General features: G+C 39.8%; 1 protein-coding gene across 1 annotated transcript; it reads left to right on the top strand.

Annotated features, from left to right (window-relative positions):
- The first annotated feature begins 28,870 nt into the window (after positions 1 to 28,870).
- Positions 28,871 to 105,832, top strand: PROX1 (prospero homeobox 1). The gene is made up of 5 exons (XM_063303411.1): positions 28,871 to 29,136; positions 37,475 to 39,268; positions 49,919 to 50,030; positions 57,107 to 57,301; positions 97,882 to 105,832. The coding sequence occupies exons 2-5, from the start codon at positions 37,542 to 37,544 to the stop codon at positions 98,065 to 98,067; spliced, it is 2,220 nt and encodes a 739-aa protein (XP_063159481.1). The 5' UTR covers positions 28,871 to 29,136; positions 37,475 to 37,541; the 3' UTR covers positions 98,068 to 105,832.
- The last annotated feature ends 38,347 nt before the right edge of the window (positions 105,833 to 144,179 follow it).

Below are 144,179 nucleotides of genomic sequence, written 5' to 3' on the forward strand. Positions count from 1 at the left end.
GTGTGCTCTAAAAATTGTATATATTAAACCTTTCCCTTTAAGACTTGGTAGGATACAACTGTCAGAGTTGGGCCCATTTCCTATGTACATGTTCACTCAATGTATGCAGAAGACTAGGTGTATCCCCTTTCCAACCTTGAGGAAGAAAAGATAGAAAGGTTCCTGCCCAGTGACAATTTCTCTGGGATCTTCTTAAAGAGGTCTCACAGGATTTGCTTTGATCAGGCCATATTGAATATTCTGGAAAACAGGGTACAGTAGTGTGGGAGGTATCTCTCATTCACTTCTTTCTTCCACAAATCTTCAGTTCCCTATTATTAGTCTCTACTGTTATAAACAATTGTAAATAATATATTACTGTGTATCTATCTTCTTTCTATCTCTTGTCTGTATAAGATGTATGTCTCTGACTACTGGAACTGTTCTGACCCTATTGATAGATGTGTCTGTTTTAGTATAGGAGGTATTGTCCACATAAAAATGGAGAATAGGCAGGAGTGGGGGATCTCAGTCAATTGCATGGGCAAAAGATTACTGGGAGCGCTCAAAAGTGGTCTGAGCAAGTGGCTACTTCATTCAAAAGAACAGGTAACTTGGAAAAAACTATGTTGATTTCAATGAAATCCAGCATCCATTGTCTCCTGATAGTGCTCTAGTTTTTCTCTAAGTTTCATTATGTTCTAGTAAAAAGCAGAAAGGTTTCTTTTTATGGACACTTAAAAACAGATTGTAAAAGAATGTACCTTGAAATCTTCTATACTAATTATTTTGAAATTTGGTCAGTATCATTTCCTTATAATGCCTTTCTCAAATATTTCATCTCATTTTGATTTTCAGAAAGGGGAATAAATGCGGTTAGGCATTTATGTTTTTTTCCATACTAGAAAATTGGAGGGTGGAGTTCCAGTTTTCATAAATAATATTCCAGAGTCAGGAAAGCATTGGGATAAGCAACAACCCGCCTCCTCCCTAATATACACACAGAGACAGGATGGGTCAGATTAATTTCTGAGAATCCAGCTGCGAAGGTCCTTTTAATAGCCATTGTAAATATACACATCTATAATAATGGGTAGATGTTTCTGATCATGGAAGATCTAAGTCATAGCATTCTAGAACTGGAACTAATAACTAAAAATATATTTCTTTTTTAATGTATGCACTACAATATTGTCCATGAGCACTATCATGAATTTTAGAAATATACCATTCTTAAACCATTGGCTCTCATAGCGTATGTCTTCTCTAATGGGCTACTTGCCTGTCAATATGGCCCTGTCAAGTGATGGTTCTGAAGCCCCATGATGAAGAAGGATCCTAGACTAAGTAGCAAAGTTTGATGAAGAGTCTATCATGAGCTATCAGGCCCAGAATTAGGAACACAAAGTTACAGATGTAGATTCTCCATGTGTTGCACCACAGAACTACAATTTAGTGTGCACAGTGGTATATTCTAAAGCTTCAGACATCTCCCACCCACACAGGCTGGCCAAACACAGAAACAACTCTTTGTCTGAATAGCAGTAACCTAGCCCTTGATATATATGTTTCTGTGTAGTGCTGCTCAGTTTGCTCACTCCAGTGCTCAGCCCTTTCTCCAAAATGTGCCCCATGTGTTATCCTAAGATAAGAGTTTTCTGAGACTTCTACAGCAGAGTGTCCTGGGGCAGGAGGGGATCTTCCTGAGGGTTGTCTCTCCCACAAGGGGGGACAGGAGCACCAGCAATGGGAAACAAGCAACCTTGATCTATGACTTATTCTAGAAAATGAGCACTGAGAAGACAGGCCACCACTAAATTGACTAAGTGTGCTGACAATGCCATACAACAACAAAAGCCAAAGCCAAGTATCCTGAATATCAGCAGTTGCACAGAGCTTGACCCCTGAAACACCAAATGAAAGGGCTTCAGCTTTACAATACGAAATGGACAACTCAGCAGATTTTGAGCAAACAAATGCACTGCAACTTTGGAAAACTATTCCCTGTCATATTGTGGGCTCTCTTTTAGTATTCCATTAGATCCCTGGCTTAGCCGAGTTTAGGATTCCAAAGGGTGAATATTTCAATGTGTTGGTTTCTGTAGCTGCAATTAATGGCAGTACTTGCTTTGAACTTATCCGCCTTACGTGAAACCGAGATAACAATAGCTGAAGCACATATTATATTCATCACACCAAACATGGCGGTCTACACTATGGAGATACACTATGTCTATATCATAGTTAATAAACTATAGAGCCATGCCACTACATTCGGTAGTTCCATGCCTATGCTGAGGGCTCTTGGAAGAAACGTGATGCCTTATAGTGTAATGGACAAGCTCTACACATAACCCCAGGACAGGGGTGACCTTAACAGTATCCCTAAGGCAAATATAAAACTTGGAAGGCACTCAAGACTTCAGGATAGGCGTGAGCAACTAAGTTTCCTTTCTGTGGCTCCAGAGGCCATAGTCACCAGAAATTGGTGTAATGATTTTCTGTCATTTTGAGGTGGGGGACGTTATGAAAACAGGAGGGTAAACCCTGAGAGACATAGCTTTTTTAAAAAAACAAACATAGCTTTTTTTAAAAAAAGAAAGAACACCCCCAAATTCCTTCTAAAGCACAAAAAATCCCCTTTGCATTCTCATTACAACATGATGAGCCCTACGTGTTCATGTGACACACATAAAAAGGGGCAGGGCTTCAATCACACAATCACAGTGGCCATCTTGACTTTTTTTTCACTCTTCCATGGTCACTTCCATTTCACTTGTCTCAAGAAAGCAATGGTCATACCCATATACATTTTCGTAAGCTTAAACTACTACTTCTTAAGGTAGATACAACAGTGAAATGGAAGCTGTTATGTTTTTTATTTGTGCTGCATCTTGATTTTTTTAACTATACCCCGCAGACACCCCTGATCATTATAGACCTCTTTCCTCCTTTTTAAAACCCCTAAGAACAATTTAGGGATGAAAGCAGACAGGGAACAGATTTTAAACTCCTCCATAGTTGAACACAATGCTCCCAGTCTAGACCAGGGCCCATGTTCCTAATTCCAGCAAGAGGACAATCATACACACTATGGACCCTTTAAGAATGGCTGTTGAAAAGTCTTACTTCTCCCAAGGAATCCCTGAGCCCTGTAATTCAGGGATGTGTGTTAAGGATCTTTAACAAATAGTTCTCAGCAACGTCATAGTCTTTAGGATTTAGGAGGGAGACGGAGGCAGAGATACAAGTCTCTCTATCAGCATTATTATCTCAAAATAATTGTTGAACTGTTATAAAATAGCAGTTCCAGTGTGAGGTTAGAAAACCATCATATACAAGATTAATGAAATATAGAAGAGTAGCACAGGATAAAAAGCTCAGCGGCAGCCTCCTTGCTCTTTGCAAAACTACAGTTCCCAGACCCTTTGCAGGAAACCACCATAGCTTAGCCCTAGTAATTCAACTTATTCATAGATCTGAAGGTAGAAAGCAGAATTATGTCAGTGAACTCGGTTTCCTGACCTCTGTGCATTCATTCAAGCAGGTAAACAGAACCTATCTGTGCATAATCTCAACCTCAGCCTTTCTTCTTTATAACACTCAGAGTTTAAACTAGCAACTCCCTTACAAAATACAGATATCCACTTATCCCAAAACAGGGGGTAGGGAGGTATTTTCTTTTGCTGAGAAACAGTGCCAAAACTGAGAACATTATAGGAGTGATTTAGTTGTCAAAACCTCCTCTGGTAAACTCCCCAAATACTAATTTGTAAGTTCATCTTCCCAGTTTCATTGCAAATGACAAATATGCTTTTTAGGAGCTAATTAAGTTACACTCCACCAGCAGAATGCAAATGAAATAATAAATTGGAAGAGTCGCCCGCAAGACCATGTTCTCGGGTTTCACGGAAAATCATTGTAGCCTTATCTCTATTATTTTACTTGCTGTAAAACACACAAACATACACAAACCCCTCAGATTGCTGCTTTTTGGTGCACTGTGAAAAACAACTAAATATAGCAATGCTGCACAGTGGGTGGGAATGGAAAACTACAGAAGTAGAAGCCGAGTTCCTGCTGAGGTAACGTCATTCATTATATTACTATTATGTACGTTGCCCTCTTCAACTATATCTGGAGAATACCACTTGAAAATGACAAAGATCTGATTAATAAGATAAATTCTGTTTCTTTCATGTCCCTATAGGCAGCCAATGATAGTTTCAAGGATAGTGCTATATGTGGGAGGGATGCTTCTCATTTCTTAGCTGGAGGATTTAGAACAGCTAAAAGTGGGGAACAACCAACCTGCCTTCTTCCATGAAAATCTATTCTGTCCCAGTGCCCAATTTTCGGTCCCCCTTCTTGTCCAATGTCCCATTTGGGATTCCCTCTCCCCTAAATACGTTCTCTCCTTTTGCAAAGTTCTTCCCAGTTTCCTCTGTGCAGGGATTGTGCCCTGGCAGTAAGAACAGCCAGCTGACTTCAGGCACGAAGCTTTCTTGGGTAGGGGTTGCTCTGCTTTATAAGCTAATGAAGCAGGTCGTTGTTTGGTGGTATCGATTGTACTCTGAGCACAGATCCACTAAGCTCAACTATATAGGAATACACACAAGCAAAAACAGAACCAGCAATTATTTTTTAAAACAGTAAAAATTTCTGCCATTCTCTGATTGTGACAGAGTGACTGACTAACTTAGCACATCAGACTGAGCCAATAGAAACCTTGGCTTCCCTGCCTCCCTCTCCCTCTCCTTCTCCCTCTCAATTTCTCTTTAGCGATTGCTCTAATGGGAATCCCCCAGGCTGAGCTGGACTCCCTGCACTTGTCCCTGTAGTTTTCTTGGCAACAATATAGAAATGGCTTGCTATTGACCTCTTCCAGGACTTTTGTGTTTTGATTTCCCAGTCTGGCCTACAGCCCTGGATTTCCTGGTGGCCTCCTGTCTGAGTACTAACCAGCCGTGACCCCGCTTATCTTCTTCAGGAGCACCCAAGGTCAGCCAGATGCTGCCATCAGCAACTAGTGGGCACCCCAAACAGTTGAAGAGCACTTTGCAAATTAAAAGGGCTTTAGAAATGATTGAAAACAACAGTGCAGAGAAGAGGGTGACTGATGTGCTTAGGTTTCTACACATCATCAAATGACTTACAGTGAAATATTGCCAACTATTATGGATAACAGGACAGTTCAAGATTAAATCAAGGATTCAGGGCATGTCATGAAGTTGACATACAGAAACTGCACAGCTTGGGGGGCTGTTGCTCTTACTGAACCGGCTGCTGGCCAATCCTTCGAGTGTCACTTACATCAACTCCAAAGTAATCTGTTTGCCTGCCCTTCAAGCAAGAGATAAGATGTCACCATCAGTTAATAGAAAGTGGCAAGAAGGAATAATAGTAGATGGGGAAGCGGGAGGAGATTGGGGAGGGCGCAAACCATTTTTTCCCCTTAACGGCCATACTACTAGGGCCTTTCAGCAAGAGTCATTCATTGTTCTCCCAACCGTGGTTGATTAATTCAAAAATAACCACTCTTGAACAAAATAGGACATTTGGGTTTCCGAACAACTCCGTTGAATCTCTCTCTCTGTTGTTAATCAGGGGCATCCATGGGGGGGGTGTCTAAAAAAGTCAAGGTGGGCGCTGTGACTGTGCAACAGAACTCTGCCCCCTTTTTTTATGCATGTCATGCCTGCAATACACATCAAAAGGGGTGGGGCTTCGATTGCCCCATCATGGGTGCCCTCTTGACTTTTTGGCCTCCCCTGCAGATGATCTCTTGTTACTAGTTCTGATAATTTAGAGTTTTAACTAAAGGGGAAAAAAAGCTTGGACAATGTGTCACAAATATTTCCAAATGCACCTCATAATGCTTTTAAGTTAGCCGTTTGTGACAATGCAGTACCTGAAATAAAGATCCGGCTTCTCAAATGTGGCTTTCATGGGCCCAAACGTGCTCTTTGGCACCTATTTTGATGTCCATTGAGTTTCAGGCCACGCACTAGTTTTTAATTTATATTATTTCCAGTCCAAAAGAATGTTGGAAAGACATTATGTAAAGGGAGTTGGGATTCTGTCTGACTTACATCCATCAGCCAGGTTATTCTCTGAAAACTAAATATAGAGTTAAATTTGGTGTGATATGAGAAGCTGCCAAAAGAAAAATGGAGGAAAAAATGGGGGGGGGTCAAAAAAATGGGGGGATCCCCCTATGCATCTCTTTGGAAGAGGTAATTGGACAGCAGTTCAGAATGTTGGCAACCGCTCCATTCCAAGCCCGCTCCCTCCTCCCTCCTGGTCATATGATTCAGAACAGGTTATAGCAATGTTTCTCAATCTCAGCACCTTTAAGATGTATGGACTTCAACCCCCAGAATTCCCCAGCCATCATGTCCTGGCTAGGGAATTCTGGGAGTTGAAGTCCATACATCTTAAAGGTGCTGAGATTGAGACATTGAGACACTGGATTATAGGCAGCACATCCTGTGCTTCCCAGTGTACGTATACCCACAGATACACAGACGCAGCACGAGAGAAGAGAAATCCAGACAAATGCTGCAACTGCAACACATTATTTTATTACACAGAAAAAAATACATATACCTCCTTTGCCCACTAGTGGTAAAGGGGATGAAAGGAATTCTGGAAGGCATTTCCCTCCCTTGAAATTTAAAAAAAAGCTGGCATGCTGCCAAGCAAAATACCAGCCTCTGGAAGTATCTTGATTTCCAACAAATATTTATTTATTTATGGAACCCTGACATTTCAATGCCACTCCACTCCAAATGGCTCTGAGCAGCATACAGCAAAAAACAGAAATTAAAAAACAACAAGCCACCACCACCAACAACAACACAGATTCTAATCATGTGAAGAGTTTTGTTGTGGGTTAAACTACACTAAACTCAAAAGCAACTATCTTACGTTAGAAATTATTTTTGCAACCTTAAGGGTAGAAGCTTGGAGCACAATAGTTCCATTCAAAGTATGAGAAAAATTCCATAAGGCTCTGGGGAGATCCCTCCTTTCCAGCTCATTCTTCATGGACTCATTATCCCTTTTCTCTGCACCAGTGAAAAGGAAGGTAAGAAAAAGTCTCCTTTGATGCCGGCTTGATTCCTGGTGACTCCATGAAGATGCCACTAGCATTCCAGGCTTTTGGCAATACTGAAGTGGTTTACCGTTGTTTCTTTCTAGGATTTTTTTTTTTCAAATTCCCAATTGAGACAACAGCCCAGGAATTTCTCAGTGCTTCCCATCTAAGTACTAACCAACTACAACCCTGCTTAGCTTTTTGAAATCAGCCAATGTTATCTAAGTGCTGCCACCTAGCTGGAAAGGAGAAGGAAAAAGGGCAGTTAAAGGGCTTATGGATCCCCTCTTCATATATAGTTCCTCCTAGGGAATAGGCTAGGTTATACTCATCTGCTATCAGTCACATCTGTTTAGCTTACAATGCAAAAAGTTTGTTTTTGCAGGTGTGAAGAGAAGCAGTCCATCGACTTCCAAGAAATTCCAAGGGTACTTAGAATAATCAACGAAAGAACATACCAGAGAAATATACAGCAGAACAATTCTTAATTATTTACAAAAATGCAACCAGAATAATATATTATACAATTCTAATTATTTGCATGAGACAGCTGGAATAATATATAACATGACAGTCCTTTATTACTTACATTAAAAAGACAGCGTTAAGTAACATGCTAGCGTATGAATGTCTAATTAAAAGTATTTGGATGAAAGAAAATAAAGGTCACAAAGGAAACTGGTTGTGGAAAACTCATTTTTGCTCTGGTGTGGGGCTGCTTTAGTAATGCAGTTTCCTCTGAATCAAAAGCACACAGTGAAAAATTACCCTGCTGGGGGTAATTTTATCTATTTATTAATCATATTTCTATGGCTGCCCATCCCACACAAAGTGAGTCTGGGTGGCATACAACAATGAGATAAAACAGCAAATAGATAAAAACAATCATAAAAAGATAAAAAGTAGTTATTAAAATAAAAATATTAGCAAAAGTTTTAAAATATATAATAAAGAGGGTATGTAATAAAGAAGGTGCACATTTGCTAAGGCAAAGATCTCGGTTGAAATAAAAATGGCTAACATCTTGCTCCAAGGTAAAATGAAAGAAAGGAAAATAGACAAACTCTGAAACTGCTGATAAAGTATGGGCCAAATTCAGACCTACTGCTCCAGATGCTGCTAGCTTTAGATCTCTTCCCAGGGGATATCTGGAATTAAATATTCCAGATAGAGATCCAAAGAAGCATTGCCCAAAATGCTGGAAGGAAGGGAAGGAGGTGAAACAGTTTGGAAAAAATGTGGATTCTACATTGCTCATTCTATCATCCTTCTCCAACTGGATTTTCTGCCACCCACAAGCTTAGCTTGCATTTATAGATCTTAACATGGTTTTATTGACAAAAGAATGGGATTCCCTTCAATTACCACAAAATCATGGATCCTTCTGGACTGGTTGGGAGTTGGGGGAATTGTTCTGCAGTGGTTATCCTCCTTTCTCTGGGTCTGGCTCCATTTGGTAGTAGCAGGGGAAGAGGTTGAGTCCTCAGGTCCTCTATTCTGGTTGCCTCGGGGCTCATTCTCCACTCCACTCCTATTTAATATCTACATAAAGTCATGGGGGAAGGTGATCTGCCAGCATGGGGACTAGAATCATCAGTATGTAGATAATAGATACATTTTTCAACCCAGGTCTAAACAGGAAAGACCCTGTCCCAGTGTCTGGAAAAGGTGAGGAAGAACAGACTCAGGCTTAATCCCAGGAAGGGAAAATTCACCCTGGGATGACAGCCTTTCCAAGACTGTTAGGATTTAGGAAAGCCATTAAGACCTGTTGTTCCAAGAGTTCTTTAGGAACCAAAAGCATATATAGTTCCTCCTAGAAGTCATTGATTATTACTTATTAATAATAAAGTAATTGATTATTATTTAAACAGTTGTGAATGTGTTCTTCACACAGTGGGGCTGACTATGTTATTATCCATATTGTTTGGTATTGTTTTAATCCTTTGTACTGATATCGAATGTACACTGTGTAAAGTTAGTTGCAACTGAAGCAGCATGGAAGCCTGAATAATAAATTAAAAGTAGGAAAAGAAAAGTATAGAATAAGGTTGTGGGAAATTCTCAGTTGCCAGAATAATCCAGTATCTCATGCCATACCTCTGCCTAGGCTATACTGTTTTCCTAAAATGACTACCATTTTATTTGATCTATGTTAGTACTTTTAATTTTTTTTAACCTTTCCTTTCCTTTTTTTTAACCTGGAAAGCACAAGAGGGACCAGCTACTATGAAAAACCATCTGGTTTAGCAGCCAGGCAAGTCTTCTTTGGGCTTCTTCATTCTGGGAGCATCTCTACTATTAAACTTAATGAGACAACCACCACCTGTGGTAGATTTAGGGGAGCAGCAACATTAATGCTCCCCATTTCTCTGAGGGAGCCGCTCCAAGGAGAGGGACAAAGTTATCCCAAGACTCCCCTCGCCTTTCAATATGATTATATTTGTAAGAGTTCAAACCTAGGGGAGACTGGGTAGTCCCCCGTCATTTTACCTTCTCTTACTTTTATTCTCACAGGAACAACCCCATGGGCTGAGAGATAATGACTATGTCAGAGTCACCAAGTGAATGTCGCAGTTGAATGGGGACTTGAATGTGGTTTTTCAGATCTTAATCTAGCCCCTGATCAACATCTTGTCCTTGGCTGGTTCTGATCCCATAAACTGTGCTGCTGACTTTGGGTATGGTAGAACATTTTAATCCATCAGTAGAACTGAAGTAAAATTTCACAGGCAACCCAATAAGCTTTGGTTTCAACAGGCAGTAGTATCTGTCTGGCCTTGTGATGGCTTGTAAAGTAAGGAGGGTTAGTCTGGGTAGTACTTGGATGGGAGATCTCTAGGGAATACCCAGAGTATAGGTTAGAGTTTGAAAAACACCCACAAAGACGAGAATGGCCAACTTATTTCCAGTTGCTAAAAATGCATGGTTGTGACTTGTAGTTATCAGGAAACAACTTGAGTTGAGGGCATCTTTACTTTTAGCTCATGGTTCACTATGTAGCATAGGACACCATCTTGTTCTGCACTTCAGTTTCCATTTCATTCCAGTCCTCTATATTTCCCCCAATAGATTCTCAGCATTCTGTGGCCAATGAGCAGGTCTGATTCTTGTTGTACTATCTGCAGGGACGAGGTTCTACTAGCTGTTTTCTCCAAAATACATGTTATACCTCTAGAAATCTTGGGGTTCTCCTAATCACATTACAGACTTCCTCTTGTTTCTCATTGGGCATTGTTTTGACATCAGTCCTGTAGCTCAGAGCTTATTGGTTGAGTCTGCTATAATATGGAGTGATAACTTTTAAACTCCTATTGGGAGGCTCATACGGATAGAAGCAAATGAGGTGAATGTTTAATATTTTCCTTATCTAAAGGGAAAAAAAGAAAGAAACAAGACATTTTGTTTAATTAGCTTGCTTCATAATAATGTGCCCCCTTTATCTCTCCTGTTTCCTTTTCTATGAGGTTGTATTTCTTTGCTTTCTATTCCCATGATGGGTGTTTTGGTTTCTCTTTGAAAGGACTGAACCACAGTCACCCCCAAGGAAGAGCTGTGATACTCATAATGCACTGGACAATCAATTGCTTTTTCAACAAAAATGATGTCTCTTTTCCTGTCCTTTCTGCATTTACTGCCCTTCTTCCTTTTGTCCATCATTGATCTAATGGTTCATAAACTGTACAGGCCTGCCATATAGATTCGTGTCTTATTTTTCCAAGCACTGTAGTCTGTGCATTTTGAAATATATTTCTTCAAGACTTAAAAAAAAAAATCTGTCCCTGAATTCCCCATTCCTGAAAGGAAATCCTTCCACTGGAACTGTGTGTGTGTGAAAAGAAAGTTGTTCTGCAGCCACATTTGGAAAGTAGCTAAACCAAATGTCCAGTCTACTCAGTCATTATTTTCCCACGAAGAGCCTGAACCTTTAGGAAAGGAACTTGATTTGTGAAGGAACTATTAATTGGCTGACAGTTAATTATTGACAGATTTGGACAACTTTATCTTTCTATCAAAAGCTGGACCAAGACCAAACAGTATGCAATTTACAGTCAGAAAAGTCAATTTATCCACGTGCCTTTTAGTGTGACTTATACCTTTCCTAATGCTTCACATAATTTGCCCAGGTTGCTACAGCCAAACCTCTCTCCCATGCAGTATATTCCTTTCAGGCCACCAACACTTCTTCCCTAATACAGTGCATCAGTAATCTGGCAACCACTGATTTGTAAAAGGCTCTGCTGCAAGCAATCCCTTGGGTGAAAGGGGGAAAAACCCAGAAGAAAAAAGCAAGTAAACAGAAAAGTCTCTCTAAAAGACTTTTACCCACGTCAAGGTGTCCACCCGCCTTAACCCCACTTGGCAGAGCAGGAATTACTGGTGGGGGGGGGGAATCCATCTGGAGCTGCCTGAGATAAGAGGCGTCCAGTGTTAAAAAACAGGCTTCCTCTACACCTCACCATGGCCTTCCTTTTGTAAACAGTCTTCTTTTAATGTTGTAAAATGTTTTTTTCCATTTATCCAACAATAATGCCTATGGTGGTAGAAGAGGGAGAATGGAGGAGAAGCAGGGGAAATGGACAGCAGGGAAGAGAAGGGAAAAACGGGAGTAATTAATGTTTCCAAACAAGTCCCTCATCTGCTTTTAAAAGAAAGAACTCACCTGCTTTCAGAAGTAAGAGAGTAGGGAAGGCCATGGAAAGAAAGAAAGAAAGAAAGAAAGAAAGAAAGAAAGAAAGAAAGAAAGAAAGAAAGAAAGAAAGAAAGAAAGATTCAGCTTTTCTAAAGTTGATGATTTATGTTCCTCTCTTACCTAAATTATTGCTTCCATTCTTTAATTAGCCCACATACCCAAGACAAGAAATGGAACAAACATTGTTGATTCTTTCTGAAGCTTTTAGGGAAATGAACATTTCGTGTCTTACCAGGACCATGTTAAAGAAATGCAGCACCCAACTTAGGTTAATGAATGAATGAGATGCCCTTGAAGGTTACATTTGTCCAAACAAAGGTCAGAGGACATCTTCAAAACAAAATATTGATTAAAGCAAGTTAAATGTTTTGACTTGAAGGAAACATAAAGGATTAAAAAAAAAAACACCAAAATGAAGCTGCCCGGATAAGAAAGGGACAGGAAAGGGGGGGGGGGAGGTGGCATTCATACCCAGACACAAAGGAAATGGTAGAAAACATATCTGAATCAGCTAGTCATCTACTAACAAGCTGTAAAGATTTCCAATGACAAGTTGTCACATTAGTTTAGTGAAACTGAAGCAGCACTTATCCCTTTTCCTGTGCTTAATCTCTCCCTGCGGTCCACAGAAACATGCTACTGCGTTTAATAGGATTAGGAGAGTTCACTTTCCCTTCTCATGAGCTCTTTCCTCTTCCCCACCCCCTTCCCTTTGACAAATCTATTTTCACCAGTGCAAGGGTCTGCTTTTTCCTAGAAGTTTCTTCCTTGAATCATCATTCTCAAGAACTCCCCTACCAATCAGATTCCTGGAGGAAATGGTAGAACATGGAGAGGTAACTATCATCACTATTAACAACATCAATAGGCCCAGTTATGCTGACTGAGTTCTGCTCAGGCAATGGAAGTTTCTCTTCCTCAGTTCCATCCTGCACTTCATAAATAACCCCAGTTCTGCTTTGGACCCTCCTAAGCAAATAAGGAGTGTGTTTGGGAAGTGGAAAGTCTGCTTCTGTTCTATCCTGCTGGCTAACAATTGCTGATCACCCAATGGTGATAAGATATATTTTTAACCTGGATGTTTTATAATATTAATATTAAGGCTATTTATCTATTTGTGCCAAACAGTCCTTAACAATGTATTTTTTGTGATTTCTGTCAAGATTATTCTGACAATAGAAAGTTTCACTGTATATTTTTAAGTTATTAATCAATTAATCAGTTACATTTTGGTGGGTTTACATAGGTCAAAGTTTCACTTTGTTGGCTATTTTGAAGATAAGGCAGCTCTACCTAATGAACAAAAAGGCAGTGCTCATCCTGTTTAAGTGATTGAACTGAATGAGGCGTTTGGCTAACCATCCATTTAAACTTGTTTCATTTGCTATTTGCAATACAGTTATTTCAGCTGAGATGTCCAGACCCTTGTTCAAGCGCTGAAATTCTGTATAGATTAACTTCTGGTGTTGACTAAAGCTGAACACAATATCTTCATGATCCTACCCATTCTCTCCTTCTCCCAGAACTTCTCCCAGAAATGAGAATCTGTCTCTAGCTGTGTTAATTCCCTCCAGACTGAAGACCCTGGAAATCAGACATTGGTATCACCTAGGGAGCCAACTCATGGAACCTGATGGGAGGGAGGGTAGAGGTGAGGGTAGGAACAGAACAAGTGCTTTCACTCTCTCCCCTAGCTTAATGAACGTTGCCTTTAAATGCTTGAAAAGGGGTAAGAGATGTGCCAGCATATTATAAACAAAAGGCAGTTCATGCAACAGAACTTTCCTTTCCCAGCTCCTCTGCTCTGCAGTCTCCTCTACTCTCCTTCCCCAAATTCCCTCCAGAGGGACAAGGAAATTGACTGAAGTGCAAACTATTTTCTACTAAACTGCAGGGGGAGGCAGCAATTGTTCAAAACTGGACAGAAGAATCTTAAACCAAATGCACTGTTGGGACAGTTCTTCTCTTGCACTGTAAGCAGTTTGCAATCTTTATAGGTCGGTCCCTCTGCCTCTTTTGCAGACTTTTCAACAGTGTGAGCAGGGGAAGACAGGAATGCTCTATTGTGCAACTACCTTCAGTTTGTGAAAGATCACATTTCCTCCTATGTTTCAAATTTGCTAAGAGAACATGAAGTGAGCAGCCAGAACAAGGATACAACTTGTGCTGGCAATGTTTGCTTTTTAAAGTTGCTGTATAGATGCTTTATGAAACCAGGCCCAAACGCTTCTCCCAAAGTCAGGTGAATGCTTAAAAAAATCATGTTGATACTAGTTCAGACAACAACTTCTGTCTTCATCTACTACCTGGCTCTTAGTACCACCTGAAGATGGCTGCATAGGGTTATATAAGCCCTGGTGGTTTCACTTGCATTTTTCACTTGCTACATGAGAAGGACATTGCTTAATAGGCTCAACTTTTATTTGGCAGGGGCAAATAGTTGGCAACAGAGGTCCTTAAATCGGTATACCCCATTGTAAGGAACTGTCTGACTTCAAGTGACAGAACATCAGATTAGCATTTATAACAGCAAAGGAGCATCCAGACAAATGGAACTAGTAGATATTACCCAGCAATCTAAGTTTTAAATAAAAGATTATCACTTTCTTTGTCATTGCCATACCTAACTTAGATTCTGCTGCCCCAAATCAGTAATTTGCTACCCATGTACAGTGTCATGATTTTGGCTCCAATTTCCAGCTCCAATTAAAAGGGCTGTTTTAAAGAGAATCATGCCTTGTGCCTTCCGGATCATCTCCTCTGACTAGAATCCACTTGTTCTGTCTGTGAGTTTCAAGGGGAATATATAGCTTTCCCCTGAGAGCCAGTTGGTGTAGTGGTTAGGGCATCAGGCTGGAAACAGGAGATTGTGAATTCTAGTCCCACCTTGGGTATGAAAGCTGTTGATTTTATGGCTAATTTATGCCCTTGTTGTAAACCTTTTGGAGGCATCAAAGTTAGGTGGTATATATATCATGGTAACAAATACATTAAATAAATAGTAGGGCCAATTCCCCAGAGAGGTTGTGAGCATCCCTTCCTTGGATGTATTCAAGCAAAGGTAGATAGCCACCTGTCTGGGATACAGTAACTGGGATCCCTGCTCTGAGCAGAGGATTGGACTCAGTGGCCTAAATGGCCACTTCCAGCTACCTGATTCTAAGTTCATGCTTTCGTGTCTTAATCGATATTGGAAAAAGGTACCTACAGGATATGTTTTCAAAATACCTTTTGTATAGCATTTAGTACATGGGCACATTGTACAGCACATCATATAAAAGAATTTTCATGCAAGCTCAGCCATAATCATATTAAAACATTGTAATGTTTATCAATGCACAGCTGTGCCTTGGTAATACAGCAAAGGTAAACTCAGGCATATAAACTGAAAGTTGTAGCAAACTGTGCCTGTTCCTGTTATGGAATTAGTTAAAACTGTTGTTGCTGCTTAGACTCAAAATTGGCTTTAAAATTGAACCTAGGAGGCTTATTTATTTATTTATCAAATTTTGTCACCACCCATCTCCCTCAGAAGAGAGACTCTTATCATTCCTGAATGAATAATAAGCTCTGACATGGTTCCAGGCTTTAATATTTTTACAATTCAAAGTGAAACTCATTATCAGTTGCATTCTCTGTCTTGAAATGCCACCATTTTGCATATGTCCAAAAGACATGAAAAAAATACCATCTGCAGTGCTCATAGGCATTGAATAATTTTATTGAACCCTTTTGCATCTCCTCCTCCTTGATAGCATCACCACCATTGGGAGCATGCAAGCATACACAGTGATGCCAAGTACGCTCTCTTCTTCATGCAGGCACTACTTCCATCATGACTTCTGCAGTTGTTGTTTCATTTCCATGTCAGTCTACTGCTGTAAACAAAGCATATGTGAGATATGTATCATGATTTGAAGATGAAAAAAATGTATTGCACATGCCATGTTCCCATGTGCAAAATGCAAAAACAAACAGAAACACCAAAGAACACTGAATGTCTTGGTGTACAAATCCATCTCGCTCTCTCGCTCTGTGTGTGTGTGTGTGTGTGTCTGTATTACTAAAGCCTAAGGCTAAAGTGATTTTCCAGGTTCTGCCATTGCTTGCTATGTTACGAATCCATATAAACTTCAAAAATATTTCCTTCAAGTTGAGCTTGATTCCTGGTGATTTAGTGGAAGTGTGCATGTAGTTTTCTTGGCAGTAGCATGGAAGTGATATGCCACTGCCTTCTTCCAGGATGCTCTTTTCCCTTCCCAGTCTAGCCTTCAGCCCTGGGATTCCTTAGTGGTTTCACATGCAAACACTCACCATGTGTGTATAGCTTTCTGACTCAGCAAAGATCTACTAATGGTACAAACCAGTAATAGAGACTAATGGCATTCCTTGTATGTTGTGTATTCTAAGGTGAGATCTACATTAAAGTGTGAAACATCATACATATTAACCAGCTCCCTCTGCTGTAATTTCCCTTTCACTTTTTTGTTTGGTTTTTGTTCTTTTCACATCTACTGATTGTACACATAGCCTTACATAGGCACAATAACAGAAGTGCTGCCCAGAATGGGCAAGGCCAAATCAGGTCAGGCATTACCTGCAGTGAATAGATGTGGTGGTGGGTGGAGGTAACCAAAATTGTTCTTTTTTCCACATTCAGAGCTGGTATTTCCACAGTTCTCCCATTTTTTTTCTGCTTGTTTTTCTCTGCATAATTATTTCTCCACCTGGTTGTGTCACTTTTTCCTATTCTTGAACAGTCAACTGGGCAATACGCCTTTTCCTTTCCCTTTTTTAAAGCTACTGCAACGGCTTCCACAACATTAAAAGACGTTTACTCAGCAGTTCATGGAAGTCCCTAATACCCCAAAAAGCCATCATATAACATTCGTTACAAGAAAATATGGAATATTGAGGGAAAATAGCATTAGGAGGAATGGTAGGGGAGTGTGTCATGTGCCATACAAATGAGTCAGATGTCAGAATAATGGGATAAAATATTAATATGGATTAATCCCAAAACCAGATATAGAATACTGCATTCTGTGACAGACATCTAACCTTTAACTACTGGAAGCTACACAATAATTGAGGCTGGTTCCTATCATACAACTCAACCAAGCCGTCAGACTTCGTAAGTAGCAAAATTACCACAGCTATAGGTGACACCCAGGCCCGCAACTAGGGTTTGTGTCATCCAGGGCAAACATGGATTCCGCATCCATTTTGGCGCCCCCCCAGCGCTCATTTTGGCGCCCCCCAGCAGGCCACCTGGGGCACATGCCCTGCTTGCCCCCTCTAGTTGCGGCCCTGGTGACACCTGCCTTTGGTTAGGTGCTATGCTTTCCTTGCACCATACTTCCACTGTCAGTCGGTATAAGGCAATTCACTCGATTCCAGCTCCTCCTTGTGTGACATACCCATCACAAACCAATCTTCACTTTCATGACCATCATCCCCTTTGCTTCCTTTTGCCTGCTTTCTCCCCATCCTTACATGAATGGCAAGGCCAGAGTCAGAAGTATTCAGTGGAAAATGATGGTATAAGTGGAAGGCGGGCTTTTAATTTTAACTCCCAGATTCCTTGTGCTCAGATGTTGCAAGGAATGTATAGGCAGAGCTGGAATAAGGTCACTCCCAATCAATTGCAAAAGAACTGCAATTCAGAGCTTCTCCAAAGGGTCTGTGAAAGGCAGGATGTGTGGGCAGGGGGAACATTCAAGGAAAGGATTAAAGAGCTTCTCAACCACCCTGTGTGACCTAGTTGCTTCAACTTCCATATAGACTATGGTTCTTTTACAGTGTAGCACTCCAGGCAAGAATAGGAGACAAAACATGGCACATGTACATCCTGAATAAGTGTTCTGAGGTGAGGCTTCCTTTCCCTGGTGATCTCTTTTGCCTGATGACAGTCCCTGGCCTTTAAGCTTCACAGCGTTCTTGCTTCTGAGCATCCAAACCACCCCGGAATATTTGCATTAATGATCATGAATAAGGTGAGTCTGTGTGATAGAATGACACATTAGACTGTAATGGTCCACTGTTTCCCAAAATGCTTCACTAACCCAGTGCTGTCTGGATTCCAGGTCCTTTCTCAAGGGCACCGAAGACTTTTCCAGTTTGTGTGGCTGTACACAGTTCACTTGTCTTGTACTTCTGTGCGCCTGGTACCTTATTTGCTACTTGTTTAAAAAAGCAATTGGGGACAATGAGTCTGTAAAAAGTAGACATAGGCAGCTTAGAGATAAACACATTTATTATCATCTAAGCTTTTGTGAATCGTAGCCAGTTTCATGAGATAGACTCATGAGAGTGGTAGTATATAAACACATAGAGCTTCCATTGGGAAGTACAGGGGAAAAGATGGACGGTGAATGTAGAGGTGTGAAGCAGAGAGGATTACCCATAGTGTCCATAACAAAGCAGCAGACAGGTGTGACAAACACATTCTTGAATTAAATAGCTAATTATTACAGTTGTGTTCTGCTCGAAAACGAATTGGAAGAAGTGCCTAGGACTCAATCTCTCTGCTATTCATTAAAACAGCTTGACTGTTTTTTCAAGCTTCAGCATGAGCCAGGGAAAAAGATGAACAGTACCTTAAGAGCCACATTGAATTTAAGGTAGCAACATCCTTTTATTAGATTTCTGCTAAAGCCTGAAAAAGTTAGGCAGCTTTAAGAGATCCTGTGTGCATATTTATGCAAAATCTGAAACAATTTTGCCAAATCTTTTTTGAAGCAGGTACAATTGGGGCATTGGGGATGGGGAGGGGATTGAGATGGCAGCCACCACAATGCAGTTGAAGCCATACCCCTTCTTTACATGCCCCACAATGGGGCAGGGCCTTCAATCACATGGATACAGCCATCATCTTGACTTCTTTTAACCCCTGTGTGCACAACCCTACTAATTAGCATAAGGCATGAGATAAGAAATTTTGGTCTTCTCTCACTTCACATGCCATATTGAGGATCCTGATCCAGAGCAACCAGGAATTAAGGGAGTGATGCTAAATCATTCAATTTACTCACCCTGAAGTAAGGTATTGAAATTGCTCTAGAAGAATTCAGTAAGGCAAGTAAAGGTTTATCACACTCTGAAATGAAGTTTAAGTGCTTTCCTAAGACATTTCTGAAAGCTTGAAAGAAACTTGACTATAGTGTCTAAAGTACTTATACCTGAATATGTCAATACTATCATGGAATATGCTGTGTAAAAATGGTATCCCAGCTCTTCTTATGTTCTTGAGCTGCTTCTTAGCTGTCCATTTGCAAAGGTTACTTACCTTTTATTAGTGAGCTGATGGCTTGCCATTTCTGAATATCATCTTTCCATAACAGCTCAGGAAATCCAACTGGCAAGATTCAGTGGCTTGCATTTGGGGAATATGCATTGGATTCATTCACATTTAAATCTAGAGTTGATTCCCTATCTCCACTGGTGAAGCTGGATCCCTATAAAGAAATCCAGATTGTAATAGAACTACCAGGAGGCTTTGTGAACCATTTGGCACTTCTGAGGACTACAAAGAGGGAGAGGAATGGTGTGATTGACAGATCTACCTTCTAATCAAAGAGAATGGGTCATCAGAAGCTCTTCAATCACAGTGCTTTGTGGGAAGGATGTTACAGTATCCTTTTTCTGCAAATATCATTTAATTCTATTCAAAAACAGCAAAAGTTACTGGCACATTACTTTCTAGATAGAGTTAAAGAGCCTAGCTCCAAAACCTTTGTACCTGCAGTATTTATCTGAGACTCAGTAGGCTTCATCTGCCTGCAAATTTCATTCTATTCTTTTAAAAAGTACCCCAAAAGCTTACAATAATTTGTGGCTTTCTTGAGTCAGTACATAAATCTCACTCCAGGCTCCAGTCCCAAATCTCTGATTCAGTCTGAGTCAAAATAGCAGGGGGGGGGGGGAGGTTGTATCTTTGATGCACCAATCACATTTGCATTGAAATTTGTGGTTTGTGAGCATATCCACTAGGTGGATATGGGATTACACTACTGAATATAGCATGCAGGGGAGTGGGTGTCAGAAGCGCAGAAGTGGTTTGCCACTGCATTCATCTGGAATGTTTTTCAGCTTCCCAATCTAGACTTACAGCCCTGATGTGACCTGATGGTCTCTCATACAAATACTAAGCCGACCTGACCCTGCTTAGCTTCCGCAGCCAGAGAAAGTCATCTCAGTGTTGTCACCTGCTGAGACTATTATCCCATTTAGACCTAATTAATTAGCCCCTTCCTCTGTTTGAGTGGTTTGTCTTAATAAGGCAAGTAAAGAATGGATTCCTCTTTCCCAAAGCCCCCCTTTTGACTAAAATCTGCTCCAGAAAACAGGTGAGCTGATGAAAAGAAATTCTCATTGCACCAAGTCTAGATTTTACCTAATGCCTGATGCAAAGCAAACCAAAATCTTTGTATGTACCGTATTTGCTATTATTTTTTAATATGTAAGATAGGATTCAGAATGCCAAAGCCTTCTGTTAATATTTTAAAATAAATTATGCATGTATGTATTTTATAGAACATAGAGTAACAATTTCTATGTATGTATTTATCCATTCCATTTATCTTGTGCACATCCTCCAGGAGCCCATGGAGGTGTCCTTAACAGTCCCTACATGCCTCTATCTAGCATAATAAAGAAGTCAGAATATTTGGCCCAAAAGTGCAAGACAGCGCCAGTCAGTCACAATAAATATTGAAGACCTTTTCTCTGGAAATCTTTCTACAAATAATAACTTGATTGCTTGCTTCACAATGTTTAACTCTGTCTTGTTTCAGGAAACTAAGCATATTCTTTCCAACTCTAATTGTAAAACAAATTTGTCCTCTATGCCTGATAAATCCAGGTAGAGCAAGAAGAGAAGAATAAGGGATCAAACCTGATTAAGAAGCTGTTTCATGTTACTTATGCTATTAAATGACATAAATGAAAACAAAATTATTTCCAGAGAGACCTTTCTTCCTTCAATTAGCATTTGGTGTCCATCCCAAATTCCTGTTCTTTGGGCTCAGATTGATGATTACATTAAAGGCCAAGTCAGAAACAGAGCTTAAAGGTATTTTATGCAGATAGCTGCAAAAGATCCAGTATCTGAATTAGTGTGTATCTAAATTAGTCTTCTTTCTCTTCTTTCTCAAGGCAGAGGTAATATATATATCATTAATATAGAAGACAAATAGCAAGTAGAAAGAAAGAAAGAAAAGGAGAATCGTGTGTATGTTGGAGAAGTGAACAAACCTTGTTGCTGCTGGGTAGAGCAAGTAATAGTTGGAGAGCTTTTCCAATCTTGGCACCATCAAGAAGGCACCAGACTGAGAACACCAAGTCACCAGAACTTTTTGCACTAGAATCTGCTTTGCTACTTAAGGTAATAGAAATTAAGGTAGGGGGCTGTTTTCATCAGATAGGGATGAAAGATAGAAGGTGGAAGAAAAAGACTTCTGAAGCAATTGCATACAATGTTAATGCTCCAAAAATACTGTTAACATATGATAGAAAACAGGACAGAGGCATTTTCAAATCAAATGTACATTTTAGCCAATGTGTCTTCCACATTCCTGGGCCTGAAATACATGAAGCACTTCTGACAAGGAATGAAAACCATTTTTAACCGGTGCACTTGCAAGGCTTCCAAAGCCATTCTTCTCACTGCACCTTATTAATTGCTGATCAGCCAATTAAAACATCTTAATCATATGTGGTGGCATATGATTAACTGAATATGAATGTCAGGAACAAATTTCTGAGTCCAAGACATGCTTGATTACACAGAAACATAGAGATAATATGCACACGTAATGCAATGCCAGAGAGACAGTTTGGTGTAGCGGTTAAGGCACTGGGAGACCATGAGTTCTAGTCCTGCCTTAGGCACAAAGCCAGCTGGGTGACCTTGGGCCAGTCACTTTCTCTCAGCCCTAGGAAGCAGGCAAGGGCAAACCACTTCTCAAAAAACCTTTCCAGGCAGTCTCTGAGAATTGGACTTGATTGAACAGATTTTTTAAAAATGCAATGCCACAAGCATGTCACCCATTCTTTCTGGCATAGGACTGAACTGCTGTTGACATAGAACTTTGAAGATGCTATAAAGACTTCCATCTACTAAAAAAACACCTAAATCTCCCTCCAGATTAATCAATCAGTATACGGAAATAAAATATTGATGCTCTTCATATTTCAAAGTGTTTCCTCTTGCAGGTATCGTTGCTCTAAACATTGCTCTAAAGTAGCTTTCCCCAAGCTTACATTTTCCAGGAGTTGGGATTTCAATGCTCAGAATATCTAGGGAACTCTGAAAGTTGTAATCCCAATATATCTGGAAAGAAAGCAGATTGGGTAAAACTGGATTAAGGATATGATCTTCTGTTTAATTTCAATTCCCAGCTCAGACCATGCCCTTGAATGAATGGTGGGGATCTTTCAGTTAAAAGATTGGGCAGCAGATGGTGAAAATGAGTCCAGGAAACCGTTCTGGACTAGATGGCAAACAGACTGACCTGTAATAAAGGGCAGCTTCTTAAATTACTCAAACACCCCCCCCCCCCCATGAAGACATCGTGTGAATTTACCAGAGTCCTCAAATTTTTTGATATTATGATAAAAGATCCAAAATGGCCATTTATAGGAAAAGAATGGTCAGGGGACATTAAACCAAAAGAAAAGGGGTGGGGGATTATTACTCATATAGGATGCACAATTCCTGGTATAGGAATGTTGAAGGATCAGCATTTCTAGTCAATGCTGAACTAAAAGTCAAAGTCGTTCAGTTGCCAATCATTAAGCAACAAAAATTGGTTTCAGATCCAAACTGAAACAGAGCTGTTCATAATCTTATCTCTACAGAATGAAGCATTACATGAAAACAGCCATCATTTATTTTGTATCCCAGTAGATCCATGCAAATGGGAGTTCTTAAGGAGGCTAGGGATATTTATTTTCAGCTGAAACTAAAATGGATCCAGATAGAATGGCCTAGAAATTGGATGATATGGGAACCTGTTTATATTTCAGATGTTTAAAAATTTTAATATACCTGGTATAGTGGAAATCACTCCTACCCAACATGATACCCACCCAGAGTCCCCCAGTGGGAGGAGATGAGTGGGGACAAATTGGATAAATAAATAAATATCCTCAAGATTTATTGGGACTACAACTCCTGGAATACATGCTGGTTGTGCTGGCTTGGATTTTTGGGATTTATAGTCCTAACACTTCTGAATGGCATTGGGTTAAAAAACTGCTCTAGACAATATAGTTGGATATACCCATGGAATACATTTGCCAAATATCTACCCAAACTGTTGTCCTTTGCATTCAATAAGTTTAGTGTGAGTGTTTCAGGGAGTCATTCTGAGCCTTCTCTTTACAAGTAATAAAGAGGTGTGGGAAATAATATTTAAAATACTGGACTAGGAGTGGCGATATCCAGGTTCATAACCACCCTCAACCATGGAAACTCAGAGGGTAATTTTGAGCCAGTCGGCCCAGCCCACCTCACAGCTTTGTTGCAGTTGTGGGGATAAAACCAAAGAAATCCCTTCCCCCAGTAAGAAGCCTCCCTGGGCAATCCCAAAGCGGTCCAAAGTTCGTAATCATTTTCAAGACTATGACACAGCTCCTTCCTCCATGAGTCAGACTGAATAGTGTACAAGACATGAATCATTTTCAAAAGATGTTAGGGAATTACACTGCATCCTGCAAATTCCTATTCCCTAACAAACCAAAGGTTTGAGGACTGTTGTTTTTATTTTCCTTTGGATTGAAAGACTGTACTCCAGTTCACAAGCTATTGTTGTTTGCATGAATTGATTTTCTAGTGCTTTCTTTGGCTTCTCTTCCCTCATTTTAGGTATTCCTCATTTTATTAGTATTTAGACCAGTGTTTCTCAACCTTGGCAACTCTAAGACATGTAGACTTCAGCTCCCAGAATTCCCCAGCCAGCATGAAGTTCACACGTCTTAAATTTGCCAAGGTTGAGAAACACTGATTTAGACAATCCTCTGAAGCAGCACAAATAAAGATCACCGAGCACCCTTAGTGTCATACAAACAGTTGGCGACCCACCATCCCTTTTAGGAAGCATGTTAAAATTACTATTGTTGTTGTTATTTCAATTTCTCAAAAACTGAAGCTGCTGAAACAGGAGCAGAAGGGAGAAGAATAAGGATGGGCCAAGTGCAGAACTCTTCAGAATACACGGTGTCCTTCTGGGATTCACTCTCTTCTCAGCTTGAGTGAAATGACTAGATTCTCTCTAAGCAACACCATCTCTCCATGTGGTTGCCACCATCTGTTCATGTCTTGATTTTTGGAAAGTTTGGTTGCCTGAGGCAAAGCCAGCCTTGGCTAGATCTCTGCCACCAGCCAATTGCAAGTGGCTCTTTTATTGTCACTTAAAAAATGTTCTATTCCTCCTGCTCCCCCCCCCCCCAAGGCAGTGGGCACAGAGTCGGGAACTGAGTTTAAATCTCTCTCCTAGCAGACAGTCTCTAGATAAACTGGAATTTCATCCACCTGTTAAAATTCAACAGGTGCGGCTCTTCCAAATGGTCCACTTGAACTGCCTTTGCAACCAGACTTGAGTTCTCCTTGCCCAGCTTCTGTTGTGGGCCTTCAAATACAATTCAGAGGGAAGCATTTCCTAGTACAAGACTGCCTTTCCTCAGGCTCAGAAAGCTGTGCTGCCATGGGGAGAAGGGGGAAGTTGTCTTATGCCAACTCATATTTTTCCCTCTTAGGCTTCATCTGTAATGTGGGATCAATGGAAAACCAAATTCACTTACGAGGACGAGGTCGTTCTTGTGGCTCAGCTATCTCCCGGAATGAAGAGAGAAAAGACACAAGGATAGCTTTACCTACAGAGGAGTAAGAGGTGTAACACTAAAGACGGCGCCGGTGCCACCGCCGGCCCTGGGGGAAGGGGGTCCGATAATAAACGAGCCACGGGGAAAATTGCTGCGCAGAGCTGGGCGATTGGTCCAGGCGCCTTAAGAAGATCTCGTCGGCAAGCGGTCTTTTAATCGCCGGGTACCTGCTGTTGTGGGCTGATTTGGGAGGAGGTCGAAAGAAGAATCCCGCCGTTTCAAGAGCAAGAAACTTTCGGCGCTCAGTTTCAAACACCGAGGGCAGCCTGGCTTGTCGAGGCTCCCCGGGCGTTTCTGTCCAGGCTGAAGCCGTCGGTTAAACAAACCGCGCTCCTCGGAGGGGTCAGAAGGAAGCGGAGGGACTCCCGCGAGGGAATTCCCCCCCCCCCCCGCAGCTGCCGGTCGCTTCGCGAAGCGCGGATCAGGGGGAGCAAGGGAAGCGGCCCGGGTCCCCCTCCGCCTTCGGGCTACTTGGAGGGGAGGGGAGGGGAGGAGAGGCCGGGAGGCAGCTCCTGGCAGGTCGCGCGCTCAACCGGGCTGGGGGTTTCCCGGGGATACACAAAGGCCGCCGAACGGTGGGAGCTACCCCAATGGTTTTTGTTTTGTCACTTCGCTAATCAGAATCAGAATCAGCCTCGTCGTCTAAAAAACCGAAGCGGTGCAGGCTTTGCAAGCAATAAATTAGCCGGACACCGCATTGGGAAGGGCAGCGCCTGTGCCCCTGAAAGGCGAGGGTAACTTTGAGGGCAAAGGGAAGGGGTTGAAAGGAAAGAAAGACGGGGAAAAGCAGAAGTTGCCCGGAGAAGAACTTACAAAGTCCAACGCCTGCCCGCCTCCTCCCCCTCCCTTTCCTTCTTTTAAAATTGCCCTCTCAAGAGGTACTAATCTTTGGCTTCCTCTTTTATGAAAAGATAAGAAGAAGGGGGGAGGGAATCATTCCCAAGGGGGCGGGAGGACTGCCCCTACACCGCGGACTTCACGCCGCCTGACTCTTCTGCCTCACCTAACAGATTAGGAGACAGATGGAGAGGCGCATCAGATATTCAGGAGATTTTCTCCAGGGAAAAGGAGGCGGCGAAGGAAGGCCGGAGAGAGAGAGGGAGAGAAAGAGAAAGAGAGAGGGTGTCCTGGACCTCCTTAACGTTTCCCGGCAATGGGCTCCTAAGGGCCGCTGCCAGCCCAGCTGAAATCCAGGCGTCCACGGTCGTCGAAGGCGGCAAATCTTGGAAAGGGGGGACGGTGGGGGGAATATCTCTGAAAGGGTGGCCGCAGTTTATCAGCCCCAAGGATGATATCCAGTCCCAGAGTCCGCACCAGGAAGGAAGGGGCGTGGCCCCCTCCCAGGGACAGTCTCTACTCTCTCTCTCCCCCCGCCCCCCCCCCCGCTTTTCACTCCGCTCTGAAGTAACTGGAAGCCGAGCGAAAGGGCCAGATCGCCCCCGTCCCCCTCCCTCGAGAATGGGGCCTCCAAGAAGCCACACGCACTTTCCCCTCTTCCCCGCGTTCCCACGCGCGCGAGTGGCGCTGGCGCTCTCCACCAGACCGCCCTGGGTTTTTCCAGAGGGCTGGGGTCACACTTGCTGGCGTTCTCATGGATTTGTTTGTTTGTTTTTAAAGGTGTTCGAAGAAGCTGTTTTAGACGTTTCTTTTTCATCGCCGTTCAATTCTTTTTTAAAAAATATTAAAAGGTGGGGGGAAGCTATCCTCTTCGGCAGTTTGATAGCTTTCTTGAAGTTGGGGGGCAGCAGGGGTGGGGAAGAAGAAGAGAAGAAAGGGAGCGGAGTTTTATACAGTGGGAGTTGATGCAGAATTAATAATAATAGCAATCATAATAGCGCAAGAAATATGGTACTGAGGTTTTAAAATGCAGGGTTTCATTTCAGTCCTCCAGGACTGTTGAATACGCCTTCCATGCCCTTGAGTGTACCTTATTTAAAAAACCGAACAACCTTCTATTTCGGCATGTTTTAATTTTTTTTTTTAATGGAGGCCACCACTAACGCGGATGAAGTCGGGATTTTAAAATCTGTATTTGTACATTTTTACATAGGCGTCTATACGGGGAAAAAAGTGTTTCATGAATAGGTGCTCAAATCCAAAGAAAACACTCGTGCCCTTACCTTTCCCCAAACGATTTAACTCTCCCCCCCGCCCCCTAATTTGGCACCTTCTGGAAAGTCGAGCTTTTCCTGTGCTTGAGGTGCCTCTTCTTAAATATACCTTCTTTCCTTCCTTTTTTCTTTTAAAGACAATTTTTAATGTTTTATTTTAAGAAGAAGGAAGCCATGAGTTAGTCGAAGAAAACGTTTCTGATAAAAGAGTGTTCTATGGCCATACTTCATAAATTTGAACGCGTTGTAGGAATTTTTTAAAAAAGAACTATACTGCTTGATATTCCTGATATATTGGGAAAAGGTACTGCTAATTTCCAACTTCCTGCGATTTAAAGCAGAAATTAAGGCTTTGTTTGATGACCTGTGGAAACCGATTGTTCTGAACTTTAAGTGCATGGGTTTGTTGTCTCTGTACATTAAAGACCGGAATGAAGCTGTAAGCAGGGGGGATTTAAGATTGAACATGCCTTAAAAAAATAAAATTTGTTATGTCTGGTCGTGAGTGAACATCGCTGAACTTAAGTGCAGTAGGCAGCGAATTTGTCTTTAAAGTTTTGAAGAGGGATGCTAGCAAAGGCGGTCAGCCTAAGTTTAAGATATTGGGAATGTCTTCGCCCTCCGGAGTCTCCCGAATCTGAAGTTACAGGATCCAGGAATACAAAAAGGTAGACACACGCGGGAAGAAAGGACGTCTTTTTGCGCCCGTGATTTCAAGGGACCTTTTAATGTTCGCGAGGGAACGGTTTTCTCAGCGATCAAGGGCTACTGGCTGGTCAGCCCTACTGAAAGCTGCCTGGGTGCGCCGCGGATACCTTGACTTCGCGCAGCGCCGCCCTACCGCGGCCGCGCCGTCCGATCCACCAGATTAGCGACACTCAAAAGAGAAAGGAACTCTCTTTAAACCAAATTTACTCAAGGGGGAAGACATTCCCGCCAGCTTAAAAACCGAGTCCCGGCGTGGGACAGTTTAGAGAAACCTTGGACAGACCCTCGCATAATTGAACGCGCAGTTTTCTGCCCTGCGAGCGGGGTTGCGCTCCAGGGCTGATCCTTTCACTCTTAACCAGCGGCGGCAAGCGGGAGCGCAATTTGTTGGAAATAGTCTACAAGCACTCGTCAGAGACTGGAGAGGTGAAGCCCCCTTGGAGTCAAGCTCGACTCCGGTGTATTTCTGTGTCTGCCAATAGGATCGTAGGCACACACACACACACACACACCATGCCTAGAAAGATAACGCGCCAGAATCCTTCTCACTTCTTTTCGGTCAGACGGGCTTGGTTTTTTGTCTGGTGATGAGTCGTGCTTTCACAGCCCCCCACCCCACCCCCAGGTGTTGACGTACAGCAACTGATCCACCCGGCAAAGTTGAACCCCGAACCGGGCACAGATGGCTGCCCAGGTCATCCTCCCCCAAATTTGGCGATAAAGTTTCCTTCCCATCAGAAATGGGGGTGGGGGGGCTGAGGGGTGGAGAAAGGGGATGAGAGCAGTGCGGGGAGGGGGGAGAGAGATTCAGTTTCTCCTCCTCTCTCTCTCTCTTTCTCTCCCCCCCCCTCCTCCCAAGTTCTGCGCTCGCTATCCCCCTTGAATCCGAAGGAGCTTCCCGATTGGGCGCTGGGCCTAGGCACGTCACTCAGACCGTGACGTGTAGTCTTCCTGTTTCCTTCAGCTGTGTCTTAAAGTAAATCTTGTTGTGGTGCGGAGCCCTCAGCTCAGCGAGGCTGCTCTGCTGCTTGCAGAAAGAAAAGACGATTACAGCCGGGGAGAGAAGAGCGCCGCAGAAGAGCTGGTTCTCCTCCCCTCTCCTCTTTCTCGCTTTCTCTGTCTTTCGTTCCCTTTCTCTCCCACTCATCCCCCCCCCCTCGCACGCGGGCACTCTTGCTTTCACCCTCCCTCGTCCAGTTGCAATATTCATCAGCAGCCAGATTATCAAGGCGATCTGAGCATTTGTATGAGCGCGTTTCTCTCTCTCTCTCTCTCTCTCTCTCTAACCAGCAGGGGTGGGGGGAAAAGAGAGAGGGGGACTCAGTTTCATCGCCTTTGCAACTGAGTAAGTACCTTTTTCTCCCTTCCCTTCTCTTGCTTTCTCTTTTGGGGGAAGGGGAGGGGGAAGGGGCATTCTTGACGCGGAGACGGGCTTGTTTGAAATGCTGGTTCAAGAGGGGCAAGGTTGTGGTTTTTTTTCCTTTTCGTCTTCGGGAGCCCCCCTGCTTCTCTCTCCTCATTTCCTTTCCCTGGTTTCTCCCTGCTGCTGAGTTTGTGACCGGAGTAAGATTGTTAGACTAATAAAATAAGCCGGCAGATGGTCCATATCCCGAAGCTTCATGGGAACCATCACAATAGTTTGGTCGGTGTGAAAGGACAAGGTTGGTGCGAAAAATGTCTTCTCGACCCTCTCCTGCGATTGCCTTTCTTCTTCCTTCTCTCCCTTCCCCAGTCTTTCTTAATCCTTTGTATTATTATAGTTTAAAAGATGAAAAAGCTGTACGTGGAGTCCTGAGATTTCTTTCCTGTTTTTCCTACCTCTCCCCTTCCCCCCGCCCCCAAAAAATTCGTTCCTTTCTTAACTCCCCAGGTCCGGCCTTTCTTCTTTGTGTTGTGCCGCTGCCTTTCTTTTTCTTTCTGTCTTTTCCGATTTGCTTATCATTTGCATGTCCCTGACTTCTTTTTTTTACATATGTATAAATACCCCGAAGCAGAGCAGTTGAAAAAGCACACGCACCATTCAGATAAGGCAGGCGTATTTGAACACTCTCTCCTTCTGATCTACCCAAAGGCCGGGAAGAAGAGTTGCAGAAAGGGGCTGATGAGAGGGAATGAGTGGCGGGCGCAAGCGAAGTTTTGAGGCCAGGTTGTTGGGCTCGGTTACCCCGTCACTTTTCTATGGAAGCAAGTTTCTCCTGAACCCAAAGAGATTTCATTCCCCAGTAATTATGTCCGGGATGGGGGGGAGTATAGTAGGGAACACGCTGGGCTGCTCTATCCCAAGGAAGACTGCTGAGGCGTGCACGGTATCCCATTAATAGAATCGTTCGCGGTTTGGGGGAAATGCGTTAGGAACGGCCGGCCCGCCTGCCTCACTTTGCCCCGTCCGCGGGCGAGGCGTGCATTGTTGTGGATCCAGACTGAGCCAGGCTTAAAATGAGGCGCGCTGTCTCCGGTGGGATTTACCTGAGTCCCGACTACCTTTCCCTATTGACGTCAATGAGCCTACTCTTCTGGATTCCCCGCACTGATTTTTTTAAACGCTTAATTCCAAATGGGAGGGGTCAGCTCGGGGTTTCTCGACCCGCAGCCGGCTCACCCTCGAGTTATGTCATTGGCTTGGAGCGAGGGGCTGCGGAATTAGCAGAAGAGAATAGAAGCCTGCGCTCATTCTAGTGATGCATTCGGATGAAAAAGGGTCTTTGCCACGAGAAGCCTAATAGTGGGACACCAGGATTCCCCCTCCCTCTCCCCGAAAGCTTTAGATTAGCCCGTGGGATTATATCCACTTCATGCACAAACTCAATACAACAAAGATAGACCCCTCTCCCTCTCCACACACCCTCCCGCCTTTCCGGTGACGACCTCTCTTCCCTGCTCTGGTGCCCACCGGAGAGCTGCTGTACGTAGCTCTGAGTGCGCGCACTAACTTTCAGCGCGCCCTGCAAAAGTTGCTAGCCAAAGTGCCGGCTAGGACGGAACACTAGTCTCTTCTGAGGAACTTCGGTGTTGGAGGAGAAGGGAGAGGGACGAAGGGGAGAGAGAACCAGTTGTAAAACGGCGAGCGAACAGCGGTTTGGGCTATAAAGCTGCTGTAACAGCCCCCGGTGGCCTCTTCTAACAAGGCGGTCGGGAGCAGCGGGGGAACTGCTCGTGCGCTTCTCTCTGGCTCCGCCTGGCAAAGCTACAGCGTTGAAATTGTACAAGGGGCGCTCAGCTCTAAGTGCGCATGGGCAGTGTCGGACAGGTGTGTTGTGTCAAGAAAGACAGGTGCAAGTTTCTCTCCCTCTATTGAGCCTGAGTACAACGTCTGTTTATGAATTTATGGCGCTTTGTTTGGGGATGGCCGGGTTAAGAAAGGACGAAAGCTCTTTTGATAGCTGGGTTCTCTGAGGGCTGCAAAGCAGGTTGTTTTCACTCTGAATTTCCAAAAGAGCACAGAAAAAGGAAAAATTAAAAACCCAGCTCTTTTTGCCGTGTTTGGTGTGTGTCAGTGTGTGTGTGTGTGTGTGTGTGTGTGTGGAGGGGGGAGGATAAAGTCCTGGGTTGCTGCTGTGCCTATTATCTGCCTATTCTACTTGGTAGTTTCATAAAATCATTTGCTGTGGTAATAGGAGCGTTGTCCTAGGTACATTTGTTTGGAGCAAATTCCACTAATTCCACTTCATGTGTAAGTTAGTGTGCACATAACCTTCAAAATACCCATTGCTTTAAATGAAATATTTTCCCAGGTTAAGTGGAATTTGCTTTGCAGGGTATGGCACCCACCTACCCCAAGTGAAATTATTTAACATCCCAACCCTGCTCATCTTTACTTCAAAATTCTGTGGGGCTTATTCAAAGAATGAATTTGGGGTAATTTCCACTGAATGGGGTGACGGTTATCTCTGATTGTATTTAAGACTGGGCCTTACGTCTTAATCAAGATGAAAAACAGTCAGTTTGATACAAGGAACCTGGGCAAGGTTTGACACATTTGACACAAGAATATGTCAAAGCGCTGTCATGGCGCAAACAGAATGCGTGATATATTTTTGAGTAATGGACGAGAAATTGTGAACAAGCTCTATTAAATGTGACATTCTCATATATCAGAGATAAACTGCTGTTTTTCTTTTTTCTTTTAATCCTCTTTTTCTCGCCTTCAAACCAATGCATGCCCCTGAATTTGCAAGTCTGTAGTCTGTACTGGAATCTGCATGCTTAGAGATGACAGCCTATATGCAGACATATGTGAACCTGTCATTTCTTTAACTTAACGCCATCTGCTAGGTTAGTGGGGCTATGAGAAACACAGCCATTGAACTATTAGATTAAAAAAATGGAAAACATTGTTTTCAATGCTTGATTCCACTGTCTTGGCAGGCTTGACAAGTTTTAAAATTCATCTAGTTGTCTGTAAATGAACCTGCATGTGGCCATCTATTCTTCCTTGCTTAGCTTGTTCTTCTGCTAACTCTGCCATCGCACATTTCATAGGTAGCTCCCGTAAGGCCTCTTCTAAAACTTAGTCCATTGCCTTTTCTTCTGAAACTCAGTTCTGGATAAAAAGTGCTTAATAGAACACCAGTTGTAAGTATTTGACATCTGATATTTAAATGAGCTGAACTTTTAAAAAGCCATCTAATTTATACTTTGTTGCTAATTTAGGACTAAATTATATTAGATACTAACATTAGATACTACATCACACAACCTATTTAACATTATTGTTAAATTAACAATAACTTTCTGCACTTCAGTGTGGAAAAGACAATGCTCTGCTACCATTGCAAATTGCTTTGATGATCAGTTCGAAATTAAATTGGCATCTCTCGGATGGCTGGCTCCTGCTACTGAGGATTTCTGTAGCACATTTCAGTGTTCAAAGTGTTTGGTTGTGGATTCCTTGACTGTATTCCATTGCATGCTAGAGTAATTTCTCAAGTATGTATTATGGATGAGTTGACTTAGTCTTTTGATTGGATGTTCCATAACCTTAGGGAGGAGGGGAAAAGTGTAGGATGACTTTAGTGTAGGAATAATGTATTTGCAATTGTATATAGTTGTTGATTTTCCTAGTAAATGATTTTTTTTTAATGTTACTTTAAAATGTGGGATTGCAAGATGAATAAGCTAGGTTTGTTTTCTGGTAGAAAAAAATATTATTTTATATATTGCTTATACCAGTTGGTAATCCAGGAGACCTTTTTTTCCAATATATTCCAAAGCCAATAAGATAGAACTCATTGTAGCCATCAAGACACTACATACCTATGTAGGAGGGAGAGAATGCGGAGTACATCAGCAGCTTTTTAATACCTTGCCAGATTGGTCTCCGTGTGCCAATGATGCTAAAGTGTTGTTTAATTTCTTTGTTTAAAAAAAATCATAAAGATGTATGTGTTATACTGAACAGGCATATTCTTAATATTTATATAATGCCATAACTTTAATTTTTTTAAAAAAAAATCAGTGCTAGAAAAATGTACTTACACTTCTAAATTCCTTCACAATACTTAACAAAGCTGTATAATTCTATTGTATGGGTAGTGAAGCTATGCAAATTTTACATATTCATGCTTTGCACTTCTCTGAAGTACAGCAAAAAATATTTTTTGTATTTCCGAGTGGATCAGTGCAATTTAATGTACTTGAATTTGACAAATGATAGGAATCGCTGACATCATTTAATGTGTCTCAATCCAATCTGTCAAAATCCTGTTTAGTTAAAAAAATCCAATCTTGCATACATTTTTAGGAATTTGAGGGCTTCAGTGAATTTCTTTACTTGCATATGGAGTACAATGCTGTGTACAATGAAGGAGAAAGAGTAGCTGCGTTCTGTGAAAAGAACTAACAATTTTAAAATTTGCAGAATTATTTTTGCTTTGAATAGTCCATTGCTGTTTTTCACAAACAACAGCTTATATCAATTTTGACTTGGAAAATGTATTAGAAATTCTACTCTTCCTATAAAAAGTATTCCTTTTTCCCAAAGAGATTTTTTTTCCAATTTCCATTCTACCTGTTCTAGGTCATCTTTTATTTTGTTCCAGTGGAAATCAATCTACTTTGTTCCAGTGGAAAAGCAGTTTAGCAGAAATTAGTAATATAAGCTGTAATTACTTTGGAGCAGTATCTCCTAAAACATTATTATAACGCTTGTGTGTTACAGATTTAAGATATGGAGGACTAATGATTGAAATGTCTTCATATATAGATCGTTTGCACTTGTGGGCAATGGATATTTTTGCATAGTATATGTGATAATATTTGCTACCCATAACTTTTGCAATGTGTGGGTGGGGTGGGGTGAGGTGGGATGGTTGTTCAGTAGAATGGAGAAGAGAATTGACTTCAAAATTGCAAGGTATTATCAGAGTTTAGGAGAATATTTTTTCATTACATATTGTAGTTAGCAGAAGCTGTGAAAACAGGCTGTGTATCTCATGCCACTCAGCACCTTTGAAAAACTGAGTCCCAGTGAAGTCCTATGTAAGTTGAAGGCTCAAATAACGAAAGCTTGGCAAAGAAGGACTTGTCAAGAATAACTTAAAATGTACAAAGCTCAAACCAGTAAACTAATCAATGATATTTATGTGAACCATAATGAAACCTAAAATTTAAATGACTTCTGAATTACCTCTGAACAAGAAATAAATCAAGCTGAGCAGCTTTGCCTTCCTCCAAATTGGACAGGGGCGTACTCTCTCATTCGATGACCAGTTCATCCTTCCTCATATATGTATTTTTTTCACACACCTAGTAGGAAAATCTTACCACAGTTATATCAAAAGATCTGGTTCTCGAGGACTCAGAATCTTAGATTCTTCTGCAGCAGTCTGTTTCCCTCAGAATGTCAATGCATACTGGCATTTTTGAAATCAAGAGACTGAACCAGTGGCATTCTTCAGCCCCAATAAAAAATAATAAAATCATTATTTAAGTTTGAAAGGCAAAATTTAAAGTTTTGTCATATAAGGAGATAGCATGAGAGTCAGTGGGAACAAGGGAAACATGAGGAAAATAGAAGACCAACTAACACATAACATTTATAAGCAGTAATACTTGTCTACTGTGATAGTCTGGCCTTTCCTTCTGGTATCTGTACTGTAAGCAGCTAGCAAAGATATAGAAGAAAAATGAATTCCTTGGATTGTAGATCCATGGCATTGACCTTATGAGTTGTCTCAATTCAACGTTTTACGAGCTTTGCAGATACCCAATGCTTCACTCTGTCCTTAAATGAAATACAATGGAAGGAGAAAGAAATCAGGAAAGAACCATTTTTAAAGCATATAGAGAATCCTGTGTTTCGTATCAGAGGTCTGTTGGAATCTAAACTGAAATAACAAAAAGTTAAAACCTGTGCTAGTCTTGCTTTTCCTTTCTGCTAATATCTTTATACCCTTTCTAAGATGATGCACTTTCAATAATGCACCCCAATAACAGGCAACCTCTTTGGGACTTACAGTAGAGGGATGAGGCATTTTGAAAGTAGAGGCAGACCTCAGAAGGTATTTACATCAGCATATAATGACAGGCTATAAATCTAGTCCATGTAGGGGACTTTCATATTTTTGCCTTTTATTTATGGGCAAGGTTATTTAGTTGTAATTAACCTAGAAGCCTAAAAATGACTTTCTGTTGTTAAGTGGAATGTTCCCATTAAATTAAATGAAATAGCATATAACTGAAAATAGATGGATACTTGCTTACTACACAAAGGATCTGAACTAGATCCGTAATTATACAAAATAAACAGAGAAAAAAAGGCCACTACTACCTAGTACTGAAATTCCATTTATCTCAGGGAATTTGGATAATTTAATTACTCATATAGTTCCACAGAATTTATAACATTCCATAAAAAGGCATCTTTTTATCTGAACTTCTAATTATTAAGTTACTAATACATTTGACTTTTAGGTCTTTGTGTAAATTAAGTTCTGTCATATAATCTGGGACTGAATATTTATATATATATATATATATGAGGAAAGACAATATATGAGGAAAGACAGTTGCTTTAAAAATATATTGGTTAAAATTGCTGTGGTAAAACTGAATTTAAGCTACAATGCCAATCAGATATGCTTGATCCAAAGTTGCATTTGCTATTGCAAAATTCTGCATGTGTGTTTGTATTTCTTAGTAGAATTTTGAGTAAAACTACTAACAACTGTATAGTCTCCTTAGGAATTGCTGTACAGTGCAAAAATAAAAAAATGTAGTTGAGCATTCCACAGCTTGTTTCTTAAGAAACATTTTCTCAAGAACCCTAGGGTTCCAATTCTTATAAAAAATTCTTAAGAAACATTTTCATTTAAAAATTTTCTTAAGAGACATTCCATTTCTTAAGAATTCTTTTATAACATCCAAAACAGTGGGATCAATGCATAGCCTTCGAATGATAAATGAACAAATATAGGTTTCATTCTAAAAGTTTTTGTAGGGTTTGCTTTTTTTGTTTGTTACTGCTACACTTTCAAGCCCTGGCTATACACGCTGATAGTGTAGATTATTTCAAGCTGAAATTATGCTTATTTGCATGGGTAGTCATTCTTTAAAAGCTAGCTACAGATGCAGTCCTAGGGAGCATGTAGATGTTTTTACAGGTGAACCGAAACAGATGGGAACAGATCCAAAAGTCTGAATGCTGCCTTTGGCAAGATACCCTATTATTGTGGAAACTGTGCACTGTTAAGCTAATGTGAAGTTTAATATTAGATAAACATATTATGGGAAAAATTAATATTACATTGGTATAGTTTTCAACATGAAGGTACCAGAAGAAGTCTGTAATGCTTCATGTGCCATGCGAGTTTAGCATCATAGTTAATAAGTCATGAATGATGTCAAGAGCCTATTATAAAATGCAAGGAAATGTGTTATCTGTCTTCTTTTTAAAATTCTGTATTCCTGGGAAACAATGATGCTTCCTATAAAAGAAAAGATATCTGCCTTTCTCACGCTATTGCTTGATGTTGCTTTCTTTCATCTCTCCGTATCTTTCCTTCAGAATTACTCTATATGTGTATGTGTGTGTGTTTTGCAGGAAATAAGGTTTTATGCAAGTACAATGTCGTATGAAATAATGATTTCACTAGTCACCTGAGATATTATCTTGGGAAGCTGATCTAAGGGACAGTGACACAGTGCTAAGAATGCCTTGTTTCTGCCTTATGCAAACAACTTGATGCCATAGTTTATGAAATGGGAAAATATTCCAAGGATGATACATTCTGCCCCCTTCCATCCTATCCTTTTCTGGAATGTTTAAAATGACACAATGGGAATAATACATTTTTGAAACTCAATGTTCAAAGCAAAATACAGCAACAGATGTATTTTATAAGCAAAATGTAAATTTTCCCCTAAAAATAGTTCCCATAATGATTTCTGAGGTTCGTGGCATCCCATTCAACATGTTTTGGGTATATGTGTATATCGGTATGCACAGTGTACCTGCTCACGCTTACACATATGCAGGAAAACCCTTATAAAATTAAAGGAAATGTCTGCTTTTAATCTCAAAACTGTTTTCATTCTTTTTGCAACTAAATTTGATTTTTTTTTAGCCCAAATTATATGTGATTGCCTTGCTTAAGAAACAAGACCTACTTTCATTTTCTTTTGTGGCATGTATTTCAAACCCTAAATTTAATCAATTGGTTGTCAGTGTCTGTGTTCTTCTAATCTACTGTTTATTTTTTTTTCTGAAGATAAACAGTATTATTTTAGGCATTTGTGCAAAGAACCATATATTACTGGTGCTTAAGCAGTTTTTCCTCTTTCCTCTTTTTTTAAAAAAAAAATCTTAATCCATCTTAAACCAGTGGAGCAGAAATATTTAAAATGTTTCATTTCAAGCAGAGTGCATAATAAATTGCAATAATTGTAATGTGCCATAAATCCCAGAGCCTATGCATTTTGCATTTGATTCAGGATTGAGGTCAGGAAATTTGGAGAAATTTAAAGAAAATGATTCATCAGTCCTTTTGTTCTGTTGGCCAGGGTCCCAGGATTCTTGAGCTGTGCCCAGCTGACAAGCTTTTGAAGATGGCACAATAACTGTTCAGTGATGCCTGACCATGACAGCACAGCCCTCTTAAGTAGGCAGACCAAGAGAAGAAGAGTTGACATTGGAGTGAAAAGGACGGTAGGGACAACATCTGCATTTTTTGCAAAGGCGAGAGCATCGTTTTTTAGTGCCATGAATCCCCAAGGCTCCGAGCAGGATGTTGAGTATTCCGTGGTGCAGCATGCAGATGGGGAGAAGTCAAATGTGCTCCGCAAGCTGCTGAAGAGGGCAAACTCATATGAAGATGCCATGATGCCTTTTCCAGGAGCAACTATAATTTCCCAGCTGTTGAAAAATAACATGAACAAAAATGGTGGCACCGAGCCCAGTTTTCAAGCTAGTGGCCTCTCCAGCACAGGCTCAGAAGTACATCAGGAGGATGTGTGCAGCAACTCTTCAAGAGACAGCCCCCAAGAGTGTCTTTCTCCATTTGGCAGACCCACGATGAGCCAGTTTGATATGGATCGGTTATGCGATGAGCACCTGAGAGCTAAGCGTGCCCGGGTTGAGAATATCATTCGAGGGATGAGCCATTCCCCAAGTGTGGCATTAAGGGGCAATGAAAATGAAAGAGAGATGGCTCCACAGTCTGTGAGTCCCCGAGAAAGTTACCGAGAAAATAAGCGCAAGCAAAAGCTGCCTCAACAGCAGCAACAGAGTTTCCAGCAGCTGGTTTCAGCTAGGAAAGAACAGAAGCGAGAGGAGCGCAGACAGCTGAAACAGCAGCTGGAGGACATGCAGAAACAGCTGCGCCAGCTTCAGGAAAAGTTCTACCAAATCTATGACAGCACAGATTCTGAAAATGACGAAGACACTGGTAACCTATCTGAAGACAGCCTGCATTCAGAAACACTGGATGCCAGGGCAAGAGATTCTGTGGGTAGGTCAGATAATGAAATGTGTGAATTGGACCCGGGGCAGTTTATTGATCGTGCACGAGCTCTGATTAGAGAACAGGAGATAGCTGAGAACAAACCCAGAAAAGATGGCCCCAAAGAAAAAGATCATGGGCCCAATTCTTTTCAGCCAGAAGGCAAGCACTTAGCTGAGACGCTGAAGCAGGAACTGAACACTGCCATGTCTCAGGTTGTGGACACTGTGGTCAAGATTTTCTCTTCAAAACCTGTCCGTCAACTTCCTCAGGTCTTCCCACCTCTTCAGATCCCCCAAGCAAGATTTGCTGTCAATGGGGAGAACCACAACTTCCACACAGCAAACCAGCGCCTCCAGTGCTTTGGGGACATCATCATTCCAAACCCACTAGACACCTTTGGGAATGTGCCACTGTCTAATTCCACAGACCAAACAGAAGCACTGCCCCTAGTTGTCCGCAAAAATTCATCCGACCAGCCTGCCTCTGCCCCACCTCCTGGCAGCCATCATGCTGCCCTCCATCAGTCTCCACTGTCTGCCACCACAGGGTTCACTTCATCTTCGTTCCGCCATCCCTTTCCTCTACCCCTTATGGCGTACCCATTTCAGAACCCCTTAGGGGCTCCTTCTGCCTCCTTCCCTGGGAAAGACAGAGCCTCCCCTGAATCCTTAGATTTAACAAGAGAGACCACAAGTCTGAGGACCAAGATGTCATCTCATCATATGAACCATCACCCTTGTTCACCAGCACACCCTCCTAGCACTGCAGAAAGCCTCTCAATATCTCTTATCAAGTCTGAGTGTGGTGACCTTCAAGATATTTCCGAAATCTCACCTTATTCTGGGAGTGCCATATCCTTTACAATACGTAGCCCATATTTTGCATGTTGATATGCTTTTATTTGGTAATGGGTACTAATAAGAAATGCTGGGAGTGCAGTAGGAGGGCATAACATCCATTGTTCTTAACCTGTTATTTCTGATTAGAATTCCCATTTTATAGTAAATGAAGGTGTTCCCAGCTGAATCATATCCATTTGTCTTCTGATACAGTTTCTTAAATGGGTCCTTCTGAAGATAATCTTGCCTAAAATGCTTGGTTTCAATCTTGATAAAGAGGTTGACAGAGTTCCAGTTGTCAGGCAGAATAATTTTGGCTTTCAGGAAGCAGGAGAAAGAAATCATTACCACAGATTAAACAAAACCACAGCCATAAAACAGGTGAAATTTAGGGAAAGGAAATATCCATCCCCATAAAATTTTGTTCTATTAACATATATATTTGACAGCATCTGCTAAGAAAGCAAATTTGGAGGGCTGCCTTATAGTCATTTTGGCCCTGATTTTTGAGGCCCAATGTCCCCAATTCTTCTTGTTCTAGCTACATCCTGATTGAATATATTGGCTACCAAAAATCAATTACCATGAGCAGAACATCATGCAAACTCAACCTGCATGAAGGCAAAGTGTCAAACCAAATAAATTGAAACTCTTGGTAAGTGCTTCAGCTGTTTGTATAAATTGTCCCATAGTGTAAAACATCTATTTGCAAGCATTGCCATAGATGTCTAAATAACCTCTGCCCTAATTTAGCGGTCTCCAAAAGCCAATAGATAATTTTCCATAAAGCATGTTAGGGGATCAAGGCTAGCTAATATTCTATTGTAATTTTCTGTCTTCAGACAACTACCTTCCAATAATGCAGCTTTGTAGGCCCTTCTTTTTTCCTCACTACCATTAATACAATAGTGGCAAAACTAATAGGAGTGTTTTCAAATAATTCCCCAAGTTCTGCTGGTCACCTGAAGATAAGAATTTTACCAGTTTTTCCTTTACTGTATTTCTATTGTTCCTATTGAAATCTATGGGTCTTACTTCAGAGTAGACATGCACCAAATTGGTTAAATAAATGGTTAAATAAAGATTTTTTTGAAAAGTAAAACTTTAAAATTAAAGCTGAAACAAACATTTCAATGTATTGATTGTTATGCCCTACACAAATGCTTCAAAACTTGTAAATCAGATTTCTGGAGGTTTGAATGGTGGTGGTGGTGCATGGGAGGCAAATTCATTTCAGGTGATACTCAAAATCCAATACGTAATCTTCATGATAATGTTCTAAAACCATCTCACTGAGTCTGGATATAAGACCTATACTGCTTCTCTCCAGACAAATGAAGTTTTTGAAAATCCCGCGTGTATTTGTCATGTGGGTTTAAAAAGGTGTCACCAAATAAAATAAAGATATAAGTACTGATGCATTTGAGCTATATCAAATCCTTTTCCCTGCTCCCCCCACCCCAACTGAGTCCTGCTCTCAGCTCTTGTGCAGCTGCTGGGCATGCATGGTTAACCTCTGCTCAGCCATACACAGAAAATCTTTTGTCCTAATATACAAAAAGCAAATCATTTGGCAAAGCTTGAGAGCACAATTAGATATAGAACTTCAGCTGGATTAGTCTTATAGGGCACATCTTTTTATTTTCCCCATCCTTAAAAATGTCCCCAATTGTGACAATTTTAAATAATATTTTATAAAAAGAATCTTGTGCCTGCTTTGTCTCTTTTATCATAAGGATACTAAAAGAAAGCACACATATTTTCAGTGTGAAATGAATCATTGGCATTCCAATTTATTCATGTTCAGTTGGAAGGAATTCTCTGCCATTCAAAGGGACATACATCTAGGAAGTATGTTCAGGATTATGTCTTTACCCCTCCCCTGTTTTTTTAGCTTACTCCCATCTATGCATCCAACTCACTTTGCAATATGTTCAAATATGTTTGTTAAATCTGATCATTCTATAGAATGCCATATTATAGCCTCAAGAAGGCTTAAAATAAAGGCAAATTTATATGTTGTTAATCAACCCAAGATTATAATTGAGAGAGAATCAAATACAGTGGCAAGTTTCGCTAAGCTGGAAAGGAAGCCATTATAAATGGATATGTTGCTTCATTGTAAAGGACTAATAATAGTTCTGGTGCAGTTATTCCACTACTCAAGAACATAGTGAAATCTGATGAACCAAAGTTTAGGCACTTGTCTGCATAATAAAAAGAATATTTAATAATAAAAAGAATATCTTACAAAGCATAGATTGATTGACAGTATGACAAATATTTTGTGTTTCAGCAAGTAGCAGCACTTGGCTGAATTGGGCTTGGGATATAACTAGCCTTGACTCTGGGTATTACTTGGATGGGAGACCACCAGAAAATACCAAGAGTACTATGAATGCAAAAAAAAAATCATGCTTGTTTAAAACAAAACAAAACTTTATCCTAGGCAATTCATAGAGTTGAGGCCACGTCACTGTATATTCTTTTAAGGTGTTCTTATAACTCCCATTGGAAAATTTGGTCTACAGCACCTTTAATCATTAACACATGGATCAAGATTTTAACTTGGAATGGCAAGAAATACTATCTTTTAATGCCACTTCTAAAGGTTGTCCTTTGGAGATTCAAAAATTTAATAGATGCGATCTTTGTGCTGACATTGTTGCCACAAAAGTTAGATTAGCAATCTTAATGGTAGTGAAGAAAACTGAACAAGAAAATAGAACCACTTTCTTATGTAGAAGAGTTGGATTCTGAAATGTAATCCTCAGACATATGAACGGAGTAAAAGTAACTACATTTTCAACCCAAGACCTGTAATTTAGAGTGCTTACAACAGTAATGGGCAGTAATGGACTTATCACTTGTCAGATCTACTTTATTTTTTACTAGCATTTGAGATCCAAAGAAAAGTACCAAAGATGTACATTGAGAATAAAAGAGCAGAATGTCCCCTAAGAATTTGTTTTCATAACTAGTGGTATACTAAAAACACAGACACCATCAAAGTTTTCTCTTGGTTATCCAGTTTTCTTCATTTGACTTTAGGTGGAAAGACATTTCATTAGCTGATGTTGTTAAAGAATTGGGAGACAGAGCCTTATGCATATCTACTGAGTGATCAGAAGTCTTCGTTTAGATCGTAATCTACAGTTCGGTGAAGAAGTATTCGCCCCCTTTGGATTTTCTGAATTTTTATATACCTTTGCAATTGAATGTTTTCTGAGATTCATACGGGCCTTCCTGGTATATAAATGGAGTATGAGTTAACAAATAACACAAAGGGTCACTTGATTTATAAACAAAGTCATCCAACATGTGATGTGTCAGTGTGAAAAAAATAATTGCTCCCTATTTCATTTAAGCCAATTAAAGGGATAATTAGGACTAGTTGTAGAATTAATTCATTAAACAACCAGGACTGATTTGGGTCAGCCCTATCTTACATAAATCTGACAAACTTTGGCTCCTCATCACAGCAAAGTTCTCAACCAACAGATTTTAAGATCTGCAATGCTCTGCTGAAAATAAATTTCTGAAGAGCTTGTTAAAAAGTCATTAATATCTATCTGTCTAGAAAGGATTATGAAACCATATCTCAGCTCTGGATCCCCACCAATCCACAGACAGATTTATAATTTGAAAATTGAGAAAAGCAATCTTTCTGTCAAAAATCACACAAAAAGCATAGCATAAAATTATCCAGGTAGTCACAAAGACCACAGAGCAACTTCTAAGCAGCTGCAGGCCTCCTTTACCTTGGCCCCAGTCAAGTGTTCATGAGCCCATCAACAGAAGGCACTTGGTAGGAAATGGGATTCATTGAAGAGGTGGAAGCCACTATTCACTAAAAAGAACATTGACGTTCATCTGAAGGTTGCCAAAGCATCTGGATAACTCTCCATAGTTCTGGAAGAATGTTCCATGGACCGCTGAGTTAAAAATGAAACTTTTGGAGCCAGGTAGTTATCATTAAGTCTGGGAGAAATCAAATACTGCATTCTACAATAGAATCCCATAGCAGATGTCAAGCATGGAAGTGGTAGTGCATGGTTTAGGGATGGTTTATTGCCTCATGATCTGAAAATTTTGCCATCATTGAACAAAGCATGAATTGTGCTTCCTATCAGAGATTTTACAGTAGAATATCAATCTATCTCTGCCAGCTAAAGCTGAAGTACACATGAGTGGTGCACCAAGACAGTGCTCCAAACATACTACTACTCTACTGTTACAACTTCTCTACTAGAGAATCGATGAAGAAGAATAAACTCAATATTTGGAATGGCCAAGACAAACTTTAGACCTAGGCACCATAGAAATGTTTGGGCAGGACCTGAAATGCATACAAGAATACCCTCCAATATTACTGAGTTAACCCAGTTCACTATGGAAGAATGCAGCAGAATTCTTACACAGTAATGTGACAAATTGATCACCAAGTACTGGAAGCATTTGGTTGCAGCTATTGCAGTCAAAGGCAGTGCAATCCATTACTAAATCTGACCCTACATATCTGTTCAATTGAACTTATTGAACCGGGGGGCAATTACTTTTTTACACTATCACTGCATGGTGCGTGACTTTGTTTATGAAATAAGTGAAACAAGCATCAACCTTTGGTGTTATTTGTTCTCTCAGATTCCCTTATTAGGATCCATATGAATCTATGTTAAGACCCAGTGGCAGATATGCAAAAACCCAGAAAGTCCAAAAAGGAGCAGGGATTCTTTTTCCACAGATATGTATGTGTATGAGCCATTCACATCAGTTGGTTGTTATATGCACCCACTTATAAAAGGCATTCTTTGCTGATACTGGTCATTCCAAATAAAAAGGCTTGTAGTAGGAAGGAACTGCTTTACTTGTTTCTTAATTATTACCAGGGGTGATGATCAGCTCAGTTCAACTTCTATTAGTTGACAGGAAGAGCTTGCAAATCTGCCCTTAAATTTACTTTTATAGACTAAATTGCTTTCCAGTAAAATGCATTTTATATACAAAATGTTAGTCTACCTGTTTGCATTCTTATATGTAGGTCTGTATTGATTAGTGATGAGTTTCCTTAATTTCTCCAGGTTTGATTGCATTCTGAGATGAAGTATTTATATAAACAGATCCTGAATTCTCTCCATGGTATATCTGGTTCTATTACTTTGCATAGCTTATCTTTTGTTATAACAATGCTTAAAAAAAGAAAATGTTTGCTCAGTGCTTTCACGTGTCCAGAGCACTTCAGATGCACTATAAAAGTAGAAATAATCCTTATATTAACTTAGTAAAATGAATCAGTATTATAACTCTCTGCATTGTATTTTTTGGGGTGGGGGTGGGGAGAGATTAAGACCAAGAGAGAATGGCATGCCTTACTAAGGCTACTTAGTAAGCTCATGGTAAAGGTGAGTTTTGAATTAAGGATTTTCTGATTCATTGTTCATCCATCTACAGATTTTCTTTTCTTTCTATTTCTCAAATTCAGTTATTACTTTAGTACAACGCTTTTTGAGAATAGCCTTTCTACAGTCTCATTGCCATTTCTTCTCTGAGAGTTATCATTTATGAAACCCAACTTTAATTTCCCATCATGGAGCTCAGAACAGACCTTCTGTATTATCTGTACAGCAGTTCTGTCTTACGATCTATGACCGTCTGTTCCAACATTGGAACCCTCCAGATGTGTGGACTTCAACTCCCAGAATTCTCAGTAGCAGGCATGGTGGCTGAGGAATACTGGAAACTGAAGTCTACAAACCAGGAAGATATCGATGTTGGGGAAGGTTGATCTATACCATATTCTGAGCTTTATATCACATGGAGGATCCAGTGTCAGAGACATAATCCTATTCTTTTCTATCCATGAATTCATATCCCCAGATATATCACACAGAGAGGAATATCAATTCTTCTATCATAATCAGTTGGCTATAATTAAAGGCACTTTGAGAACTTGGTAATAAAAATATTAACCCATATATCTGCAAATAATCAAACAGGCAACATAAGGGCATTAATAATCACCTGCCTGTGTCACTTTTCTGGGATTGCCAAAACAGGGTGTTATCAAATACCCAGCAGATCCAAGAACTTGGTGAAGGACTGTGTTTGGCTTGATACTGAATTCTGCTGGCTTGTTTGAATACATTTTTTTAAAAACTTTCTGTAATTAACTATGCCATTTGACAGGAGTAAATGCACAGGACTCCCAGGTATTTCTCATCTGGGCCCTAACCAGACATTTAAATCTTCCACATCCATCCAAAGTTCTAGGAATACACATTCCAAGAACTTTTGGTGGGTTATTGGTACAAGTGTTATACTAAAACAAAGAAATGTGAGATATGATGCAGCTCGCAATCTTATTCATCCGAGCATCCTGCAGATCTCTCCTTCAGTGACAGCTGCAAATGTATCTTTAAAAGCACTGTATTTCCAATGAGGCTGCAATTACTTCTAAAATATGGAACTACTTTATTTTGTGACAACTGCCCATTTGTCTGGGTTATCTAGAATCCATCATAGGAAAAAACGGACAGGAGAGAGATATATGGGGGTTTGTTCTTGATCAGGTGTTTGTTTTCTTCCTCTTTACTTTACTCTGTGTGTGTGTGTGTGCGATGTTTCCTTGGAGAAGGTATCCAGGATAAGAACGCAGGCCTAGCATTAAGAGCCAAGTTCAGATTCTGGGAGCAAGAGCCCTTCCTGGCAGTTTGCTTTGCTTTGCTTTGCTTCTGAAATATATCTCGCTTTTACTGTAAAAAAAATATTTAACCATTATCTTCCCTTTTTGAAAGTGAAGGGAGAGAGTTAATATTTGTACGCCACATTAAACAAGACAGAAAGATGCACCTGCATCATAGTTCCTGCCTGCTTCACGAATGCATTGTGTATCTTTGCAAACTAAATACGTTTAATCAAATACTGAAGTTTTTATTCAAATTGCCAAAGAAACAGACAGCTAGTTGTTTTACTACATGATCTTCCTTGTCAGGCACCCTCTTTGCATCTCAAGAAAAGTAGCCTTGTTCAGCCTCAGGGCATTTGCATACAGAATAGTGAGCCACAACCGTAGATTGTGGGTGTAGTTTTGTTATTGTAATGCATTCATTTTTCTTCCCAAGTAAAGATTATAATCTTTTCTTTTTCCAGAAACTAGTTGTATAAAATTCAAAAACTTCAAAAGTCAGACAGATAGTTCCTCACTAAGATGAGGCTGCTTCAGTGTGCAGTATTAACAAGCAATGTTTAACAAATGGCAATACTTTGATCAGAATTTTTCCAGAGAAAAATAAAATAATTTGCAGTAAATGCATGGCTACTATAAATCATCCAATCCAGTTTGATTAAATTGAGAGAAGCTTATTTACAGCATATTATTAATCCTAATATAAATATAAACACATTGCCTATAAATTTGGACATATATTGATTAAAGCAGATAATACCCACTGGAAGCACCTGTCTGCTCTTACTGCTCTTACGATTCACCTTCCTTCCTTCCTTCCTTCCTTCCTTCCTTCCTTCCTTCCTTCCTTCCTTCCTTCACACACACACACACACACACACACACACACACACATATTTCATTTGACAGGTAACCTTTAAAAGGATTTTAAAGGGAAGGGATAAAAATAAAGATCTCCTCACGTAACAATTCTGACAAGGAAGCTTCCAGCCAGATAAAAATATAGCTGCGTACCACCCTGTGTTTTATCTCCAAATATCTCAAATCAGGAGGAACAATCTATCTTGTAAAAAAGGAGAGCTGCGAAGATGGAAGATGCATATTCGTGTCTCCCTTCCTTCCTTCCTTCCTTCCTTCCTTCCTTCCTTCCTTCCTTCCTTCCTTCCTTCCTTCCTTCCTTCCTTCTCTCCTTTTTCCTGTTCTTCACATCTCCCTTTCTGCTGCTGCTGCCACTGTTGCTGTTCTAAGCAGAAATACATTATGCTTTGTAAATATAACAATCAGATCCTCGGGTTGTTTGAACACTGTTTTAGTTCAGCTGCAGTACACAGCTCCTCTGATCTTTTATGTTCCTGAGCAGATGTCTTTCATTAATTTATGGATTTATCATCTTTTCTTTTCTTTTGCCCCCCCCTTTTTTTTTACACCTGGCAGCTGGCTCAGGTTTCAGCAGTTACTGTCTTTTGCATTAGACATACAATTGAATATCATCTGTCTTCACAAAGCTATGGCAGAGGACTGAAGCAAGCAACATCAGCTGTTGGGGCAGAGCATGTTTGCGTTCTATTTGCTTTTTTGTCCTCCCTGCTTTCCTACCTCTCTTCCCTCCCCTCCCCTTACCTCCTTAATATTTATTTGTGCTCATTTTCTTTCCTGGCCTTGAATGGAGCTTAGCTCGTGTTCAGTACAGCTGTATGTTTACTGAATCTATTCCATCATGACTCATTGTGCGTGTGTAAGTATCCTGGAAACAGGCAGTGCTTTCTTGGAAGAACAGTTGCTTTTCAGCACAAGCACTTAAAAGGAAAATTAACCAATTGGTCAGCTCAGTTTTAGCAAAGGGTCATCTCACTATTGGCCTTTAAGTGTTTTGTTATCTATTTTTAATAGTTGCTATTAGCGAGGCTTTTTAGCAATAATGTCATCTTTGAAACAAAGTATTTTGAAAAAAATAGCAAATTAAGATTGGAAGTATTAGGCAAGGGTTAATGGAGCAAAAAACACTGAAAAATTTGGAATTTGCACATAATAAATATTTTGCAGAATACTACTAATTCCATAGCATTAAAAGAACTGAGTTATCTTTATGGCTAGAACATTAAAATTTGGGTTCCGATCCCCATGTGGTCAATAAAATACATTAGTTGACCTTGGACCAAACTGCCATCCTTCTGCTTAATCTATCCTCATAGGCTGGTTTGAGGATATATGGAGGGGAACCTGCAGGTCATTCTGAGCGCCTTTCAGGAGGAACAAGATGCAAGCAAAATAATGAAACAATAACAGCATCCACTACTTAGCAGACAGGATTTGCTAGGAACCTCTGCTGGCAAAGATGATTGAAATGAATGAGAGCTGTGTGAGAAAGCATCCGTTTTCTTGTGTGCCTGTCACTTGTTAAAATGGATCTGCATCGGAGAAAATCCCAACAAATGGTTTCCAAGGTTGACTGTCTCACAATTAACTATTATTTAAGGGTGCAAATATACCCACGTATATGCACGTGTGTGAATAGATTTCCCCTCCGCCCAGCACAGTTGCATAATAAAACCGATTCTGTTGGAAAACTTCTGACTTGTCTATAACTCGTATTGCTATGCAGGTGGTGGCAGCTTGCCACTGTTCTCTTGCTTATGCATTTTGAGAGATGGCAGAAAGGAGTGTAATGCTCCCTTAGCTTTCTCTGTCTGACTAATGGATGTCCTTTTACCTCTTCTTCTGGCACAAGATGTATGTCCATCATCAGTTATCTTTTTTGCAATCTTTGAGCATCGAAAACCAAAAATACAACTTCAGCTGCGTGGTCTGCAGTGTGCTTATGCAGATTAGGAGCCTTAAATGTAACCTTTTTTTTGTATCATTGAAAAATTAAAATTAAGCCATTTGCCAACACAACAAACAAATAAAATTTGCGTCCACTCCACCTTTCAAAAATTCTAAAAGCTACTGCTCTCTTTTTAAAAAGTTTGATCCAAACCAACAACCTAAGAACAATAATAAGTTAATTGTGGTGCATTGTAAATTGTGTCAAAGAACGTGATAAATATTGTCTTTTTATATTTTTTCACCATATTGTTAGTGAAAGTGCTTCAGTTTTTGGATCACTTTGAATCTGTTTGACCTTTCTCTGCCTTGCAGTGTGCTATTTAATAAGTGACATATTTATATGTGCGCACTGACTGTCTTTAAGGAGACAGTCTTCCAAGAAGCTACTGGGAGCTATCTTAATTGACCTTGTGGGGCCACGTTGACTTTTGTCATGTGCATCTTCATTTCTGATACATTATAAAGCCATTAATTTACAGAGGAAATGGCAGGGCCAGCCTGCTTCACAGATGTGACCAAAACTGCCCTAGCACACAGTACACAAAAGAGTGCCAAGAAGCAGTAACGGGGGGAGGGGGGCCACCAGAATGCCTAGACTGTTACAGTTAGCTCCACATTCCTCTGGGAACTCTTTTGGTGGTTCTGTTTGAAGACCTGAAAGGTAACAACATTCAGAAAATAGATAGGGTAAGTGACCATCTCTACTATGGTATATCTCTAGAAGGTTTCTGTTGGTACTATCGGCATAATATTCACGTGAATGATGTGATGCTTAAGGAAGAGCAATAAATGAAAGGGAATTTTACATGCACATATTTATATATTTGTTTCCTTAGCAACAAATGAGCATACATGTTGTTTGCAAATTGTACACTTGAGTTATTTCTGCCACCAATTCTCCCTCCCCACAAGAAGGATAAATGTTACGCATATTTTATTGTGTGAAATAGGAACTATTCTCAAGGAATTGTGCCCCTTGAGGTCACTAAGTTATATTGTAGCCTCAGATTCACAATTTCCCCCCTCCTAAGTAATTGTGTATTGTGCAAACTGAATTTATCTTAGAAACACAATTATTCCAAGAGAATGTTGTTAGCCCTTTATATTGAGAGCCGTCTTTCAAACCAAGTATTTTTCCTTAACTCCTTTTGTCCTACATGCAGGAAGGTTTGTCACCTAACCACTTAAAAAAGGCCAAGCTCATGTTCTTTTATACTCGGTACCCAAGTTCCAATATGCTGAAAACCTACTTCTCAGATGTAAAGGTAGGAAACACTATTTTAATGTTTATTCTCTTCCCTTGTCTTGATTGCATGTTTGAATTCCCTGAATGCCTATTAATTTTCATGTAATTCTGCTAATAAAATATGCTGACAAAGTTGTATAAACTACCTTCCTTCCCTCCTTCCCTCCTTCCTTCCTTCCTTCCTAGCATAAGATTTACATATGAATGTATGAATTGTGCTTTTTTTTGATGTTTATGTCTCCCCACAACTATGACATGGATATTAGAAAACAAAATTGCACCATTAAAAAAAAATTCTGAACGGCACAGTTTTAGATCTGTAAAATTTCTACTGGTGGCATTGGCCTACTATCCAAGAGCATTTTGGGAGAGCAATTTAAAAATTCTCCTTTAATTGTTCCATTGCAAGCATGTTTCCAATATTCTGCTTACATTAGTGCCCACTATGGAGATCCCTTTTTCTTTCCATCAAAGAAGGAATGCAACATTGAAATTCTCCATGCAGTAGCTGCTTAAAAACAAAAGTGATGATTGTCTCTTATTTACAACTTAATTTGTTGTTGATGCAGAGTACACTGAACATAAGGAGGATGAATAAACTGACAGATTCAGGCCACATTATTCAAATGAGAATATGAAAGCTGTCGACATACAGCTGCATCCTCCCCTCATTCTAAGAACATTAGGACCTCCTGATATTTTTTTCTAAAGTAATTGTTTCTTCACATCAGCTTGATTTTTTTGTGTTAATCATCTACTTAAAAAAAAACTAGTTTGGGTTCCAATTATTATAATGACATACATAGTATCATTTTGAAAACCTTTAAAAATAAACATCATATTAGTTTAAATTTGCTGCGTTCAAATTCTTCTTGTCCTGTCCCTTTCTCTCTGAAATGCTCTGCACATATTTAACTCTATTCCCCTTTCCAGATGCTAGCAAATCTGGTTTTATACTTTTGATTCAGAATGGCCTGCTCCTATAATAGAATAAGTTTATGGGGCTTTTTTCCTTATTTGCCCTTCTTAAACAAAACAGGTATTTAAGTAGGTTTTTCCCCTCTTTTTTATTAGCCTTTCATATTTTATTAATTGGTTTAATAAACCAAACTTCAATGCTATATGTAACATATTTAAAAATTGTGTTTGATTTAACCATTACTGTCCTATTCTTGTTAATATCATTCTTTGTGCTAGATTAATATATGGTTTTTGTTTGTTTGTTTGTTTGCATGGTCACAGGTTAACCTATTTTGTCCAATGAGGGTTTCTCTAGAAACTGATTTAGCAGGCTGTGATAATACTTGGAAAAGCTGTTTGATCAGAAAGTGAACCATAACAGTGCGGGTGTGTAAGGTGAATGTGTCTAGGATGGTCAGTGACTGCTCCACACTGGCCATTCAGGCCTCTGAAAAATATTTTGCCCTCTATACCTAACCTACACCTGATGATTGTCTCTGAATTGTGCAGCGGACTGAAGAAAAGCAGTGCTTCTGTGGAAGTATTATCTGCAATGTGACAGTGCAAAGGATGGCTGGGGAGATTTCAAGCCACTGCTACAACTTGACCTCAGCATGGCTTGAGAGAATCTCACAAGGACTCTCTAATGTTCTGTTTTGTAATGGATGTTAATTCAAGCAGCTGCACAGAAGCATCTCACTAGTATTTAGTGCCTGTTGTTTTTTCAGCATGTGACAACTGAACTCGGTCTTCTTACAATGTTGCCAAGTTTATATGAAACATTTTGATGTTATGCCACCTTATATTTATATAGCATCATTCATCCAGAAGAAGCCCAAAGTGCTTTACAAACAGCCAATATAGGGATCATTCACCCACCACAGAAAGGCAACCACTTCCGTGGTGGAAGGCAACAGCCATTCGGGGTCAGCAACATCACACACCAGTAGATGTAAATATTAGATACATTCCTCTTTTCTTGGGGAGTGGGAATGGAGGGTGGATTTCCACGTTGATACATTTGGAATGTTTGTTTTATGTAATAGTTTATGAGTAAAGGCAGCTCCTCTTTTGATTTGCTCTGCAGTTTTGTTCAGACTTGACCAAGGAACCTCGGTTTAGTTCCAGGTTCATCTGGCAAACTACAGAGTAGAATCTTGTGAAATTGTGCCCATCGATTCCCTTCTTTCTCTGTCTTACTCTCTCGTCGTCTGTGTGAATGTTTCTGTGTTTAGATAGGAAGGATAGAAAGATAGGTGGTATTTTTTAAAAAAATAACAGAGGCTTAGGAGGTAGAGAATTATCTCAAAAGATGACAGCAATCTTTGTATTCTTAACTAAAGAAAAAATGAGAGAGCTAGTAGCCTAATGGAAAATTACAAGGAAGTGATTTCTGTTGGTTTTTCTAGCTTGCAGTGAGAATTATTCTAGAGTAATTACTTCCAAGTGTAAATAAATAAAGTTCAGGCATAACTGGCCAAGCTGGGGTGTATGGGAGCTGGAATCTCACAAAATATGGAGAGCAGCAAATTCTATCTTTATAGCTAAGTCTTGGATCCTGTTCATTCAAAGCCCTGTTAACTGAGATACAAATGAGTGTTCCAAGGATTGGATATACTACGCAATAGACAGAGCTGGGAATGAGCAGGATCTGTATAACGCTGAAGGATTGGCAATGCTTTTGCTTTTGAATAGGCTTTCCCATGGGTAGGAGGGCAAAAAACGTCATCTGACCTAAAAATAGATTGGGGCCCCATGATGAGTTTCCTTCCATGTTGTTTTCTTTGGGAATAAAATGCTACGATGCCATTCATATGCCATGGTCTATACAGGTGATACAACTTAATGCAGTGTTGTCCATTTATTACAGACGATTCCTGTCCAACCCAAAATGGATACCATGCCCCAATAATTTTAATATCAATTCATTAGTCAAACTATACTAAACAATGTTAATTTAAAAACTAATGGAAATTTGACAGTACAAACAGTATAATTTATTACTTATTTCTAATTATGAGGAAATAAATCACAATTTCCACACAAAGTGCTTGGGAGATAATTACTTGGGCTAGCATATGTCAACTCTCTTCAACCTGATAACTCAAAGTGTGATTCTGGAAATTTTGTATTTTTAATCTTAAGACATCTGGAAGGAACCATATTAAGAAAGATATATGATGCACTAATCATTATTTCAGCAAACTGTCACTATCTGACCCAGGATATTTGATGTGGTTGTGAACATTGGCTTTCTGCAAGAATAATTAACTAACTAAAAGACATAATACCACATTTTGTTAATCTTCTACGGTAATACTTCTGTAGCAAGATTTTGCAGTTTTGATTTTAGAACCACTGAATTCATTGGTAGTACAGCAATATAAGTAGTCAATAAACCATTATCTAAGATTTGTCAGATACACTGGTAGTTAGCTGTGAGAGCAGAAGCTCGATGTAAATTTAACCATCAATTTAAGTATCACATGTAAGGAAAAAGAGGAGGAAAATTAGATTAAGATAGAGAAGTCCCTTTAACCAAACTAAGGTCTGGTCTTACTATTAGCCAGAGCTAGTCATCTTGGGCAGCTGATCTGAGGTTATTTTGAAAGAGCAGAAAAATTGTTAGGTATTTAATTTATTATTATTGCATTTTTACATCCAGAGAGAGGAATAAGTGCCTAAGGTGCAAAATTAGCTTTGGGTTGTATACATCTTGTGCTGATGATAGAGTACCATTTGCTTCTCTGCCTCAGGCAACAAAATATTTTGGGCTCACTCTATGAAAACCAAGGTTTTATGGCAGGGAAAATTATTTGCATTCAATGTGGTGTAGTTAGTTCTTGAATTATTGGGACCACATTAAAAGTTAATACGGAGGGAGTTAAAAATTGCTAATAATATATTGCAGCAGAACATGAAAACTTTTTATCATATTAATTGTAGCTATAAAAACTAGAGCTTGGGGCATGGGGTTTGTTTGTTTGTTTGTTTGTTTTTGCAGTTCATGGGTAGATTTCCAGGAAGTCATGGACAGACTTTCCATATGTAGGAACTGACCATCAACCATTGTTATTAAAACCCATTATAACTTCATTCCAAAAAATCAGAGGGTCTTTCAGGTCAATTCTCATGCAACATGAGCTTGAGTTGGAACCAAATGCTTGGAAAATATACAAGGGCTCTTTGGATCACAGCCCACATACTGCAATTTATCCTAATACGTTGCACAATAAATGTACAAAGTCCAGATCACTGCCATGTACTGGTCCTATGCTGGTCCTACGCTTAAAGCAATTTACTTTAAATCAAAGCTAATTTAACAAATTTTGAAAAACAATGGACTGTTTTCCATAAAAATAAGCCTAAAAACAATTATTTGAAAATAAATTAAAATTGTTTCAGGGGATCAATTGAGCTTAGATTCCCGAGAAATGTTCTGTGTATCCTAATGCACCGTTGCAGTGTGGCTTTTTTCTTGTTTTAGTTGAGGAGCTAAACTAAATAGGGCTGAATAAGATGCAACCACAGTTTTGTCTTTAACTTGAGGGGAAAACGTTCTTCTTAATTGGTATTATAGAAAGAAATACCAGCTGTATCCTCTTCTTTTGCTCCACTTGGTGCTGATTTTAATGTGTAAGCTAATAATTCTTAGACTACTAAATACAACAGATTCAGTGTCATTTTAGCTTTGAAGAACAGGAGCTTCCAGGCTTTTCAACCCAGCGTGTTAAATGATGTATCTCATTCCTTCCACCCCTTGAGTCAACTGCTGCCTAGCCAGCTTAAGGTGTCAGATTGATTTGTTTTATACATCTTTTGACCATGCTCATTGAATATTTAGGAAGTTTCTTCAGCCCATATTGAGGCTGAGGTATCCCGTGGGAAGCATTAATCAAAGTCACAGAGACTCTTACACTGTGGAAGCACAGACCCTTTATTGTAGCGATTAGTTTTTGCAGTAACACATTAACGCACTACAGAGCTTTTCTTTTATAGAACAATTGATCCCTTTCTTGTATTCCACTGCAGAAGGGGGGGGGTTGTCATGAAATAATTAACTCTTTAAAGTTTGGCAATTTGAAGAAATCCTGATATATCTTTACTAAAATGTTGAGGCAAGGGCAGATGCGTATGTGTGTGCATGTTTGTCTGCGTATGTCTGTGCCTGTCTATCTTTCACATGCGTTTGTGTTCATTTATCCTTCAAATGTGTTAATATTTTTTTCCCTTTGTTTCTTCAGTGGTTATGTATGTAATTGTCCCATGGCTTATATTTCTAGTGTCTTTGGTTCTCCCCCCTCCCCATTTTCATGTCTCAAAAATAAGTATTATCTCTCTCTTTGTGTCCTGTTGCTAAATAACGACAAGTGTGCACCTACTTCGTTGTTGTTTTTGCTATCCACATTAGGTCATTCACAACCATTCCAAGGAAGAAAAAGTCCTCTTTCTATTTTTCCTCTCTCCAGAACTCTTGTCCACATGAGACAATGTCTTGTAACAATGCAAGAGTCTAATCTCCATGTCAAAGCAATTTTCATTCCCCAGTGCACACCCTGCTATCATTTTGTAATGTTTTGTTTCTTATTCTAAAAGAATTAAAAAGGAACAGTAAGCTGTCACAGGGGCCTGTAGTCCTTATCTCAGTGTCTGGAAATTTGGACGGTGTATTTTACTACTGAGATAAAATGGAAAGAACTCCAAGTTCAGCAAATCGTAATGGGTTTAAGTTCTATTGAAATCGGTAACCAGAAGATCAGATAACAGGGGTCCTTCAGTTGTCTTTTTAATCAGGTTCCCCGCAAGGGCTGAAGAGAGACAGAGCAGACACACAGTGAAAATATAATTCTTGGATAGGTTAAGTACATGTTTGAACTCTTGCAAGCAGAAGCGATTTGATGATGACTTAATCATTTTCTGGTCAATTATCTGCAAGGACCCTTGCAACTGCATGGCAATTATGATGCAAGTTGGCCTTTTGGGAGAAACACCAGTCTCCCTGCTTCTGTTTCCTTGTTGCTTAGATTCTCTGCCATAAATTTTCATTCGTTTATTATCTTTGCTAGCATGGAAACAACTTTCTGTGTAGTAATTACAGCCCCAATGCACACTTTAGCTGTCATCTTGTTGGAGGCCTGGATGTCCTCATGGCCAGCATTTGATAAGTGTTCTTTGTTGATTTTTGATTAATGCACATCTCTTTCTGGGGGCCAGGGGAAGTGAATGCCTGTGATGACAAAAGGCAGGGGATAGTATATCAGCTTGCCTGATATATAGCTATGGATTTATTGGTTTTAACTTGGCAAGTTGAGTTGCATCTGTCCTTTACGCATAGGAGAGGCTGTCAATAAGAGGGTATCAGCTGCAACATAGCCTAGATGACATCTTCAGTTCAAAGGTCATAGGTAATAGTAAGAAAACTCATCCTGGAAGACACCACCATTTTTTCACCTTGGTTTTATTCTGTATCAATTGAGATGATGCATTACTGAGCTAGCAATATTTAAATTTTCTACACAGAAGGGCAGAACTTGATTGAATGTTCCCATATTATTCTAGTCAGAAAATGATCTGCTCTGTTCTGCCTCACAAATACAACATTTAACTTTCAAAATCAGAGTCTCTAATCTCATACAATGTTCAACTCCTATTAATTGGGGAACCATTGAAAATTACATAATAGGGAACTCATGTTTTTCCCCTTTCCCCCATACATCCTACCATAAATATCTCCAGTAGGATCTCAGTAATAATTTACTATTGATAGTGATGCTTTGGCTATTGCACAAAGCTTGAAAATCCAAGGCACCTGCTAGGTTAAGTGCCAGAATCTTGATAGTGGTGCCTAGGAATCTTGAAATATTTTCCATGCCTGATGCTGTGTCTAGTAGGACAGTAGTGCACTGGATAGCAACTTCAGGAATGAGACTCTAAGAGTATTTTGCTATTTTAAAGTTTGGTGCAATATTTTTGTATCATCTGACTCAACCTCTTGTACCTCCTTATCCCTCAGGTTTAAAAGCTTTTGAAGATGAGCTCTGTGAGGGTGGGGAAGAGGAAGGGATGGAAGAGTGCTATGGGGAGGAAAAGGAGGAAATGTCAGAGATCTAATTTGTACTCTTTACATTTTATCAGTTCAACAGATGTATTACTTCTCAGCTCATCAAGTGGTTTAGCAATTTTCGTGAGTTCTACTACATTCAGATGGAGAAGTATGCACGTCAAGCCATCAATGATGGTGTAACAAGCACTGAAGAGCTGTCTATAACCAGAGACTGTGAGCTGTACAGAGCACTCAACATGCACTACAATAAAGCAAATGACTTTGAGGTACGCACTGATCTTTCTGTTCCCCCTTCCCCTGGGTTTATGGATAATTGAAATCTGGGGGCGGGGGGTGGGGGAACAACTACAGCATTTTCACAGCATTTTTGTTTGTCTTCAATACTTTTCACTGGATATAGTTAATCTTGTGGATGATGAAATGGATCCGTAAAAACAAGTCTACTTAGCCTGCCTTGTCAGAATGTGGGAAAGTTCTCTCTTGTAATAGGTACAATTTTGGTGGCTCTTCCTCCTCCTTCCTTCGTCTACATTTTCTACCTGAATGCTGGATATGTGTGCTCACATTATTATCTAAAAGACCAGTCTTCATGAGCTGTTCTTGGAAATGAATATTTTGAATGGGGAAAATGCAACCCATTTGCAAAATAAATAAATCCATGCAAAGCAGAAAAAGTTGGCTGTGCTCAGTCCCATCAAAATCATTGGAGATTTCCATTGAAGTTTCTGGGTTATATTCTGCTGCTTGGTGGCTTTCACTGTAAAAGTTCCTTATAGGCTAATCATCGGCTAGCATGAGTTAGCCACTGAGGCAACAGCTCAGCAGGTTTTGTTGCTAACCTGCTGACCGTCTTTAAACCCATGGTAGCAAATTCCGCAGTGCTGACAATGGCATTTTGCTACATCTAGATAGACCCATGCACAGATGAGGCAAGAGGAGAGTTCTGAGAGTGGTAAGGGTATGGCCTTGAAGTCTTCTGGTACTATATTGTCATGATCTAATCAAACGTGTTAAATATTGTACATATTGTAAACATGTACAATATTATATAAGTTTCATAATAGGGTGGTCAGAAGAGTGGTATTGATTCTATTGTGTTCTGTTCCTAATGCAAGTAGTGTTATGTGCTAGGCATTAAACTTTCTCTGAAGTCTTTTCAAACTGGTGGCCATCCTCAACATATCTGAATCTTTATATGTATGTTTGCTATGTTTATATATCATTATTTTTGCTGCTGTTTTAATTTAAGATTGAAATTTGTGATTTTGGTATCTTTGTAAGCCAAATTCAAATCTTTGTTCTGAAGAGCAGCCAATACATTTCATATTTTCTATCCATGCGGTTTCCTTGATAAAAATACAGGAGTGGTTTAGCATTGCCTTCTCCCACACAGCATTAATTGATGCCTCTGCCATTGTCACTAAAGTGATCATCTGCCTCCAGCATCTTTCGATATTGCTGCTGTCCATTATAGGTGCCTGAGTCAACAACAACTTGTTGGTCCATAATCAATATATTTTAAAAAGAAAAAAAGCATAAAACTATTAATTAAAAGGAAAGGGATGCAGAAAGTTATACTGCAGATTTCACTGGCAACCTTTCTCATTTAAAGTGGTCACAGTACACGTAGTATTTAAAGTAGTATAGTGCATGTAGCCAACCACTTACAATTGGCTTTGTATCATAATTTATACAAAATTTCTCCTACTTTATGATCATAATTGTAAAATTATCACCTGTGCTCCTCTTGAGGATCAAATCTGAAAAGGGAAATCAGGGTGTGTATGTTTGTGTTTGCTTTTTTGTTTTTTTCCCAAGAGAGCATACTTGTAATTTTTAATAGTAATTTAATATTTGGATGGATGATTTTTGTTTCATAACTTGCAAGACCATCTACTCCCATATAAGGTCTTGGATACCTTTTTCATACCTGATACCTAGCATAAATAGCTAATTTTGCTTTCTTCATGGCACAGCCTAAACCAAAAGTGCTGAACTTACATCATTATAAAGGCCACACTCTAAAAGTAAGTGGGTCCTTCAGGACCTGTTTTGGGGGGACAGTTAAAATATAAATAGTCCTTTAACTCACTCACAAAACTCAAAACCATTCAAATAATTTGTTCCCACCCTCATAGGGTAGCTCTAAAAACCCAGAAGGGATACCAGGAGGCTGCACTGTTCTTCCAATCACACTTTTTGCACCAATGATCTAAACCGTGGAATGACTTGCCATTGAAGATATGACTGGCCACTTCATCTTACAGTTCTGGAGAGGGTTGCTTGTTTTTTTACTCAAGGCTTTTAGTTTTCTCCTGATTCTAATTTTTTAATTTCTTACTTTATGGCAGATAGACCACAAAATAGGAGTGGGTGGTCAATTATTATGATGTGATATGTCCACAAACCATTAGAAGAAAATGACAAAATCAAAAGACCACTCTTTTTTCTTTTCTTTTTTCTTTTCTTTTCTTTTCTTTTTCTCTCCCTTCCTATCACACGGCTCAGAGGACTGAACTAATCACTGGTAGCACCTTCAGATCAGATACATTCTGTCAGGAGTTTGGGTACAGCCATCTACAGCTGTGTGTCCACAGAATGCCAAGCATTAAAAAAACAAAACAAAACAAAACAAGGAACACCTATGACTTCTTTTTCAGTAAAGAAATGGATACTAACTAGTTTTTATCTTTTGAAACAGAGCTTTAGTTGGCTGGTGAGTTTAACCACACATGTGTCTTAAAAGTGCAGCTAGCAGCTATTTGTTTTCCTTCTCCCCAGTGTTTTCTTTTATAGACATGAGTAATTTTGATTGGGATTCCCATTGTGGAGTGGGGAAAAAGATTTAATCTTTCCTCCCTTCCCCTATCAGTTTTAGATTGTTGCTTTTTCTACCTCAGTTTCAGTTCCTGCTCCAAGCACCACTGCCCTTAGGAACCTGGCTTTGAACTGCACATGTGGCTTGCTGTAGATGGTCAAGCTAGCAGTATCAGGCTCGAGCCCTGGAGTACTGCTGGTCCCAACGCTGTCACATGCACTAAAGCATGTGGGTGCCTGGCCTGAAAGGCCTTCAGGCTGTGCCCTTGTTTTGAGGGTGGGTCAATGACAGCAAGAAGGAGAACAGCACACCTGTGTCAGCCCAGTGTTCTGTACCATTTTGTCATAGAGGCAGGCAATTATCTGCAGCTGGATTAAGTAAATCCTGGGCACTGATTAAATACGGTGGGCAACAGAGTTGTATAACAGTGAGCCAGGTGCTGCTTAAGGCTGCGTGTACAGGTATACTCAGCTTCCAGTTGCTCATAGAACACTGTACTCCATAGAATATAGTTGAAGAAATAGTGTTCTTCATGCTTTCGCATATTTCCTGACTTCCCCCTACCCTACTTGTCTTTTCAATCCTGATCTATCAACATTCCACTTGCAACTGGATTTTCTGAAAGACCTTCATTCTGCAAGGAGAAGCAACCATAGAGTTTTTCAGTGCTGCAAATTCAGAATATCTAATACTGTATTAGAGTTTCTGTATAGAACAGCCCTTGTGGTTGCTGGACACTGCAATAAGCAAAACCTTGAATGAAGATGATTTATTCTTGCAGAAATTTGTGACTAATGCTAGCATATCTAGGCTGCAAAAATCTGGATGACCACCTACTTCCTTGCTGCTATTTGGTGGTTGTCCAGATTTTTGCAGCTAAAATATGATAGTTCTACTGATTAGAATGGAGCTGCAATACCCATGAGTCAGAAAGTATAGCGAGGAGAAGAGTGATGTTAACTTTCCTTCCAGTAATCTCAGTTATATCAAAGTAACTAGATTGAAGGGGGACACTTTCTATGTATACAAAATGCATGTGTGCATACAGATGAATATGTGGGGGATGACCCACTACCCACCATCTGCAACCTTCAGAGATGAGAAGATTGTGGAAGATAAAAGCTGTATTCATTACTTGGAATGATTTAGTCTAAAAAATAACTATTCTATTATACAAGATTATATTTAACTACATACTGAAATGTCCAGTCTTTGCCTTTGACCTACTCATTTGATACTTCCCATGTTTCAGTTTCAGGCAAAAAACAATAATGTCATATTTGTTTGTTTTTTAAATGAAGCAGATCCCACACGGCAATGTAGAATTAACTATATTAAATAGCATTTCTTCTCTATTTTTATATGCTGCCTTCCTTACACTATCATAAGGTAGCATGCCTTTTTCTCTCATCCTCCCTAATTTTATTCTTACAACCTTGTGACGTAGATTAGAAACAAGGACCGACTCAAAATCATCCTGAGAATTTCATGAATGAGAGAAGATTTGAATTCTGTCCAGTCAAAATACAGTTCCTGTAACCTATAATGCAAATATTTTTACTGAGATGCTTAAATACATGGCAAAGATTTGTCATTACAACTTTCAAATATGCACCCTTCTTTTACATGGCAATTTCCTTTTAAAAAAGCTACCTGCAACTTGTCCTAAAGAGACCATTAATGCATATCACTGAATCTGGAAGTATGCATTCTTGCCATATCATCAGAAATTGGATATGAATTCTCTGAGCAAATGGAGCATTTTCTATATTTAGTATCATCAGAGTTTCTCCCCTTTATACTTTATTGCTGACCTTTTAACGTAATTGAAGCCTGATATGCATTCCATTTTAAATAGTATAAATGCTTTTTATTTTCTTCTTTTGTTGCCAAGATAATGTTCATAATATATATTTTAAATGCAATATTAAAGAAATAAGGATAAAAGTATGTAGGTGTATCTCAGAATCACAAATAGCTAACACAAAGTCAAGTCTCAGGCGTCTGTAAGAAGCCCCAATAACATCACATGTGTCATGACACTGTCACACAAATGACATGAATTACATAATTCACATGACATGATTGATGCAGATTTGTGTCAATTGTATGATGATACTATGACACACAAAAGCTCACTTGCTGTGGATATCCATGATTAAATAAGATACTGTATTAACAAACCTAGTCTGTCCTTCCTCCCTCCCTCCCTTCCTTTTTGCATAGGCTCAGGCTTATAGCTACAAGGGAATAAGGACATTGTAGCTTTAATAAGTGACCTTTAATAAGTGACCTTTGTGACCTGTATATTGGTGGTCAGCTGAAATGGTACATACATTAGGCAAAACTGTGCAAAATAACAGAAGCTCCATGAAATTTAAGGAAACATTTCCTCCTTTCTGACTCAGTAATTCAGGAATTGAGTTTCTGTGTTTCGGAAGAGGATCTGCATGTTCGCCCATCATAGGGAATTATTGTTTATCAAAAATGATAACGCTTCCAGTGACCTCCAGGCCAGTTCATACATGTTACAGCACAAATGGAATACAAACATCAAAACAAATAGCAACTTTGAAGTATATTACACAAGAGTAGAGATTTATGTATTTACTCAAATGTATAGGCCACCTCTATCATAAGTGTGACTCTAGGCAGCTTACAAAATTTTTTTTTTTTTTTTTAAAACCATGTATGCTGAAACATCATAATTTCCAAAATTGTGATGGTAATGAAGCTTCCTTTACAAAGACAGTTCATGTTGATCCAGTGACTTGCTGGTGCTTTTCACAATCTGTTGAGAGGTTTTTCCCACTCCTGCCCTTCTGATCTATTTAACAATTGGAGGTGCTAAAGACAGAATGTAAATTCATACACAGAGGTGCTCAATCTGTGGCTCCAGGGCTACTGGCAGCTTCTGAAAGTTTTGCATGCAGCCTCCGGTGCTCTTGCCAAAAAGGAGAAGTCTAATAGTACCAACATATTTTATTTTATTTTATTTAAATTAAATTAAATTAAATCAATTTTAGCTTTTGTGTGCCCCTGCCCACTTTTTTTTCCCAGTCCCACTTATCAAGCATAAAAACATTACCATTAGTTTAACGTTTTTTAAAATATGCAGATTACTATAAAATATGGTAGGTATTTACTATAAAAAATATACGTATTGTATATATACTATATATATTATATGTATGTATATGTCTATGTGTATATATATAGAGAGAGAGACAGACAGAGTGTGTGTGTGTGTGTCACACAAATCGTTTTGCAGGACTTGAAATTTTTATTTAGTTTCTGTTATTATTAAAGAGAGGTTTGGGATTTCTAAAAAAATGAAGAGAAATTGTAAAATTGTGAAAATGTTTTTAAAATTGGAAAGAGGGAATCCCAGGCTATGGACATAGCTAAAACAAATTAAACTCTAAAATTCCACTAGAACTCCTCTATTTTTCAGCTACTGTACATGTCTTAAAACTGATAATTCTACTAGAGCTTAAGAAGATTTAAAATGCAATAAAAAGTACATACACATATTTACACATATTTTTGAACATTTTAGACCCAAAACTTTCATTTTCATATGCATTTATGTTCTCCAATAAAAGGTTAGGTCCTGAATTTTAGCTAAGATGTGTTTTACAGACCTTTAAGTGCTCTGAACATAGTCTAACCATCTTCAATGACTGTTACTTTTTTGATCTTTTTGAAAAGTAGAAATGCAAAAAATTAGAGTTATAAGAAGTATGGAAGATTTTAAAATACAAACAGCTCGTAACTACATGGCTTTGAAAAGGGTGAACCGAGGTATCTGATCTATCATGCCAATGCAAGAAAAAAATGGAAGTGAGACCAGGCCCGCAACTAAGGTCTGTGTCACCCAGGGCAAACATGGAGTCTGCGCCCCCACCCCACATTCAGTATACAAATACTATTTTGTCATTTTGGCGGTCCCCCAGTGCAGCGCCTGGGGCATATGCCCTGCTTGCCCCCCCCCCCCCCCAGTTGTGGCCCTGAGTGAGACTCCTGCCTTCTTCAGACTTAAATGTGTTATAATGTCCAGTTTAAGTCTATGCTAAACATGAACCTGAAGTTGCAGTTTATCATGAATCCTTATGTGTGTCATATATGCTGAAATGCATGTTATACAATGGGTACATGTATTTTTAAGGCAATTTAACAGCAGTTGTTTATTTCCTAAGTATTATTATTATTATTCATAAGAATCCCTATGATCTGCACCAGTAAATCATAAATCTCATATACTGAAATCTGAGAATAATATATTTTGCTGGATAGCTTAATAATGGATAACACTGATGTATAGAAAAATTACAGAATGACTTTTTTTGCAGCTGTTTGCTCCCCTTCTTTTCCACATGCATGTTGATACAGATTGTAGCTGTATTATGGAATTTTAGGCAATATTAATTTTTTTAGTATGAATCACTGTTCCATCAGCTAATTACATTGTCATCCCATAACTCATTTAATAATCTAAGATGTAAAGATTATGCAAGGATACGAAGTGGTGGTATAAAGCATAAATTACTATTTAATCAGAGGCCTCCTAAACTGAACCAGGCTCAGAATCTGAAGGCAAAACATACACACAACAGGTACATACATATATGTACATATATTCATACACATCTGTAGATTACCAAATCTGATGATGTTTGCTTCCCTTAGAATCAAGAAGTTCATTACTACATTGAGAGAGACCCAAAATCTTTGGTCTGTTTGACTTGATGTGATTAGATTTTATAGCTCCCTACACTCCCCCTGCCCCTTTTGGTCATTGGGTTACATTTAAGCACAGCAAGATCAAGTTTTAAACCTCCTTACTCAACAGCTCTATTACTTATAATGCTCCATGACCTCTCTCAACATTCTTAAAGAAAAAGATACAGTGTAATGTCACTTTACTTGGCTTATTGTTCTTTGTTGAGGTGAACAAAGCATTTTCTACAGTGGTTATAGCACATAATTATACAGCTTTCAATGGTGGTGTCTTGGCACATATCAAAGTTCAGAAGAGCCTTTAGGAAGAAAAAAAAAAGATGTTTGTGGCAGCCTAGTGAGGGTCTCATCTTTCCTTCAGAAAAGAGTTCAAGGCTCTTCTGTCAGGCTTCCCTACTTTAGAGCTTTTTCTCCTCCTGCTTCATAAAGTTTAAAGGGGATTCAGTGGAGTTCTGTGATCTGTTTCCTTTGAAAGATTGTTCCTTTGCACAGAGAAGTCCTTTGACTTCAAGAGTTCACAGATTCATGTCTTTAGGTATCATATGTCTGACCTTATCAGTTACTCTATTTAATGTAGGAGAAAAAGTCTCAAACTCCTTTGTGTTTGTCTGTTTTTCTGCCTCTGTGAAGTGATTTGGTGGAGAGAGGGGAAGGGGGGGGGAAGCAAAGAATAAGACCATCCTTTTTAAAACGCCATTCTGAGGCTGTTTCCAGCTGTAACCTACCCTGTGGCTTTTCTGGAAGGGGGTGGGGGGGTGGGGAAGGCAGAATAGGCGTGCTCTGCATTTGGAAAGTTTTGCACTGATCATAGAACGATACACGGTCTGGCAGGCATTAAAGCCCGTTTTCCTTTCTCTCCTGCTCTTCCGCCCTGAGTGCTGCCTGCCCACAGGTTCTCAGGGCTGTTTGGGTGCCCAACAGGCCAGGCTGTTGAATGAGCAGGGCAAGCAAAGACCTGGAGCTCTAGGCTGCTGCAGATTTTCTCTTGCGTCAACCTCCCCCGAAGGCTTTGATAATTAATGGTTCCTCCGAGCTGAGGAAGGTTCAGAGACAAGGACTATTGTCTGACCTTCAGTTCTCCTTCCTTCGGCTCTTTTTCTTCACACCAAAAGGGTTATCAATAGGAGCCAAGAGCAAGGGTGCCTTCTCATAACTGCAGGTGGCAGGTGTTGCATTCTGCAGGAAAGCTGTCATTGTCTTGCCGCAGTCAGTGGATTAAATGGCCTCACAAAGTTCTGACAACCCTTTTCAGAAGTGCCTTGCTTTTCACAGGTGCTCCAGCAGAGCCATTCTGTGCACTCTTCAGCAACTTTGATCATTAGAAATTTACCTCATGTTTTCCCAGCCGGGCGGGCGCTTCCTAGGTAAAACGTTGCGCTGCCTCTCCCATCCGCATTTTCTCAGGAGTAAGCCAATACAGGAGGACTTACTGCTGTGTAAGCACTATTCCATTTTTGTTTTTGCTACCTTTTCAAGATAGACTTGTGGTAGGAGGTGATAGAGAAAACATAATGGCTTATTAATGGAAGCAGTGGCCTAAGATAGATAGGCAGACAGACAGACAGACAAGCTGCTTTGATAAATGCTAGAATTTTTTTAGGGTTTAAATTCATTGTTTTGGCCTAAATGCTATTAAAGTATCACTGGAAATATGGAGCCTCTTTATTACAGCTGTGCAATGATCTCATTGGCCTGATTCTTTGTTCAAAGATACAGTGGAGGTACCACTTGCTGAGAAATCTTCAGTTTATATATAAAAAACTGCCATTAGTAAATAGTTTTCTTTCTCTGCCTGAAGGAAGCCGCTATTGTCGAGTATGTGAAGGATTGCACATGTTGTTTTTTGCTAGCCTTTTCAAAATTTGGCTTTCCTCAAAATTCTTCAGAGATTTCATCTGAGGGGATCACAGTCCAAATCACAGGATCTGCAGGTGGTTCAAACCAGGCAAGATGGCAGTTATAGCAGCGCAATCAAAGCCCTACCCCATGTACATGTGAGTGACATTACACCCAGACAAAAGAGGTGGGCTTAGATCACACTGCAGCACCTGCTGTCTTGACTGTCTTGACCCCGCTCCCCCATGGACGCTCTTGGTCCAAATATTGTTTGTAGTGAATCAGCAGCAGCCCCAAACCACCAAGATGGTTGGTTGAAGCCCAACTACATCACTGAATTTGGTTGCCTCATTGAAATGGCCCAGTGTGCATGGAAACAGAACCATTTTCTTCAGTACATGGTTTATTGTAAACGAGTAGGGAACTATGGCAAAAATGCTACCAAAATACAATTAACTGTACATCACTAAAGCCATACAAGCATAATTTAATTCAAAGCATGGAGGAAATGGGTACCTTACAATGAAGGAACATAGCTTTCTTTCCTGCAGTTATGGTAGCTGATGAAACTATATATGATAAATGCTTTGCCATTCAGGTTCCATGAGAAAAGTATTCCTAATTAAAATTATAATAGCCTAATAATATCTATCAAACAGCAAAGAAGCCAGAGTTTGCTAACCAGATTATTAATACTGTTTTACCTTCTGTGATTAATTTGGAATCCTCCGTGGCTTAATTATTTCAATGAATAACAACATAACAGAATGATATACATATTTAGTTGTATTCCCTGATGATATAGTAAGCTAAGATTTGGTCAGAAGAGAAAGCTGTAAAAATATACTCAGACAATATTAACAGGGGTAGGAATACAGTAGTACTGTTCATATAACAAAAATGAAGATTGATAATGTCAAGAAAAAAGATTAGGAACAGGTATATTATTAAATAATCTATTAGATAAGCTGTCCATTCAGAAAATATACTTTTCCATGTGGAGCTTTAAGCATTTTGTTAAATTCTCATAATTACAATAGGGAAGTGGTTGTGAACTAGCTGGCTTAATGCTAAGGCTGCAATCATATGCTCACTTACCTGTAAAATTGCTCCCATCCCAGTTGAATTCCGTAGGATTTATTCCTGATTACACATGTGTAGGAGCACATAATCTGTACCACTAAGCTCACTATGAATTGTAACCATATAAAGCATTCAGCAACAGGTTTATCATAAGGTTATTTTTTTAAACTGTATGCAAAGCAAGCACTGCTAGCAGAGTGAAGCAAAATGGATCATAAAAATTTAAAGTTACTCAGTTGAATTTTTCATGAGTCAGAAGTCAAAAAAGGCCAATAGTAAAGCAAAAAGCTTTGCTTGGAATTTCCCTTGCAACTTAAATGCTGTGTCACAGTAGTTACATACATGAGCAGATGTTTCTGAATTCAGAGTTGTGTAGACAAATAACGCCCAATCAATCTGCTGGGGAGATAAGGCTGGGGAAACAAAGCATCAGCATTCCCCTTTCCAAAAGGACTTCGAAATTCTATGGAGCATGGCAATAAAGCATTAGGATTTCATTTCTTGTGATAAAACCTGTAAGAATTACTATTCAACAACATAGTTATAATAATATTTGGGAAGAACCCTGTACAAATAACGAAGACATTAGCTATGTAAGTCTTATTAGAAATTTAGCTTGAAATAACAATTTGCCTATTGGCTGCTCAATAAATTAATGGGGCTACAGTCCCATGGGATCAAGAACTGTGAATTTAGTGGAGCTTACACTTCTAAGATAACTTGTCCAACAGGGGTGGGTATCCTGCAGTTCAAAGGGTTCCTATAGCTGAAAGCCTAAGATGATGCAGCGGGGAGGAGCCCAGAAAAAGGAAAAGATGAAAAAAAGGGGGGTCTTGGGAGGATCTAAAATGGAAAAAGAAACGGGCTGAGAACACCTGGCATGCAGTCAGTTCAGAACCTGAGCCAAGAATAGAGTCCTTCCGTATCATCCTGCTGGAAGGGGTGGGGAAAAATAGAATGTGATGACAAGAAGGGAAGGAGTAAAGAGATGGTCCCATCTACTCTTGCAACCTGCCTACTATTAGTTCCAGCTTTGCTCACCCTGACTGGCTACCCCACCCCTACAGGGAACGAGGCTCTCTACAGAAGTAAGGTTCTCTGCTGTGAACATAATCACTACTTTATGCTTTCCTTCTTAAAGGTTATTTCTTACACCTTTGAATGTGTATCCCATATACTCCTCCAGTCACAGATTAGATTAAATATAATGTAAAGTATTTCCTGTAACTCTATGTTTAAGTCCCCATTTCTTTCAATGGAACATGGTTAAATTTTTTTCTACTGAATTTCTATTATATTCTACTGAAAATAAACATCCTTTAATAATTCCTGACTTTGAATGACTAATGCTCTTATTAAATATACTGAAGTCATAATTGTCTTGTAACCATAATTAAGATGCAGGTTGGAAAATCATGTTTTTAAAAATAATGATTGATTTTCTGACTTAATTTGGAGGGATTATTTTACTTGGAGCAGCATATAGGTCTTTGTCATGTATTAGATACAGAAATTATTTTCAATACTTCGTTCCCTTCCTTATCCTCTCTTTCCCCCTTGCCATCGTTCTTACAAAGAAGCACTTGGCAAACATTGTGGAACTCTGCTGACATTTCCATTTTGTGTGCAGTGAGGGGCAAGGGGAATTAAGAAATCAGCAAGAGTGAGGACAAGCCACACTTTCCAGGGTTGGCTTGGTTGAAGGTTTCTTTTGCTAGCATTTCATACTACAGCTTCAACTTTTATAAGTCTGTCTCTCAGTATTGGCAGCACCGATGGATGTGGGTATTTCTTCCTCTGTGTGTACTATATGCCTCTAAAGACTCTTATTTATTCCCTCCCATGTCACCTTGTGTACAGTCTGGCCTGTGACACTGATGGTGATTATGTCATTATTTTGCTCTGGGGGCTTTGGCACATCTGCAGAGCTGATGCACATCTTCTTTGTTACGCTGGCATCCATCCCATATTGCAAATGCTTCATTAGCCTTACTGCCTGCCTGCCTTGCCAGACAAGAATGCCCAAACCCAGGCTTCTTTTTGCTGTGTTCTTTTGTGCAGTATGATGAGCCTTTATTCATCTTCCCAGTTCCTCCCTGTTTTCCTGAACTCCAGATGTCCTGAGCTCACGACTCTCCCTTAAAAGGATTGTGAGAGAAAGTGGAGGAAAGGAGTTAACCTTTTCTACCCCAGCCTGAGCTATCTAATATCTTTCCCCCTGCTCTTTTAAGTGAGCTTTCTTTTAAGAAAGAAAGACTTTCGTTTTATGATCACACAAGCACACATTTGAAAATGTGCATGGCTGCAGTCATGGCTGCAGAGTAGAATACAGTCTGTCTTTGCTGCCTCTTGTTGTTTCCACAAACTCCTCCAAAAAGTTCTGAGTGCCTTGTTCTCATGGATGTGATAGGGGACCTGATACGAACCCTTCTGCTAAGTACGTTTGAAACCGAATAGGATTTGATTAGGAGTTACCGTAGGCAGCACACCGGCTGCTTTTCCCCTGAGTATTGGAGCTGTAGAAACGAGATTCGAAGAGCCTCTGACATTAATGATATGCGTGAATATAGGTAATGTACCTCTCTTGTGCTTCATATGATCACACATACTGTTACTGTCCAAAGAGGATCTGAGCGTAATGCTTTAAAGGGGAGCAGGACATGCCTACCTACAGGGATGGGTGGGGGAAGAGGAGAGAGTGGCAGTGGATAACGTATTGCTGATTCACCGCAGGTCCTGTGGGAGGTAGGATGATTTTTTGCTACTTTTTGAGCAGGAAGGTAGGGCTTTACCTGCCCACTGGAACCATTATTCCAATGCTGACAAAGTTTAGGATCTCTTTTTGGGGTAGCAGGGAGGCTTTCAAACCTTCCTTTGACCCATTCTGACAGGCCTCTCTCCACTGAAGCAACAACAGCTGGAGAGCAATGTTGGTGGAATTTTTGCCTCTGTAAAATAGGGCTGCAAGGATCTCCTCCACACTGTGGAGCAGGAGGTCTACATTGTCTTATGGTTACAGGGATGTCCTTTAGGGTACCATGAGGGTGTGTCATCAAAGATCAAAAGTGCTTTTTTCAGTCCTCCTGTTTTCTACTACAGCCTGAAATGAATGTGAGACTACTGGCTAATAATTGGAGGTAGACTCAAGAGAATGGAACCATCTATTTAAAATGACATATTCCCCCATAGAGCTTCTCTAATGCAGCACATATTGCCTCCTGCTTAGAAATGATTTAAATCAGGTGCTTTCAAACCTTTTCAGGATGCTGAACCTGTTACAGGTTGTCCTTGTTTAGCAACTCCCTTGTTTAGTGACCATTTGCAGTTACGACAGTGATGAAAAAGTAACTTTACAACCAATCCTTGCATTTATGACCTTCACAGGTCTTTAAAGCAAAGGAAAGCTGAAGTAAGATCATAAGCATAGTTGTAGTTTCACTTCGCAACTGCTTCATTTAACAACCAAGTTGCTGGTCCTACTTGTGGTTCCTAAATGAGGACTACCTGTAGTTTTTTTTAAAAAAAGCAAAACAGAACCCCTGATCTGCAAAATGGCAGTCCTGGCTTTTTTTCATGGGAGAACGAACCCTCCCTTTCCATTCAAGTGAACCTTCCTGCCTTCCTTCCTGCCTTCCTTCTCTTAGCCCTTCATAGAACCCAGTCAAGTTCTTCCACAGAACACAGTTTCAAAAACCCTGATCTAGGCATGTCTCACTTTTTAGTAGAGGTTCTTAATCCCCACACAGACATACATACAATTCTACAAAATGCTGTGGGGAAAAATAAAAATGTATACAGGTAAATAGGAAATTAAATATATGCACATTTATATTATTAAATTTTATTGTCTTTTTAACATATAATTTTGACCAAAAAATCATTTACTTCCATTATTATTTTGATAATCACAGAACCATTTTCCTGTGTTTAAATACCAGTTTTTGCAGGTATAATTTCCAATACCTATTAATATAATATATAAAATTATATTATGCTTTATATAGAAAATGCAGTGTATGCACATATGTGTACAGAAGGAGTCATATTTTGTTGAGCATTGCTGAATTGTGAGCAGGAAAAATGCCATTCATGGAATTGCTGATCTGTAAACTGGCGTTCTGCTTCTACTTCATTTACAATTCTAGATGTGTGTGTTGGTCTGTTGTCTGTTCAAGAGAAAAAATTCTATTCCAAGCCTGTTTGTACTGTGTAAGGTTCTGTGGAACATGCTCCTCCTCGGGTACAATGATTTTCTCCAGAGTGCTGTTTGATGTCGTTTGCTAGCCATTACATGGGCTGGATGCCACTATGCTTGTATCACCATACTGGAGGTCCTGAACATCTTAATCAGAAATCTATCCCGGTACTTGATTTATTTATGATAAAGTGTGACCTCTGTTCTCCCTAGCTACTATGCAAAGCTTTGGCTCTCCTTTCCACCTTTTATAGGTAAAAATGCATTAATACAGTGATTTTACACTTAATAGCGTTTTCCCAATTTGCATACTGCAGAACTATAATCTTGTTTTAAAAAATCATAGTAAATTAATCAAATGAGTGTTAAGAAATTAAATTTTCATGTGACTAAAGTCTAGTGTTTAAAAAGAGTGTGTCTTCTTTGTTTATATACTGCTTTTGAAAAGAAACATATCCTCTACCATGACAAGAAAGTAGGAGTGTCTGTTCTAAAATGATGCCTGATGCCTGCAATATTCAAAAATATTTTGTTATTTTTATCTTTAATCAACCAAACCTAATGAATTAATCTATTAAACATTGAAACTTTAATCCCTTAAAACATTGTGGCCTTTGAAGCATTAGTGTGTTTTCGATCAAGGTACTTAAATAAAAACCAGCATTTTAAACTTTTTTTTAATGAACTTTAACCCAAATAAAAATGAAGCATTTAGATTTTAGGCTGTTTATTTTAATATTTGAAAGCAGAGATCCAGTACTGCTTTTTTTTTCTGATCAAAACAATGGAGAATTATTAGAAAATGCCAGGGAGTTGCATTCTAATTTTGCCATTATATGTTTTCAACAGCAGCTATTTCTTACCAACTCGCTGAGTTTAAATTCTTGGAGTATAGAATTAGGGCTGTGGGATCTAGGCTGCCAAAATCCATAAAACCATTAGATGACAGCAAAGAAATACAAAAAACCCTTTGCTGCTATCTAGTGGTTGTTCAGATTTTGGCAACTCAGATTGGTTAGCCCTAATCTGCTATCAATGGGATTAACAGTAGTGACCTTGCCTATTTTCTAAGTAAATCTAAGAAAATTCAGTATTTCCATTTAAGTGTACACAGGCTTTAGAACTGTAGCCCAAATTATTTTAAATGAAGTTGTATATCCTAAATAAGTTAAATGCAGGGCAGATAGAAAACAACTTAATTTGTGGTCACTATCATATAGGTAAGATATGGTAAATTGGAATAGTATTTCCAAAATTCTAAGATTTTTCAGCAAATAGAGATTTATGAAGGATAATTCACATGGATTCCCATTATTTGCTATGACCAGTGCCAGATAGAGTTTGAGAGTGATCTGATGGGCCACTTAGGATTTTAGACTTAATCTAGTAGCCACAGAAGTTATGTCTCTTTCAGGCTGTATAATCATTCTATGCTCTTTCTAGAATTTAAAAAAAAAAGTCTTCAACCATTCCAAAAATCAAGATGTAACAGGATTGAAATTAAGTAGTCCTGAATAATTGATTCTATTTAAGAATAGCAAGATTAGCTTCATAATATTTAAGTAACTTCCACATTTAAAAAGAGAATAATGGCCCCGCTGTTTTTCCATAAGGGACATTTACCAGGCTAGTGTATAGGAAAGTAAAGCTAAGATATGCTTTTATAGTTGGTTTATTATTAACACTGTGCTTTTTCTCTAATCTTAATATTTTAAATAGCAGCTTTGGTAGAAAAATATTTTATGCATGACGGAGAGAAATTAAATTTGGGTAATTGTTAATTTTAGGATTGGTTATTGCTTTTTAAATGCATCCTTTGAAAGTGGAAAGACTTTTGAAATTACAAGATAAGATTGAAAAAACTGAGATGTTAGTCAAGGGCATGAGCTATGATACACTGGCTAGTCGGTAGTTCCATTGTCATGAACTACAAAATTAGGTACCTTAGGCCATTTCCTTTCACCTCATTCTATCTGTAGCAATAAATGCATCCTATATTTATTCCAGTATTCCAGAAAATGCAAGATCCTATATCTAACTAGGTGTCTCTGGGAAGCTCAGAGATGGGACTTGGAAGCAATCATTTTGTTCTGCTGTTTCTTATGGCTACTGGATATATATGAATTATTGGGGGCACTTTAGAAAGCTGCTATTGAAATAAGGCTATTCTTTGAGGCATAGGTCTCAAATGTGAATAGTTTTGCTCTGCAAGGAGGGATGAATATGTAGGGATTCAAAGGCAGACTTCCTTTTTTTAAAGATCTAGCTTTCCCAACTTAGGGAAAGCTAGATCTCATTAACTATTTACATTCATTTATTTTCTTTTGAGGGAGATGGGTGGTGACAAAAATTTGAACTATAAATAAATAAAATAAATAAATAAGTGCAGGTTACATCCTGTCAACCAGAGCTATACTTGTTTGTCCCTCAAGCACTAATCCTACTTGAATCTTTTTGCTTGTCCTAAGTACAGTTTATCTTTTGTCTTAGGCATCTTCAGTCTAGGGGTATGTTAATAACAAGATCATCAGAGAAAACTGAACTTTTTTTTTCTTGCATCATGACAAGATATAGTACTACCATAGTGCTGACAGAATGAGTGTCAGCACTATGGTAGTACTATAATATCTCTGCCAGCAGTCTGTGTCCTTTTAATATGATAGGCAACTGTAATGTGCTATATTGCCATATGAGCTACGTAAAGACTCCTGCTGCATAAATTTATAAATATAATCCATTTTAAGGTACTGGATCTGCTTGACAGTGTAATATTTGTCCCTTTTTGGTAGGTGGGTATGTTTTGTGTTTCATGATAAAAAAGAAAATCTAGCACCTATTTTAGCCTTTATTTCGTTTTTAAGAAACTCCAGAAATGGTGCCACTAAATACTTTATACTGTTGGAGTGTTCCAAGGTATAAAGTTCCAAAAAATAGACCTGAAGGAATAGAGGCTGCAGATCGCCCACCCTGCTTTAAAGTTTGGGAATAAGAAGAGCAACCCAGGCCCATAAACCCATCCTTTCCTTAGAAATTGACTAGCATGAATTCTTACATATTCAACCACTCCTTTTACATGAGGTGGAGCTACTGTAGATAGGGGAAGGTACCAGATAGGGAGGAATGATTATTTTAATCAGAACTTACTAAATTTATAATTTCTTTAAATGTGTGACAAAATGTTCTTGAGATTTCTCTTTTAAACATGGGCTACAGGAAAAAGTAAAACTGATGGATGAAGCAGAGAGCTTTGTGTGCTCAGATCTTTAAAAAAAGAAAGTCTGCCTTTGAATCCCTACATATTCATCCCTCCTTGCAGAGCTAAATTGGAGTTGCTTTCTCTTTTTTTCCCTTGACATGCTCTTTAGGGTGATATGCATCCACTGAATTCAATCTGTGCAAATAGAAAAGGAAATAGGGGATTATTTTAAAATAATTTTAAAAAGCAAGAAGCAGTAAAAAAAATTCACACATTCTTCATATACTAGAATGGAATTTGAGATCTTTTAAAGAATCAGATGTGGTGTGGGGCATGATAATGACATCCATCCATTTCTAATTCTAGTGAAGCAGATAAAGAGGATGAGAAGAAAAGGATCATAAGTTTAAGCAGATAACACTGTAGCAAACGCTTTAGATCAAAACATTGAAGAGTGCTTAGGAAAATATCAGGGAGTTAGTACAGTTCTCATCCAGCTGCTGCTGTATATTTTCAAAGCCATTTCCCCCTCACAAATATTATCTTGGGAGTGCTGAGTTGATGGCTAATGTTCCCATCCCCATATTGCAAATGGCTGAAAAATAATGACTTGCCTAAGGCCACCTAGTGAGTTACTAGCTGAGCTGAGATTTTAACTAGAGACTCCCCATTCATACTGTGTGCTCTCCTAACTGATCTGCTCCATCACATGGTGGATTCAGATGGCTTGTGCTAAAATCAGTGTTCTCCCATAGCTGGGGCTTTCTGTTGCTTTCTTCATCAGCTTCAAACTCCTAATCCTTACATTTTAAGACTCTCCACCTCTAACCCAATATCCTCATTTCATCTCTCCTTTATTGCAGTGTGCTCTAGTTCTCCTGGAAAGCATTTCCTGTACTGCTTAAGCTAACATTCTTATCTGTACCAAATCCAAGCTTTATCTTTCCTGTTTTCCTTTTTTAAAAGAGAGAGCTTTTCCTTCTTAGCTACTTTGCCTTTGCTGTTTTAATTAAAGTGTAAGATTCCTGAGCAGACAGTCTGTTTTTCTTTGTTACATAAACAGCATTTTAACACAGTTCAATGTTTACCAATAGTAAACAGTACTCTTCCTCCTCCTCTTTCTCTATCTTTTTAATAAAGGATGAAAATGGGCCAAGACCAATTTGATTCTTCTCATAACACAAGCAGATAGAGACTTCATCGGGCACCGGCAGCAATTCCTTTGAATTTTGTAGAAATTTTAATAGCCACTGGTTTCAGGCAGGGCCTATGTTTGTCTGAGGGCAGAGGAAGGAATTACAGGAAGATCAGTCAGTCAGACTTGCAGTTTGGGAACATCAATATCCCAAAGCCAGAAGCACTGACTCTTAAGTGGCTTAATCCACAGATCTTGTCAGTACCTCTTAAAAGCTTATAAGCAATAAAAGGGGATGCAGTAATTACTGTCTTTTTCTCATCTGCCACAGCAATGAATCTCATTTGGTAAAGAAATCATTAGAGGCTTTATTTGTTAGATTTATTTCCTACCTTTCCTTTAGGGGCTCATGGTGGTAAGCATAGCACTCCTTCCTCCCATTTTACCCCACAATAACCCTTTGAGGTAGGTTGGGCAAAGAGAGAAAAGCTGGTCCAAAGTCACAGAGTGTTTGGCTTAGGGCAGACTTAAACCTGGCCTTTGGTGGTGCCCGTCCATTTACCCACTTTCCTTATCTACTACATTACATTGGCTCCAGTGAAATGCATGGCAGAAGGCTCACCTAATGGATAAGAAAATCCTGTTTTTTCTGGCTTCCTTCAGGCATTTTTGTTGGTTTGGCTTTTTTATTTTTGTTATTGTTTATTCCTGTATTAGTCAGCCAAATGGTTTGCAGAATCACAATAGCATCAATAAGATAACATTAAATCACAACATAAACCAGCAGTGTAAAAGCAGCAGATCAAAGGGTTAAAAATTAGGTAATTCTTTGAGGCTGAAGCAAAGCTGTGGCTAAAATCAGCCCTTTCATGGGCCTAATGTGATGCAGTCTAACTCCAATGGTGACCTGCCAGATCTCACTAGTTGGAAGGGCCCAGGCAAAACCTGTTGGGGATAGGTATTCCTTTAGGCTTCTCCAGGCAAATGAAGATATACTACATCTGATTAAGGACACTATATTTCTAGTTGTCATGATTAATAGCCATGGATAAAGCTAAAAGTTCTTACAGAATGAGAAGCCAACACAGGCAGATGCCCTTACTAATATTTAATTGTTTACATCCTGCTCCATGCACTGGACTGTTTCAAAAATCATGGTATCTCAGAACATGGAGCCCCTCTTTTTTTCATCAAGATGTGAGGGCAATAATGACAAGGCTATTTTAAAGATCCAGTTAAGCTTGTGCAGCATCATAGCATCAGTAGGAGCACAAATAATGAACTGTGGTGTGAAATTAGCTGGCCAAGAAACGGGTATCAGGAGGGATATATAACTTGGTGAACACAGTGGGGAAAAGGAGCTTTGCAAAAGAATCAGGATTCCGTTATTCAGCTGAATTAGGTACAATAACATTCAGGAAAAATATTAGTATGCTTTCCTCTTTTGTTTTCCTTCTGGATTATTTCATATACAGTTTTTCCGTGGGAGGGTGTCCAGGGTAAATTCAGTACATCAAGGCCAAGCTAATGGTGTCACCAAATAAAAGGGGCAGGGCAACAAATTACAGCAGAAATTGCATGCTGTGTGATGTAAAGTAAAGCTTGCCGGAATATTGAATCCGAGTATCAGCACAATTTTCCCATTGAAATTAGCAACCTAGAATATTGTTTTGGGTCTAAAAAAAAATGTGAAGGAAAGACTTGTGCCACAATGTTTGCATATATTTGGCCCTTGACACCTAAACTGGGTTGTGGAAGATTGACCTACACTCTCACAGGGTCTCCTCTAAGTAATTTTTAATTTATAATGTTTCTAGTATGCCTCTTTTATGACCTACTCTCCTTCCTTTTCCCATATGTAAAGATTTTTTACAGTGGTTTTATTTTTATTTGTGTTTAAGTATCTCTAAGCAGTCTTTATCTTTGCAATTACCAGGACACTGTACAAAAGATATGACCTAAACAAAACTTCAACAGAAATGGGCATGCAATACAACAAACAGAATATGTCAGCTAGTTAAATGCATGAACGAGCAAAAAGATTATAAGTTGGCACTGAAAAGATTGCATTTAAATCTTCATGGGGTGGGTATTCCATAATGGGAGTGTTTTTTGCTTTGTCACATAATGTACACAAGGTAATTAGACAAGAACCTTTTCGTACCATCTGTACTCCAGGACTAGACTAGAGCATTAGCTATGCTAATCAGAAGCTTTCCGAGAACATTCAGAAATCCTTCAGATTACAGAAGTCTCCTAAAGCAGATCATCTTAAATTAATTGATCACCTTGTAAAGGAAGATACTTGACACCAATCAAAACTCTACTATGTAGTCTTATCATAGCAATGGTTAGATCTGTTCTCTCAGTTTTGAACTACCAGTTTCAAAACTGGTTGAAAACAAGAAATTGAGAATATCCTCGGCCATATAAACTGGACTGATGACATAAAATCATTACTGTTTCTCTCTAAGACACTTCCAACATGGGCACTTAGTTCCACTAAGGCAGCTATCCTGTTCCCTTATGCTATAAACCACCCCAGATCCATGTGGAAAGAGCAATCAGCAATAGGTGGTCAGAGTACCAATAGAATTCCTAATCTGAATCACTGATAGGTTATACATTGCAAACACTGGCTCCTAAATGGACTGGATTCCTGGTGAGAAGGACGGCTACTCCTCTAGACTTTGTCAGTGTTGCAGAGTATACTCAGAAAAAGAGCTGGGACAGATCTATCATAATCAGTGTGTCTACCAGGTGAGAGCTACCTTATTATGGACTGACATGGCATTTACAAGCAGCATCTCTTGGCTAGAAGACAAATTAACAAAACAACCCAAATCCTATTGACTGGGAGAAGGACTAGAAAAGAGGTAGTCTTACTGATTTTTCCCCTCAACTAGCTAGATGAACCCCAGTGCCATATCTTCTTCTCCCCATAATACTGTATTGTTATAAGGCTACTCCTTGAAATGCCACATAGTGAAAACTATCTTTTCATGTTTCAGCTCATTCTTAATGCTGTAAATGTTCTAAATCAGCTACCCTGATGTACTGTTATCTGTGTTAAGGGAAATTCCTATTGCAGCATCCAAGAAGGAGATTGCCAACCTCCCTCCCCAATCTGTTTACCACCCATTGACATGACCTTGTACAGTTTAATTCTGCAATGTAAGCAGTTTTCACCAACCAGAGACCTCTGGTCTCAAATCTTCAGGAGACAGGAACTAGTCTTTCTGGAAAGATAGGCCACCGACTGGGTTGGCATGAATAAAGCTGGTCAGAATTTGGGAAGCCTTTGCTATTAAAAATAAAGATGCTGTCTTGTTAAAATTACAATTTCTCAAGGCATGGGGGACAGCCTTGATTGCCAGGGGAAGCGTGAGAAGCCTTCCATTCTAGCAATTTTACTTTTCTATAAAAGCAAACCCGTCCTGGCTTAGCCTTATCATATTTAAAGTATGTTTGTCCAGCTTTGTAGTAGGAAAAAGCAGACTGTTTGAAGGCCACATAGCTTTCAAACCTTGGTTGCGACACGCTAGCCCCATTTTGAAACCATCTTTATCTGGGCAAGAAAACTAAAATCTGTTTGACCAACTAGCTCTCTGGCCAGTTTATCTTGTAATAAGCCTTTAGCTCACAGAGCTTATTGATTTCCTTAAATTAATGTTTACAGAATGCTACTGAATTTTACTCAATGGGACATTGTTCTTTTGAAGCTTGGTAAAATATGAGACAGAATGTTTTTGCTCTTAGTTCTTGTGCTAAGACTGATGAAACATTCTGTTTTTTTTTAAGGCCAGCCTTGAACTATAGCTGTTTCCTACAAGTATGTTTACTCTGGGTACATTAGTAATGTGACACAGCATTAGACTCTAGCAATCTACTTTGCTTAGACATCTCTAAAGGCAACAGAGCTATCAGAATTCCAGAAATGAGCATATATTTCACTTTTAACAAAATATTCAGGCAGAGGACAGGCTCACACGGTGTCATTTTGCATTATGAAGGCAGGCATAATGTAATTAGTAAGTGCTGGTATTCTATCTCCTTCTTCTTGTTTTACATGTAAGGAGATGGTTAACCTTTCACTTTTGAATAAACTGCAGTTTCTTAAGTCTGTGGTTTATTCTATCTTCTGATAGTTAAAAAGCCAAATTCAAAATCAAAAGTTTGATATTCATTTATTCAAGTTCATATTGGTTAGAATGATCCACAGCATTACACATTTATTTGTGATAACTAGAAAAATTAAAAGTGGAAGTTTTTAGTCAATTCCTGAGGAGATTCAGCTTTGCTAGAGTTTATTCTCATAATACCAAGTGATGGTTTAACAATAAGTCTGAACCATGCTAAGCCCTGTCCTGAAGGAAATTATCAGCTCCACTAGGTAGATCAGACCAGAAAATCAATTTCACAGGACCACTAGAATTATTCTTTACTGAGATAGGCTATATAACAGAGTATTGCAAGCCTGAATGTGCTTTACCTCTTCTCCTTCATATACCCCAGTGAATCAGAGAAGAGCCTGCCTAAGTCACTTCTGGATACAATCTTGCTTCTCAGAATTAAAAAATGTTTCAGCCCTCTTTGCTTATATTACAATTCTTGCATATTTCTGTCACAGTCACCTCCCTGATTCTCTACAGAAATGCTATAGAGCACCACAATTGTCTGTAGAGAATCTTCAGGTTTCCTTGATGTATCACATCATTTGTCACATGCCCCCCAAATATTCTATGCAGTTTCTTGATAGGCATAAATAATGAACATCAAGACTTGGTTCAGAGTTAATAAACATGAAGTGTAGATCAGAGGAAGAGATTTCAAGAATTTGTGGTTGGTTTATTGTAAATTGTAGTTTCCAGTTTCATCTACTGGAAGGCTTGTCACAAGTCCCTAGTCAGAAGACAGGTTTAAGGTTCAAAAGGATCTTGATAGACTTGAACATTGGGCCTTTTTCATCAAAATGCAGTTCAATGGTGAGAAAAGCAGGGTTCTGCACTTAGGTTGGAAAAATCACATGCACAAATAGATGATACTGACTCCTTGGTAGTACTTGTGAGAGGAACCTGGGTATTCTAGTAGACCACAGATTAAACATGAGACAGAAGTGTGCTGCAGCTGTCAAAAGAGCCGGTGTAATCTTGGGCTGCATCAATAGAAGTATAATGTTGAGATCACAGGAAGTTATACTTCCACTCAACACTACACCGGTCAGACTGCCATCTAGAATACTATGTCCACTACAAGAAGGATGCTGAGGAACTGGAAAGATTGCAGAGAAGAGCAAGAAAGATGGTGAGTGACTTGGAGGCCAAATCCTTTGAAAAATGGTTAAAACAACTGAGTATGTTTAGCCTAAAGAATAGAAGGCTAAGGAAAGTTTTGATAGTGGTTTTCCAGTACTTGAACAGCCATCACAGGGAAGAGGGTGCAGATTTATTCTCCATAGTGCCCAAGGGTAGGACAAGAACCAAAGGGTGGAAACCTTACAAATAAAAGATCCAAACTTTAAGTAAGGAGTAATTTCCAGACTGTGAGAATTATTAAGCAGTGGAGCAGTCTGCCTCCTGGAGTCCTGGGTGGTCCTCCACTGAAGGTTTTCAAACAAATTTGGACAGCCATTTGTCTGAGATGGTCTGAGGATTCTTGCCCTGGGCAGGGGCTTGGGCTGGAAGACCTCCAAGGTCCCTTCCAACCTTATTATTCTCAGATTCTACTCGGAAAGAATTCAGATAACACAACAAGAGACTTCCAGTACAATCCCCAATAATATCAGAATGATGCTCAACACATCATGATATCATAATAAAAATGGTACACATTATATAATTCATGTCATTTGTGTGATGACACTAGGATGCATGTGATATCACTTGTCCCAACTTCATCCTAGAGATGACTATGAGTTCAGCCTTCCCTATCAGGGTACCATCCAGATGTATTGGGACTACAATTCCAGTCAGCATGGCCAATATATATTCCCTGCAAACAAGATCCTTTTGGATCTTTCTCCCTATTTTGATATTTTCATATTGGAAGCACTCAAAGTGCTGAAGTAATGTGATCCTGTCAATTTCTCCTTTGATTCACTTCCTGGTGTACGTTCTTGGTTGTCCTACCTCGATAAGGATAGTGTATTACAGTTTACATTGCAGAAAAAGGAAACCAAAGTGGCTGTGAAAGGGTCATTTAGGAAACCGTTGATATTGTTTTTTAGTAATAGCTGTTCTCCCCCTCACTGTTCACATATAGGACAAAATATTAGAGGAAACTTGCCATTATTTAAACTGCCTCACTGAAACTAACATAACTAATAAGTTCTTAACAATCATATTAGTTTAGCCAAAGGTAATTGTATTGCCTTCCTGAGAGGTTGTCACAATAAAGCTCATCAAGTCTCTGTTTTGGCTGCTTAAAGTAAACTACATTCTGCCTCTGGGCAGGGGGTTATCCACAGGATAACCCGCTGGTTCTTTTCCAGTTGTGATTATATAGGTAAATAAAGTTTCTCCAGTTCTCAGTAATCATGTGCCATGCATTTTTAAAATAAAAATTTTCATTTTTTATTTTAAGAAATAGATTTCAGTTTGAATCACCAATGTCTGAATGTTTGCTTAATTAATTAATAGTGCATGGATCAATGGAGGTCAGAATGATAAAGCAACTAAACTATTATGTGTAAATTGCATGAGCGCCTTAAATGAAATTTGCCCTATTTTATACTTGCAACAATGTTGCAAGGCAATGTTGTTAGGCTGAGCCTAACATGTTGTTAACCTAGAGCCGCATATTCAGGCTTGTCAAGTCCAAGCCAAGAGCATCTTTGTCCAAATCTACTACAAGAAATTGTAGCATCCCCAAGCTTCATACTATCTGAATGTATTGCTGGCTGGGGATTATAGGATTTAAAATCTGGCTCATACTAGGCTGATGAAAACTGAAGTCTACATTTTCTGGGTCAGAAATGTAGCACTCATCACAACCCCAAATTAAATTAAAATGAATGTTAATTAATTCTTTTTAAATGAATGATTGCCAAGTCTCATTTAAGAACATTAAATAAATACCCATGAGTTTGTGAACCAGGGTAGCTGGTTCAGACAGCTTCTTAAATTTCATCATCATATTTTTTTCAGTGCCTGAGTTCTGAAAATGTTGCTGATTCCTGGCTTAATGAAAGGCCAGGAATATAATGGTCAGAAGTGGTCTGACCATGTTCTTCTTGCCCAGCACTGTTCATTCTAGCTGGCAATATTACTCCAGGCATCTGACCTGCAGTATGACTTTTTGCAGTAGAAATGTCAAGATTTGAACCTGCAGGGTTCTGCATGCAGAGTAGGTACTCTGTTGCTCAGCTATGACTCTTCAGAAAGAGCAGCTGAGACTGCTGTGCCTTTCTCTTCCATCTATATCAGTGGTAAATTCTGTGTAGACTCTGTCGGTCATAAGATTCCTTGGTTCAAGAACTCAACTCATGGATTGGGTTGCATTTTTCCCTGTCATCTTCCGTACACAGCTATAAAGGAATTATGTTGGTTCACGATATACATTAGCAAGACATCATTAAAGCATTGTGAGATGAACATAGCCAATAAAAGTAGCTGAATATTTATAAAGACTTGTTATGTGTATGTAGGAACTTGACTGAATTTTGAGAAAGCAGAAATGATTTTGAAGAGAAAAAGGGAGCTGATTCCTTTCATCATAAAAACTGAGATCCAGATTTAATCATCTCATTTCCTTACTTGACAGATACTGGGTGGAATTCCCATAGATGCTGTATACTTCTTGAAGGAGCTCTGTTACATACTGTTCTTTTGGCAAACTTCATTTTTATAACTTGCCAGATTGATGGCTGAAGAGCTGGACACATATTAACAGGTCCTTTTAGAATAACTTCTTCCAAGGGGATGCTTCTGCATAGTGAATGCAAAATTTACTCTAATCTGGGAAAACCCAGGAGGTTTCCTTGAAACTCCTGTAAATGGGAGTTCCTTTTAAGTAAGAATGCATTGGCATACAGCCTTGTGAAAGTCACACAGTTCTGTTGGATAATGAAGAAATTATCTCATAATTGAAGTTCAAGCATTTTAATTCATTTCTTCCTGTCATACAGATTTTATAGTGGCTGCATGCCCATTCAGGAGAGACCATCATAGATACTATTTCTCTGTGAAGGACTTAGTCATCACTTCAGTGTTGAGAAACAACAACAACAACAACAACAACAAAGTAACAAAAGTCCCTCTTTTGGGGGAGATGGGCAGTGGCTAAATTTGATAAATAAATAAATAATAAACGTTGATTAAACCAGTGAACTTGATTTTAAGATAACTTAATTCTACAGCAGGAATCAGTTTAAATCAGAACATTTTGACTTAGCAGGTTGTTACTCAAGACTGTTGGGATACCCTGCTATGCTGCTTCCTTGGGAGTTTATGCGCCAAGAAAATGCTTTTTTTACTCCAGTTATTTATTTAATTAATAGAAGATATTTAGAGACAAAGTATAGACCATGCATGATATCCTTGAAAGGGGAAAAGGGGTCTCATTTCATCTTGCCCCTTTGCTTAAGAGTTGATGTGAGGAGTTACTGAAACTGCCAAGTTTATCTGTTTTAAGTCCACTTTATCTGTAGTACAAGTCCCTAGCTTGTGTCACTGGTGTCAGGAGATAGATCTCTCCTTAATCAATATTTACTTAACAAACAGTGGGGATAGGAGAGTTTGTTTAGAAGAATCATGTGCACACAAGGGTGAATGAATGCTCGGTAAAGTACTTTGCCTGTTTGTCACTGTCTCTCTTTTCCTCTCCTCTCCTCTCCTCTCCTCGGCATCCGGGATTCAGTTTTTGTTCCTTGCCCTGTGATCATGTTAAGGCAGTTTGTTCTGAAATGGTTTAATAACTCTCCCTAGAGAAGAAGCTGTGCATAACAGTTCCTGTTAGCGTAATGGCTAAAAGGCTGAATTGTGAATGTGAAGGTTTACATTTTAAACATCTCCTCTGTTGTAAACTGTATGGCAACCTAAATTCTCTCTCCATTTCAGTCTCCCTGCTGTAGTACGAGAGAGAGTGTGTAGCAGTTATAACCAGTTTTCAGAACAGTGGCAACAAGCACAACAAAGAGTCTTGTGGCACCTAAAGTCTAACAAATGCATGACTGCATGTGCTTTTGTGGATAAAATTCTGCTTCATCAGATACCTATTCAGCATTCCATGCATATGATGACCAGAACTGTTACTCCCAAAAAGCTTATATGGTAATAAATCTGTTAGCATTTAAAGTACCACAGGGTTTTTCCTAATTTAACTAGATTATACTTGTGAAATATTTTGGAAAGTATTATATGAATTGCTAATATCGATGATGATGATGATGTTGATGATGGTGATGATGGTGATGATGATGATGATGATGATAGATGCTGCAAAAATGTCTTTTCTGCTTTTGCCTTTTAGAAAAATGCTCTTGTTTTTGGAGGGCTCCTGGCAATAACTCTCCAAGGTCTCTTCCAAAAGATCTTCAGGCTTAGATCTGTTACCATGGGAAAGGATTTCCATAGTTGTGGGGCTGGCTTATCTCTTTATGTATTCCTGCAGATCCAGTGTGGCACCTGGCAGCACTATTTTTAAACAAATACATTTTATGTGTACAAAATGTGTTTGAAACACTTCGGTCTAACTGCAGTTCATTCTGACTATTTTTAAAATCCACTTCTAAAAATATCCTGCACCGCATCCATATTTAATTCTGAGAAATTCAGCCCCTTAGTTTGGAAACTTTGATGAGAGTTCTGTATCTTTGTTATCTTTTTTGCCCCGTTAAATTCATGAAACATCATTCTGAATTGCACGTGCACAGTAAAATGTTATCCTGAGCTGTCGTTCTCCCAGACTTTCCTCCCTCTTGGGATCCAACAAGCGACATTAGAAAGTAGACAGAAAAGAGCAGCTCTTTATCTTCTCCTCTAGAACAATTGAACTGGCCACATACAATTAGCTTTAAGGCATCGGAGCCTAGTTGTGTGTGCTTTTTCATTTTGTGAATCAGAGTTGTAAAAGCCATCTGAAATATTCATGCAGAATTGTCTGAGAAGCAGTTTCTGTTTTATTTACTGCACACTAGAACAGCCACAGTGGATTAGTTTGACAATACCCGTAACAAAAGCACAACAGCTGATGCGTGTGATGTTAGGAGGTGACAAAACAGTTAAAGTATGCTGCTGGCTACAGGCAAGCAGTCAGCAGATGCAGACAAAAGGGTTTGTGACAAGAATAACTCTCTCTCCAAGGCGAGCAGTCAAGAGGATCCAAAATACCAATACCCTTTTCTCCTTGACATTGTCTTCTTACACTCAGCATTTCATTGCCCTTTTATAGTAAAAAAAAACAAACAAAACCAAAATGCAATTCCCAAGGAGGTCTGTTCTGACATGATGGGGATCTTCCTTTCCCCCTTCCCTTTCCTCTTCTCTGGCTTTAAGGTGATTCAGTCTGGAGGCAAACCTGACACAGGCAATGTCTCAGGTGCAGTCTCTTTTGCACACGCACCTCTGGGATTAAGAGGGGTGGTGCAAGGACATCGTTTTCTTCACCTTTCTCATCTCTTTCGGTGAGATTGTACAAAGGTAACTTCTGATTGCATTCAGAGGGGGGAGAGAGAGAGAGAGCTTTAAAATGGGCCGGTCTGTTAAAAATTAATGAGGCAAAAAACATCCTTTAAACAGAGCACATTGCTTCTTTTTTCACCTTAAAGTAATGAAATCAATTTCTGCCACTAATAAAGAACAATAGAATTAGGTAAGACACATGGGTGCCTAAAAATAGCAAGAACATCAGTTCTGCCTCTCACTCACTCTCTCTCTCTCTCTCTCTCACACACACACACACACACACTTCAGGGAAAAGAAAAGCTTTGGTGAAAAAGTTTTAAGGGGCTGATAAATGATTCTTTCTACAGGCTGATACTTCTTTCAGAAATGGGCCAGGGTCTCCAAACGGGGAGAGGTGGGAGATGTGAGAAGGGAGGAAGGATACTGGAGACCAGGCTGCCTTCTCTCTAACCTTTGTAACTCTCCTTCTATTCTCTCTGACATTCATTCAGCTGCCAAGTGTGTTTGGCAAAAGCTCCAGCCAGCCAGCACACTTCCAGTGACCGCTAACCTTGGTATGTCCTGACACTTATGATGAGTATCTGCAGGACACAGAAGGCAGGCAGGCTGCTATGTCAGGCTTTTATTATGTACTGCAGAGGCTGGGGACAGTCAGTTTAATAAAACAAATCATCCTTGAAGGTAAAGCAACTGGGAGGAGAAGGGAGGGGGACCGGGGAGAGGAGGAGAGGGGAGGGAAAGTCTTTGCTGCTCAGACAAAAATAAAGAAATAAACCTCCCAAGAAAAGACATGGACAAAAGTGGGGTCCAAAGGACTGCCTGTAGACCATCCCATTTGAAGCTCTGGCATCAGTACAATTCTACCTAGTAGACAAACACCTTTTCTCTTGGCAGACTAAGGTTTAACAGCATAATCCTATATGCATCTATTCAAACTGAAGTTCCATCAAGTTCAGTGGGCATTACTTCTGATGAAATATTGAAGCCCAAAGGCCTATTGGTGAGCTAATCTAAGTCCTGTTGATATAGCTGTAGGGTTTTCATGCTAAATGCGGTCTCAATGATATTTTCTCGGCAAATCTACAATAACCCCAGTGAATGATTTTGAAAAGTAATTTGATTTTGGTTCTCTATATTAAGCAACTACTCACTGGAGAAACTTCTGAATTTCTTTATCTTTATCTGTACTATATTTAAATGCCCCCTCACCTAAAAAAATTTCCTTCCTTCCTTCCTTCCTTCCTTCCTTCCTTCCTTCCTTCCTTCCTTCCTTCCTTCCTAAAAATCCTCTGGGCTTTGGCTTTAAAAGTTCCATATTGATTAAGTAAAATACTGCTGCTGCTGTTACTACTAATGTAGCTTATGACAGATTCATAAAAGCAATTTTATGAATTTTATCAGTTGTTTCATGATTTTTAGTTTATTTACTTTATTTAAATAGTCATGCGTTATGGTAGGTTGTGTTTGTCAACATTATGACTTGCAGTTTGAGCACTCTGTAATGCTATACAAAAATGATTATGCCAAGGAGACCTTTATCTACTTGCAATCATTCCTAATGTCAGCTAATGAATTTGTAGTAGAAATTGATATCTGAATTATTTATCCATGATTCATAGTCTATCAGATAGCATATATTATCTTAGCTGGATACCTAGCCTTATTATATTCAGGGATATTTGCTTATGCACATGAAGCAACTGTTTTTCCATTATTAGTCTGCATTTCTGTCAAAACCAAGCCTAAGTTTGTTGATAAAATATGATAAGCATGCAATATTATGACTATGTTATATTAACTTTCCGGAGGAGTATATGTGTGTTAAATAACCAACTGAACAAATTACCACCAATCTCTATCCTCCCACCTGGCAGGAAGGTGCATATGTTAAAGGAGCCTTGGATGATAAGCAGTTGCTAAATCTGTGACTGCTAAGGGAGCATAGGATCAAATACCATATTTACCAGCGGACACCAGAAAAGTTGTTCTGGCTTTGTTTTACTATAACCCCCAACAATAAATCATTCTGATAATACTTTCACACACACTTATGTTTTTTTTTCTATGTCTGCACATGAATCCATTTTTCTCCCAGCTATTCCAATTTCCAAGGAACATTGTCTTCCCCCTTTCTGAGAGAAGATTGTATGTCTGAAGTCCACCACCTCATTCCTCCTCTCAGCATTGTCTTTCTTCCCAATGAATGTCAAGTATTATTATTTGATTGACTGTAGCCACCTGATGCTAGGAAAATGTTCTGGGTTCATAGTAGGGATTGTTGTTGAGTCTATAAAAAGAAATCTGGATGGGGCACTTATTTGTCACTGAGGCATTGTTTCTGCAGATGTTTCTACTGGAGAGATGTTCAGTCTGATAGGTGTAAAGATGTACTTAGTAGGTCATTCTTACTTAGGATCAGGGAAAAGCTGCCCCCAGATGCACACAGTTAGCACAGCTGACTGGTTATTTGCTCACTAGGAAAAAAAAGATTGTCTAACTCTCTAATCACCCATCCATTTGAACAATTAGATGCTTTGCCTCGGAATGTGCATTCTCTTAAGAAATTATGACGTGTACCTTATGAAATGGGAAGGGGAGGACAGTCTGCTAGATTAAGCATTGAACAGTGCTAAATTTGTTTAAAAAGGGGGGGGGCATATTCATTACATCTCCTGACTTAGAAATCTTTCCATATAATCCAGTCCTATGGTTTGTGGTGAAAGAAAAGGATTCTTCAGAGGCTTAAAGGCCTTTAAAAACTATCAAACAAAAGAATAAGAATAATCTACTTCAGAAAAGTTGTACAGTATGAAAAAAAAATAGGACCCAGGGCACTGGCGGTGCTTGCAAACTAAACCTGGCTATGTGTTAATATGCAGTACAAAGGAATAAGTCAGGTTCCTTGACAGGAGGAAGCTGGTTGGAGTCTTAATAAAAAATAGCCTGGAGCAGGAATAGCTGGAAACTTTGGTAACCCCCTGAAGGCAACAGTGTATGTGGTCATTTATTTTGGCTACATATCAGATACAGAAAGGCATTCAGTATAGGTTCTCGGTAAATCTCTTCAGCATATTACTTACAAAAGTTGAAGATTGCTTTAACGTTTTCTCTTTAACTTTACCAGTTCTCTTTAACTATATCAGTATAAAATAGTGCTTTAACTTTTTCTCAATCAATCTTTAATACGGTCACAGACCAGAATTACAAATTTTAAAAAAAGAAAGAAATACATTGAAATACGTTAAAATACATTAAATGAAATGAACAAAGCATAATAATATATTTACAGATCAATAGAATCGTCAATGGGCAGTCGAGGTCTGCCTGATTTGCAGACAGTATAGCAAAATTTAGCTACATTCAGGGAAACCAAGTCAATCTGATCAGATAGCAACAACTGAACATAAAAGAGATCAGAATTTCCTGGATATTTTATCAAATGAGGGGTTATTAAATGGGTTCGTGAATCCTTATAAAGAATACAGTATAGCAGGACATGTTCTATAGCTTCAATAGCCCCTTGTCCACAGGGGCACAGTCTCAACTCGTATGGGACATTTTTGTAGCAGCCCTCCAAAACTGCTGTGGGAAGCACATTACAGCGTGCCAAAGTAAGCGCCCTCCGAAATTGGGAGACAGTTATATGATTTAGGTATCTCACTGGCTTATAAGAAAAAGCTTGGTCACCCAAAAAAACACTCTTAGGTAAAGCTGACTGGTCCTGCTGGATTTCCAGGTCTTTGATACGCTGCTTGAATTTGCTAAGTGCACGCTCATAGCCCATCATTAGGAGTGCCTCACTAGAGAAGCCGAGGTGTTGTAGTTTTTGTGAGATGGTCCTGAACCATACTGATTTATAATTATCCTTAGAAAGGAAAGAACCCAAACCCGTAGGGAAAAACAGTAGGTTCAGCCAATGTGCTATAATACAAGTCCATTTTTCAGTCTGCTCCAGTGCTTATTCTTTTAGACACCATGCCTGCCCCAAGACACTAAAAGTGTTTTATTTTTACCTTTAGAAAAAAAATTGTTTAAATATACGTTTTTTAAATATACAACTTCTCATACTCCTTCTTCCTAATGTTGCTGTCACTTTGCACTGCTACATCTATCACCACCACTGTCTTCTGGTCCTTGTTGACTGCCATGATGTCTGGTTGATTGGCCAGTACCTGCCTGTCCATCCGGATCTGGAAGTCCCACAGGATCTTAGCCCTGATATTCTCCACAACTTTCTGTGGAATCTCCCATCTGGATTTGGGAGGGTCTAGCTCATACACTGTGCAGATGTTCCTGTACACAATGCCAGCTACTTGATTGTGCTGTTCAGTGTATACTGTTCCTGCCTGCACCTTACACCCTGCCACTATGTGTTGGACTGTCTCTGAGGCCTCTCTGCACAGTCTTCACCTTGGGTCCTGTCTGGTGTGGTAGACTCCTGCTTCTATGGATCTGGTGCTTTGTGCCTGTTCCTGTGCTGCTATGATAAGTGCCTCAGTGCTGTCTTTTAGTCCAGCCCTTTCCAGCCACTGGTAGGATTTCCCAATGTCAGCCACCAACGGATGGTATGTCTCATTCAGGGTCTTGTCTTGCCATGGCACTTCCTCTGCTTGATCTTCCTCCCATGTCTGCTACTGCCTCAGGCCTTCTCTCAGCAGCTCATCTTTGGGTGCCATCTTATTGATGTACTCCTGGATGCTCTGGGTTTTGTCCAGGACAGTGGTTTTGACACTCACCAGACCCTGCCTGCCCTCTTTCTGGCTGATGTACAGTCTCTGGGTGTTGGACTTGGGGTAGAAACCTCCATACATTGGGGTCTTCACATCAGAAGCCTCCATGTCCTTCTTTGGCCAGCTCACTATACAGCAGGATATCTGATGACTGGCAGGGTGTATGTGCTGATGGTGTGGATCTTGTTATTCCCATTGATCTGGCTCTTCAGGACCTGTTGTATCTTTTGGTGGTACTTGGATATTGCTGTCCTCCCTGCCTCCTCATTGTGGTTCCCGTGTGACTGTGGGATACCAAGGTACCTGTAGCTGGTCTGCATGTCTACTATGTGGCCTGCTGGTAGTTCCACCCCATCAGTCTTAATTACCTTCCCTCTCTTTACTACCATCCAGCCACACTTCTCCTGTCTGAATGACATCCCAATGTCCTCACTGTAGATCTGTGTCAGGTGGATCAGTGAGTCAATGTCTCATTCATTCTTAGCTTACAGCGTGATGTCATCCATGTAGAGGAGGTGGTTGATAGTAGCTCCACTCTTGAACTTGTATCCATATCCAGTTCTTGTGATAATCTGGCTGAGGGGGTTCAAGCCCATGCAGAACAGCAGTGGGGACATTGCATCACCTTGGTATATGCCGCACTTGATGGCCACTTGAGCAAGCTGCCTTGAGTTGACTTCCAGTGTTGTCTTCCACAGTTCCATTGAGTTCTTGAGGAAGGTCCTTAGTGTCCTGTTGACTTTGTAAAGTGCCAGGCATTCAAAGATCCTTCTGTGTGGCATGGAGTCATAGGCTTTCCTGTAGTTGATCCAGGCTATGCTCAGATTGGTCTGTCTAGACCTTGAGTCTCGGGTGACTGCTCTATCTATGAGCAACTGGTGATTTGAGCTTCTGGTGTTGTTCCCAAAGCGCTTCTCTGCTGTGCTTATGTACTGGCCCATATGGTCCTATAGCTTGGCGGCTATGATACCTGATAGGACTTTCCATGTTGTGGGGAGGCAGGTTATTGGCTGGTAGTTGGATGGTGCTGTTCCCTTATGGGAGTCTTTCATGATCAGCACTGTCCTTCCTTGTGTTAGCCAGTCTGGGTGGGAGCCTGCTGCTAGCAGCTGGTTCATCTGTGCTGCTAGGCATTCATGCACTGCTGTTAGTTTATTTAGCCAGTAGGTGTGGGCTATGTCTGGGCCAGGCTCTGTCCAACTCTTCATGTTTTTGACCCACTGTTGGATGTCTGCTACTGTGATGGTGACTGGTTCCTGTTCTAGGAGATTGCTCTCAGGTCCTGCAGCCACTTTGCACTGGTGTTATGTGTCTTCTCTTTCTCCCATGTGTTCTTCCAGTACTGTTCAGTTTCTGCTGTTGGTGGCTCTGCTGTTACTGTGTTGTTGCACTGCAGCTGGGAGTACACCTTGGATGGTTCTTTGGTGAACAGGGCATTTATCCTCTTGGTCTCTGCTTCTCTAGTGTATCTCCTTAGCCTGGTAGCCAGTACTGTGAGCCTTTGTTTAGCAGTCTCTAGGGCCTCAGATGAAGTCAGGCCCTTGTATTTTTTCAGTAGCCAAGTCTTATCCTTAATCTCCACACCCTTCTGTAGTTCCACCAGCTGACTAACTTCTCTCTGAAATGCCTTGATCTTAGCCTCCAACCTCATTTTCCGGGGGGTGGTGGTGTATGTGCTGCTGTTCTTCTTAATCGTGTAGCCAAGCATCTCCAAGATTACAGTGGCTGTAGCGCATACCAGTTCATTGGTTTGAGTTATGGTGGTACTAGGGAGTGTCGTGAGGGCTGTATTGGCATCTTCTAGCATACTATCTGAAGGTACTTCTCCACTGAGCCTTGGTAATCAGTCTCAAGGGTTGACTGCAGCTAGTTTATCCATGATCTTATGCCTCCTATCAGCTGCTGTGCTCTGTAATGGAGGGGGTGGCAGTGACATTCCAGCTTCAGGTGTTGGCTGCACCTCCAGTTGTTCTTCCGGGCCTTCTTGAGTCTGGGATGCAATGTGTAGTTGGTTTACCTCAAGTTGTGAGAGCAGCTTCCTCTTAACTATGTTGAAGCATTGGGTAACTAGCTGCTTCTCAGTTAGTGTGGATGCAGGTCTTCTGTCCATCCATAGTTTCCTTATATATCCTCTCTCATTAGGTCTACTGTTGTAATATCATCCCATCAATTCCAGGTTCTCCTGTCTTGTTCATGTATGGTTTGTTCCAGTAGCCCACTTATCGTCAGATTGTCCTGGTTCCCCAACATCTGCTTCAAACCTTGTTAATCTGGGCAATGTCCAAGCCAGCATGACTCTCTTAGTTTTGTGTCATTCTCATATCTGAAGTAGGCAGGTGAAGTGTTACGGTGTCTTTGTCAGGACCTGCTCATTCAAGCATTCACACACACAGTCAAGAAACTGGATTTCTTTGAACTGTTTTATTGAAGTGTAATGAACGGTACAGAAGGCAAGCTGCGAATAAAGACTTCCCACCAAAACCTACTTTAAACTACATTCCCTTAGCTAGTCCCCTTTCCCACGAAGCGTGTCACTCCCCCTCCCATCCAGATGGTATTCCTTTCGTATCTCAGCCTCGCGTCCTTGATGTGCTTATAGCCAAAACAACCCCTTGCATTCCAACTTCACACACACCCTCCCATCTTCCTCCCATCCTACAACCTTTGAGAATGACACAATGGGAGATGCCCTGATAAGGGTTTCTGTGAAACCTTTGATCAGGGAATCTGACAGTCTTTGCCCAAGGACCCCTACTGGTAAGGTAGGTACCAGTCAGGATTTGAACCCCTGACTCCCGTGTCAAAGGGTGGTGCTCTAACCACTACACTATCCAGCCGCTTCAACACACACACACAGACATTCATTTGACACATGACCTTTGAACAATACTAAGTATAGTAACATTTTTTTCTGATGTTCTCAAATTTTAATGTGATTATCTCCTTTAGATCATCTATTGGCCTATGGGACCTGTCTTTTGGTACACCCTGCATGGGTATGTGTGTGTGTGTGTGCGCACCCCTGTGCACATAGGCTCATGGATAACTGTAGGCCAGTCACTTTCCACCAGGGCTGTAGGAATTGCTGAGTTGTGGAACTGATTACACAGATTACTAACCTCATTTTCTTGAGTTAATAGTTACATTTTCAGAATGTTCCTTAAAATCTGATTTCAGAAGCAAAATCTGAAAATGTTAGATCACAATCTGATTTTAAATTCTGGACAAATATTGATTATCCTGAAACAGTTACATAGTCAGGCAATATTGGCCTTTAATGATACATAAGCTCACCTGATCTTGATTTAAAGTCAAGTTGGGTAAGAAAGAGCAGTAAGGCTCCAGTGGTGGGGAAGAATGGATGATGCTAAGTGAGCTATGAACAAATACATTCCAAACTTTTATGAAGTTTGAATTTTATTTATATGCAATTAGGATAATTAAGAATTACACTTGCCTTTATATCCCCAACGAAATAACTGTTTGGGATCATCTCTATTTCCCTGTTGACTGGGATGCTCAGAATTGTAGTCCAAAATGTTTGGAGAAATACCAGACTCTGGAAAGCTGGTCTATCTTCTATTCCTTCATAATAGCACTGATGGCCCTGGAAATTTGTTCACATCTGTTTGACCTTGGTTTTCTAGCTATTCAGCTGAAGGCCTACAGTTGGAGAGAGAGAATTCACTCAGCTATTCTTTCTTGTTTTCTTCCTTTATGATTCCTTTTTACCAATTTGTTTTCCAAGAGTCCAACTTATGCTTCTGAATGATTGCTTTCTTTTGCCAAAGTGGCATTTGAAGAAATTCAGAAATAAAATTGTCACTACATTAAACCACAATCTTGACAAGTCAGGAAAGCAAACGGTCCTAGTCTAGATGAAGAAGATCAAAATAAGGCAGCTTCATATTTTATAGGACATTCTCTTGCCTTTTTCATAGCATCCATAACACAACTCTTGACACTTGTCTGCCCTCTTTCTTACCTGTGTCACAGTTCTGGAGGCAGAAATGTCTGATGTTTTAGAAGACATAACCATACCTGCAGAGAAATATTTAACTGAATATAGCATTTTTTTAATGCTTATACCATTTAGCAAATGCCTCCCACCTTCCCCAAGCTCTCAACTGCATCTCTACTGTGTGCAACATATAATGATAATAAGTGCTGTCAACTTTTAGGAAAGGGTTTCTATAATTCTTGCAATCAGAAGCATCATATATCATTAGATTCTGTATTTATATGATTAAAACCAAACAAATGGTGGGGTGGGCTGCTGAAATGTTTTTTATCAGTGAAAACAAATTATTTCATGATTGCATCCCCTTTCTAACTCTTTTTACTTAGTATTTCTTTTGCATTAGAAGTCAATATTTTTTTTTGCAAAAGGTGCCTGGTGTTTGGGTCCAAATTCCACCTCTGAGTGCATTCAAGCAAACGCCACGGACTTCAGCAGCCACTGATCACATGTCTGCCTCATGGCAAAATCTGGTTTGTGGATTGCTTGTGTCTGATCTGCTACAGTGGTGAGAAAGTTTCCAGTGCTTTGTGTGGAAGAAGCTAAATTTTCAAGCTTTCCCCGTGGGGTGCAAAACATTTGGGCCAACTCCTTTGCAACAAGCAGGCATAAGGATTCATTAGCCAGATATGAAATTGCAGAGAATATGCAGAATAAACACCTCAAATTTTCCATGGATCATGAATCCTTATTAAAGTTACTTGATCCCTACAGATAATAGAAAGCTTCTGGCACTATATTTTAAAACTTTTGAGATATCAAACTGGTAGATTTTTATTTGGGCCTTACCACCCACTTTCTTTCCTTTGCATTATATGTCAGTTTTTTTCTTTCTTCCAGGTATGTTTTTGGCCTTTAAAAAAAAATGGCCCCATAAATAGGAGTGTATGAGGAAATCCAACATAATGGAATTGTTTCTTGGGATTATATTTTAATTGTTTTTTTACTTTCTTGAACAAAAAGTATGTCCATTTGTATATTTCAAATACTGAAACACGTTTTGGGTAGGGCTACCACTATTTGTGGCAATTGCCCACTTCTTTCCAAAAAATCTATGAAGACTGTACTGCTTTTTGGGTATTGGCTGGTCAGCTACCTCCAGTAATGCCCATGCTTGTGCTGAATTCAAACCCACAGAGCATATCAAAATGTTTTATGTGGGACAAGCTGTCAATCTGTCTCATCAATATTGTCCTTCCTTGCTGGCAACAGCATTCCAGTATCTCGGGCAATCTGCTAGCGAGGATCTTTTCCTGAAGATGCCAGAGGCTGAGTTGGTTCTCTTTTTCATGCAAAATATGTGTTCTATTAAAGGACCAAGGTAGCTGTTTTTTCTTCTATCCAACATCAGCACTCAGCTGGGTCTTAAAATGGGAATTCCTCCAAAAAGATGTTATTGAGAAATGGGTGTAGAAGCTACTCAGCCTAAACAGCTGATGGACATTTGCTTTCATAGTTACACTGCCAGTGACTACTCACAGACTTGTGAATTACTGATGTAGCCATCAATCTACACTCACAACATGCTTTTTAAAATGAAAAGGTAGCATGAAGGTAATGATTCAAGGTTCCTTGTCTTCTTGGAACAAGTTCATTTTCTCCAAAGCATAGTTATGGGATGTTATGAAGACAACACATTCATATGCACCGATTTTTAAAATATTGAATAAAATGGATTGACATTTATGTTTAATGGACAATACAGCTGCAGTGAGGAATCTGTGAGCCTCTGGAAGTTACTGTAGTCCAGTTCTGAGTATCGGTCACCATTGTCCATGCCAGCTGGGGCTGCTGGAACTTGTGAATAAACAACATCTGAATGGCTGCAGCTTGTCCATTACTGGTCTATGGTCGCTGCATGTACAGTCCTGTGCTGCATAAATATATTTTTATTGAGACTTTATGTCTGAAGGAGGAGCATTTATGGAGTCACCAGAAATTGGGTAACATCTGAACCATGCTGTTGAGAGTGAAGCTTTATTGGATGCTCTGAAAAACTATGCATAGGTTCCCTCTTGTTTTGATGGTTTTTAGCATTAGCTGGTACCAAAGGAGCACACAGGAAGAGCGAGCAGAAGTTGCTTTCCGCATGTGCTTAACGCTCTTAGAGAAAATAATGAATATATATAGGAGCATTACATCCTGCAGACCTCAAGGCAATAGCCTTTCCCCCCCATTCCCTCCTTTGCTAATTATATCTTATAAAAACAGCACCCTCTAAACCCAGATGTTCATATTCTAATACTAACATTCTGCAGTTCATCTTTACAAAGCTAGCTAACACATGTTTTAAAAGTTATTGTACTATATATAACAGCCTTGCCTAAGAGAATAGAGTCCTGCTACATTTAGAAAATGCAGGTGCTATGTAAGCTCCCTTTTGAAAGCAAGGACTTAGCTCAGTTTCCTTTGAAGATCCAGAGACTTGAAACTGAAAACTTTTATTAATGCCATTGTCTCCTTGTATCAGCAGGTTCCAGAGAGATTCCTGGAAGTGGCTCAGATCACATTACGAGAGTTTTTCAATGCCATTATCGCGGGCAAAGATGTTGATCCTTCCTGGAAGAAGGCCATATACAAGGTCATCTGTAAGCTGGACAGTGAAGTTCCTGAGATTTTCAAATCCCCAAACTGCCTCCAAGAGCTTCTCCATGAGTAGAGATTTTCAACCACTATTTATGAATGTATTAAAAAAAAGTAGCAGACTCTCCCTTTTTTATGCCCAAGCTATGTGTGAGTGCGTGTGTATGTGTTTCTATATTAATTTCATATATGAAATCAGATCAGAATCCCTTGTGATTTCTTATAAATTTAGGTCAGTAATAAGTGTATAATTGTTTTAACTCCAGCCTTTGTTTTACTTTGGCCTGTGACTTTTAACATTTGGGGAAAAAACAGTATTGGGGCATTTCTTCCCCTCCCTGTCCCTTTTCTTACCCCTTGAGAAGAAGAATGTTTTGAAGTGTATACAAGCCTGCCTATCTATCTATCTATCTATCTATCTATCTATCTATCTATCTATCTATCTATCTATCTATCTATCTATCATCTCTCTTTCTCTCTCTCTCTCTCATTACAAGGTGGTTTTTCTTCCCAGATAAGCTAATGTCATGGTAAAATCCTACTGAAAGTGATGGCCCTTTGTTTGTATTAAGCTCTTAACTTTATAGGGGGGTTTCACAGCTAAGGTTTCTAAGTTTTTAGTTCAACTGCTAAATGAAGGAAGTGTACTTTTTGTGCTACACCACAGAAGACATAGAAATGCCTCTTTTCCTTGCTCAACTGAGAGCAAAAGACATCATCTACAGTACACTAAGCCTCATGGCCTTCCTTTTATAAAACAATGTATGCCCTCATTCTGGTGTCTTTTATGCTACTACAAGTATGTGTTTCAGCTTGTTGAGTCCTACTGTAATGATTCTTGGGAGTTACCTATGTACGATTTCTCATGTTAGGAAGTTTGGGAAAGCAATAGTAGTGGGAAGTTCTCTCAGAAGACACCACAGAGTTGAAAGCGTGCTCTGTTGTTTCCTGCTGGGCTCACCACATTTTAGAGAGGGCTGGATCCAAACTAAAGTAGACTGAGAGATGGGACTGGATGAATCCAAAATTCCAGAACTGGAATGCCCTTATTTTTTGGTGTTTGCCTCAGCTATGTTTATCTAGCTATGTTTCCCCTTCTCCTTTCAAGCAAGGCAATACTGTGCAAAACAAATGAAGGCAAGATAATTTGTAGCTTGGCAAATACAATTTCATGATATGGTCAGCTTCTTAAAACAATAGCATTTCACTCTCCATGGAGTAAAAAGATGTTGCTGTATAATCTCTGGCCATAGTGGAGCGTTTTAAATTGTTTTATTGGTCATGGGATAAATATTTCCTATCGAAATCAGTGGCATCCAAAAGCAGCAATCCCATGCACATGCATTTGGGGACTAAGTCCAGAACTGACTTCTAACCAGATGTTTATAGGATGACTATGATGATTGCTTAATGTTTTATTTTGGCTGAATTGTGCCGTTTTACTTGATCACATTGAATAGTTGGGTCGGGCCATCTTCTAAATAGCGTTTGATACAAATGTATTCTTCTCCTTCTTCTCTGAAATCCTTAGGTGATGTATATATTTGATATTTCATATTTTTACCTGAAAACGTGTTTTTAATTACTTTTTCATTGGAGAAACATTGTAAGATATATTTGTTTTATTCTCAAATTACTGTGGCAAAAAAGAAAAAGTGACATCATCTCAGAGTGCAAGAACACTTTCTATATATTAGAAATGGAATAGAAACATTTTTATAGAAAATATTGTTTAAAGGAAAAAATATAGGCACAATATAATACCGAAAGCACAACTCTGGAGAAAAAACTGTGCATACAGTCAAGTGGCTAGTGCTAACTAACTTTCTGGGTCTTATGCATGCTTCATGAGCACTGGATTGTGCCTAAACATTGTGCAGAACTTGTATTTCTGTCCCATTGGCTAGGAAAACAAAAGCTAGCCACTTTATTCTTTCCTCAAATGTACATAATTCATAAGCAATGAATCGAAGTAATTAAATACCTTCCTGTTCTATAGCAAAAGTTAGCACCAAACAAAACATGAGAGCAGTGCATAATATATTACAGAATGAAGCTCTTCAGAGTTGTCCTGATATTTTCAAGATAATCTTTTGCAAAGAAGAGCCACTGAGTCCTACTTCTGGACTGTTTCAGTAAAGCTAAACTCAACATGCTGAATGCAGAGCTGCCGCTGAAAATTGTAACCATGCTAATATTTCCCTACTCTATAAAATCCATCTAATTGCATACTGAGGCCATGATGTTTCATGTTCCCCACCAACAGCTGATGACACAAGGGCAGGGAAGCACAAAACATCCTAATATCCAAACACAGTGTTCTATTCCATGCTGGAGATGGGAGAAGCTTACTCTAGGGCTGCCATTTTCAGCAAGGGCTGAATATTTTTACTTCTCGTTGGACCTGATTTTTGATATTTACTGGAACAGAATATGTGTTGAAGTCCAAACTGGAATTTCATCTCAAAATGACAAAATCAAGGTTGAGCTTATAGTGAAAAGTAGGAATAAGGGTGGTATGGATCCAGCTGAAATGAATTGAGACAATAATCAGTCTAATTCAAAAAGAAGTTTATCAGTCTAATTCAAAAAGAAGTTCCCTGCAAGTTTTCATGCTTTCTTTAGAGGTCTCTCTCTCTCTCTCTTTTTTTGTTTGTTTTCTTTTCATACTTTCAGAAAGTGGTAGTGTCTACTAGTATTACTTATATGCTGTGGCACTATGTGTTTGTTGTTTTCTGTGTCTTTTGTACAGATGCAGTAAGAATTTATTGTTATCTGGACTAGTATCTATCATTACCTGTTATCTCCCCCAGGAAATTGAATCAGATTCAGTCCTAACTGGCCATGGTGGCAGTTTTACATTTCAGCAGATAGTTTTCTTTAGGATCCTCCTTTTTTCCCCCCTTTCTTGAAATTGCTTTTTAAAGAAAAACAAAACATAAATTGTATTTTGACTTTGGAGAGTGAAAGTTTACCCCGTATACATTACAATAATAAAAAAGCTGACCTAATCATTGCAATGATGCCTGGTTTATAAATACTGCTTGAGAAACAAAAAATGATGAAAAGAGTTGACAGTGAAAAGCCTTAAAACCTGCTGATTTTTTTTTAAAATGAGGGCACAGGCCTTTGTCTAGTGACAGAAACACACAGGGTTTCTCAATATGCAGAATAGCAGTTTTCTTGGTGCAAAAACTTTGCTGAAGCCAGCAAGATGCACTTAAGCACACACTATATTAAAGAAAAAGTCCAGTGAGCCTTTTTGTATGTAATACCCTTAGCTAAAAATAAAACAAAGCATAGTTTATTAATCCAGAGATAGGCTCCCATATTTGTTTTTTGTCTTGAATGCTACTTTTGATATTTTAATTCTGGTGTGTTTCAAGGAGAGTTCCCCAAAATATATGAAATAAGGAACTGGTTTAACTATGATCTGAAAGCATTACTGGATTGTGGTTTAAGATCCTAATTAGTTAACAAACATTAAACAACTGTTCCTTGTCCCTGAGGTAAACAGAACTATGTAGTTCAAATCAATTCAAACTGAAGTACCAGAAGTAGTTCACAGAGAGAAAAGATAATGGGAAAGCATACCTACCATTCTGGGAGTTGCTATTTCAACCCATCTGGAGTCAGTCCAACTTTAAAAAAAATGGGGATGACCATTATGATTACATCCTTTTATCTTCTCATTTTGAAAGAGGTGATTTAAAGCTTATTTCTGCTAAAGGGTTCTGGAAAGGTGCAGGAGACTTTAAAGAGAGACATTTTTCTCATGTTATTGCAGGAACCTACTTAGCTGTCTCCATATTCAAAATGGCATGAAATCCTCTAGCAGTCCACTCTAGCAAGTCCTCCTGCTGTATTATCATCTTGGCCATGACCAAACGATCCCAACTAAAGCCATACTTCATTTCTCAGACACAATTCTGAAGACTAACATTGTTAGTAACATTTGTGTTGTTAGCTCTAGTGCAGTTTGTCTTGACTGAAATGTGACTCATTGAACCCAATGACCTCTTAAAACTTATGCCACTTATTTATTTATTTATTTATTTGAAACATAGCCTATGTAAAAATGAGTGCGAATGAGGCTTCAAAATGCTAAAAGGGGTGGGGAGAGAACCAAGCAAACCTTGATTTGCTTTTTTTAAGGATCTATAACTGATTGTTGACTAATTATTTAATTATAATTTCATTGTGTTAGTTGTATTGCCTTTGTGCCCCCCAAAGCACATCAGACTGAGTGTGAAATATCAATTTTGTCATCCTCCCAATGATTTCTTTTCGGATTCCATTTTTAAAAATAAAATAATCACCTTGTGCCATAGATTTCATTGCCATGCTGAGTCCTTTGTCTATGGACGCTAGAGCAGCCCAAGTTGCTGAGATTGTTCTACTATGCTTCCTGTCCATTTAAAAAGGAGAAGAAATGGAGAAAACAGAAGATAGCTTTGCTATTGATATACTTAGCTGGATTCTTGTGTAGGTGAGCTGGCCCCATGCTGGACATTCAGGCAAGAGACCAACTTCAAACAGAAACTGATTTAATGCTAAATTTGGAAGCATTAAGACCAACAGTTCTAAGAAGCAAAGCACTGTAACAGAATTTCTCTAACTACACTTCCTGGGAATTCTTGAGAAAGAATTATGGTCACCTCATCTCTATGAATCTGACATAGTTTTTTTGCATGAATCCCCTAATTTTTGATAACACTGCACCTGATTATTGTTGATTTTTGTAGCCAGGCATTCCTTGGTCAGCTTCAGGACACTGCAGCAAGTATAAAACTGAGCCACGTTCAGCAATAGTAGTTACTCAAGGGTGTCCATGGAATATGGTAAAAAAGTCAAGATGGCAGGCAGCCATGGCGGTGCAGTTGAAGCTCCGCCTGTTTATGTGCAACATAACACACACAAAAAACTAAGTGGAGCTGAGGTCACACCATCAAGGCCACTATTTCGACTTTCTTGACCATACCTGCAGACATCCCTGTAGTTAAACCTCCATTCCCAGCCCCTTTTGTGCTAGAAAAGACAGAAGGTGCTTTTAATACAGGAAAGAGAAATTGACATAGGGAAATTAATTTAAAACACTTTCAAAAATACCGAAATTCTGTGCTGACATTCATTTTCCTACTCTTTCCTTATTTTCCTCACTAAAGAAACTGGGGCTTATAGTGTGTGCCTAGACCTTCAATGCACCAGCAGAAGGATTAGATAAAACAAGTCCTTCAAATTGCCAGTTATTCTCTGTTAACCAGTACAATTGTTCTTGTGCCTTCTGTGGCTTACAGTTTTCATGTCTGGACCTTCCTTCCTCCACACAGTTCCCCAGTTGCAATAAACACTGCTTTTCTCTCCACTTTTTTCCAGCTGTTTAACATAATGTTGATAGCTATGCACATTTTGTGTCTTTTTAAAGAAAATTAAAAACAAAAGCAGGAGAATAAGTTTTTGAAGAAGATAATTTTTAGAACAGTTTGATAATGCAAATTATTTTTTCTCAATTGTTTGAGCAGCATTCAATTTTGAAAATTTCTTGTAGAAGCCAATTTTTTGTAACAGTGGTGCAGATCTTGTGTTTTCTTAGCCTAACAAAAGGTAGTATAGAAGCAATATTTCATACGTATTATATATATGTGTATACATATACATACATATATAACCATATATACACCTGCTAATATATATATATGTATATATACTTATACACACACAATAAGCGTGTGAAGTGAAAGGCTTACGTTTTTCCAGTGTAGATTAAGAACCTATTTTAGACATTTGTTATACTTTGTGAGAAGAATGTTCTATTTGAAACTATAAAACATTTAATTCTTACTGTATCTCTGGTTGTGTAATGGGAACGCTTCACATTAAACAATTTTTAAAAAGTGAAAGATATTAGGATGTAATAATTATTTAAGAAGTGTTCACCCATATATTCTTGAGGTTTGCTTTGTGCCTCTGAGTATTATTTAATTTAAAGTGTTTTAAGTTTGCAGAATCATTGTTACTGTACCGAGTATGTGGGTGAACATCTATAGCCGAGGGGAACTTTTATAAAGCAATGTATATATTCAGCTTGAGGGCTCTTCTTGAATAAAAGGCATATGATTTTAATAACTACATTCTGAGAACATCTGTTAAATTTATAGGAACTGCTGCAGTAACTGCAGATAGTGATAGTGAAAGCATTCTTTAAAACCCAGCTCAATACTTTTAAAAGATAGATTTCTCTCATCATGTATCCAGGAGAAGGGTGATCCACTTTCTGTAATGTTACAGAATTATTTTCTATGTGCACAAAGTAATTTATTGGCAATGGATTCCTCCCTCCACAGGTTAATATTAACTAAAAAGTAAAAGTTAAGATTTTGTGGCTTTAAATATAGGACTTTCACCAGCAGAACTGAAAGATATAAATATATATATATATATATATAAAATATATATAAATAAATAAATATATATATATATAAAAAGTGGTTTGCAAATCCCCTCAAAGGAGCATTGTACATGAGGTAATCTTTTTTTAAATCATCTTCTATTTGTCATGTGTATTATATAGTAATTATAGGTGTTTTAGTGCAAAGACTTCTTTTGGGTATGTATTCTGTGTTTGGAAATTTTAATAAACATTGTTTTTAAAAGGCTCCCCTTAATGATTGTAACTGGTTTATATTAATAAACAGTTACTATATTGCACTTAAATGTTCTGTTGAAGGAAATACAGTTTTGTTGGTTATAAACCATTGAAAATATTAATAGTTTGACCTGGGATAAAACTGTCATTTAACCTTTGAATCTTCTTAGGGCTCACTCTGTTTCAAACTATGAAAAGTGGTGACTTCAGCCAGTTCTGTGATTTGAAGATCTTCAGCTATTTTCTCTATTCAGACAGCTACCCTGAGAAATACTAAAATGTACAAGAAATATACAGTAAAATGTGGATAAGATGGCAAGTTTAAATTTTGTTTCCAGTCTTTCTGATGTAGACTTTCTTACAGCATTAATATAATACTGTAGAATTAGAAAAAAATACATGTACACACACATACACATTTTTAGCAGGAAGATACTTATTAATCTGAACTCAAGAGTCAGAGAAATAATGTACCTTTTTAAACTGGAAGAGTCAAAGGTTAAGGCATAAACTGCTGTTGTCCCAGCTACTTCTCATATGTATATAGTTACAAAAGTTACAAAACACTGCCTTTATATTATTTAGCAATATGTTGTAAATAGCATTATCAAAGGTTTTTTTTTGTAATAAAAACCCTTTAATTTGAAGTTAGTACAATAACTGAATTAATGAATTCAATTTTTTGATTATTTTTAATTTTATTTTTTAGATAGAGGCAATTTCAACTGTGGGGGGGGTTTGTTGTTGTCTATTGTTCTGAAGACTTTGCATAATTTATTGGTTTAATTTATCCTAATTTATTTGATGGTGTACAATTTTGTATTGCCAAGGATGTACTGTAATATTAATTGATGATGTGATAAAACATGAAGACTCCCCTGTCTGTAAGGAGGGAAAAAAAGGTGCAGTAGACAATTGATTGAAAAACTTACAATTCTAGCTTGGCAGCTACTAAATTGAAAAGAAATCAGGAAAAATGTTTTTTTGGGGGGTGGGGGTGGGAAGTTGGGGGGGGGACTCTTATTTTGTGTGTTTTAAGCTTTTGTATACTCTCCAGATCTTTACCTTTTTGCTTTGTACCACTTAAAGGATACAGTAGTTCAATTGCCTTGTGTGCCTTCCATCTTCTCTAAACTGAATGTATGTGCAGTATATATGCAAGCTTGTGCAAAATAAAATATAAATTACAAGCTCATTGCTCCTGGCTTATATTCTTCCTAAAGTTCTTTTTTACAAGGTACCAGTCTGGAACTACTGAAAAGTTGGAGCTGAATTAAAAGTTGTAGACAGGAGCCAACTTGCAGTCACATGCTCTGAAGCACCTTTCCAGGTTACTTCTGGAGCACCAAACCCTGAGGTTTCATATACAAGTCCAATATAAAATTGAGCACATTTGATGTTCAAAAGCCCCTGATGGAATGTATTGTTAATGTCATTTGGTTCCCGGTCTCCCAGCTCACTGCTTTACTTACTGTTATTAGAACCATTCAATGGGTCAAGCTGTTTTCCTACATTTTCTTGGGTATCATCTTCATGGATGGTGGTGGATGAGGAAGAAGCAAGCCATGTGTTGCATGAACTCATCCTATTATGATTTATAATTCATTAATTATGAATTACTATATGTGAACCCAAATAATAAACCATGGTTTATAAGAATGTTGTATAAATTCTTCTATTTGTAGTTTATTTAACAAAGCATGAATAAAGAGAATTAGGCTTACCATGATGAGAAAATTCAGTCTCTGACTGTATCTGTCTGTCTCCCTACCTACACAGGAAGTCCTAACCAATTGTTTTTGCCACAGATCTGAGCTTGGTTGCAGAGGAACTAAATAAAATGAGGCTTAGAGACACATGAAATCAGGGTCAATAATGATGCCTTTCTCATGGGGAAACCTCCATGGGAACCCTAAGTGATCTATGACCAGAATATCCTGTGTATTGTTGGGTTTTAAGGTCAATGTTGGCAGATTCTTGATATAATCTTATAGCAGAAATATTGAGCTTTTAAAAAATACTTGAATACTATAATTTGGGTTTCCTTCATCCACATTTACAGAATCCCACTTGCTTCTAAAGACTCTTCAACAAGCATGCCTAATCATCACACAAACGTGCCCCAGTAACCATGTCATCATGACACTGCCTTTGTTTCATCCCCAGCTTATAACTCAGGGCACTTAAAGTTGCTTTTAGCTGTCCCAGCCTAAATGTAGTATTTTCTGTTCAGAGACAGTTTTTGCCATGGAGATGTACTGGTGTGGGTACTGCCTGTCACTGGGTACTGCTCTTCATGGCCATTCTGGCTTGGGCTGCCAGAGAGAACAGACACCTGGTTTGCACAGAGGCAACTGCCCATCCAAAGCACTGATTAGGTTTTACACATACACATATAGAATTTACTTATATCCCACCTTTATTTGTACAACTCAATGTGGCATACATAACGCTCTCTGCTCCTATTTTCCCCACAACATCCTGTGAGGTGGGTTGGGCTGAGAGAGGGAAACTGACCCAAAGTCACCCAGCTGGCTTCCATGCCTAAGGGAGGACTAGAATTCATGGTCTGCTGCTTTCTAGTCCAGCACCTTAACCACAACACTAAAGTAACTTTCTTTTATAAGCAACAAGGTCTATGGGTTTTTACCTGGAAGTATCAATCCACTCTAGAATGTAGGCCTTTTCACTGTAGGTTATGAACCATAAACTATCAGACTGATCCAGTGTAGGCTGGTTGATAGATGTTTTTTTAACTTCCCAGTATAGGACTGAAATGGAGTGACTGGCCCCAAATCGTTCTTTCTTTCTTTCTTTCTTTCTTTCTTTCTTTCCTTCTTTCTTTCTTTCTTTCTTTCTTTCTTTCATTCATTCATTCATTCATTTGCATGCACACACATACATACACACACACACACACACATACACACACACACATACATACACACACACACCTGAGTTCCCCGGACTTATGGTTTTGGGGGACTTCAACCTGCCATTCCTGGGGCGTGCCTTGGAGGCGGCTCAGGAGTTCATGGCTACCATGGCAGCCATGCGCCTGTCCCAGACTATTTGGGACCCAACTCGGGACAGTGGCCTCACCCCAGACTTGGTTTTCTTGTCAGAGCAGTGGCAATGTGATCTGAAGGGAGAGTTACATCTGTCCCCTCTTTCATGGTCAGATCATGCCCTGGTGGTCTTGAGTTTCTCTTATGCTGCTCCGCTCTGCAGGGAGGCAGGGCCCATTCGATTGGTCCGCCCCTGACAACTGATGGACCCAATGAGTTTCAGAAGGAGCTGGGGGTTATACCCGAGGATCTGCTGCACAGTCCAGCGGAGGCCCTGGCTGCTTCCTGGGATAGGGAGGCAGCCGGGGCCTTGGACAGGATTGCGCCTGTGTGACCTCTCTTGTCCCAGAGAACCCGACACTCCCTGTGGTTCACGGAGGAGCTGAGGGTTCTGAAGAGGATTAAGAGATGTCTAGAGCACTGCTGGAGGAAAACAAGGACCAAACCCAACCTCACACAAGCTACAGCCTCTATTAAGGCTTATATTGTAGCAATAAGAGCAGTGAAACGTCAATATTTCTCTGCTCTTATTGCATCCGCAGAATGCCACCCAGTGGCCCTGTTTAAGGTCATTCAATCCCTTTTGGGAAAGGTGGGACCAGTGACCCACCTTCAGGGCCATGCAGAGGAGTTTTCTGGGCATCTGCAAGATAAAATTGCTCAGATCCGTTCCAAGTTGGACTCCAAGCATGAGGCATGGTCTGTGGAGATGGTTGGGGAACATTCTTGCCTTGTTATCTGGGAACAGTTTGATCTGTTGGGCCTGAGGAAGTGGACAGGGTCCTCTGGACTGTAAATGCCACCACTTGTAAATTAGATCCATGCCCCTCTTGGCTGGTGAAGGCAGCTTGGGAGGTGATGTGTGGTTGGGTCCAGGAAATGGTAAATTCATCCATGGGAGACCGGCTGTTCCCGGCTGCCTTTAAGTAGGTGCTGGTGCACCCCCTCCTCAAGAAACCATTGCTGGACCCTACTATACTGGACAATTTCTGTCCAGTCTCCCACCTCCCCTTTTTAAGGAAGGTGGTTGAGAAAGTGGTGGCGTTGCAACTTCAGAGGATTCTGAATGAAATGGATTATCTAGACCCCTTTCAGTCAGGTTTCAGGCCTGGATATGGGACAGAAACAGCATTGGTCACACTTATGGATGACCTCTGGCTGGAGCAGGATGGTGGCAGTGCATCCATCCTTGCTATTCTTGACCTCTCAGTGGCTTTCGATACCTTCGACCATGGTATGCTTTTGGGGCAGCTCAGAGAATTGGGGGTGGGTGGCATGGTTCTGCACTGGTTCACCTCCTTCCTCCAGGGCTGATCCCAATCGGTGTTGACTGGGAGCAAGAGGTCCAGCCCATGGCCCCTCCTTTGTGGGGTGCCTCAGGGTTTGGTACTCTCCCTGCTCCTCTTCAACATCTACATGAAACCACTGAGTGAGATCATCCATCACCATGGGATGAGCTATCATCAGTATGCTGATGATACCCAACTATACATCTCCATCCCAGGTGATGTAAGTGATGCTGTGACCACCCTCTCTCAGTGCCTGGAGGCTGTAGGGGTCTGGATGGGGAACAACAGGCTTCAGCTGAACCCTGGTAAGATGGAGTGGCTGTGGTTGGGGGTTCCTCTGCATTTGGGAACTAACCATCTTTAGTTCTGGATGGGGTTGCATTGCCCCAGACAGACCCGGTGTGGAATCTGGGGGTCCTTCTGGACTCACAACTCCTGATCGAAGAGCAGGTGGCAGACATGGCCAGGAGGGCCTTTGCACAACTTTGTGTTGTGCGCCAGTTATGCTCTTTCCTGGATCGAGAGGTCCTCCAATCAGTCACTCATGCCCCGGTCATCTCCCATATAGACTACTGTAATGCGCTCTACATGGGGCTACCCTTGAAGAGTATCCGGAAGCTACAGCTGGTCCAGAATGTGGCCACGTGGGCAATTTTAGGTGCCCCAAGGTTGGCATGTTGCTAGTCCCAGCTCCTGCCAACCTAGCAGTTCAAAAACATGCAAATGTGAGTAGATTAATAGGTACTGCTTCAGTGAGCAGGTAACGGCGTTCCGTTTAGTCAAGACCACAAAAGTGTCTACGGACAAACGCCGGCTCTTTGGCTTTGAAACGGAGATCAGCACTGCCCCCTAGAGTCGGACATGACTGGACTTAACATCAAGGGAAACCTTTACCTTTACCTAAGGTTGGCACACATAACACCTCTGCTGCACGAGCTGCATTGGGTGCCGGTTTGCCTTGGGGTCCAATTCAAGGTGTTGGTTATCACCTTTAAAGCAGTACATGGCATGGGTCCAGGTTACCTGAGGAACCGCCTCACCCCTGTTACATCAACACGTCCCAGCCAGTCAGGTAGAGGGGGCATGTTACGGACCCCGTCCATGAGGGAATGTCGATTGGCGGGGCCCAGGAAGCAGGCCTTCTCTGCTGTGGCCCCCGCCCTCTGGAACACTCTTCCCCCAGAGGTGAGGCAGGCCCCCTCTCTCCTGACCTTCCAGAAAAGGTTAAAGACCCTGCTCTGCCATCTCACTTGGGACGGAAAGGGGGGTAGTCAATCCTGGGGGTGGCTAGCACCTTAAAGTGGTCCCCATTTATTTATAAATCTGAATCAGAACTTTTAATTGCCATCCTGGATCCTATTTTATACTTTATGTTTATACGGTATGTAATATATCTGTTTTTTATTGTATTTGAATCTTTTTAGCTTTATTGTAAACTGCCCAGGGTCCCTCCTTTGGGGGAGATGGGCAGTGGTGAAATTTGATAAATAAATAAAGAAAATAAATAAATAAATATACACACACACACATATGCCCAGATGCAGATTTAGCACACTTTTGGAGAGCACTAAACCTGTTTTTAAATACAGGTGTAGCATTCTGCTGAAAAATCAGTAAACCTACAGTATATTAAAAAGGGAAAAGAAAGCAAGAGTAGTTCTTCCCCGAGAGGATGTTCTCTTCTGCTACACTGTAGGCTGATTTAAAGCTGGGTTTCGCCTCCTGTGTAAAGGGACGCGGTGGCGCTGCGGGTTAAACCGCTGAGCTGCCGATCGGAAGGTCGGCGGTTCGAAACCGCGCGGCGGGGTGAGCTCCCGTTGCTAGTCCCAGCTCCTGCTCACCTAGCAGTTCGAAAACATGCAAATGTGAGTAGATCAATAGGTACCGCTTCGGCGGGAAGGTAACGGCGTTCCGAGTCGTCATGCCAGCCACATGGCCCGGAAGTGTCTCCGGACAAACGCCGGCTCTTCGGCTTTGAAACGGAGATGAGCACCGCCCCCTAGAGTCGGACTCGACTGGACTTTACGTCAAGGGAAACCTTTACCTTTACCTTCACCTCCTGTGTATTGCAAGGGCTGTCACCAGGGAGTGCTGATGAAGAATTTCACATGGACATACAGTATTTGTCACTTTTATGGAGAAGAGCACCATTCCCTTGCAGTACTAGTCATGGAGGGAGCTTGTTTTTTGTAAGGCACTACGTTTATTAAAGGTGTTGGTGGCATACAAATTCAATAAATAAATCATCACCCCCTGTCTTCCCCCCCTCCACTGTTCCTCTGACCTGTCTTCTGGGCTATTTGAGGACACGGGTTGAAAGCTCTTTCAGAAGAGTGCTAGTTCCATGTCCAGAAATAGCCAGACTGACAAGTTTCAAGCATAGCACACCTCTGCACCTGTGACCTGTTTGCTGGACAACTTGTCAGGTGGCTAAACACACTACTCCAAGTGACTAGCTACACTCACTCCTCTCCACTTCTTCACAAATTAAGGGGAGCAATTTGTAGCAGGTGGGGTTTAGTGAGAAAGGAATGAAGCCAGAGGATCCACTAATCATTTTCCTTAACTGGTCCCACGTTCAAACAGTAAAAATAGCACCAGTCACTGGCCTTGTTACTAAGGGAGAAGAGGAATCAGCAATGAGGGAGGGAAGCACAATTTATGCTGACATACTTTTCTGCCAACTCAAGGACTGGAGGATCGTGCTAACACAGCCGTCTGGCTGTGCCCTAAGAGTGCTAAGAGATTTGGCAAACGAACAGCAGAGTTGCTTGGTGGCTTTGTTAGCCAATGAAGAGTCATGGCAGATTCATTAGTTAAAATTAAAACAGCAGCGGTGGAAGTAATCATTACTGATTGATGGTAGACAAAATGCAGAGGAACACTGATTTAAATCACCAGGGGTCTAATCTTGATGCATCCTAAGGAATAGAAATAGGAAAACATGCTGATATCTTTCTTAGGCATCCTCTGAATTGGGTACAATCAATTCTTGGAGACATCACCCAATGCTGCTGATTCATTCTATGAGAGAGCCACTTCATAACTTTAACGGGTACTCCTTAAATGATTGACACAATCTCCCGAAAACATCATGAATGGAATCCAGAGTCGTAATCAGAAGTCTTGGGAAGAGTTCAGGAACAGCTGCTGGAGACTTCAGAGGGATGGTGGAATCTGAGAAAATTGTCTCTCTCCTTACTTCCTACAACCACAAATATTGGAGAAGGGACTTTGGGACTACTTGGTCTATAATGCCCTCCAGTTTTTTTGAGGACAGAATTCCTAGTTCACATGTGGTTTGCAAGCACATTGCACAAGGTGAGAAAGGCTGCTTTTAAGGACTAACTGGAATGCTCTGCCTAGTTTCTTTTTGAATAGGAATTATTGGGAAAGGGATTCATGCAGATGCTTGGAAAACATATATGTGGCCTTCAAAAGACTTTCCTAAGAATTGTCACTGACAGTTCAGAGAGCTACAATGGGATGTACTGGACCAATGTGCATAAATAATATCAATGTGCATCAAAATTAAAATAGATTTCTTTATTACATTTCATTTCAAAGAATTCCAAGCAGTTTACAATAACCCTAAAAAGCACATTAAATGAATCCTGTTAGGGTTAGAATTACAATCCAAGGGCATATATGAACATTTTCCAATGCCTGATTCAGGAAGAAACAACCAGAAGACTGTATGTGTGTGTGTGTATGTGCATGTATCGTGAGGAAGGAGAATACTATGTATATTCTTTAGTTCAATGACACTGGTGCTGCAACACAGGTGATTCTGCTAGGACACTCTGAGGGCCTGTAAAATAGAATCCATAAGAAGACCTTTTCTGTAAGACTCCAATAGCCAACTGTTTAAAGGTTATGCCATCCCAACCCCATCTGCCATTTTGATTTCCATTTGGACAGCATGGCCATTGTATAGCATATGTGTTTTTCTTTTGTACTTAATGTGCATTCCAAGGGTATTGAGAAGAAATCATGTTCCTATTTGAATAACGTATTTAGAATTTATGCATCAATACCATTTGCCTTCAGTGCTATTCAAGAATCATTCTGGTTGCATCAACTTTTTAGAAATGCATGCTTACCCTAGGAAAACATTTATGCCAAAAAAGATGCATTTTGAGATCCAATACAAATGGCCTGTTTTTCTTTGTAATAGGCACAACAAATGGGCAGCTGGGGGAAGTGACAAGGGAGAACACTTGATGGGGAAAATCTTGTGGCAACAGTGGCCAGTTTCATTATGTCCTTGCCAGGCTATGAAACAACTCTCGGGGCCCGAAAATCCTATTGCCTATTAAAACTGGGCATGACCGTTCTTTTTTATGCTTCACCAACCAGAGATAGAATGGGATCCTGGGGGAAATAAGGAAAAATATTTATTACAAGTGTTTAACACCTTTTAGTACAAAACAGCTACCATCAGTGACAATTTTCTGCCAGCATGTTATAAAGCCAAAGGGAATCTTTCATACATCTAATAATTGTCAGAAGAAGAGAAACTGATCTTATCCCCAAATCTTAATCAAACCAATTCACCATTATTTGACCAAAAGCATTTGGGTTCTTGTGGTATTCTTTCTTTGCTCTAATTTGCCTGTCTCTCTTCTCTTCCCATCTTAAAAGAAACTTATTTAGAATTGCAAAACATGCTATTCCGAAGGTTCAGAATAGATCAAAAGCATAACACTAGGGTACCAAACTAACTAATCAGTTGGGGCCTATACAAGTCATACTCAAGCATCTGGAAGGCACAGATTTTAAACAGATTCCTTCTGACTCCTATCAAGCTTTCATGCAAGACATTCAGGACATCATGGAAAATATGAGGTCTGAAATGTATCATCTGGTTGGGAATGTAGTGGATGAAACTGAGTAATTTAACAGTGTTAGAAATATTTCTTCTAAGAGTGAGATTGGGATTTCTATTGAGATGCTGGATGAAGATTGGATAATGGAGTTGGAGTAATTTAAGGGAGAGAGAGATCTGCAAGCAGTAAGAGAAATTGACTTTCTGGTGGAATGCCATGAAAAAGAAGGTGTTATTATATATAGGAGGTTTTCTGAAGAGAAGTTGGAATTTTTGAGGGGGGCAGTTGGGCTGTTCGATCTTCCTAAGAAAAACGCTCTGTGCACATGGTGGGGATATGTAAATGCTCTGGTTTATTTTGAACTGGGATAAGGGTTAAACATGTTTATCTGGATCGCTTTTAGGGTTTGGCTGATGTTATTTGTCTTTAAGGATTTGGATTAAGATTATTAGGGTAAAAATGCTTTGGTTTTGGGTTTATTAAGATTAAGATTATTAAAACTGTTGTACTATCAAGTATAATGGCAGACAATTTCAGTGCTTTTTAATTTGATTTTTATTATAGTAGACAGAAATGTATAGAATAGTAGTAGGAATGGAATAACTAAATAAGTGCTATCTTTTTTGGGGGGGAATTGTTTAGGAGGTTCATATGATTTTGTTTCTTTAATATAAGGGAAGGGAGTAACTGTACTTAATGATTTTTATCATGCGCCAAAGTGGAATGATTTATAGAAATAATGTGGTTTTGGCTTAATATAGAGTAAGAGATTGATTATGGGAAAATTTTGTACATCCTTGCTGTTAAAAGTCAGAAGTAACATCTTTTTGTAACATTAAAAAAGAAATTTCTCTTGTTTTTTCACATCTCTTTAGTTTTTCTTTCTTTTTCTTTTTTTTTTTTGGGTAGTTTTTTGTTTTTTCGTAACTTTTATCTTTCTCTTGAAACATAATAAAATTCATGTATGTATGTATGTATATAGCATCTGGAAGGCACCATGTTTTCTGCCCGTGTTTGGAATGGAGAGGGAAAGCAAAGCAGGGGCTCTCTTCTTGCTCTTATCAGAACCCACATACGAGGAGAAGGCTGGGTAGCAGACAGCAATAACCTTGAAGGGAGGTTCAGATGGGGAGGTTCTGGGGAACAGCAAAAGGCTCCCGGTCAGCCTTTTGGGCTGTACTCAGTGGTGTGCTGGAGCCAGCTCATATGTGCTCATGAGAGTCGATTGCTAGACTTTCAGAAATTGTGTGAGCCAGTTGAGAAGAGAGCTGAGCGGCAACACCTAGCACACCACTCACTTGTTTGGAGCAATGGAGCTGGCAGAGCCAGTTGTTATACATTTGTCAGGACACCACTTGTTGTACTTATAATAATTTTTGCTGGCTCATATTTCATTTTAGGTTATTTATTTATTTATTTATTTATTTATTTCCTATGGCATAGCAGAATGCAGCAGTGTTGCAAAAAAAAAAATCACAGAAACAATATATAAAAGTGTATAAAATATAGGACATTGGGACAATAAATTAGTTTAAAAACACTCAATACAAATGATGAATAAGATTATGAATAAATTAAGTTATGTATGAGCAGTTACTGAAGTACCTAAGCCTATGGCCGGATATCTAGATCCTTTAGCCATTGGACAGCAGTGCCTTCAAGATGATGTAGTTCTTGCAGGGAGCCCGGAAACCTTCTGGGGGGGCATTCCATTGCGATGTGATGTAAAGTTTGCCAGACATTCCCACAGTCACAGTTAGGATTATCAACCAGCCCCCATTTATGTTTCCAATATCGGCACCTGCCATGATTAGTTTGAATCCGATTAAGCGCAGTCCAGTTTTTCCTTGGGAGATCAAAGCCGTAATGGCATTGTGCTGGATCAGACACTAAATTAAACAGGTCTGGGTTAGTAGTTGCCCACCCCTGGCACCATGCTGTCTCAATGTCAAAGTCTTTTCTGTCTAATTGCTGTCCAAGTTTCCACGGCGGGTTCCGAGATTTAAGTCTAAATATTTGATCATGGCCATTCTCGTGTATAGGTAATAATCGATTTGCCTCGCATTTCTGCCACTCCCTTTTTAAGGCAAGTTGTCTTCTAAGATGTGGGGGTGGTATGTTGGATAGCACTGGTAGCCATTTGGAAGGCGTCAATTTAATGGTTCATTGCGTGGTTAAGCTGGGTGTCTACTGCTTTTATATGAGCGCTGTTTAACCCTGTTGTTGTTTATTCATTTAGTCGCTTCTGACTCTTTGTGACTCCATGGACCAGCCCACACCAGAGCTTCCTGTTGGTCAACACCCCCAGCTCCCCCAGGGACAAGTCCGTCACCTCTAGAATATCATCCATCCACCTTGCCCTTGGTCGGCCCCTCTTCCTTTTGCCCTCCACTCTCCCTAGCATCAGCATCTTCTCCAGGGTGTCCTGTCTTCTCATTATGTGGCCAAAGTATTTCAGTTTTGCCTTTAATATCATTCCCTCAAGTGAGCAGTCTGGCTTTATTTCCTGGAGGATGGACTGGTTTGATCTTCTTGCAGTCCAAGGCACTCTCAGAATTTTCCTCCAACACCACAGTTCAAAAGCATCGATCTTCCTTCTCTCAGCCTTCCTTATGGTCCAGCTCTCGCAGCCATATGTTACTACGGGGAACACCATTGCTTTAACTATGCGGACCTTTGTTGTCAGTGTGATGTCTCTGCTCTTAACTATTTTATCGAGATTTGTCATTGCTCTTCTCCCAAGGATTAAACGTCTTCTGATTTCCTGACTGCAGTCAGCATCTGCAATAATCTTCGCACCTAGGAATACAAAGTCTTTCACTGCTTCTAAATTTTCTCCCTCTATTTGCCAGTTATCAATCAAGCTGGTTGCCATAATCTTGGTTTTTTTGAGGTTTAGCTGCAAGCCAGCTTTTGCACTTTCTTCTTTCACCTTCATCATAAGGCTCCTCAGTTCCTCTTCACTTTCAGCCATCAAAGTGGTATCATCTGCATATCTGAGATTGTTAATGTTTCTTCCAGCGATTTTAACTCCAGCCTTGGATTCCTCAAGCCCAGCATGTTGCATGTGTTTAACCCTACAGGACTATAATACCCAGCCACCAAATATACCAGAGCAAAAGCTGATGTCCTAAGAACTGTGGCATTTGGTCCCCAGCTGGTGCCAGAAAGTTTGTGTAGAATATCATTCCTAGTTTTTATTTTATCCATGGTTTTTCTTAGGTGTTGTGTATAAGTTAAAGACCGATCGAGGATCGCTCCTAAATACTTTGGGTTGTGATTGAACTTCAGCAGCTGATTCCTAAATTCCACTTTTGGTATATAGTTGGCTTGTCTATTGTTCAAATGAAAACAAGCGATCTCGGTTTTATTGATGTTGGGTTTTAGCCTCCAAATTTCAAAAAAAATATCTAATTCCTTTAAGTAATTTTCGAGGGCTTTTTCAGAGTTGTTGAAGTCTTCAGATTGTTTAATCAGTGCAATATCATCAGCGTATATAATTTTTTTTGCAACAGTGCCTGGTAAATCTGATGTATAAACATTAAAGGGTAGTGGGGCCAGCACAGAACCTTGTGGCAAGCCATCATTTAACCTATACTTCTGGCTGGTTTGACCATCTAAATGTACTTTGATGTATCTATTTGAGAGCATGTTGTTACGAATGGATACCAAAATGTGTGATAAGAAAGAACAAATGCTTTCTCTCATGGTGACCATGGCCTTATTCTACTACAGTACTTAGGGGCTGATTCCACTTTTCCCCAACTGTCTCAGTTCCTTCCACTGCAACATGTCTATTGGGTGTCAAGTTTGGACTGCCATTTTTTCCCCAACATATCTGGTTTTTGTTGCCATACGTTAACAAGGGCTAGCTTCCTCCACCCCAGCAAATTATGAATGACCTCATCACCTGAAAGAAGCCATTGGGGTCATGTCACATGCCATAGCTGTTCTCCATGCCACGGCAGTCTCAGGTAAGGTGGTGGGAGTTGTAGTTGCTCCTCCCCCTCTGCTTCTTCCTCTCTTGGCTTTTTGCTACCCTCAGTACTCTGTTGAGTGGGGTACAACTGATACCCAGGAGAGGCTGGATCTTCCTTTGATGCCCAATCTAAGAGTCAAGCAGGGCTTGATACGAAATGCATTAAGGTTTGTAAAAAGGCAACCAAACATTATCTATGTGGTGGGGAGGCTAATAATCTTCAGGACAGCAGCAGCTTTGATATCACTACATAAGATATTACCATTCTGCTGGAGCTGTATACTGTAGAAACTTAGCTGCTAGAAATTGCTCTGTCAGACTCTTGGAAAGCTGCTGGCAGCCAGACCAAATAATACTGGGTCGCAGAGTCCAGTGACTTGACTCAGTATATGTTCAAATCTTAATTTTATATGTAGGAGGAGAATTCCTTGCCTAGAACACAATCCTGTGCAAGGCCTACTTTATTGATCCATATGACTCTACAGCTGGACAAAGAGTCAGGTCTACTTGTCCTTCGTCTTGGTTATGCTTGGAAGTGATCACCTTTGATTTTGGAAGCTTAGCACAGCAAAGTTGGAAATGCAGACATTAGCATAGGAAACTCCTGTTAAAAAGAGATGGTGGAATCAGACATCTTCCAGCATTAAGTGGATACCTTTTCCCTTATGAAATTACAAATATTCAGCTCCAGCATCAGCTCACTGATTTTACAGTAGATCTACCATCAAGCTGAAACAGTTGACATTTTGCCTACAACCTCTATTGTTGCCTGTTTACATTTTTTAACTAGGGGCAATGAGAGGAGGGCACTATATTTCTAGGAATTATATTGGTATCCAGATGAGGAAGGAAGGCAAGCAGGCAGCTGCTCTAGCACTGGTGCATCATATGAGTATGACTTGCAAAAGGATGAAGTGGAAGGCTGGATTGGAAGGAAGCAGGAAGGATAAATACTATTTCCCTGACATGTAATAAATTTAGGGGTGCCATTCTTTTGCAGCATAAGGACCCTGCCCTGCTAACTAGTCAGGCTTTGAACATCTTAGTACCAGTGCCATTGGATGCATATCCAAGGAAGTCTGCTTAGAAGTGATGTTAAAATGGTGCTTCCCACATTGCACAGTAGAGCAGCCTATGGTAGCTCTCTGACAATCATGACAGAAAGGGTGCTGGCATAAGTACCTTTTTATTAATTTATTTAATTTTTATCCCACCTTTATTATTTTTATAAATAACTCAAGGTGGCGAACATACCTAATACTCCGTCCTCCTCCTATTTTCCCCAGAACAACAACCCTGTGAGGTGAATTGGGCTGAGAGAGAGGGACTGGCCCAAGGTCACCCAGCCGGCTTTCATGCCTAAGGCGGGACTAGAACTCACAGTCTCCTGGTTTCTAGCCCTGCACCTTAACCACTAGACCAAACTGGCTCTTTTTAGGGGTACTCTTAAAATATGTTAGGTATTAAGATGTAATACGCAAAGGGGTTTTGATTCATTTTTCGGTGCTGGTAGACTTGCACTCTCCTTCCCCCATTTCCATGGTTAAATGGCAATAGTAACATTTAAAAATGAAAAAGAGAGTAGACACACACACACGCACACATGCACGTACACAATGATAACATGCTTCTTTCAAATTAATGCAGTGGGATGTAGTACTGAGTTATGAAAAGACAAGGCACTTACACAACTGAACACGGAATAATCAGGGAAGCAGCAAGGGAGGGGAGGAGAAAACGCTGCTAGTTGAAAATTATCTTGATTTCTAACTCTGCTGGAAAAGTGTTAAAAGTTATTGCCACACAAAGACCCTCTTGAACTGCTCTGGCTTTCAAAATTTCTGCTGCACTCTCTGCAGTTACTTGTGTATGGCAGAAGCAGCATCTTTGTATTATATGAACAGTCTGCTTCATAATCAAATACCATCTGTCGCTACATCTGAACTTGTTTTCAACATCTGTGCGTTCTGGTCTTAACAAAGCTTTAAAAACTAATTCAAAAACTTTCACAGATCACTGGCTAAATATGTACATTTACCATCTTTCCCCTTGCTTTAAAATATTTCTTTGCTTTTTGCCACCCCTTGGCTGCGAATAGTGAAGATGCAAGCACTTAGAGCTTTATTAAGCTTATTTTCTAACAGCCTCGGGTAGCCAAGTGCAAAAAGGGGACACTTGCTCAGGCACCGAGAGGACCCATCATATCCTTTCTTGGTGCCAATACAGTCCCTTTCTGCCAATGAGAAACCTGAAAGTTGATCAGCTACCATACCCCAATTACTCAAAATGACACTACAGATAAAACGGCAACCAAGGGGAGAATCAACTGTACGGCTTATATGCTGCTAAAGTGTGTCTGAACAAATGGCGAAGTAAAATCCTGAGAGCTCTCTGGAGGATAAGGATGTTGTTACTTTGCACATGCTTCAGAAATGGGAAGTACATCTTTACCGAACTTTGGGCCAACCCACTAGCAGATGTTGACCAGTTTTGCTTATGTATACATCAGTTGCAGAACACTAAAAACAGAGATTAGAAATTTTAATTTAGTCAAGGCAGTTGGGCTAAAATGATGGCTTTTGTTGAAACCATTAAATAGAGCTGCCTAATGAAGTACAGTACCGAGCTGGCAGAGGGATTTCTGATGGGAACACGGCTGCCAATTCCAAACGGCAGCCTTGGAAAGGGTAAAGAAGGAAGCGTTGGAGTCTTTAGCGAAAGTGGAACAGCACCACCGCCCTTGCGGAAGCTGCTTCTGATTTCACATCAGAGGACAGGACAGCACTTGGATGTTATTACCCTGACATTTTAAGCAGACACTGGAAATGTACCATTACGGCCCCGCTCCCCCTGCCCACTCCCCAGTCCCCACCCTATATTTCTTCTTTCTATTTGTTCAGAAGGGAAGCTGATCACAGAAGGTGATGAAATGGCCATAAATTCACATTTCAAAGGTCATTTGGGTTCACAGCCTGAAGATGGAGTATGGCGAATTCTTTAGGCATAAGGAAAGTAGTGGGAGGGAGAAGGGGGGGAGTCATTCCGTCCAGTGACTGATTTCACTACACCATGATGTTTGCCGTTTAGTTCACAATAGCTATTCCCAGCTCCGGTTCCATTATTCTTCCATTTCTTAGGGTCAATACATAGGTACTGAGGGGGAGAAAATATCACCTTGATGGTATTAAATGAAGCCGTCACCATTAACTAAGTGTTGGGCAACTGGAAGACTCTTCTTTATTTACCATATATATGTTCAATATCTAGAGCAATATAGTCACGCAGGTTCCCTTGACAAATTTCCGTTCGTCCCAAGGTGCTCTGCTGCTGAGGGAGGCTCCCCACCCCCCCCCCCAGCCAATTTCTTCACTGCTCAGGCTGTCAGACATCTCCAGATCCAGCCTTTTATTAGCCTTTAGGACCCTTTAATAATGGGTGTGCTGACACAACCTAGCAGCATCTATAAAATAGCACATGGGCATTTCCAATCATCAATGTGTCTAATAATCCATGTTATATGTTTCTGTTGCATTATCATTTGGCTGAGGGCTTGCCCTAGATTGAAAGGTGTCTGAGGCCAAGAGCAATTTCAGGTCCCCTCCTCAGGCTAGTTCAACATTTCAAACATACACAGACACACAGGCATAGACACGCACACACGTGCACTGGTACCCCATCTCACAAATTAGATGCATAATTAGTGTATACTCCTTATAATTTTAACCTCTCGCTTTTCAATGAATTGGGGTGCCACCAAATATTATCTGAACACTGATCAGAAATGGGATCTGGCAGTTTTGCTGTGTTTGCTGTTATACATAACAAACTGTACAACTCCTGTCTTTGTCTCTTTTCATCTCACTGATGTCAGTAAGTTGCCAAAAGATGTGCTGGGGGTGGGGAGGGAGGATGTTATTTAGGTCTTGGCATAGGAAGAAATGCTCCTTTCCCTGTATGATGCTGCCTGTATCCAAGTTGCGGCTTTTATTTACAATGAGCAAGGACACACCCGACTTCTGTTTAATTTGACATGTAGCCTTAAGCAGGATGTTCCAGTAGGCAAGTTTTGTTCCACCCTGATGGTATTGTGGGGTGCCACTCCCTTACTTTCTTGGAGATGAATCAGGGGTGGCTAACCTTTCTTGTTGAGGATCACATTCCCACGGCAGTAATTGCTGTGGGGGAAAATTGAATGGTGAGCAGAGCTAAGGCAAGGATCTGGTGGGGCTGGAACCAAAAGTTATGGATGGGGCCAGATACCGATTTGTTTCTGTTTCTGACACTCCTCTTCTTCTCTTCCTATTCTTTTTCTCTTTCCATCACTTAGTGGATGGGGTTTCAGGGGACAATCACTTCCATTATCCCAGAAAAAGTCAGACATAAAGGGCAAAACATCTGAGACACATTCATCCCCATCATGGAAGGATCCATGAAACTAAAAGCCTTCCTCCTTCCTATAATGGGAAGTATTATCTGGCCTGGTGTTTACATAGATCACAGCACTCTCACCTGAGATTTTTTGCAATGTCTAGATGAGATCACAGGAATCTCATGGGAACAGAAAATGTTCTGTGATGGGGGATTTGGAGAGGTACCTGGGCCATTGTATGAATTGTATGACTCTTGCCATGCCAGTCTGAGGATATTTTGGAAATGTAAAGTAAAAGTAAAGTTCCAAAGTTACCTTGGAAAAGTGAAGTTGCATCCCCCAATTCAACCTGTCATATATCAAAGATACATCAGTGGAAATACCTGCAGGGAAGAAATGGAAATTTGCAAAAGTTGGAAAGTATAGGGTTAATTTGTTCACAGCAAGTGATACTTTCTAATCATGCAATATTATGGTCTAATATTCTTTGATGGAATAATTGAATGCATTCAGATAAAATGGATTGCTAAAACAATGGATTGAACCATTGTTCACTAAATACCTTTTCTTTAAAGCAGACTTCATCAGCCTACCAACAGTCACCTTGGGATGCAGTTCTCCAAAGCCTCCAGCCAACTGTAGGATAAGGATGATAACTCTAGTTCAACAGATCTGGAGGGGGCACCAGTTGGGAAAGTCTACTTTAAATGTTTAGTGTTAACTAGATATTTTATGCACTGGCACTGAGATGGCTCTAATTGTTTGTATTGCATGTGACCAAGATATTCACATGCATTATCAGATTCATCCATCAAATTCAATAGAGCCCAGCTGAGTATCACTGTGGTCGATGCTTCCGTCACTTCTCCCTTGATGGATTTTTGGCATATAAATATATTCAAGAACAAGCAGTTCATGTTTTGTAGGACTTAAAAAACCCTTAAATTCTTCTATATAGACCAATCTGCTTGCATACTAGGTTTTCTTTTGTTTTCAATTCTCCAATTTTCTCCAAGAAGCTCAAGGAAGCTTACATGGTTCTCCTACCTTTCCTGCCTTGTGTAACCCTCAATTGACCTGGCCCTCCTAACCTATATTTTTTAATCATCACTTTGATGGCTAAAAGTGAGGAGGAACTGAGGAGCCTCATGATGAAGGTGAAAGAAGAAAGTGCAGACGTTGGGTTACAGTTAAACCTAAAAAAAAAAACCAAGATTATGGCAACCACCTTGATTGATAACTGGCAAATAGAGAGAGAAAAAGTAGAGGCAGTTACAGATTTTGTATTTCTAGGCGCAAAGTTTACCACAGATGCTGGCTGCAGCCAAGAAATCAGAAGATGTTTAATTCTTGGGAGGAGAGCAATGACAAATCTCGATAAAATAGAAAAGACAGGATACCCTGGAGAAGATGCTGATGTGGGAAAAGTGGAAGGCAAGAGAGGGGCCAACCAAGGGCAAGATGGATGGATGACATTCTAGAGGTGACAGATTCGACCTTGGGGGACCTGGGGTTGTTGATGACCGACAGGAAGCTCTGGCGTGGGATGGTCCATGAAGTCACAAAGAGTAGGAAGCGACTGAACGAATAAACAACAAAACTCTCTCAAAGGGGCTCAAGGAAGCTTATGTAGTTCTTCCATGACCCCACCCCATTTTATCTTTCAGAATGACTCTAGAGTAGGCTATGATAAGAAACAGTCACTGGTCCAAAGTTGTTTAATTGTGTGATTCTTTATTTGCTGGTTCTCTACTTAAAGGAAAGTACAACTCTTACCTACGATATTTGAAATCCCTAGCTTTCTGGGCACAGAGGTCCTAGTGTATGGGTGAATCTTCCTTGCTAAGAAGTTTCAAAATAGAATGGAATAGAGTGTGTGTGTGTGTGTGTGTGTGTGTTATGGATTATAAGCGTGGACTCATGCTTATAATATTAAATGCAGCCCTTTTGCATACTTTAACATCAGTGTTTTGCATCCTTTAATTTCAGATAGAAACTCAACAGCATAACTGAACCACAACTGCTCAGTTCACACAAAAGATTTATAACCTCCCCAAGTCTGTCTTTCTTTTCATTTTCTCCATCTGCACAGCAGAACAATGACAGGGTTTTTTTTTCCTTCGTAAAGGCCATCCAGGCCTTCACATTTAAATAAAGGCTCCTTGCATGATTGCTGGATATTCTCATCCAAAAATACCCCCTTGGCTTTCATCCTAGACACACAAGCACCCAGTCACCAGGCTTTCAACGGTTGCAAGGACCGTATTGTTATTCTCATAATTTGAGAAGCTACTTGTCATCAGTTCCCCAGTATTTAATTTTTCATAGCATTCTCAGAACCTTTCACATATTTGTTTTGATTTGTTCAATATTGATCCCTTCTCTGACTTTCAGCGAGCTATCACCTTCCCAGGCTGTTCAAAATAAACTGCCAAGCCAGCAGTTTGCAATTTTGTCATAATACATGTGTTGAGATATCTGAGTTGCTGTCACAAAGCTTTTGGATCTCACAAATGTCACACTTGCTTTTTTTAAAATTCAGATTTGATTTATGCTATGTGATGACTGTGGAAGATCAGGGTCTTCCCCAGTGGAAACGTAATCCTTCCTTACCATTGTTCAATATTGTGCTGATTGAAGCATCAAACTGTTACCTTATTTGGCAGGGGGTATAGCAGAGTTAGTGTGGGACTGCGTTACGTAGATCTTGTTAAAGGATAGATATTCTGTGGTTTATATGTAGACTTATCGGTTGGGTCTAATTTTTATTTCTTTAGAAATCTATGTATATACATAGGTACAGATGAGTGTATGTGTGTATGCACATGGGAGTACAAGTATAATACCAGCCTTCCCCATGCTGGTGCCATCCAAAATTCTCTTAAGCCTAACTAATGGAGAAGGCCTAATCCACTGTTGCAAGCACACCTCACCCACCATTTCCAAACCTCTGCATCTTGCTGGGGCAATTCACAACCCAACATTGATGTGTATTGGGGAGCTTGATATGATGAGCTTCTGTCATTCTCTCCAATTGGTTCTGCCCACGGTATCCACCCTACACCTAGTCCTTCACCTCCCTGCTACCCCTCAGATTTCCTGCAGCTGTGTGATTTATTTCCTACTTTCTTGTTTTGTTTCCTACTTTCAAGGACTTTTATTTCTCTTTTTCGCAAAAGGGGGTGGGTGTTAACAGGTCAGTAAAAATAAAACCAGGGGCCTCAACATTTGCACAACACCTTTCCTTTATTTATCCTTCCAATGCTTACTCATGTTTCTTCTTCCAATTTCCCCTTTCCATGTTCCCCTCCTGATTGAGAAAAAGGAAGCGGGGAAGTATATATAACCTTGGTTGTGTGGTGGACTGCACAAGGAAACTGACTAAAGGAAAAAAAATATCCAGCAAACTGGGAATAGGTGTTGGGAAGAACTGACCATGATGCCCAGGGCATACCCTGCAACTTGTGCACACCACAAAAGAATGTTCAGAAAATGAAGAACTGATTAGGAAATAGAGAAATAATATTGAAATATGTAAATGTAGATAACAGAAGTAAATACACCTTTGTTTGTTGAATTCATATAGCACCCATATCACTTGCATGTGACTGGGCAGTGTACACAATTAAAACCAAAACTAAACCATTAACGTAATTCACTCATTCAAAGCAATTAAAAACAGTTTAAAAATGATAATAACAAAAAGACATGGAAGAATGCAATATAAACTTATACCAGCCATTTAATGGGCTCCATGCTTCCATGGGATCCCCAGGCCCAATGACAAAACCAAATTTTGAGGGCCTTCAGGAAGGCCAACAGAGTTGGGGCCAATCTCACCTTGGGGTGGGATCTCAGCATCTCTCAATGTTCCAAAGGGTGGGTGCCATGGCAGAAAAGGCTCTATTCCTGGGTCCCACCAAATGAAGCTCCTTGGCTGATGGGACCTGCAACGCACCTCTCCTGCTTGACCTGATGCGACGGGTAGATGTAATTGGGGAGAGTCGGTCCCTCAAATACCCTGGCCCCATGCCATGTAGGGCTTTAAAAGCCATCACTAGCACCTTGAATTGGACCCGAATGGTTCAGCAGTGAACTGCACGATGACAAAAAAACCATAGCCAAGTAAAGGCTGCAGGGTGCTGGTTGTAGAGTGGTCCGAGGTGCTAGTGCTGTGGCCTCCCAGGGGGTGGGATTACCCCCGAAGGCTGACCAATTGGAGTCCTCATGCACTGAGGCACATGAGAGAAAGAGATCAGTGATTTCTAGTCTGTGAGACCGAGAGTTCTAGTCCTGCCTTGGGCCTGAAAGTCGGCTGGGTGACCTTGGACCAGTCACTCTCTCTCAGCCCAACCCACCTCACAGGGTTGCTGTTGTGGGGAAATAGGAGGAGAAAGGAGTACTAGGTATGTTCACCGCCTTTTGTTATTTATAAGAAACAATAAAGGTGGGATAAAAAATCTAAAAAAAAAAAAAGAATACAAGCAGTGACGTAGCAGCAGCCATGCAGGAAGTTCTTGATATGGGGATCTGTGAGATTCGTGGTAGCACAGATTACTGTTGGTCCTGGCATATAAGGAATGCATGAAATGTGGATTTGGTCACTGACCAGGCAAGGCTGCTAATCATTTTCCATCCTCCATCTTCACACTAACCATTCCCTCCCAAAAACATCCCTTCAGCCTTAATAAAGAAAGATCAGAGATCATGTTTACCCTAGGCGTCTTTGTACAGGTGATGGAGTTCCAGCAGAACCCACTATTAGCACATCTCCTGGGATCCCACTTAAAAAAGGTTTCTCAGCTGGCTGTTCCGAGCAGCAAAAGGAAGACTGGTGTAGCCATCCTTCAAACCCCCACAATAATTAAACCAGGGCATTGTGGGAAATTTGAACAGTGACAGTGGCAGCCTGCCAGCAATGTTCAGATCATGACTTGGATTGTTGCTGCTTCCTCATGCCAAGTAGGACCACAAGGGCCCAAGGGAAGAGGATGTAACAGAGGGCACTTTGTCCATTGCCCCACAAACCTGGAATTGGCTTTGGGAAAGATATAAATATATTAACGCTATGCAGAATAATTATCCTGTGTATTTTTCTACCCATTCTCTTCCCATTTGCTTTCAGTGAATATAAGTATTTGGAAATTCTCATGGATGACATGTGGTTTGCTTTTGGACTTATTTAGTCCAAATAAGTCCTTTTCGGGGGAGATGGGCAGTGATGGAAATTTGAAATATAAATAAATAAATAAATAAATATAAATTTAGTTGTCAGCTTCCAATGAGATGTTCCTGAAGGAGTATTGTGTCAGAGATAGGCAGCCAGACAGTGAATTCTGGCTGGCACAGTCTCTCTGGAAAAAGGAGAGATTTTGAGATAGCCAACCTGCACTCCAGACAGTTGCTCCTCATGGGTAGACTGCAGGAACTGAGGTTTTTGTGGTTGGCTCATGAGTTGAGCAGCTGGGAGTCAAGGGATTTCAATCAAGCTCACAGCCGTAATGCAGCCTAAGTGGACACAAGGTTCACAAGAGCCTCATTTCTTAATTACTTTTGGATATAATTAAATTACAGCTAAAGAGAGATTTTCTGAGTGGCAGGATAAAAATTCCACTTGGTAAGTCATCATTCTTTCTGGATTATGAAGGAATAATAATTTTAAAAAAGTTTTTAAAGATTTAAAAACTTTTTGGCAAAAAGCTTAACAAGGAATGGATGTAAGAAAGTTTAAAATGGATAAAGGGGATAGTTATTATGAAATATTATTTTTGATGAAAGTGCTTTTGAACAAATTGGAATTAAAACAGACAAAAGAAGTGGACCTTTCTGGGAATATTTTTTGTTTACTATTAAAGAGTGCAGACATTGGCAGATTTTACAAAACGAAAGGTAACGGTAATATGAGCCAGATTGTGATGCTGACTGTAACTATGGAGTGCTACTTGAGACGACAATATTAAGGGCAGAGGAACACCAAAAAAAAAAAAAAGGAGGGGTGGGGGAGGCTTGCTTTTTCTCTTTCCCTTGTTTGATACACTTTCATTTTTTGGATTATAATATCATAACGGCAACCACCAGAAAAGCGGCAAAAATGGAGGGGAGGAGAGGATTGCTAGAGCAACCAGCAGAGACAGAAATTATACCAGATTTGCTTCAGAAAATGTCTGAGCAATGGCCAGTAAGTTAGTTGAATCACCTGACACTAAATTGACAGCTTTTGAAAAAGAATGGATGAAAGACTTGTAAAGATGAAAGAGGAGATGAAAGAAGTTAAGAAGATGGACAGCTCTGTAAAACAAGCATCTGGAGACGTAAAACAAATTAGTGACAAAGTGGAAATTTTGGAGAGTAAGACAGAAGTTATAGACAGAGAGTTGGAAAGAAAACTAGACTGGATCTATTGGAATTGATTTTATCATGTTTGGTGGACATGTAAAAAGCTAGAATATTCTGGATTCAAATACATACACTGATTCAGAATATTTTAAAGATTAATATTCAATTGAGACCAGAGGTTTTTCTTTTGGGATTTATGGACAAACAGTTGGAAAAAAGTCATGGAACTTTGTTTTTGTACACGATATCCATAGCGAGATTATTATATGCACAAAGATGGAAAAATTCAGCACTATCCACAATGGAGGAATGGTTGTCGAAGATGGTGGAACTTGCTGAGATGGCTAAATTGACTTCTTTGATCAGAGAAAAGACAATACATTATTGCTGGCTGGAAACCCCTTACTGACTTCTTGTGTAAAACAGAAAAAAAATGAACTTATGATTTATGATTTTGATGATTAGACAGGATAGATTATAGAAAGAAGTTATGTTGCAACCATAGAGTAAGAGATAAATTTATAATTGTACTTATAACTGCTGTAAAGAAGATTGGAAGCTACCTCTTTGTATTTTTTTCTTTCTTTTTTCTTTTACTTTTTTCCCTTTCTTGCACTTTTAGCTTTCTCTTTGATTCCTTTCTTTTTCTTTTCTTCTTACTTTATATTAGTTTGCATTAGATTTTATCTTCCTTTTAACACATCTTTAATAAAAATTATATAAATAAAAAGGACTTATTTAGTTGTGAAATGCCCATGGGGTATGTGTGAATATCTTGTATTTCATTGCACAATAATCTCTCAGCTATCTATAGCCTTTCTTGCTTCCAAAACATATCACTCTTGTTTTGAAAGACTTGTTGAGTTAGTAAATGCTTATTCTCTTTTGGATTTTATACCAACAGCACAGGAAAAAAAAAGAGGGTAAAGGGAAAGGATGGTGTGCACTCTTATCAGATTGCTATTACAAGGAAGACAGGTAATGTTCTGAAGAAGTTTCTAGATTTGGATAGACATTCAGGAGTCATAGGCATCCATGGGGGGAGGAAGAAGGAGAGCAAATGATGTCACAAGTATGATGACATCATTATGCAAACTTATATACTTGCATCAGATATTACAATGCAAGTTTAGAGTTGTGGTACTTGTATGATGGCACTATCACACATGTTGTCATCTTAATGTCATCGCAGTTTGTAATGGATGAAGCTGCCAGAAGCATAAACTGGAGGACATTTGAGAAATTGGGACTATCAAAAAATTCCAGAGAGTCACGCCAATCGTGGCAAAACTGCAGGAAGGAAGGCTTAGATGGTATGGACACGCCATACGCGGCAAAGAAGATTCGATGGTGAGAACAGCCATGTGCCTGCACCCTGGCGGCCAGCGGCCCTTTGATAGACCCTAGAAACAGTGGATGGACCGCATTAAGGAGGACATGGAATGTGTGAACGTCACCCCTGAAGATGCCTTGGATTGAGCCAAATGGAGACAGATATGCCGACAAGCAGACCCTGCCTTAGCGCAGGAAAAAAGCTAAGAAGAAGAAGAAGGCTAGGTTAATCATCATCATCATCATTGTCATCCTGGAAAAAGGGAATGCAAACTATTGCCATATTATTCCCAAGAAAACAAAATGGTCATGTCCGCGAAATCAAAAGTTTTGCTCAACTTGTCTTTAACCTACTTAATGTATACTACTTCCTATGTTAATTATCCATATGTTTTTTAAAAAATTTTTAAAGTTAAATTGACTTTAATACAAACAAAGTAATTGTATAATATGTATAATATTATAGTATAATATGAACAAATAGTCTGATTAATATTCATGTAACTTCTTCCGTTTCCTTTTTTCCAAAATAATACATTTAAAAAAAAAGTCCCAAGGGAATTGTTCATGAAGAAAATACCCTCCCTTGGTCTGTACTTCAGATTGGCAGGTATGGCCCATCAGGACCTTCAGAGTAATGGAAGCACATGGAACGGAGAAGACCTCCCTTCACTACAGTATATCCAAAAAGACAGTAAGCTTAAAACACCAATGAGAAAAAAATGAAATGTTCAGCCACAAAGTAGAAAAACAGAAACCTCTTTTGCCATGAAAGAATAGTGTTGAGAAACTTCAAGGCTGATGACAAAATGAAAATACGTTTCTCTCTTCCATGTCTATCCTCATATCTGCCTTACTTCTATACAATCCTTTTGTTCGTTCTATAGGTACGGGTTCCTAACATGCACTGCTTTTCTGATCTTGTTCAGCTCTCAGATTACAGTACAACTTATTTGAGAACCTGATATTACCCCATGGCCAGCTTGCACTGGAATTTGAATTATTGTTGCATTTCTGTCAAGATATTTATTCTGAAGTAAGAATTTTCAAAAAGCTTTGGTGAGGCAGGAAACCTACTATTGGAATATCTCCTGTCTTAAGGTTTCTTCCCTACAATAAAATGATATAATGAGACCTAATTTTCCTCTAGGTAAGCTGCCTGATTTGGGCTGAAAAGTGTAACTGCATTCAAAACAAACAGATGCATAAAAATCTTTGCTACCATCCAATGGCTGTCTGGAGTTTTGCAGCTCAGATCTGATAGCCCCACTTCTGGGGCATATCAGATCCCAAACCTCCCCCACTCTGTCCCAATTGGTCAAAGAGAGGTATTGTTTGCCAAATCTTCCCACTTCCCTAAAATACTGCCCTTGCATCTATGGGCAGGGTTGGGAGGCCTACAGTAAATTTGTGCACATGAAATCCTACATATTTATTTGTGATCACCTATGTTAAATAGTGGCATCAAATGACTTTTTAAATCTAGCATATTGCCACCTAACAAACCTCCAGCTTTGTTAATACAGAAAACTGTCGAGTTTACTCCCTTTGTTTTATACATAGCATGCAGCCTGGTTGTTTTGCCTAAGAATGGAGAAAGGTTCAAATTTCCAAGATTTTATAGTTAAAAAGACAACAACAGAGAGATCAACCATTATTTGATTTATTCAGCCCAGCAAAGCATTGTTTGTACAGAGCCAGGCATAATTCAGACATTCTATTTTCAAGCAAGCAGACAGAAGTGTAGAGAAGAGAGAGTTGATAAAAAGTGTAGTAACATACAAGGACTAAATAAGGGGTACATAAGTACAGTGACCATACTGTATGTCCTTTATTATAAAGGACAGTCCTTTAGATTTATTTAATTTAATTATTTATTTTCTTGGTTTTGCTCTTGAATTTTCCTTTATAAAGCAAAGTTATAAACATAAGCATTTTTTTTAAACCCTTATTTATTTTCCCCTAAATTCCTTTCAGATTTACCCCCTTTTCAGGTTTGTCCTTTATTTTTTCCACTGTATATATATATATGGAATCATTGCATTGTATAAATGTATATTAAGACAATTACGTAAGTTGCATAACTTTACATCCAGAATCTGTATATGCAATCTGCTCTTTGTCAAACTTTGAACAACAGAGGGCAGAGCCAGCCCTATTATTATACAGAGCTGGGAAGCCACCTCATCTGGCAGAGGCAGGGTGGCAGGAAGCAGCAGCAAAGTACTGGAGGTTGGGGTTGTATGTACTTCACCATTTGTGCTCAGCCTGTTACTGGCAGGTGTGAAGGAGAATGCTCTCTCATTGCCAGCACTGAGATAAGATTCAATTGCCAGCTATGTGGCTTTGGTGCATCAAACGGGAAGGATGTACTGTACATTCTTCTTTTTTTTTAACCACAGAAAGTGGTATCTTGGGCCAGTCCTGCTCTAGGGAGAAGACAAATAGCATTTAACAGTTCACATACTGAACGTCTTTGCTGAAACCAAGAAGCCTAACTTTATGGATACTTACTCAAAAGTGGAGCTGGTGATAAAAAGGGCCTACTTCCAAGTAATGACTTCCAAATGTCTAAATTATCCTTAAACTGTCTAAATTATCCTGGTTCTCATTTGCTGAGAATTTCTCTTGTTAGCTAAAGAATGGTATTTCATCAATCAGGTTATTCACTGTTACTGAATAGAACAGGAAGGTAAGAAAAGGCAAATAAGAAGGACCATCTTCTCAGATAAAACACAGAAACATTCCAGTCTGAGAATTCTAACATATTCCATGTAACCATGAATGCCTCCAATCAATCAGCAATCAATCAATCAAAGGTGAGTGTCAGACACTAATGTCAAGTGATATTCAGCCATGGGCATTCAGTTCTTGATTTTTCCCCCTTCTTTTGCAAAATGCAAATGGAGCAATGGAGACTAACATTTGCAGCAGAAAGTAGGGTGAAGGTTGAACCCCTTTACTCTAGCACTTTGGGGTTCTCCCTGCTCAAGCAGCTCTTCACCCAGCCAGCTCTGAGTACCTGTTCATTTCTTCTTGCTAGCAAAAAATGGAGGCAGATTTGTAATAGAAAAGAGCCTTTCCCTCTCCACACACACAGATGGAGGTGGCCAGTTATAGCCAACTATTATCAGCAATATCTAATTTTACTTTTATACACAGCTATTAAAGGTGCCCCTCAAGTCCTGCTGTACTGCCTCATTGTGGCAGTAGGTGTTCCTGGGAGAGATGAGCAAAGAAAAGCTGAAGGTGCATGCCAAGTATACTGTGTGTTACCCTGGCAGGATCAGCGAAGACATGAAAGTCATCCTGGCTGCCCAGCTAAAGGAGTGATATCAGAAGGTGCTGGAGGCAGATAATCACCTTAGTGACAATGGAAAAGGCATCATTTCATACTGCACAGGAGAAGACAGTGGTAAACCACTCCTGGTTTCTAACAAGAAAATCACATGGATAGACAATATAAAGTGATTGATGATATAGTGCTGGATGATGGCCCCCCAGGTTGGATGGCACTCAACATGCTACTGAGGAACAGCTGAGGATCTTTCAGAGTCCTAATGGTGTTTATGACATGGCTAGATTAAAGCCTTCAGGACATCTAGCTGTGACATTACCATGCAGAAAAAGAAAATCCAAAGCTGCAAAGACAGAATTACAGTGGGAGCATGGAATGAAAGAAGAATGAACACAGGAAAGCTCAATTCAATGAAATAAGAAATGAATGAACTACACATGGACATCTTAGGCATAAATGAATTAAAATGGATTGGAATTGGACACAAATGATCAGAATATCATACCGTTTGCTAGTCACAACATGAAAAACAAAAAAGGCACAGCGTTGCTTTCATAGTCAGTAAAGATTTAATAACCGTACTTCACTACAATGCAATCAGCAACCAAATAATATCAATTAGACTTCACAGACAACCCTTTAATATGACAATTATCCAAGGTTATGCTCCAGCCACTGATTCAGAAGAAGAGGAAGTTGATGAGTTTTATGGTGAAGTTCAATTTGTAACTGACAGAACATGCAAACAAGATATGCTGCTTGTGGTTGAAGACTAGAATGCCAAAGGTGAAAATATTAAGGAGGAAGACACAGTTGGACTGTATGGCCTAGGAAACTGAAATGAAGTGCTCATGACTACATAACCACCATTTTCAAGGAGAACATCAGGAACTGCTTTGACGTCCTGAATCTCATTGGTAGGGAAACAGAGGAACTATGGAATGAAATCAAGTAACTTGTTAAGGACAAATGTGAAAAGAGACTGTCAAAGACTAAAAAACAAAACAAAAAACCCAACTGGATATCAGAAAAAACAGTGGAAATTGCCACAAAAACAGAAGAGAAGCCAAAGCAAGGAAGACAAAGATCTTAGGGAAGAATTTAATAAAGAATTTCAGAGAGTTATTAGAAGAGACACAAAGCAATTTTACAACAACATCTGCAAAGACATCAAAGATAGAAACAGACATGGAAAAACAAGGAATGTGCTCCAAAAGATCTCCAAACTCAGAAGTAGGTTCCAACATCAAATTGGTATGCTAAAGGATGCCAATAGAGAGATAATAACTGCTTCCAAAAGATCAAAGAAAGATGGAAGGAGTAGACTGAAATTCTCTACAATACAGATGTCAGCATCCAAGATAACTTAGAAGATATTATATATTAACAAGTATCTCTAGTAGTAGAAGATAAAATCAGATCAGCACTCTGGTCATTACCAAGTCAGAAGGCTACAGGAATTGATGGAATATCTACAGAAATATGGCAAGCAACAGAAGAAGAATCAGTAACGTTATGCCAAGCTATGTCAGCAAATCTGAAGAACTACACAGTGGCCAACAGATTGGAAGAGGTTAGTCTACATACCAGTACCAAAGAAAGGAGATTTTACAGTGTATGCAGACTATCAGACAAAATCCTTAACTCCATATGCTGGAGCATCCTTTGCAGATTAAAGCCCTACACAAAAAAAGGAGATGCCAGATGTTCAGGTTGGATTTAGAAAAGGCTGAGGAATACAAAACATTATTGCTGATGCAGACTGCAGAACTAGAAAAAACCAAAGGAGACAAAAAAGAAGATAATATATGTTTCATTGATTATAAAAAGGCCTTCAATTGTATTAATCTGTGGAATGTACTTCAAAAATGGGAATCCCAGAACATCTCATTGTCCTCATGTGAACCCTACACAACGATCAGGAAGCCACATTTCAGACAAAACATGGCAAAACAGGTCAGCAAAGGAGTGAGACAAGGCTGTATACTCTCCCCTTATTCATTCATTCTATATGTCAGCCCCACTATGTAGACCAGACCAGAAAATCAACTCCACAGGAAGACTAGAATTCAACTTTATTGAGATAGGCTATAATAACAGAATCTTGCAAGCCTGATGGCACTTTACACCCTCTGCTTCTTATTCTCCACTGAATTAGGAAGAATCCTGCCTGAGTCACTTCTGAATACTATCTTGTTTCCCAGGACATAAAGAATTTTTACACTCATTTTACTTATGTAATGGTTCTTCCATATTTCTGTCAAGGTCATCTCCCTTACTTTCTACAGCTGATGACACTACTCTGATAGCTGAAAATGCAAATAATCTGCAAACTCTAGTAATGAAAGTCAAGGAGCACAGTGGAAAAAAACAGAACTAAATTTACATATAAAGAAGACCAAACTAATGACAAAACGTAAACAGCCTTAGAATTCATCATGAAAACTTTGAAGTGGTGGATAACTTCTGCTTTTTAGGATCAACTATCAACAGCAAGAGGGACGCGGTGGCGCTGCGGGTTAAACCGCTGAGCTGCCGATCGGAAGGTCGGCGGTTCGAAACCGCGCGGCGGGGTGAGCTCCCGTTGCTCGTCCCAGCTCCTGCTCACCTAGCAGTTCGAAAACATGCAAATGTGAGTAGATCAATAGGTACCGCTTCGGCGGGAAGGTAACGGCGTTCCGAATCGTCATGCTGGCCACATGACCCGGAAGTGTCTATGACAACGCTGGCTCCAAGGCTTAGAAACGGAGATGAGCACCGCCCCCTAGAGTCGGACACGACTGGACTTTACGTCGAGGGAAACCTTTACCTTTACCTATCAACAGCAAAGAACCCAGCAGTTAAAAAAATACATCACAGACTAGAATTTGGTAGAGTAGCAATGAAGGCCTTGGAAAAGATTTTCAGAAGCTGTAATGTGTCTATACCTACAAAGATCAGAATCATGAGGGAATGATTTTCCCTGTGACACCCTATGGAAATGAAAGCTTGACTTTGAAGAAGCAGGATAGAAAGAATATTGATGCTTTTGAACTTTGGTATTGGAGAAGTCTCCTGAGAATCTCATGGGTAGCCAGGAAAACAAACAAATGGATCTGAGAATTCTCACTCAAGACAAAAATGACCAGACTCAATTATCATCAAATTATCATCTCTCTGGAGAAGGCTGTAATGCTGGGAATGTAGGAAGAAAGAGAAGACGACTACCAGTAGCAAGGTGAATGGACTCAGCTGCAGAGGCAATGGGTGCACTGTTGGAAGACCTGAAGGACCAGGTTGGGGATAGATTATCTGGGAGATAATCTCTGTATGTGGTCACTAACAATTAAAAATGCTTCAAGCCATCCTACCATGCTATTTCTAGATCCCAAAATTCCATTATATAATGTCATAGAGATAATGTAACAGGTGACTGAGCACTTGGACTATATAGAAGTCAATGATAGTACATATGCTTGGCATATAAAAGGTGGACACAGTCCATAGTACATCCAGGTAAACCTGGGCATGATTCTTGTCTGAAAACCTGGAGAGTTACTAAACCCTCACCCTAAACCCTCATTTTAGGCTAAGGGTAGGCAAACTGGGGCCCTTCAGAGGCTTTGGAGTACAACTCCCAGATCAGTTGAACCACAACTCTCATCAGCATAGCTAATAAAGAAATTTGAGAAATTTAGTTCAAAATATTGGGAGCCACCAAATTTCTGGTCTATAATGTAGACACAAGTCAAGCTACATGCATGAATGGTATGTCTAGGTGATGAAGCAGAACTTTCTTCAAAATATCCATCTTCTCCCATTTCAGAAGTGTAGGAGTTGAAATCCAATATATCTGGAGGGTGCTGTGGTGGAGAAGGCTGACATAAATCTAGTGCAAGACTAGCCCTTAGGCAAATATACCTCTTCCCCACTTACTTTGTGCCAAAGCAAAAATTGACCCTGTAAGGATGGATAGCTTATGATCCTTTATAACTCTCAGCAGCAGCCAGTGTGACCAGTGGCAAAAATGCTGGAAATTTTATTTCAGCAACATCAGATAAGCTGGAGGTTCCCTGCCTCCCCAGTTTGCTCCAAAGAGGCTTCTACCAGCCACCCTTAACAATGGGGCCATATGTTAGCAGAATGAGAAAAAATCATCTTGTACACCCAAGTTTTTATGAAGCAAAATGAACCAAACGTGTGTGTCCATGACAGAGTGAATGTCATGGACACATTATATTGCAACCAGTAAACAAATGGTGCATATGCAAAAATGGGTGTGGCTACTTGTTTATATAGCACTTAGAACAGATTCTTTAGAGAACAACATGTAGAAGAACACATACACTGATGATATAAGCAATGCACCACAATTAAAGGGCCTTGTCCTTTAGCTGGAATTCCATCGCAGTCATTCATTGGAAAACAAAACCTCTCTACTCAAAGGGATGCAAGATAATCCCAGACCTGTCAATTCAGAAATAAGTCCTACTAATTTCCCTACTAGGTCAGTGCTTAGCACTGCTGTAGATGGTTTAATATGAATTTGTCCAAAGGGATTTCACAACAATTCGGATGCTCTGCCATTTGTCCTGCTCTGAGTCCAGCAAGCTTATTGGAGAGTCTTTTCAGTATAAATGCCTCCTGAGAAACATTCCATGGGGAAATTGCCAACCTGGGACAGCTGCTGTTGAGTGCCTGCTGTCCCTTCCTGCCACTCCCCCTTCTTCAATGCAAGTGAAAGAATGCTAAAAGACTAAGACTGCTGGGGTAGAGCCAACAGGAGCTAAAGATCTTGCAGCTGGTTGCACCACCTGGGCCTTGGGCCATGCCATAAGTGGAAGACAGAAAAGATGGATAATTTCACACTCAGGGACACAGTGCTAGAGAGGTGGCTCTGAATCAGTGTGCACTCTCTTCAAGGACCTTGTGCTGGGCTGTGGAAGGGATCCACCACGGAATGGGGGGAGCACTCTTCTCATTGCCAAGACAAATCTGTACTGCAATAAAAGGTCCAATGCTTTAAAAAAAAGATTTTTTTTTCATAGTAAGTGGCCAATTCAGAACATTTCATACAATTTGCTTTTCAGTTACATAGGAAGCCACTAATTTTCATTAAGTCCATGACATAGTTTAAATATGAAATATTTTTAATGGCTGAAATGGGACAGGTTTTTCTTAGATTAAGGAGCTTTTCTTAGATTCATTGATTATTGCAGTGCGATTGCACCCATTTTATTCCTTGACAATGAAGTGAATTTGGGCTGGTTTAATTTAATAAATCAGTCAGCAGAAGTCTTCATGTATCTGCGTTAGAGTGAACATGTTCCAGTATTTCCTTGTTTTATTTTTTTCCCCTAATTTGGAAGGGTTTTAATTCTCAACGTCAGCTGTTCCTGGTGAGTGATGACATATCTAATGTGAGCAAAACATGCTAATGATATAGAGAGTGCTGGAATCAAATGTCATAAGCCTAAATATTTAAGCAATAAGATATGACAGGTAGAAAATTTCTTGGCAGTGAGAGTTCACTTTAAATACTGTTATGATGGGGCATCCATTCAAAGGCCTAGTAACTTTAATCAGCCTTACAGCATCTTCGACTGGAAAAATACACTTAGTGTACTAGCATATTAACATACTTGTATAGTTGTTGTTGTTGATGATGATGATGATAAATCCAAAACCTAGAAGCTACACACTTTTCCATCATTCCTCCCCAGCTTTTTTTCTGCATTAGTTAGAAAATGATCACTGGTTTATGTAGTGTAACATTAAAAAGGAGGTAGAAGTCATTTGATGCTGTGATTTTAATATAGCAGATCATACATTAACATGTAGCAAGTCATGTGCACAAGGAATTCTAAATGACCCAGTGCTGTGCTTAGATATGGGGATAGTATGCCAAAGAAGTTGAAAGACACTGAAAGCAATACCCCTCTTTCATAAATTGGGCTTATTGTGGGAGAATTAATGTCTGATCTTGCCCATATGCAACACTATCAAATCTTTACTTTAAAGAAACTATTAAATTTTTCAGCATAAAGATAAAATACAGAAAGATTGAAAAAGATTAAAGAGAGACTAAAGAAAAAAGAGATAAACTAAAAAGCGCAGAAAAAAATAGAAGTACAGCAAAAGAAGTGACTTCTGACCTTCTCCAGAACAGATACAAATAAAAAATACATTAACCTCTTACACTATCAAATCTGAGCTTTGGAAATCGAGATAACCACTAGTTGTCAGCAAAGAATTATAAATGTATCTTTTTAGTGCCATCTAGTTCTGGGTATTTTTGCAGATACTGTCAGCCCTACTAGGTAGACCCAACCAGGAAATCAACTCCACAGGAAGGCTAAAACTACTTATAATGAGATTGGCCATAATAATAGAATCTTGCAGCGTACTGTACCTCCTCCTCCTTTTTATAGGTCAGTGAATTAGGGAGGCATCTGCCTGAGCTACTTCCAAATGTTATCTCACAGTTCTGGATTTAAAACATGCTTCATCCCCTTTTGCCTAAATAAAGGTTCCTGCATATCTCCATCAAGGTCATCTTCTTTACTCTATACAGATACTCATTGGTCTAGCTCAGAGGCACCTAAACCTTCTGCCATCATGCCTCTTTTTAGTGTAATCTTAATGTACACACCTCCCCTAAAAATCCAAACACCAAAATATACACAAATGAACAATGAAAACAATACAATGAAACTTTGGGAAAGGTGGATTTATTGTAACAATATAACTAAGAATTTCTTCACACTTCCCCTGGACTCTGTCTGCACCTCCCCAAGGCAGGTACCCCTCACAGTTCCTGTTCTAGTTGCTACCAGAGAGGGATAAACTAGCAAGGATATGCAGATGCTCATGATATCCCCATGTTGTTGTTGCCTTTCAATAAGTGTTGATGCTAAATCTGGAGAATGTGGCTGTGGAGGTAACTGAAGTCTAGAAACCATGAGAACACAACAGACTGTTGGAAAGAGTAGGCATCAAATGGGAGGCTAACTCAAAAGCAGCAGTGTGCATAAACTGTATGGCCCAGGCATCATCAGGTAATACAAGGCCCACACCACAAAACTTGACATCAAGGAGCATCAGATTTAAATGTGACTCAACTGGAATTGGGATGGCACAGTAACTACATTTTTTCTCTACAGTGCACTTTTTCTCAACTGAAAACGACAGAAAGGAGCGTCACTCATCAGTCTGTCACTGAGGGGTAAATTGGAGGAGAGGGGAGAGAAGGAAGAAAAACAACAAATAGTGGGTGCACCACTTGAGGGTTGACTGGGCGGCAGGGTTCTGGACCTCTACTCAAGTTGTTCAGGCCTAGTAGTGTGCAAGCTATGAACCACAGAAAATCTCTTGGCAAGCCAAGTGGGAGCACATGAGCTGAGAATTCAAACCTTACGTGTCAAGAGAAAACTCTTATCGTAAAATACTATACCATATAAACCTGGTGAGCAAGCAGTGAAGTTTGACTATTTTACCACTGTTATGGTCACTTTGTATAAAGCACCAGTGATTTCCTTTCAAGTGAAATCCAGAGAAAGAATGTATCCTTGGAACATCTCACATTTCATTGAATGTAAACTACTATTTCACATCCAGGAACAGCAGTCAAATAAGTGGTGCTGGCCTTTGAAGAAATCAGAGTTCAGAGACCCCCAGAACAAGAAATTATAATATTAACAAGACCGGCTGACAGTTCCCCTGGCCCCAAGGGAGGTAATCATATTCCATCAATGTGTCTTAGGTAGTAACCTGTCCCCAGAATGCCAAGATGGGACAGATAGGAGCAGAGTGTTCTTTTGTGATCATTGCTGAACACTTCAGAATGAAGTATTAATAAAAGCATGCTTCCTTCATTTTGCAAGCAATTTAATTCAATTAAAAATAAATGGTACTCTGGCTCAGTGGATATTCTGATATTAAACCTTGTGCTTAACTTCGCTTCAACTACATTTAACTACAAAGTGTCATTGCAGCAATATGGCCCCTGGCTAACACCAAGTAACTCTTTACATCCCCATGGCATGATTTCTCTCCCCCTCATCAAATCTGTGAGCCCTCACTCCATGAATATCAGCTCTGCTGCTTTAACCTGCAGAGACTGCTATCTGTACCCAGTGTGCAACCTAACATATCTTGCACTGGGGTCTAGTTTTCTTGGAAGGAAGCTTATTTGGAAAGATTTAAATAATCCAGCACGGACCTCAAAGTCTCCTAGCATGCAGAGACCTAGGAAAATAAGAGTATTTTGGGACTTTGAACAGATGATATTATAAAACTCTGATTCTGCTATACAGTGGAGAACTGGTTTAGATCCTCTTTCAGCCTAGTGCTTATAACTTTCTGGTAATATGACTGTTCTTCAGCATTTAGCACTGCATCAAGTTCAGAGAAGCAGAAGTCATGAAAGACAAACAATATCAGAAGGAACACAAGAGAGATTATCACATAGTAATAATCTTGGAGCAGTGATGTTGGCAGGTAATAGTGTAGTCTAAGAGGAGGGAGGGAGGGATATTTTATCTGCTGTTAGAGCTCAATGACCAGTGCACACTGAATATTACTGATACATGATCTGTCACTAAAAAAAATAAATGAAGAGTTGGAATAAATTGTACTGGTGCAAATTTTGGGTTGTGGATTGAGAAAAGGCTCATATGATAATTATGAATTTCTCTAACCAAATCAAAGTAGATTTTAGACTGTGTTTGGGTTAGCAATTACCAAGGATGAAAGCCAAAATTCAGCAAAGGCAGTGTACAGCAAAGAGTTTTGGTAATTTGTGTGTGTTAAGATCTTTATGCCACAAATTTGGAGTATCAACAGGGGCTGATTACTACAGATAAATGATTAAAATATGAAATAAAATGACCATCTCTAGGTAGGAAAATGCATTTTTACCTAAAGACCCACGTGTTTGGAGATTTCCCAGCTTGTTTTAATTTCTCCAAGCAAATGAGAGCCCTCAAGGCTCATTAGGGCTATTTACACAGTTCTTAACTGGAAAAAATTAGATCTACACAAAAAATGAATAAATAAGTAAACTAATGTGAAATATGAATGAGCTAATCATGTTTGAAATGGAGTTCCAAGTCGGAGAGATGACATGCTGAAAACTCCAGCCAGCTGAGGCCGTTTCTTTGACTTGACTTCCCCTTGCTTTCCATTATGGAGATAAGTCTATGGGGAGAAAGTGTGGAAGAATGGAGACAAAGGAAGAGTGATTATGCTCAGCATTTGGCAAAGGACAGAAACAAAGGATGGGCAAAAAAACAAAATCCCAAACCTTGAATCCTAACTCTATGCCTCTAAGGGAAGAACACTTGAGACAGAGCAAATGTGGGTCTTTTTCTTCCCTTTGCCACTCATGATAAGGAATGTAGCCAACATCATGGCATAACTACATACAAGCCAGAAAAAATAGCATCCAGCCTTCCATTTCTTGTTAGCAATAAGCCTGTGGCCCCTTTTTCAGCACAAAGGTATTTTAAAATATGGAGAAACCCCACTTTGAGAGAGTTCCAGAAAATGTCTTCTGGTGGCCCTATTAGTATGTAAATAGGATCTTGTGGTTTCTAGGCATCCATAAATAGCAGCAGGAAGTTCAGACCCTCCATTTCATTTTCCCACAATGCCCTATAAGTAACGCGACTCAGGAGATTTGTGGAAAATTAAAACCATAATTCTTCTCAGAATATGGCCTTCCCCTCCCAAACATTGATGAACTTAACCAGTATTGCTTTCATTATTTCTCAGTCTATGCACCTCTCAGTGTAGACAGGGAGCAGCACTCTGCTATCTCAGGATAAATTTATTTTCTAATGCTGCCTATTTGATCCTTATAATTGGAGATACCATGGGCTGAATCCAGAACTCACTGCAGGCAAAGTATATGCTTCTCCAGTAAGAATTGCCACTTCCCTGGATAACAGAGGGCTCTAGGGCACTGATCAGTTTTACTGAGGCTCCTGGAGTGATGTCACTATTTGAAGATGAGGGGAGCTGCCACTGGTGTGCACATTGCCTATGGAAACATTAGAAGGCCAAAAAGGAAGATGTATTTCCATCAACTGAAGTGAGAGCTTAGATTCAAACTTGGCAAAATTAACTTTAGTAGGTTCTCAAGTCAGAATGTGCACATGATTAAAATGCCTAAGTGCCTTACTGTCCCATTAAAACTCCTAAATGCCTTTCTGTCCTTCTTCATATGATAGTATTCCAATCCAGAAGTTTCCTCTATGCATTTTGTTTTTTCATTGTAGAAAAAATAATTAAAGAACAACTATGGAGTAGATGTGAAAGTGTTAGACTGGGTTCTGAGCAATCCAGCTTCTGGTCCACCTTCAGCCATGGAAGCTGACGCATGATTTGGGGGTCAGTCCTGCTCTCTCAGCCCAAGCTACCTCACAGGTTTGTTATTGTGGGAAAACTAACAGGAAGTGTTATGGACATTGCTGATGGAGAGGGAGGGGGCCCTCTCCATCAGCAATATCCGTAACAGGAAGAAATGCTATATATGCTGCCTTAAACTCCCAAGAAAAGGCAGAATAGAAATCTAACAAACAAGTGATATAAATACAAAATCAACATTTTATAATATATGGAGGCTTTCTATACATTATCTTCTGATTTCCCTAATGTAAGAGTAGGTAGCTAATGGCCTGTAGGCTTCAGCACTTCTTGTGGCCTCTAGAATATCTTCAAATTGGCAAAAAGTTGTCGTGGTTAAGATGCTGGACTAAAAACCAGGAGCTTATGAGTTCTACTCCTCCCTTAGGCATGGAAGCAGGCTGGATGACTTTGGGCCAGTTGCTGTTTCCCAGACCACTCACCTCACGGAGTTGTTGTGGGGAAAATAGGAGGAAGGAGCATAATGTATACCACCTTGAGTTGTACAATTAAAGGTGGGATCTAAGTCTAGTAAATAAATAACATGGCTTATTTGAGGAGGGGGGCAGGTTGGTATAGTTCTTCATTCCCATGATTGAAGAAAAATGTGAATTATTAAGCTTTTACCAGAACTTAACTGAGCAACATTTCATTCA

This window comes from Candoia aspera, chromosome 1 (assembly GCF_035149785.1).
Source record: "Candoia aspera isolate rCanAsp1 chromosome 1, rCanAsp1.hap2, whole genome shotgun sequence".
In the NCBI taxonomy this organism is placed as follows: Eukaryota; Metazoa; Chordata; class Lepidosauria; order Squamata; family Boidae; genus Candoia; species Candoia aspera.

Bases quoted from the DNA above. Each gene is read 5' to 3' on its own strand.
- PROX1 (XM_063303411.1), top strand. From the start codon at position 37,542: ATGCCTGACCATGACAGCACAGCCCTCTTAAGTAGGCAGACCAAGAGA. The intron at 39,269-49,918 runs ATCCTTTACAAT...ACTCCTTTTGTC, and splicing joins CCTTATTCTGGGAGTGCCAT to CTACATGCAGGAAGGTTTGT. The intron at 57,302-97,881 runs GTACGCACTGAT...TTGTATCAGCAG, and splicing joins ATAAAGCAAATGACTTTGAG to GTTCCAGAGAGATTCCTGGA.